Source organism: Scophthalmus maximus, chromosome 16 (assembly GCF_022379125.1).
Source record: "Scophthalmus maximus strain ysfricsl-2021 chromosome 16, ASM2237912v1, whole genome shotgun sequence".
Lineage (NCBI taxonomy): Eukaryota > Metazoa > Chordata > Actinopteri > Pleuronectiformes > Scophthalmidae > Scophthalmus > Scophthalmus maximus.
Window position 1 is genome coordinate 90,988 of NC_061530.1, and position 136,513 is coordinate 227,500.

Here is a 136,513-nt window from a genome sequence, read left to right on the forward strand (position 1 = left end):
TATATAGTAGTTATATTGTTATATTTTGTACATACTAACCCTTTTTGTAAATTTCTTTATATATTCTTCTGTCCACTTTGCTGCTGCAATGTCCAAATTTCCCCATTGTGGGACGAATAAAGGTACATCTTATCTTACCTTATCAAATGGCCAGCCCATATAAATGTCCTGAGGAAGACCACACACACACACACACACACACACACACACACACACCAGTCAATGATTGAAAAGTATGGGAGGAAGAGAGAGGAGGCGCTAACAGAGAGAGTTGGGGTCAGGAACCTTGGCTCGTTTAGGAAAACTGATCCCAATTCTCCTCTCAAGTGTCACCAGCAAGAGTTCCTGAGGCCTGCACTACAAATTCAGGTCAACCTACTTGATTGAGTGCGGGGTAAACCAATAACCTCTGGGTTGACAAACCCTGGCTGCCTGACTTTGGGTTAAACGATACTAGGTGGATATAATGTTGGTTTGTTAAGTCGACATTAACTTACTGGGAGTAAGTGGGCGTACAAGAGCACATGGTTAAAGGGGCGTGTTCGGGAGATATTCTGGGGAGAAATGAACAGTTAACAGATTAATTAAACTTTAATGTGGCAGCAACTGAGTCAGGGAGGCTTGTTGGCAATGGATTGTCAACTCAGTAAATTCAAAAGAAAAGTGTTTTTTTGGTCATATTTACTTTGCTAATTGGAATTGCTGTAATAAGAATTGCTAATAGCTACTATGGTTGAGATGTAGGACACAGGTTACAATATGTGAAAACAATTATGATACATGAATAAAAATAAAAAATTGAGACGGATCTGGTGAACCTGCGAGGCAGAAGACAAAAGATACAAAACTTGTAACTTCCTCTGCCAGTAGGTGCTATTTCCATGGTTCAATATTGACATGTAGATGAATTGAGGGCGGAAACATTTGGTGCTGAGGTTTGTTTGCAAAGAAGAATAAGACAGACTTGCTTTTTTCCAGAATGTCACTCAACAGCTGTGAACAGTGGCGGTCACAGTGGGGAAATGACATCTGGCTAGCACATGGATCAGAACACTCAAGTCATTATAACTATCTATGGATACAAGAGAATAACATGCTCTTTGATACCATAGTGGGTAAAATCTCATACTGGTTGAACAAATAACCCAATGCCTTGTTAGTTGTGGGAGGATATTTTAACATAGCGACCAACAACATGTAAGACAGATGGCCACAGAGGAGATCAGGGTATTCTAATGCTGCTTAAAGTTGTTCCATGGATGAATTTGACCTGGTTGATGCTTGGAGAGAACTGTTTCCAAATGACTGACAATATACGTGGTCCAATAAGGACTGCTCAAGAGAATTCTGAAATGACTACTGGTTAGTCTCCAGGTGTTTAACGAGGAACAACATTACAGTCAATATCAGTAACACTTCACTGACTGATCATAAAGCAATTTACCTCTCAATAACTTTGTCCTCGGATCAGACCTCTGGTTGAAAAGCCTCATTTCGGAAACTAAATAGTTCCCTCCTCAAGCTAGATCAGGTCAAACAACGTGTCAAATAATTAATTGAACACTTTTGGATTAAAGCAGAATCTCAGAAAGCTTATGGAAATAACTGCCAGGTTTTAAAACATGAGTAGGGGGAAGTGTCTCGGGAGGTTTGGTGTTGATCTCGCCAAGGAAAAAAGACCAGCTGAAGGGGAGGTTATTGTGCAGCATATCTATCTCAACAGGAGTCCCTATCTGATGAGGAAAGATGTGAGTATACAAAATTACAAAATAAATTGGATGACATTTATAAATCAAAAGCTAAGGGTCTATATTAGATCGAGAAAACAGTGGATTGAAGAGGGTGAGCAAAACTCAGCCTACTTCTTCAGACTTGAGAAAAGTAAAAATGTTCTTGCTACTATAGATCAAATTAATCTATACACTTATAATTACTGTGAGGCAACAACTAATTCATTTATAGACTATCAGCCATTGTAGAGTTATATCCCCAGAAGATAGAGACTTTTGTGATGCCATGAGGAGGTGTTGAAGGCAATTAAAGATGTCAAAAACAACAAGAGCCCAGGATGTGATGGTAAAACTGCTGAATTGTACAAATTGTTTGATAAATTACTAACCCCCTTTCTGGTAAAAGTTTTCTCGGAGAGCTTAGAGAATGAAGCTCTTCCAAAAACTATGACACAGGGAGTCATTACGTTGATTCCTAAACCAGACAAGGACAGAGACTGTTTAGAGAATTGGCATCCTATTACACTCAAATAACGATTACAAAATGTTTGCACATATTTTCGCTAATAGTCTTAAAGAAGTGTTAGACTCTATAATAGATGAATCACATAGGTTCATGAGGAAACGACTATTGCAAATGGTCCGTTAGGACCAAGACATAGCTTGATTTGACAATGTCACCTGCTGTGGAAAATACCCTCTCACTAGGGACAGGCATTCACAGACAAGTAACAGCGTTACTGTGTAAGGTAATGTGCCATTAGTCAGGTAGCTTTGTGTAGCCCTTGACGGGCTTCATGGTGCTTTGGTTTTTGTTTTGTTATACAAAGCAATGGCTGCCTAAACGCAGCAGGGATTGTTTGTAGTGTGTGTCAGTCGGGGTCCAGGGCCTTGTTGATGAGGCTGACGGCAGAATGGAAGAAACTGTCTTTGTGACGGGAGGTTTTGGTCTTGACAGACCTCAACCTCTTACCGGAGGGGAGCATTTCAAAAAATGTTGTGTCCGGGGTGGGAGGGGTCTGCTATTATCTTTCCTGCATGCTTCAGAGTCCGGGAGGCAAATGAGACCAGTCCTGGGGTCTCATTTATAAAATGGCACTGCTCCACCGTGCACAGTTTAGGCTGTAAGGCACTTTTATCTCCGGAAAAATAATAATAATAATCTTTAAGAAAACAGTAGGGTAAAAAGCCCCCTCTGGCTTGCACCCCTAATAATAAGTTGAAGATACATGGAAGTTTAAACATTCCTTTATCAGAAATCTTAGATCATAAGCACATTTACTCACTTTACATACTATGACCACACATGAGGTTCTATCTTCCTGATGAGGGTGACTGATGGTGTCACATGTCCATCGGGAGCAGTTGTGGCCTCTCTGCCTCATGAAAGCCCTGTGTAGCAGAGAGTTCAGGAATTATGAAAAAATAACACATCATACAAACATTAATGGACTTTCAACACCATTGCGCCCTGCAACCTGATCACTGCACTGCACTTTGTCAGTGCCTCAGTCTGAGCCCCAAATGGATCCACATGGTCGAGCATTTTTTTTTCTTTTCAAATATGTTCATAATCATTTTCTTAAGTTTTTACACAACATCGAGCAACATACAGTAAAAATACAACAATTTGAAACATTAGCCAGACATACACCCCGATTCACACATACACACACACTTAACTTGCACAGATAGACAGTATAGCAATGAAATTAAAGTTACAGTTAAAATACAGTAAAATACATAAATTAATAAAATAAAAAACTGTTGCCCACAACTTCCATCCAGGTAAAACCTATATTTTCCATCTCTGACGATGCTCATATATGGTTCCCAAAGCCGAAAAAAGTATTTCCGCTTGCCCTCAGCAATGTAAGTTAGTCTTTCCAGACCAATACTTTCTGAAAGTCCCTTTATCCACATCTGCAATTATGGAGCGTCCACACTCTTCCAGCACAATGCAATAGCTCTCCTGGCTTGTAGAAGCCCAAAATCCAGAAGTTTAGTCTTTTTTGATGTTTGTATAAAGTCCTCTGGATATATACCAAGCACACAAAGTTTGGCTTTTAAAGGGACCTTGATGTTAAACAGTTCTGACAAACTATTTGTGACTTCCTTCCAGAACATTTTAATCTTTGGAGTTTCCCAGAGACAGTGAAATAAAATACCCTTTTCATCCACACATTTAGAACAGACATCTGGAATATTAGCAGACATATGATGTAGTTTGACAGGAGTAACATGCATTCTCATCAACCATTTATATTGTAGTAACCTAAAGCTTGTACTTATTGTCTGTTTTTGCCCTTTTAAACAAGCATTACTCCATTCCGCCTTGTCAATGTCCTCATGTGTATCCACTTTCCAAGCATGTAGTTTATCTATTGTTGATTCTGTACTATGTTTCACCAACATATTGTAGTATTTAGATACGTAACCTTTCTCTCCTGAATTCTCAAGTGTTATTTTCTCAAGTGTTGATAAGGGTGGTATACACATTATCTGTTTATATTTTGATGACATATAGCTTGTTTTCTAGGAACTTGGTATCTCTGACATATTTGATCGAAGGAAAGCAAAACTCCATCTACATAAAGATCTTATTGATTCAATCAATGTACCCCAGGAAGGGGACGGAAGTGGCGTGGAATTCACACTTCTCGGCCTTCACAAAGCGGAGTTCTATAGAAGATGCTGCAAGACAGTTTGGACGTGGTGGACATGCTCGTCCTAGGATTTAGAGTAGATCAGAATATCATCCAATATACATGACGATTTAACATGTCTCTCAGCAAGTCATTCAACAAGGCTTGGAACGCAGCAGGGGCATTGGTGAGACCGAAGGGCAGCAGCCTTCCTCTCAAACAGACCATCCCCCCCCAGAATTTGGTATTGGTGCCAGCCCGGTTGTGGCCTACTCAGACTTTAGGGGTCAGGGGCCACACTTTTCTCCACTTGGAGGACCTGAAGAGAAGGATTTTGTTCCCTGCCCAAATTTTGACGTAGAGATGACAGATGATTCAATATCCAGGGGATGTGAGAAAAACCCTGCGGTGGAGAACAGAGGGACTGTCGTGTCAAATGTGGCAGTTCTAGGCCTGGACTCCATCCAATCTTCTTCTCTTGGGGAGGGACATTCTGGGCAGGGGATGATGTTGGTTGACAGGGGTCTGTAAGTGGAAGGACACTCCCTTTGGCCGACCATTAATCCAAAATCACCCTGCCATGGACACTAACCCCCAGTCTTCCTGGCAAAAGCCACAAAACCACCCAGTGACCTCCCAGAAAATTAGAGTCTGGCACTTGGAAGTGAAGGAACCAGTGTTGGTGTTAGGAGACTATCTATCAAGAATTACCCAACATAACTATACCTGGGTGCAAATTGACAGTTTTCCGGGAGCCCAAATACATCACTTGAAGGGTGTGATAGGGAAGCTGGACACCTGTACTACTACACAGAGAATTGTGCTCTTGGTGGGCCTTAATTGCCTTAACTGCCTGAGAGGGAACCTGATTGAAACAATCAAAAAACAGTTTCAACAGTTGGTTGCACGGTTGGTATGTCACGGAAGATATTTCCCTGTGCACAAGTGTTCATACCTCGGATCCAGTTTTCAACCAGGCTCCCACCCAAGAGCACAGTCTCTGATAGACCAGACAAACCTCTTTCTTTTACAACACTACAGAACTTTGCACATACTGGAAGAGCACTTCTTCAGTGTACAGAGCCATGAACCAATACATTGGATGTCCCAGACGGCGCTGAACATACTGGACTCATGGATGAAACCTTTAACATAAAAAACAACCAAACCTGGTGATAGCAGGCCTCGAGTCCAGAACTGGCTGGTCTACAACGTAAAGATTGGCAACTTAAAGATGCTGGATCAAAAAATGTAAAAACATTATACCCAATGGACTGAAAGAAATACAATAAAACACCCGTAATTACTCTAAAAACTGGGATCAGATCAAAATAGGTTAAACTCGACATTATGAGTGCACGCCAATATGGGTTTCTTTTTCATGTTTGTTTGGATTTTGGCATGGATTTATGTTGATTATATGTTTATATTATTGTTGTCTTTTATTTCACTTAATTTGATTTCCCTGTTTGGCATGTTTCATATAGGGTCCCCTCCCCTGCTCTTCCCTGGGAAGGGGTGAGAACATTCTGAATGCTGAGGTTGTAGATGATGATTTGGGTCACCTAAATATTTGTGTTTTTTAATGTTTACTGGATGTACAGTCTTTGTACTATTGGAACTGGTGATGACCATGTGGGCCTGGCCCAGTCTACCAGCAATGGTATTCTGGACCAATGTGAAGAAGGGACTTGTGTGCCTGTGCATTTGCTTGTCCGTGAGGATAGCGTACACAAAATAACTAATTTCAAACCTAACTCTAGCCACCAGAAGAGACCAAAAAAATGGTCTCTTCACATGTTAGTGAGGAAAAGGATCTCATTCCCCTCCCTTCCACACACAGCTCCACAACAGCTTACCAAAGAGCAGAGGACCACACAGATCTTCACCACCAAAACGGTGGCTCCTGTAATCTTCTCTCCTCTTTCTATTCGACCTACTTGCCCATGTGTGAGCCTGGAAGAGGATGTCATCTTGGACCAACCCGTAGGTCCAACAGACACCTCAAAACCACCAAGAAGATAGAAGATCCGAGACTGGAGCCTCACCCTTGGAAAAAAATGGGTGTTCCTAGAAGACCCCAATCCAGTCAAACTCGCACCTTTCAACATGCCAGGGCTACAAACTGAACCACATGATATAAGTGCAGAAATTGCACACAATAGCAGGTCGGTTTTTAACAGGCAACCAGGGTTCTGTTTTCAGCTTTAGCAAAAAGATGTCACTCTAGGTCCTTGCTTATAAAATCAGTTTTATCAGGGTTAGGGTAACCACATCAACGCAGCATTTAAATGCTTTCAAGTGTAATAATCAAAGACAATTTGTCAGATGTTACGCCGTTGCCCACAATCTTTGGAATTAAAGGAGACATGTCAATGTGCATGTGCAAGCAGTGAACCAATGAACAAGCTCATTCTTATCTTGTTCTCAGAACTGTGTTCCTCGGCCTCAGATATACCTATATACATACATACATACATACGCTAACTAAGCTGTCTGTTTTTATTTAATAAGGTTGGTATGTGAATTGTAACCTACGATAATGCAAATCACAAACAGACAAAGTGTGTGCCTGCAAGCTACACCATAGTAAGGTGATACTATGGTGCATACTTACAAGCAAAAATGGTTGAATTATATGAAATATAGCAACTGAAAAAAGGGACAAATCGCGTGTTCTCACCCATTTGTCCACCCAAAGACTGTTACTCTAGCATAAAATGAAAAAAAAATAAAATGATATCACCCTTTGTTGCAGTTTCAAAAATAGAATAAAGATTTCACAAATCCAGGACTATGTTTTAAAGAATCTTTGGACTCTGTGACAATCCAGTCCAGAGTTGACAAGTCTAGCTATTGTTGTTTTCTATCTGGAGCTGGTCCAATACGACAGGGTACTCAGCATTGTAAGTTTAGTTTCCCTTACCTTTCCCCTTAACTGCTGAATCGGAAGCTGTGAATCAGAAGCTAACAGCGTAGTCCTATAGTTACATTCGCCCCCTTGCTCGCACAGAATGTAAGTGAGCAGGAGGCGAAGGTTCGCCACTGCTATATCGGCATATGTGGCATCATGCCCTCCGTGGCCAGGATCTTAAATAACGGCCCATGTAAATATTTTTGGATAATCTACGTTAAATATCTTCATCTGAAAGTCAGAAATAATACTCCTAGTGCAGAAATCTCAGTCAACATTCTTAGAATGTACATTGAATTGGTAAATGGATCATTTTTAACTTCCAAATCTAATTGATGAGATTGACATGGATTTGCATACTTATTTATATTACACAGTTCATAGTCATGGTAGGGTCATTAAAATGTCAGTAAAGGCAAAAAATGCCCAAAACTAATACCACTACTTCATTGTTGTTGTTGTTGTTTTTGTTGAAAACACTAAACATAACAATTGCCTAATTTGAATAAAAGACTAAATTATCCATGGATTTGCTCATATGGTACACTTTGTAAACTAGATCCCAACAGATATCAGAGACCTGAAAACATATGCTTCATTTAAATTTAACTTAAATCTGCTCTGTCAATGTTATGTTAAAACCACAAAGTATGTATCTTTCTGTCATTTCTTTTGACCTTCTCTATGTGTCTATGCTCACTACCAGCAAGACCTGTATCTGTACCTGTCGAATTCATGTTATCCGGTCATTAATGTGGTCGGTGCAATGAATCAATTTTTAAGCAAGATGGACCAAGGCACGTTTGAACCGTTTGTTCTTTTGGTACAATTGACACAGGCAGGAACCAGAAACTGGTAGTTTTTTTTATTTTAAGCCGAGAAAAACAAAAACAAGAATTCAGCTTGATTTCTTGTTTCACTTTTCTTACTGATGAACATGTATACCACACGATGTTTCATTTTCATTGGTGGGCGGGTCTTCAGTGCCACCTTGCTTCTGATTGGCTATGTTTGCGCTGTACTCTTCAAAATAAAAGTGCTACCTTCTGCCTTCAGACGGTGCAATGTCACTAATAGGGATAGATAGATGGATAGATCACTGACCATACTTGTACAACTGTCGGCCATGATGCCGCATAGCATATTTAATAATCATTTATTATGATGCTCTTGTCAAGAGGTGCCGCACATCATTATTTTATGAGCTACAATGACAGTGTTTCTCATATCAGATGAACGCTCTGTCTTTCATTTCATTTAGTTAATCTGTAATGTGAAGTCTGTTTTCAATCATTAGAAAGATCACTGGCGTCGATAGAACCAAAGGTAGTTGCGATAAACGCCCAGCAGGTGTCGCCCCGTGAGCACCTCCTCATCAATAGGTTTTGTGAGACAAATTTTCTCCAACAAATAGAAATGTGGCTATAAAATAGAAATGTGGCTATATTGACAGCTAGACAGAAAAAGGCTGTAGCTGCTATCCATGCATACTTACCTGATGCGATTTTGAATTTCAGTAAATAAATGATATCTTGGTATGTATAAAATGAAATTTTTACCGTGTTCTCTTTGTCTGGTTACATGCATGTGTGTTATGTAATTTACACAGCACATGTTTTATATATTATATATGAATAAAACATTTTGATATTTAAAAAAAATATTTGTGATTGTTGTAATTAAACGCAAATTTGTTATTGTTTTATTTCCACTTGTGTTTCAGAGTACATCACACCAATCGGCATCACTCATGTTCCACGGTTTAAAGAACCATGTATATTGGAGTGCAACCTCTTCAACCTCAGGGCCTGAGAAGTTGGCCAAGTGTATGGAAGTGAATAGTGGACTTCACTGTTTAACAACATTCAAAACATCCCTGGGCATGAAGACCCCCTCTTCCCCAAAGACAAAAAATGGTGAAGCCACCACAAAGCCTGTTAAAACAGAACCCACATTCAGTAAGTTGTAAAACACTATTTTATTATTACAAACATGATAACAAATTCAAATGAATAATAAATAATTCTGAACATTTTAGGTAAACAACAAAACTGGATTCAGGAAAACACTAGAAAATGAACAATTGAATGAAATGTTTTACAGATTATGTGGGTGACTTGATGAAGATGGTTTTTGAAGACCCAGCACCATTTGTGGAGTAGATGAAAAAATCCTCACCCCCAAGGATCTGTCATCCCAATATGACAGGCCGTCAAAGGAGGAAATGGTTGCATGCCACATGTCAGGCCTCAGTCAAGGGGCGGTCGGAAGCCAACATACTGGTCAGCTGGATCCGTAAACTCCTGCCGGATCCGGAGGATGACGAATGACGCGATGACGACCCTGTTGTGGCGCCCCACAGCACCAACTGCGAGAAAAACAATGAGGCATTGTTGCAGTTGCAAATTGCCTCTACTGCTATATTTTTGTATATGTGTATATTTCTGGTTTCCTTACATTTGCAAAAAAATAAAGATATTTTGAAGAAAATCATTTTTCTCATTTCTTAATTTTGTTCTGTGGATCCTGTCATATATTGAAAACGTTTTTTTACTTTATTTTATGCAGTTGTATCTCATAACAGAAACTTACTGTTCTGAAACTCAGAGGTCCGTAGTCCAGGCTGTAGATGTTGTAGATGTTCTGAAGGGTGTAAAAGTTTAGGCAATTTGGCTCAAGGCCTGCAGCTGAGAGGAATGGGGACCTGATTCAATCCTCTGAGAACCTAATATGGAAAAAAGAGTTTTAAAAGATCTAATAGAGCAAATAATGATTGAGGCAGCAGCCCTGCATTAGACAAATATTGATCCGAGAAGTAATGTGTCTCAATGTAAAATGGGTAAATACAAATTTGTTGCTGAATAAAAAATAAATCTGCTCAACTTTTAGTTCAATTGATTTAGTCACTAATCAAAACAAACTAGATAATGTTTTTGGGGGGTCTTTATCCCAACACAAGCATCGTTAGTTTGATTCAATAGAAAGAGTTGTGCGTCGAGCCAGGCTCCCCTCTCTCTCTGCCTGTTGCCCCCCCCCCCCCTCTGCTGACATGACACACGACACTCACAACAGTTTGGTGAGTGCGTCTGTTGTTACTAGGTAGTTGGCAACATGATTTGCTAACAGATTGTTTTTGCGGGGGCCGTCTGGAGTAAATCCGAGCATGACAGACAGAAGGTGAAAAGAGCCACTGGAGGAACGGACAGTATGAGAACACTGAAGACTTTTCTAAACATTGTGGCATGTAAACCTTTTCATGTGGTGACCCTTTTTTAAAAGTATGAACTTGAATATGAGCATAATATGAGCCCTTTAACAATGTGGAACTCTAAAAGTCTTGTAATTTTTTGTCAATGCCGTAAACAAATTTAATAAGTTTGAGGATTTTCCAGGATATCCAACATTTTCTTATGATCCACTGTAACAAATGCAGCAATGATGTCAAAAGAGTACAGATGGAAGTCTGACCTCCATCTAAGCTGCAGAGACTCAAAAGAAGTTTAATAAGCACTGACTGCGTGTTGAGATTTGAAGAAAGTGGAAGATATCACTGAAATTCTCCTCAATTCTTATGTTCTCATTCACTGTGGATCAGTACTGACACATGACCAAAAGAAATAATGCTCTGTGTTTCCAGACTATTTTTTCCCCCGGGTGAAAGAGGGTTGGGTGTTCTGTCCTGACAAAACAGCATAAAGGGGAGGGTCACATTACACTGTTAGTGACAGGGGAAAAGATGGCTGCTTTGTTGCTGCTGCTGTTGAGCATCGGAGCGTTGTTCTTTTCCTCTAATTCACAGGAGGCTTACAATAATCTTCCTGAAACATTCAGGAAAGGAGTGGATCTGGCTTTGGAAAAGATTAACTCTCATGCTGGAATCCATCACCATTTTCTCTTCTTCAGGAGCATCAGAAAGTCAGACATTGAGGTACTGTACAGCATGTGTGCTTTTCAGGGTCAGTAATTGCTGTTGGCTCATCACTGGGGGTGGGGAGTTATTGTGATTAACTGTGATGTACATCTTCAGGACAAGTTCTAATCATCAAAGAATTAAGGGATTTTGTCAAAGATCGTTCCTTGAGGAGATTTTTGTGAGTTGTTCAGATCCAACCCTCCTTTTCTTTCTCCACAGCCTGGGTTTGATGTGAGATACATCTACCACCACTTCTACCTTAAAGCCACCAGGTGCCAAAAAGGAACAGATGGCTCCAAAGCATGTCAGTTCAGAAACGACAGAGTAAGTTTGGTCTGTTCTTGAGTAGCATTGCTGAAAGCAAAAATGTGGACTGTTAGGACTGCATGTCCTAACTTGTCTCTGCCTTTTTGTTTGTGTGCATTCATGCAGCCGCTGATAGACTGTGCAGTCTGTTACAAAATATTTGGAGGAGAAATTGAACAAGAACCCAAACCGTATGTCCATTGTATCCACAAACCAGCCCTCACAGAGGTTAGTCTGTTCCAGTTTTTCCTTTCTTACTATCTCTCCTTATCTTTTGTGGTTTCAGTCTCAACCATTATAAACAACAACCCTCTCCATTTTTCATCACTTATTGTTTACAGGAGATGAAGGTGGACAGAGTGGAACACTGCAACAGAATGGGATACAGCAGTGGGGCTCCAACTCTACTGGCATCAACAGGAACTGAGTAAAAATTATCTGAAAACATGTGGATCATTATGATTACCTTCTTTTTGAAGACTTGTTTTAACTAGAAGCAGCTAACGAGATTCTTGCTGTGTGGGCCTCAACTTAACAGTATTTCCTCTGTAGTTAATTTTCCTTACATATTAGAAACATTTTTGTTTCACTTCTTCAGCTCTTCAGTTTACGCCTATGACTTGGTTACACAAAAATATAAATAAAGAATAGTTTAATTTGTGAACAATTAAGAGTTTTTTGTGTGTGCGCGTGCAACTGTGTGAGCACTGACTGACATCTTTTCCATTTATATATTTATATATTAAGGGTGTAACAGTTCACAAAATTCACGGTTAGGTTCGATACGACAGTGGTTTCAAAGTTTGTATGTTTTCGATACAGCAAAAAATAAATGCCAGAGATATTTGCTTGATTTTTTTTTATTATTAAAACAAAAATAATAAAATTGTTGTTGTTTACTTGAAACAATGATGGAGCTATACTTGACCCATCTACTTGGGTGTCTTCTAGGCACCATACAAAACAAAAGCAGCTACTTATTAAAAAAATAATGTGCAGTATTGTACTATGTTATGAACAAATACAAACAAAAGAAAAGAACAAAAGAAACATATTTTTTTAATGGAACTCACTGTATTTTTACTCAAGTTTCAATTTTTAGCTACACAGATCTGCTTGATGTGACAATGTCACAACCATTTGAAAATACTTTCTCACTAGGGACAAGCGTTCACAGAAAAGTAACAGCGTTGCTGTGTAAGGTAATGTGCCCTTACAGTCAGGTAGCTTTGTGTAGCCCTTGACGTGCAGCTGTCTGCAGTCAGAGCGACAGCCCTCTTTTGGGCTTCTGTTTTGTTATACTATAAATGTACCAATCGCTGCCGTTATTTGTTTTGCCCTGTTCGAATCAGTTGAACAGCTCCTAAATGCTGAGGGATAGTTTGTAGCATGTGTGTTGCTCTGTGTTTTCGTCCAGTTCCACCTATTGACACGTGGGGTGATCTTGGCGTAAAAAATGAGTTGACATGTCTGAAATAGTCCAACTGATGTAGCAGTGTTTTGCTTTGGGGAGGGGAGGCGCAGACAGCACGCTCCCTGTTACGTAGTGTGGATTGCCTTGTTGAGCGCAGTGGCTCTGAGAACATTATATTTCACACAATTATGATATTTAATATATGTATTTATGATTATAACGAATCGTTTGGTTTGTAACGTGTGCCGAACCGAAAGCCCCTTACCGAACGTTCAATATGAATACGTGTATTGTTACACCCATAATATATATAAATATATCTTTCAATAAATCATTTAATAAAAATCATCTTACTCCTGAACAACCTGTCCCCCTCATTTCTGAAAGGTTGGCTTTGCTCCTGCCAACACATATTTGAGCATGAACTATTCACACAACAGAACAGTCTGCTCCTTCAAGGCCAGATATCATAAACGTTCTTAATTGTGTTGCTATGTGACAAGGGCATGGCATCTGCATCACCACCCTATGTGCCTAAAGGTGCGAAGCCCCTTAATGCTGCTGCCAGCTTTGATTCATATTGGAGGTTCTTTTGTTTTTTTACAGTTTTTGGGGGGTTTGACTCAAACTGAGCTGCAGTACCATGTTGGTAAAGAAGGAACACTGAAAAATATTTTGCACAAATTAATAAGATATATCAGGCTTTGGCAAAGATAATGCAACAAACAATAATTCATGCAATCAGGACCAATATTTTTTGGGGGGTTTGTATCATGGGATTTGTTAACAGGAAACAAAAATACTTGTTCTGTAAAAATATTCAGGACCAAAGAAAAACAACTAAACCCTTATCAAGCCAAACCATATTAGCATTTGGGTTACGACTCCAAATTTCCATCTTGGTTTACTCCCAAATTCATTAAGGCCTAATTCTTTCACTCTTCCAACAACAGTAAAATTCTGTTTCTACATATAACTCCCTGGACCTAATTATTTTTACACTCTTTTGCCAGTTACCCAGTAAGCAATTGCTTAAAAAAACAGATTCAGTGTGTTTGTTGTAGATTTGCTCTCTTGGAACAGTTTTAATTTCAAGAAGCCCATTTTTTTGTTTGTTGTTAAAACAATGCTTTCGGTGTTTCCCACTAACTGTATCATTTTACAGAATTAGAAGCAAACACACTTTTTTACTACAGATGCTTTCATACATGGCCAAAATACATGAAATATAAAAAAAAATTCACAAAAAATTATGTAATGTTGAGCTGAGTGCCCAGTTTCTTCATGAATGTGAAGAAGAATAAGTTTAGCAATCCAGTCATCCTTGTGCAAGAGAGCCGGATCCCTGGCTTCTAGCGGCATTGCTGATCGAAACAACTGTCTGCCTACTCTCAACACTCCATCTTCTAAGTACGGATCCAACTTAAATATATGGCTGTCTTTCCTTACATTACATTTCCCTTCTTGCAGGGCTCCTCTGCATACTTTTGTTTCTGTGATAGGGAAATTAACTCTACTTCCGCCTTAGCAAGGTCTTCAGTGGTAAGCACTTGTTGTTCAAAGCCCTGCTTGTATTTGAACATCCTTTGCTTGAGTAAAGACTCTGCTTTGGTTGAGTTGCTTTCACTTTGATTGATTGCTTCCTGGAACTCTTTCCTCTTCTGTCTCAAGTTAAGCAGAATTGCTTTTAAGCGCATGAGCCAAGCAGTTGCCTTAATGAGTTTGTACCAGCTTGAGAAATGATTCACAAATCGAGTCATTGCATCTGCTTTCTCATCGGACTGCATAAGGGGCACTTTGGCAGGCCTCTTGACCTCTGAGTCTACTTCTGTTGAGGGAATGGACTGGTCTGGGCATTGTGGCCATTCACGTTCAGGTCTTAACAGGAATGTTGGTCCCTGTATCCAGTTTTCACTCTGTAGAAGACTTTCAGCGCTTAGCCCTCTTGAAGCCTGATCTGCGGGGTTGGCTGCTGAGTTCACATACTTCCACTGAAAGGTCTTCCTAGCTTCTTTAATGAATGAAACTCTATTAGCTACGAATGTTTTATAATGAGCAGCATCGTTTTCAATATACTTGAGCACAGTGACACTGTCTGTCCAAAAGGTTGACTTGTCCAACTTTAACTGGAGTTCGAGCTGAAGAATCTTGACCATTTTCACAGCTATTACAGCTGCTGTCAGTTCGATCCTGGGAACAGTGACCTGCTTGAGCGGTGCCACTCTCGACTTTCCTATCAGGAATGAAGTGATTTTCTGGTCCTTTTCATTAGTCAACAGGATGTAAGATACTGTTCCATAACCCTCAGTGCTGGCGTCTGAGAAGTGTTGAAGTTGAGCTAATTTGACCACACCAAATCCTAATAGCTTGATGCATCTGTTTACACTGAATAATGACAGACTTTGCAGACCTGCAGGCCTGCCAACCACCTTGTCCATCGTTTTGCTTGTTGCTCAGACACCTCTTCATCCCATGCCTTCTTTTCTTAGCAAAGTTCTCTGAGAAGCATTTTCACAGGTAGAATGAAAGGCACCAAGAACCCAAGAGGGTCATAAGCTGAACTTCTAGTCGATAGGATTCCTCTTCTTGTACATGGCTTTTCCTGTACCTAAATCTTGGGCTGAAAGGTGTCAGACTGTGCACCAACTGGACACCCAATGCCCTCTTCATGGGTAACGTTGTCAAGGTTGAGGTCTTTAACCTCTGAAGCTCTGTCGACATTAGCAGTGCTCTTGAGTTGCATGTCCTCAAGTCATTAGCAAGAATAACAGCATGCTCGTCTGATGGCACTGTGCTCCGACAGTCGCCAACGTAACAGCTGTGTAAGATTGTCTAAACAGCTTCAGTGGTAGCTCTCTCCGTTCCATCTTTTGCTGTCCTTCTTAGCACATATGAGGCACAGCTGGAGGAGCATGTTGCTCCGAACAGGTGTACACACATTCTGTATTCTGCCGGCTCTGACTCCGGGTTGCGATCCGGCCATCAAAGGAACAGCACAGATCTGAATCCACTTCAGGTACTCTTTCTTGGTAAAACATGGATTCGATGTCTGTCATCATGCCTATTGTTTCCTTTCTGAACCTTGTCAATACTCCAATAAGAGTTTTCGTGAGGTCAGGGCCTTGAAGAATTTCACTGTTTAAGAGACACTCCCTGATTCAAAAACAACTCTTAATTTCTTATTTTTGGGATGGTACACTCCATGATGGGGAATATACCATACTCTTCCTTGCTTCTGTGTAATTGCTGTTCAGGAACTCTGGTGGCATATCCCTTCTCTAGCAGCTGTTTCATAAGTCTGACTGACACATGCGAAATACTTGGGTGTTAAGATATACCTTTATTCGTCCCGTAATGGGGAAATTCTGGACTTTTTCGGGGTTTTGCTGAACAATCTTTGCATTGCATTCTCTTTTGACAATCCTTGCCCGTGTGTCCTTGTGTGAGGCAGCTAAAGCTAAGTCCTTTCGTGGTAAGTGTCATAACCCGGCTCATGGGCAATGACAAAAGCGGAGAAAGGACACAGAACTCGGACAAAATGAAGCTATTTATTGTAGCAAATGTAAATCAGCAAGAGTAACAATGATATGAGGCATGTAAGTCAGTGGTATCAGTGGTGTTCATGTGTGTGTTTGTGGATCATGTAGTGTAGGGTGTTGTGGTGTAAAATATACAATACCAAACAAAGCAATTAAAGCAAACATCTGTGGGTGCTGGCAGCAGGAGAGAGCGATCAACAGGAAGCTGGGACTTTTTATTCCTGCAGAGCACTTGGCACAGGTGCTCCAGATCTGGCTGTGATTGTCTCCTGACCTTTGACCTGGGCAGACAGACAATACTGACAGCACACAAATATATAGACAGGGGTCGTCACAGTAAGGAATTTGATTCTGTCTTTTGGGGGCTGTTCTTTTATTTTCTCAAAGAGCTCCAAGGCATGGCTCTTTTGACAGTAAATGGAAGGACTTAGAAAGTCATCAGCAGATTTGGGTGATTCAGGCTTCTTATCTTGTGATTGTTGAGTGTTACTGTGTCGTCCAGCCTGAGAGACACGTGTAGCAAAACTGCTACTCAGGGTGGCTTCTCTTACTGTCCATTTTTGTAGTCCCCTTTCCTTCTATTCTGACATTTAAGTTATCCCTGAACAGTGTGTCACTGCTGACTTTTGCTTGCCAGTTGATCCATCAGATCAGTAAACCTGGCTTTACGTTTTGTTCTTGTTTGGTTTTCATATGCTTTATGTCTCCACTGTTCTCTCATCTTAAAGGGGAGTTTTGAAGTGACAGTTTTCATATTGCTAGGATTGTCCATCTCATCCATGAAGTCTACATCGTTCATAGTGTTTCGACATCCTATCAGAAACAAAGCATATGCATTTAATGCTTTCCTGTCTTCTGACTTTATTTGTTGACTTCAAAAGCTTTATTTATTAAGGTTGTGGCGATAAGCAGTTCCTCTCCGTAGTGTCTGGGCTGCACATCCCTTCTTCTATTCCTGGGCTGCACATCTCTTGTTCTTACCCGAATACCCAGCTCCCGGTCACAAGCTAATGCTAGCGCTCTCCAACCTGACCATGCCGTCGCTGATCATTGCCCACCTGTATCCGGACTGGATGGACACTCACAGAAGCCGTGATTCTTCGCATAGACCACCCTCCACACAGAGGCTTTGGGTTAACCCCCACAACTTCGCTTCCCCAAATTCCATCCCATCCCTGTGGTCCTCTCGCACACCAACTTCCTCATTACGTCATCAGAACAAACAACACGTGAATCTTTCCAATCTCCATCCCCTTCCTCAGTCCTCACAACCAATCACATAGCAGTGTCACCTGAAACTGGCCCCGCCCTACACACGTTCACTCAACAATAACAGCCTCATTCTAAAGAAATTTATAACTGACAATTATCTAGATTTCCTCTGTCTCACTGAAACCTGGCACAAACCCCTGGACTGTTTCTCGGTAACCAGACCACACCCACAGGATTCACATACACTGACCAACCTCTACATGCTTCCCCTCGGCAATATCATATGCCGTCACGGCCTCCTCTACCACTGCTATGCCAACGTCGTCCAGCTCTACATCTCCACTAAAGCCATCACCTCTGCAACTCACTCCACTATGACTAACTGCCTCGAAATTAAATCTTGGTTGCAAGTGAACTTTCTCCAATTCAACTACAATAAATCAGACAGATCATCATCAGCCCCAAATCCCTCACCAAAACCACTCATAACTTCTGCCTCACAATCGACAACTCCACTCTGTCTCCCTCCCCTCGCATCCATAACCTTGGAGTCATCTTTGACAGCAACTTCTCCACCAAAAAAAACCTCAGTCAAATCACCAGGAATCTCATTCATAAAACTAGGGTTAACCCTAACCCTGATCCTTACTAAAAGTGTACGTGCACCCAAAAGCCCAAAATATTCAGACTTATAAACTGTACTACGCACACCTGTGCGCAATTCTCCCTTTATAAATAACAGAACACCTACAAGTGTGTATACGTGAATCAACCTCATATCCCGACCCCAGAACATTTTTTTCCACCTCAAAAACATAGCTCGTCTCCGCCCATCACTCTCCTTCTCTGCCGCTGAAACCCTGATTAATGCATTCATCACATCCAGAATTGACTCGCAACAGCATTCTCTACGGCTCATCATCCAAAGTCCTCAATAATTTTCAGTTCATCCAAAACTCTGCTGCCCGTCAGCTCACCCATTCCCACTCCTGTGACCACATCACCCCTGTCCTCCAGAAACCCCACTGGCTGCCTGTCCCACAATGAAGACACTTCAAAGTCCTTCTGCTCACTTACAAAGCCCTCCACAACCAGGCCCCCTCCTACCTCACTGAACTGCTCCACCACCACACTCCTTCCCACAGCCTTCGTTCATCTGATGCCAACCTGCTGTCTCCACCACTCAGCACCAAGGGTTTGAGGTTCTCCGCATGTAAACTGTCAGTTTGACTGGCAGTCTTGGCCTCAATAATCTGTTTAAATGCCCTTATGAATGAACGGTAGCTGAGTGGGAGAATGTTGGAACATCTCTTTGTGGCAATGTGTGACATGTTTTGCTGCTAAACTAATATCTCTGTTATCTCATTTTTGCGCAGCATTATTATAGAAATGCCATCAGAAGCGACCCCCTGCTGTGATTGGTCTAGAGTTGCTGCTAATCCAGTTGCTCTGGGAGGCAAGACTCAGAGCTGTACATTAGCAGTCTGAGCTGGGCGCTGTTCGTCCTCGCGTGTTGTGACTCATTATATTCATCTATAACATAACAAGTGTCCCTAAACCTTTTGTGTACTTGCATATGAATTCATGTCATCTTGACCACTTTCATATTCTGCATACATTTGTATCTTGGCTTCTGATGCAGAAGTCTTTGCCTCGAGCTCCAGCTGCTCGTTGCGCACCTTTAAGCGAGCCTCTTGCAGCTCAATGTCTTGTTTTTTCTTTAAAAAAGCACGACGTGTTAAAAGCTCTTGATGCTCTGCTTTCAGCTTCAAACGAGCAGAACTTGCACTGGACGCTTCTGATGAGGAACTGAACACTGATCGCTTTTCCTTTGGATGTGCGACTGATGACCTCTGAGATGCTATCACTTGGCTGAATATCATCATGAACCTCATCATCATCACCATCAATGTCATCTTCTTTAGAATTTACCAGTAAATTGTAAATCCAATCCACTGTTACATGTACAAAGTCCTCATGTGCCAAACTTTTGGGCATGTACCAGTTACACTGATCCTCCTGTTTGTTTTCATCTTCAAGAAATATTATTCCTGCATTAAGCTCTTTTCAGAGAAAACAGAAATCCTCATGTACTCACCTTCTTCTTGCACACAATGTTTGAAATCCGGTATGTGTTCTTTTTAATTTCATGCTGGGTGTAGAGTTTCTTTCAAAATCCTCTTCTCTCCTCAATGAGGAGTCCGTCCTTTATGCTTTGGATCCTTAATGAGCTAGTCTCTGACTAATGTTATTGTGGCTCTGTCTACGTGAAATACCCACTTGAGCTATAGAGTACTTAAGCATATAGCTGACGTGTGTTACACCCAAAACTCCGTAGTCCATGTTCTTTATTTCAAACGGTTTTCTGAAAAAACTTCATCTTCGATTTTGAATACAGAAATTTTTGTTGTAATGAAGCATTGAATGAATGATTTTTCACACACTGCAGTTTTAACACTTTTACACAAGCAAAGCACATCTGAGTTTATATAAGTCAACAGACAGGTTGGTTCAACAGTCTCTGATTTTGTGTGACTAGTACTCAGTACAGACAGTTGTTTTGTTCATTAACTGATTCATTAACCACTCCATTGACTAAATTCTGAGAAAAACTAAATGTCCTGTAAGAATTCACTCACTGTTTAGCCTATTGCTTACCTTCATATTTGGGCAGGGGGCAGAGGCCCTTCATTCTGGGCTTGTTTCCAGAACTTGGATTACTAATCCAAGTCTTCTTTGTGATAACATTTCAGTGTATGACTGTTTTCCATTTCTGGCAAGCAGTTTTTCCTGTGGAAACTCCCCCCCTTGAGTGTGTTTTGTTAAGACAAGCTTTAATCTGTGTGCCGAGGGGGTATTACGGGAACTTGGGCAGAAAAAGTAAACATCTGTAACAACAGAACTTTTGATGGTCAGGGTGTTTAGTTTCACGAGTTCCTTCCACAACCATAATAGGGCTTGTTTTGGATTTGAGAACTGATCTCTCAAAGAGAAGGGGGGTTTATCCTCTGAGCCAAGCCACTCTACTTACACACTTGAGAGGAAGATGGCTGCTGTGTTGCTGTTGCTGGTTTGTGCGGGAGCTGCACTCTACTCTGCCAAGGCCCAAGAGTCTTATGATGAGCTGCCTGAAAACTACAAGAAGGGAGTGGATCTGGCATTTGAGCAACTCAACTCACATTCTGGGGTTCAACACCATTTTCGCTTCTGGAAAAGTTTGGATAAGTCAGAAATCGAGGTAAACTCAGACTTTGTAATTTTATAATCAGCTCTGTTATCAGTTCTTAGCTGGACACTGCGATGAGATGAGAGCAAAAGTGAAAAGTTGAGAAACAATTCAGGGCTGTATGTACGTTTTCCACTAAAACTAAACATTTAAATGTAATCTCAAACAGTGAGGAGAGAATTCAGGTTCAGTCTTGTTTTCAGTTTTCTTCACTTTATATTTTGGGTCTGGTACTCTCGCTCTGCCTTAAGGGAATTCTAGTTAATACTTGTCTTCACATCTGCTTCAGGTCAAATGCACTTTCAAACATTGAATGTCAACTTGTTTTGAGAAGGGGAAAAAGAAAAGAGACCATATTCCTCCCATTCGTCAGTCTGATATTGCGGAATGCAGTGTGAATTGGCAGGATTTATGGTTTTAATAGTGAATGGTTTCAGTTGTCGGCTGGAGAAATGGTATCGCTGAAATATGAAGCAACTGCAAAACAGTAATATTTTGCTCCACAGTTCCTTTGAGGTTATATTATTATATATTAATGAAGACCAATATTAGCTGATATGCGAAGGAGAAACTATTATAGTCAACCATCTGATGGTTTAGGATACACTGTTTATAAAGTTGACCTCATATTATGGCCAGTGGGCTCAGCTGACCAGTGACTTAACTACAATATCACAGCCTTTGGAAGGGCATGAGATATTTGCTGCTCCCAGAACTTTAATGAAGCTGCAGAGCCCTTGATAGCTTGTGCATTATGTCTCGCAATAGTAACAATGGAGCAGCAGCTACTTTAAAAAGGGGGGTAGGACTTTTGCCTGTTGGTTTGTCAATTTATCACTTTGGTCCTGATTAATTACTAACTTGAAATTTGTTACACAGTTTGTTTATGCAGTTTTATCAGAATGTTGGCTTTGAGGATCACCCAACTTTTCATGTAGTGCTAGCAACAGGTCAAACTCACCACTTGTCTAACACTTAATGATAGGATCTATAAAAATGTTGAAAGAATAAGGCTTTATTTTACGGGTCTGATTTTCCGAGAAACAAAGATATATATTTGATTATAAATTGTTAGGAAAATATTACTCTCCTAAACAGAATGGCTCCATTTTAACCTTGATAAATAATTATTCATGGTTTATAATTTGAAATTTTGCCCCGCATATATTTTGAATTGTTGAAGACATTTACATTCTCTCACCTGCTGTGGATGACTAAAACTCTCTAGATAACACCAGCAATGACTTGTTAATTCAGTTAGTTAATTGTAAAAGTTGCAGCCATTATATCATCCTTTCCAAGATATTTCTAGACAATTGCCTCCAGATATTTGCTTGGCAATTTTCTTAATCATCTTTTTTATTGTGTAAGCTTTAAACCATTTGCAAGGGTCTTAAGGCCCTCAATAATCATCTATATTGAGAGAATGCATGCTCTTCTCTACTTCATTCCTTGTAGCCTGATATGATTCAAGTACTGTATATTCACATTGAAATTTCCATAGTGCAACTTTAATCAGTTTGTGATTTAATATAATTTTGTATTGGTATGAGATAGTTAATCCCTGCACTCTTGAAAGATTTCCAGCCTTTGCTTTGCTGCTTTGTAGCTAATAACAAAATTAAGCCCTGTTCTTGCAGGGTGGATTCGGTGTGAGATACCTCTACCACCACTTTTACATGAAACCCACCACATGTGCCAAAGGAACAACTGAGTCGAGATGCCCCTTCAGGAATGACAGAGTGAGCAAAAGAGCAGCTTTCATTTCACATCTATCCAAACATCAACAGCATCCTCATGCTCTTCATATTTTTTGATCTACTTCACAGCCACTGATGGACTGCGCAGTTTGCTACAAAACAGCAGCAGACCAGATAGAAGCCAGCCCCAAGCCGTATGTTCATTGTATCCAGAAACGCAGACTCACAGAGGTATTATTACTTATGTCGCATATTGTTATCTGTTCACTGTTGTCCCTCACAAAACATTCTCCATAAGAGCTTGAAAATGTTCAGATTTTGACCTTCTATGATAGCAACTTCGAACATCCCTATATGTAGAAATGGCGCACCATATTTAATTCTCTCACCATTATTATAATGTCATGTACTGCTATACTTTTCCCTTTAGTTCAGTTTAATAAACAAGTGAGATCCTTTGTGAAGCATTAAATTACTCATCTTAGAAACCTGTCATAGCCTCAAACATCAGACATCACCCTCATGAAGGACAAAACAGCCCCCCACCAAACCTGTGTTTGTTCTTGATGTTAAAAAATGTACCCTGGGGGATAATTGGTTAAGTCTGTGTCGCATTTCCTACTCACACAATGCCTGAAGAGTCATCTTAATATGTGTTTACTCTTATGTTTCAGGAAATGAACACAACCAGGATGGAGCACTGCAAAAAAATGATTTATAACAGTGGAGCTCCTACACTTTTGTCTGTGTCTACTGGCTAGAATAATGCAGACAGGAAACTAGCATGCTTAATGTACTAACATGCCTCATATCATAGTATACTATAAACTATGTCTGACAAAACACTCAAAAAAGTTTCTTCCTGTGTAATGGCTTTGACATGTTGAAATCCTGAATGTCCCCCAACGCTCCTCACTGCTTTGATCTATTAGTGTCATCTTTGTTCATAGAGTTGCTGTTTTCCAGATGTAACTCTGTTTAATAAAAAACAACCTGTTTTCAATTCTAACCACAGACTTCCAGACCGTATTTTCGTGACCAAGTAAAGCTGTGATATAACTTCCATTCATCTGTGTTTTGTTTGGACTTTGGTTCCTCACATACTGAACTCTTCATCATGGACATCTGCCTCCCAACAAAAAAGTTAATCGTACTCTGATTTCATGCAACCAACTGCACTCATACAACTGATTATATCTGACTTCTGATTTAAAGTATCACTTAGATCAGAATTTGGCAGGTGGACACAGGAATCTGAGCCCTTGTTATGGTCTAGTATAAAGCCAGCAGCAGACAACATGAGACTCATATATTACATTAGCATCTTAACAAGTAGCAGCCCATACGAACGAGAGCCATTTCCACCTTATCTGGGGCCTGACGTGGTTGAATCCGCTATCAGACTTTGACAAACTTTCATTTGACAGAATAAAGCTTCACAGATACTATGTAGAATAAAACAGTAAAAAATAAAATTTAAAATGTAAAAGATCAGAAAAAAACATTTATAGCAAAATAAATCTGTTCAAGCAATACCACAAATTTCTCGTAATGAATTTACCCTTTACATTATATTATTGGATTATGATTATTGATGCATAGTATATTATCATCTCAATGAGTGGATGCCTCTTAATCTCAAAAAACCTTTAATCCCTGCCATACCTTGATTTAAGCTTTAATTCATGGTTACGTGCAATGTCTTCAGCGTTCCTCAATCAAGTACCAGTCATTTACTGTTTTGTTAAAACATTCCATATAACCATGATATATCCTTAATTTAGATTAGATATTTTATTTTTCTTGTCATTTGTTAGTTTAATTTCTTTAAGGATTTTTTTCTTCCTAAAACTAAAAAACATTTCTGTTGAACATTGGTGGTAGGGTTAGGGTTAGAGAGAGACATCCTCATGTAAGTTACTGTTACATATGAATAATTTACATCTGTCACACGTGGTAAAACACTGAAACATGCGGATGGAGCCGCTGAGGTTCGCCGCTGAGGTTCGCCATCGTGTGATGACATAGTTTAGTTAAAGTCGAGTCGGATTCTCTGAGCAGCGCAGTCGACTTTTCCTAAGTTCTATGAGTCCTCCTTTACACCTTTCCTTCAACTCATGACGTTTTCCACAGAGCGCAACAGTGATGTTCCGGAAGTGAAAATCCCATTCATATTCTCCATTGACATTTTCATTATTAGCCTTAATGTAACTATCCAAGGTAGACTCACCACGAGCTATGAGGTTGTGAAACAATGATATATGCAGATGTAGAAGCCATAAGTCTGTAAGAAATTAACCTTCTTTTAAGAAAAACATGTTTGGAGAATACTACACTACCCACAATCCTAAAGTGAAACATCGACGTCTCTGATTGGTGGAGACGTTTCCTACACGTGTGAACTTCATGTCGGCTAGTGATGCTGCGTTCCATTGTACTCAGAGTTCGGGTGTCGGGGTTGTCATCTATTATACCTAAGGACTCGAAATTACAGAGCTTGGAGTCGGGGGTTGACACTCGCATACCTCCTAGAGTCAGTATTCCAACTCAGACGGTCGGAGGAAACCCCTCCCACCCCGACTTCGGAGCTCCAAGTTCTGAGATGTAATGGAAAGCAGCATGAGTACCATTACATCTCGGAACTGTACAGTCTCTACGGTACAGAACTCTACTGTCGTTATACACTTTATACACACACAAAACAAGCTGCAATACATTGCAAGACTCTTATCAACAATATAAACACTATAGTGATGATGATGATGATGAAGGTTCAATTCAAGAAGAAGCTAAACTGTTATTGGAAATGCATGTTCAATGGATTATAGGATGAATAGTTCCTTCGCTCTTCAAATAATTATGTACAGTCTTGTACATTTGCCTTTTCTTCCATTTTCCAATTTATGTTTTGCTCTGAATAAAACGTTTTATGGTAACGATTGATCTTGTAGCTTATTGGCTTGGTTCCACACTTAAAACTCTTTATATAAGAATTTTATGAAATGGAAAATGGAGAAAATGAATGGGAAATTCACTTCCCGAACTGGAGCTGTTAAAAAGTGGGCGGTCACTGTTGCACTCTATTGAGGTCTAGATAGGAAAAGACGATAGGAAGGACAATTCGACCGCACCCTAGGACTTACGAAAAGTTGCCAGCGCTTAGAGAATCTGACTCGACTTTCTCTAAACTACATCTTTATGCGACGGCAGATATCATTGACGTGCATCCATCATGGTGAAACTACAAATTAATATGCAGCGGCTCCATCAGCATGTTTCAGTGTTTTACCACCATGTGACATCAGATGTTATGATTCGTATGTAACAGTAACTTACATGATGACGTCTCTTCTGGGTCATATTCATACTCTTCTTCATTTACATTCGTGCATGGCGCGCCACGTTGAATAACGCTGCCGCAATGAATTGTGTCTATTTCTCATTTCCTTTTGCATAGGAAGCTCCAGTGTACCCTATGCTAAAGGAGATAGGAAAGGAAACGTTGAAGCTCCTTTTCTATGCATTTAGAGAATCCAAACAGCTCTTATCATGGTTGCCCATGAAATACTTCTGGGTCACTTCAGGATTTAGGAAAGTTCCTAAGCAAATTTGACAATTCGACCGCACCCTGTGTCAACATTATAAAACGTCTGGAAGGTATCTTCAGGTCTATGAATCTTAAATACTGAGGAAGGAGGAACAGTGAGTTAAATGAAAGCAGTTATGAAAGAAGTAACTGCATATTTAAACCACAAGATGTCGCACTCATCTTTCTGTATCCACATGTGGCTTAAATGGCATAAATTGCATTCATACATCCATATAAAAAAAAGATCTGTGCTCTACATGGTGAATCCCTGAAAGTAGATTTTGGAAACATGTTGAAAATATCTGATAAATGTTATTGTAGTCTGTTGGGCACTTAAATTCCTTAATATATGATGTCGGTTATCTTGGGAGATGATTGCAACCTAGTCAACATTGAAGCCATAAAAGTATGGTCTGAGGTGAAAAATACCATGGTTTTGTACATATTTGTACATATTTTCTCAGAAGACAGCCTTCAAATAAAAGTCACGGTGTTAGTTTGACATGGTATTCACAAACAGCCTCATCATCTTCCTCTCTGAATGAAGCACTGTTTTTATCGGGGTTTTCAACATTGAGCAGTAGATTCAAAAATGGAAATGAAAATTAAGAGAAGGCTTTCATTTCCCAGATACAAAGACAAATACAATAAGTAACATAAATGAATAATGGAAATAAATCAATGACAAAAAATAGACCAAAAAAACCGAAAACACTTTTTATAGAGATGACACATTTAGAGCAGATTTTCACACCTGTGCTATAATTGTTGCTGTAGAAAGAGCCTTGTTGTTTTGATGTTAACTAGTCATTATAATGGAAGCACTGTGCCTCCCTTGTTATTGCTGCCATTTCTGGACCCCTCCCCCCCTCCCAACACTTTGTGCCCTAGATGTCTAGACAGCGCTTTTGTCTTCTTTTCTTTGCTCCTTATGCAAAAGTAAATCTCATTACCAGTGAGAGGTATTGGCAGAGCACAGACTTACTCACTCAAAAATAGAGAAGAGTACTATATAAATCTCTTATTACAACTGAACTGAACTTAACAAGTGCAAGTTGGATACTTTTTCACCTGAGGTGCCAAGAGGATACGTTTAAATACAATAGTCACAGAGAAGATATATTGATGATATAAAAAGTCATAACATTACAATTCATGTAGCAGATGCTTTTCTCTTGTTGCGACTTACATTGCATTCAACCATGAAGATATCACCCTAAAGTGCAAGAATCAATAGAGTAGACTACATAAACATTTATCAAATAGGCAAAAACAGCTTCAAGTGCACATTTAAAAATTTAAAAAAATTATAAATTCAGGGAGTAAGATGCAGACTGAACAGGTGAGTTTTCAGTCTGTGACAGAAGTATTGAAGGGATTCTTCTGTCCTGATGTCAATGAGGAGCTCGTTCCACCATTAGGTCCAGGACAGAAAACAGACAGGATTTAGATGAGCGGTGGCAGCCCACCCCTCACCGTGAGGAAGTAGCAAGCTGTTTGGCAGTAGCAGACCAGAGTGGACGGGCTGGGGTGTAAGGATTGACCATGTTCTGGACTATGTTTGTACTAAAAACAATAGTTCACATGAAGTTCACATCGAAACCTCTGCCTGATACCTAGAAATACAGATTGAAGAACATATTCATGTCAATATATGCAGGTTTTATTTTTGAGGCCTGGGAGGTGGTTTTAGTTTTGGGGAGCATTGCATTTTTTATTATTTACCGCGGGGATGAAGGTTTTGTCAGTCCATCAGTGGCAACCCATAGTGTTAACAAACTGTCAGACTTGGTATTTAGCATAGATAATAAATTAAGTCAGAACTTTAAATAAAGACATGCACAGTCAACACATGTAAGATAGTTTGGCTCAAATGTCAAAGGAAGGTTGGTAGGTAGGCTGACTCAGCAGACATGTTGACTCTTCAAGGTGAATGTTATTTACAGTGCTCTCCATTACACCCAAAACTTGTCAAAATCAAAGAAAATAACTCATGAAAACTCAGACAAAAGGCACATGTTCACGGCAGAATGGCCTCACCTTGTTCTTTCTCCTACTGAATATATAGGTTGTTCAATTAACACCTCCACTCCTTCAGCCCACACCAGTATTTACTGAGGGATGAAACATACAGTGGCCGTAACACCAGGAAATATAAACTATCATTTAGCTCCTTTCCCGAGCTCATTACATTTCTAAATCACTATCTGAAAGGTAAAAGGATCTCAACAGATCTTAATAAAAACAATAAACTATCATACTAAGCGGTTCAACTAAAAAGAAACCCCCCATCACTTAAACCCTGGAAATTCTGGATGGGGCCTCTCTCAAACAATAGACCTGCATGGTGGCTCTGAACAAAGGAACAAACAATGTCAGTATGGACAGAGAAACAAGCAATTAAACAATTTCCAAATCTGCAACTTAATAAAGATGAACTGAAAATAACGAATGGCTCCTGTGTGTTTGCTAGTGATGGCGAAGTGAATCTTTATGAACTAACGAAGCTTTCAACACGAGTGTATCGAAAAAAGGTTCATTAATCAGTTGGCCTACAGACCATCAATGTACTGTAGCTCAACGCAATTCAACGCACCTAAACGATCCCACGAGGGGGCGCCTTGTGTCGCACATTTTGAAAACTTTGAATCAGATTTGGAAGCAGCCACGTGGGTGTGTGAAACGAAGCTTCGGCCGTCACGTGATTGTGATAGAACGAATCAAGCTCCGAGACAACGCTTCACTGAAAATCGTTTAATTTTTGACAAACGCTTCGGAGCTTCGCTTTTACGGGTCACATCACTAGTTTTTGCTTTAACTTACATATGCTTTGATGTAAACTCTAACTCTAAACCCGGACAGTGAGTGAGGCAACGTTACCTTAGCAACGCTAAATTATAGCAAAATGAACACGTGTAGAAAATAATATGATGATGTGCAAGATGACTTGTAGAAAGGGACGAGTGGTGAGTACAGCGATCTGCCCCACTTCGTCACAACAGAGCACATCCACTCTGGATTTATTGTCCATATCATAAACTGGAACAAACACTAGCAACTTTTTAATTTTGGCAGATGGTTTTGATTTGTAGTATGGGCCAAGTGAGCACAGTGCAAGCTAAGAAAATTGATATCTTAAAACTATTCCACTGTGTTCTGCTGAGTGACTGAATCTAATAGCAATTTCGATCACCTGAATTCATTTTTTTAACATGAAGAATTATTGTGTTTCTCTGTTGAGGGTTTTATCTAGATTTAATATGTGGGAAACATTGTTAATGGGTTGCTGTGGCTGACGAGGGTCCGTGGTTCAATTCCTGGCTCCTCCAGTCGACTTGCCAAAGTGTCCCTGGGCAAAACATCGAACCCTACATTGTGTATGGACATGTTGTGTGAAAGGGTCGGTGTGACTTTGTAAAGCACTTTGAGTGGTCTGTAGGACTCAAGTCACAATTTAAACACCGTCCATTTACCATTTACTGATCTGTATAAACTTTTTTAGGCCTTGGAATTTGTAATCAGGATTTTTTTTTCTGATAATATGGTCTTACACCCTATTTTTATTCACTATGGTTGCTGCTGTCCTCATGGTGGGTGATTGATCTGGGGGTTTTATTCATACTTGCCAACAATTTTGGCAATGTGGAACTAGAAGAAAAGACATTTTGCACTCTTTTTAAAAAAAATATTTTTGTGTAAATAAGTCATACAAAAGATATTGGTGCTTTAATGGCCAAGATTTTGCCATCATGAAAAAAATCAAATTTCAGTCAGTTATTATTGATCCATCTCTCCACCACTGAAGAGCTCAATGATCCCCCAAACAAAACTACATTAGAACACAGCTACAGCTACAAAGGCCCTTTATGTTTGTACTAACTTATATCATATATCAACAACCAGGTCGTCCTGGTGCCCTGCTCTGGTTTAGGATTTGGTTTTTGGGGTATTGAATGTTGCAGTGTTCTTGGTCTGAAACAAAAAGGAAACAAAAACAAAAGATATCAATTCAAACCAACATGGGACCTGAATCTGTATAAAGTGGCTGTTAACATTTTGAGTTAATCAGAAAATCAGTCAATGACTACAAGTGAACACAAAATAACCACAATGGGACACAAAATTACAACAAAGTCATACAAGGAAAAGCAAATGACAATAAGATTAACAACATTACTTGAGAAAGAAGCAAAATGATCACAAGGAGATGCACAGCGTGCTGGCATAGACACTCAAAACAACCAGTGTAGTGGCTAATCTACACTGAATTAATAAATGTAACCACTTGAGGTTGGATGGGGAGTGGCCAACACACGCACGGAGAACGTCTTTCCGTGAGTAACTGAAATATAATTTATTAAGACAAACTCCAGTTGACTTTTCCATTCATTAAAGAAAATACTATAAAACAGATTGCTTAAATTATATACAATGTGCGGTCGGAAAACTGTCTCATCTCCGCCATCTAACCGGCAACAAACATTTCATAAAACTTAAAGGGCCCCTCCTAATTACACACACAAAAGCAAAACGGCCACAAAGACTAATTGACAGCTGGTAGTCATCTTGTGTCTTTCAGGTTGAATCTTTTTCAACATGTCTGTCTCCAGGGATCCAGTGTCTCACAATCTGCAAATACAGCAGCTCTTCATTCATCTTATTCTATACTATAATAATTAAAGTTGTTTGTTCAGCGTGCATTTATCAAACATACACCATGTTAATGTAACGTTTCTTATTGACAGGAGCTGGTGTTTTACTTTTTTTTTATCGCACCACATTACTCTGGAAATGATGACAAAGATTTGACTTCCAGCTTCAGACATCCGTACTCTGATGTGTTGTGCGCGCCTACTGGAGGCTTTACGGTACACGATGTGCGCACCGCGCCTGGCGGGAGGGAGCTCACGGTCCGGACAGCAGCATCGACAGTGACGCGGGTGGAAGATGGTCGGAAATAATTAACTCTCCTACAAAAACAGGCGGTTCGTGACACGAGCAATGCGTCTGGACTCACTGCGAATCCGTTTTCTTCACCGTGAACCAGTGCCCCCCCCGCGCGTCGCTCCGCTGGGACTGGGAACAGAAACAGAAAACCATTTCGCAACCTCTTCTGTCTGCAGAAGTCTGGATATCATCTTCCACACGGAGCCCGCGGCGGGTGATCTGAGGGACTGAGGAGAGACACAGTGTGAAGAGACATCGCTTGTCTTCACAAGAGGCTTTGAGCACTAAAGGGGCGGAGAGCGGCTGGTGTCGTCTGGGAGGGGGGGGCCTTCACTGCGCACACAAGCATCGTCAACGCTGCTCGTCTCGCGTCCTCCACCACAACACACTCCACCGGGCAGGGCAGCAGGGAGGAGCAGAAGAAGAAGAAGAAGACAGCCTGGCTCGGAAATCACGGATCACACGGCGTTAAAATGACGATGTCCGTCCCGGAGAGGAAATCGGGGTCGGAGGGGAAGGAGGAGGAGAGCGAGGACGAGAGCGAGATCTTGGAGGAGAGTCCGTGCGGCCGCTGGCAGAAACGGAAGGAGCAGGTTGGTTTCTCTCCGGCTGCTGCCCGATCAGGGATCGATCACCTTCTGATCACACAGGACTCTGAAGGCTTGAGCCGAGGGCCGAGGTGTACACACATCCACACGGAGGCGACAGGGATGCTTCGGTCATTTGATTGAACAAATGTTAAGATGTTCAGCTGTTCAGCCCTCTGCTGCCTCTCCTCAAAGAGGAGCTGCACATTGAACCTGGGAGTTTGAACAATCACACTGGGCGTGTGAGTGATGGATAGATAGATGGATGGAAAAATAGATAGATGGATAGATGGATGGATGGGTGGATGGATGGTCTTTATTGATTCCAGACTGGAAGACTCCAGTGTCAATACAAGTCTGAAGGTTTCATTTTTAAGGGAGAATCACAATCATTTGTAACTGCAAATACAAAATCGAATGAGATAAATGAGATGTTTTATAGAACAAGATTATGGAGTAATTTAGAAAAAATTAAATGATTAATTGGTCACCATACCCCAATGTGCTTCTACAAAAAAAATGTTTGTTGAATCAGCTGAACATATTCAGTTAACTCTATCGTCAGACAAAGAACAACATCAAATCCTTACAATTATGCAGCTGAAACAATGGATTGTTCAGTATTTTTGTTTGAAAAAGGACTGCAGTGATTAATGGATTATCAACATTGGGCTTTATAACATGTACATTTGACCTACTTAAACACAGGCCACAGTCTCATGGTAAGCACATGGAATTGTTGCCTTGCATGGATGTTTTGTCAGTAGCATGCAGAATATAGGTTTTAGATTTTTAAACTGGGTGAATGTGTTGCCTTTTAAAGTTAGTTTATTACTTTTGACTCAAAACACAGAGCATTGATTTTATCTCAGGGACTCCACGGGCAGGGCCGGCCCAAGGCATAAGCGAACAAAGCGGCTACTTAGTGCCCCTGGCCACCTGGGGGGCCCCATGCCCAATGTAACTGTAGGCATGATACAGCCATAGTCAGAAGACAATTGATGGAAAAGGCAGTAGCATATAAAGTTAAGATAAAGGCAATATCACAAAAAAGGACACGCATGACTAATTTCAATGTTTTACTATAAACATTCACCAGCTAGATAAACCAGCAGCCATCAAACAAGCCTTTGGTTCAGTCAAGGTATCTTCAGCTAACTTTAGCTAGCTAACCATTAGCTAAGAAACTGCTAGATTCCACTCAGTACTGCAACACTTTGAATATTAAATTGCAAATTGGGTCACTATTGTGAGTTGACTAATTTGAAGATTAAAAACCATATAATTATAGAGGCTGACATTGGTATCATTTAGGCCACGCAGCTACAACTAATTACATTGATAATGGGGCCGATCAAATATCAAGCATTGAAAAAATTATTAGTTGTGGTGGGGGGAGCCCCCAAATCAAATTCTACTTAGGGCCCCATATAGGCTAGGGCCGGCTCTGTCCACGGGGCTGCTGTGATTGGACATAAAACATATGTGAGCTGTACGATAACTACTGTGGATCAAAGTCTATCCAAGCTTTCAGTTGATGTTAGTAAGAAAAATATATCTGTATCTGTGACATTCACAGCTTATTCACAGTTTATTCTGCCTCCATAAGACTGAAAACTTGTCTAAATGCCTAATTTGACTCCAGTTGTTTACACAAGATCCATAAAATGTTCAATTGTTATGAGAAAGAAAAGACAGAAATGTAAATGTTCAGCATTCTGAAGCAGCGGGTGTCACCTCCTCTAACAGCTCCAGATGTTTATCTGAAGTTTATCTCTTGTACACACACAGGGTCTTCTTCAGCATCGCAACATGCAATGCTGAGTATTCTTCACACACACACACACACACACACACACACACACACACACACACACACATATACACATACAAAGAGTCACTACCCCACCCTGGTTCTTTTCCAGCCATTGATTACCTATCTGCGTGTTTTCTGGGCTACAACTGTCACATTTCCATTTCCATCCCACCACACACACACACACACACACACACACACACACACACACACACACACACACACACACACACAAACCCACCCTCTCACAACTGACAGCATCAGTCGATGTCTGTAGAAATTCTCATTCATCGAGGTCATAGTTATCCAAAAGGGTGTTGATTTAGGAGTAACTGTACATTAAAAAAACAAACAAACTTTATTGTCAAAGTACAAAATACAAGTAATAGAGAACAGGACAGACAATCAGCAATAAATGGATGATGACAAGATCAAAATGAATAAATGGAATTTCAAACTTGAATAAATAATAATATCATACTTATCATACTAAGGGTTAAGGTCTCCATATATAAATTAAGCTTGGACTTGCCCTTTGAATGTGAAATTTACCGAATATGATAATAAGATTAACCATGTAAGTAAGAGGTTTGTCATTATATTTAAATTTAGTGATAATGTGTTTGGGCATAATTGTTACAGAATGACCAGATCTTTTACAAACAACATTGTTTATGTCTTCCCAAAGGACAGGAGTAACTGGACTTGATTGTAGAGACCATCATTCATTTTGGGCTGGTTGCTATGGTACAAATCCATACCAGAATATAAATAGCAATAATTTTCATATATCAGTATATTTGACAAAATGTATAATGCATGCCAAATAATACTGGCACCGCACATTCACAACTCTGCTTCTCTCCGGAACTCACCAAGCTCACACTCGCCCTCTCCCCATTCAGCAGAGGGTGCTAGGTCCACCAGAGTCACAGTCCACCCTGACCTGTGACACTGAGCTTGTTTTATTACAGCTTGAACAGTAGAGCTCGATAGTGCTGCAGGGTAAACCTCTTGAAGCGGAAACACACCCAGCTCCTGGTCTGTGGTGCACCAGAGCTGCTCATTCCAGTAATTGCTCCACCTTCCATTTCTAGGTTCTGTCTCCATCTGCTCTCAGAGAGATAAAAATGAGGCAGCCTGGGTTGGGCAGAACATTCATTCGTCGTGTTGTTAATTCACAGATGAATATGTGATGTTGAATGTGATGGGCAGATGCTGTTTTCGGCATTTGCTTGTTAAACCAAAATCCCATGCATGTGTTAGTGCTCACATGCTTTTGTCTGGACGCTGCAACACTGCAGGCACTCACCCCTGACACCGCCATATGACTCAGGAGTTTGCAGTGGAACCAGGCCCAAGGCACAGATGCTTAACTCCACACCAAATTCAGCAAGACCATTGGAGTCTAAATTGGACCATCTTTTGAGCTAACTCAGTGCTGGCTGTCTATCGCCATTTGTATTTACCCATGAGTTTTACCATGCTACAGCAGTCTGCAATTTATTACTGTTTATTGAGTTGGTCACTCAAAACAGTCAGCCAATCAAGAGAGATCTCAGAGCCTGTTATTGTTAGAGCTCCAAAGTGAGAGATGAGAAATAAAACTACACTGTAGTCATTTTTGGTACTTAAAACCACAACTATAAATTAGTGGATGGATATTTTCCATCTCTGAGGTTGTAAAGATGAGCCATTAAAACGACAAAAATAAATCCTCTACAAAGAGCATTGCCACTCATAAGCCCATGTCAAGTTGTTGCTTGCAGTAAGCAACCGCCCGCCTGTCCTGGGGGGATCTGCCTAATGACAAACTTCGTACTAATCCAGGAGCATAAGCATGCTCTCTGGTCGCTGGTTTGACAGCTGCCCTATGAGGAATGACATCCACTCAGATTTCCCGGGAGGGGAAACAGCAGGGACATACACCTGTTAAATGCTTGTTGCTCAAGACTTAAGGGCTTACTAGGAAACTCATTCACACTCTTTAATTCCTAGAATACAAGAATAATGATTTGTGTGGATGACTCCATTGATTCTTGGTTGTTTTTAGCCATGCTTGCGGCATATGGGGAATCTCTATCTGATGGTTGGTTGGTCAGACTAAAATATCTTTGAAGCTGTTTGATGGATTGATGTGAATCTTTGACATTGATCTTTGGCAGAGAATGGATCTTCACCACTTTGGGGATCGCCAGACTATTCATCTTGTGGAAATATTTCAACAATTAATAGATTTCTTTGAATTGGAGTACAGAAAACCATGGTTCCCAGAAGGGTGAATCTTAATGAAGTTGGTGACCCTGGTAAATATTTTTTCGAGCACCATACTGAGGTTTACATTTGTAGTTTTGAGTGAAATATCTCAACAAACTATTGGATGGACTGAAAATTTCATCCACAGATTAATGTTTCCCATGGGATGAATTGTAATAACTTTGGTGATCCTGACATTAGAATCAACATCTCTCTAGTAGGGGTGGGAGAAATAATCGATTCTTAGACGCATCGCAATTCTCTTTTGAACAATTATGTGTCGATGCAGAAAAATAAATAATCAGAATTTTACAACTCAATTTTCAACATCAAGATGCAACTTAACCTCACGAGCTTCAGGCTGTATGGCGGACCGCTGCGTCCCTTACAGCTGAACGTCACGGACGTAGAGACTGTGAACTTTCGTTGTAAGCTACATGCTTCTAATTCCCGTGCGCTGCACTGCCCGGTGTGGTATGAGAGAGCGAGCGGTGAGCGTGTGTGCCGTTTGTTTGGCTAAACGTGCTAACCTGCAGTGCCGGTTGCAGTCTGTCTCACTCTAATAAATGCCGCATCGCCTTAAGTTTAAAGAAGACATCTTGGTGCGTCGGAGCGACACACGACTGTGGACGCCGGCTGCTCCGGAGAGATGGATCCGCAACTCTCCGCAACTGTGCTCATGATGCACCGCAGAGGCTGAGGCTGAGCCGCTATGCTCCGTGTCTCGTCTCTCTCCTCCAGCTGAGAGTCAGAACATAGCTCACCTCCACCAGTGTTGACAGAGAAGTGCAGTGGAATCCTCCAGGTCACGCCATGTGCAGAGGAACAACTGTCTCCAACACGAGCAGCACAGAGCAGTCAAACAATCACCATCAACAACACTTAAGAGACTGCATTTATTTTAATTTCATATAGAAGTCAGTTTTTTTCAAGAAAATAATTCAATTATGTTTATATGTTAACATACAACATTTACTAATGTTCCAAATGTTCTATATGTTATTTAGAAATAAAATATATTTTGGTCAATGGCAAAATATGTGAGTAGCACACAGTAGCACATTTTTGAGGTGCGAGATACGGTGATACTGGGAAACCGCAGTATTTTTGCCCAAGGTTATCATACCTGCAAAATCTCATACTGTCACATGCCTAGTACACACTGCTTTCCTTAATTTTTGTAATTTGTTTATTAATGAATTTGAGATAAAAAAAACATATAATAATAACAATTATAATAATAATAACAACTTGAAGTCATTCCCATAACTTGTACCGTATCTACCTCACCTCCACCCTCACTCTACATGGCAAAGGTTTCAACACACTGGTTTCAAAATAGCTTTAAAGTGACTAGACTTCAGCTTATTTCAGTGGGAATTCAAATTCTAAGTTAATTAAATGAATTCCAATAATTCAAATGTTAATTTTTTTTCTTTGTCTCACTTATTTTGTTAACCAACACATACAAATATTTGATGCAACCAAAAATAGAATATTAAAGGTATGTTGTTTATTTAGTTTCAACACCGCAAGCATAAATCTGGCAAATCTGGGTTAGGGTTTGTCTGGTCAGATTTGCCAGATTTACTGGCGAGCGTAAAATCATGTCTTAAAATCGTTTAGTGTGAACCTGGCATTAGCCTGCTACATATCTGGCAGACGTCGGCAACGCATTGGCAAATTACTTTGATCGCGTTGTTGGTAGTTCACACATAGTGATTGAGTGCCGATTTGCGAGCCCCAAAGTAACCGCGATTTTCGTCCTATTTGGGGTTTACTCAGCAAGTTCCAGAATTTGTCAGCAAGTGGAAAATTAGGTTTAAAATTGTCTAGTGTGAACTCCGCGTAAGTTGTTGGGGTCATGTGATCTTGAGGGATCCTGTCATCTGCCAGCAAGGCCGGTGGGTGTCATCAGATCCGATGGGATGAATAGAGAAGTGTCTGTCAGCGTTTTCCACTCCAGCTGTGTGAAATGGAGCCACCCTGGATCTTCTGCCAGGTCGGTGGGAAAGTTGGCATGAAAAGGAATCCTCTAGGAATGGCTGACATGTCTGCAGGCTTTCATAGAGTTGTCAGACTAGTTCTCATCATATGACATGTATGCCTGTGAGGAATGCCTCATATACCTACTCAAGCATGCTCTGTACACAGCCGCTCAGTGTCATTTCTTGCAATGCTGTGTTAAAATGAGTGTTTAAATTTAGACATATTTGTAGGACAGACTTCATTTTTCATATTACTTTCATCAGAAGTCAACGGTCCAATTTACATTTTCATAATTCAGACTGCATAATCCTCTCCATATATTATTTCTCCTCAGTGTTTGTCTCTGCTCTCTTCCGTTTCTGTTGCTAGTGTAATCTTTTCTCTGTGTAGTTGCAATTAAATCAAATGCACTAAAGAAAATCCCCCTCTTATAATGAAAACACTTAAAACTCAGATTCTATTCTTTCAATTTGTTCTATTTTGTCTGGGTGCGATTTACCGTTGGGAATGCGTGGGATTTCCCCCTTTCTGGTCTACATATCCCTACCTTTGCTGAATTATTTTTACCTCGACACGCTATATAAAATTCCCAAAATACACATTTTGAAACTAAGTAAAGCGCTGTAACATGAACAGTGCGATAGAACGATAAAATACGAAATGGACCACCCACTGTCAGCACTCTCATTCCTGAGAAAATAGATGACATTGGCTAATTTACATAATGATTCTGGTTCCATTAGCTTTGGTCATGCAATATTTGGAAGGGGGATTTATTCTTGCATGTTTTGTTTTGTTGTGCTTGTGTGACGGTGGTCCAGCCAGTCGAGTGTGTGCAGTGTGTTAACCTCACTCGTGGACATGTTAAGAGACGTGCTAGCAGCTTATGCTAGAGCTCACGCGCTTTAGCTCCCTTGGTAGCGCATCCGTCTTTTATGCCGGAGGTTGGGGGTTAGAAGCCACCCCGTGACACATAATTGAGTCATCCCTCCCTCTGCTTTTTTCACAAATCGCAACCTGTGGATACAGCCTGACACTACATCAAGATATTTTCTGAACGACAACAATGTTTCACAAAAAACTAATTAAAATTCCAAGACATTGTCTGTAAATGTCAGCATTGTTGGAAATTGTGGAAACTATAACAAAAACCTAAATTAGGGTCAAAAAAGCAAGATCAAATGAAAGGCCATCTCAAAAGCTGTAGCTAACATGTTTCTACAGGGTTAATTTCTCCAACAAAGATCAAGCTTAGTTAACCAGCTTCCACTAATCTCCCATCAAAGTATGGTCTCAGAAAGCCAAGAATAACCGCATTACTAAAAAAGAGGAAGTCAACTGATTTTACACATTATTTGTGTCAAGTGTTACTCTGATTGTTGAAACAGTTGTATTATGTCTTCTAATCGTTCTTCATTTTGTTCTACGTCAAAAAAAATGTTGAAGTTATGGCAAAAAGGCTTTGCCTTGGGCTACGAAATCACAAATTTATCAGCAAAAAGTCTGCATTACAAACCAATTGTATAGTGGCGAGTCAAATGAAAAGCTGTATTGTGGGAAGTGTCTTTTGATTTTGAATCATACCAACAGCTCCAAGTGCTGTCATCCACTCCAGGAACACTTCAAATATGTAACTTTTTCCCAGTTTGGGATCAATAAAGCCTAACCCTATCCATCCATCCATCCATCCATCTATAAAGCTGAATGGAAACTTTGCTATGGCATCACCACTACTCTACTGCTGCTTTGTCTGCCAGGTCAACTAAAGACTACATTAGAAATATATAATCCCTATGTATGTTCCAACCCATTGATTACTATGCATGCCGAAAAACGGATTCTTATTAGGAAATCTAATGATTCAACGTGGACTTTCCTTTTATTGATATTCATAAAAACCTTGCATTAGCACATGTTGCATAACAGTAGAAAAGTATGGATTTTCCAAGTCCAGATTCAGAGCTTAGCAAATATAGTCTTGTGACTATGATGCACACACGATAGATTATAAAAATAGCCTCAGGCACAGTATAGTTACTGTCATATCATGCATTGTAATGTGAATCCTTGAATAAATGTTTTAGCCTTCCGCTGTCTACACTAAGTCCTGACTGATTCCCATCCCTGCTCATTTAAAAGGGTTGCTGTTAGTGGAAGAGACTATAAATTCTGTAATGGCACAGATATGGCTGGGTTGTTATTGCTGTTGAATGTGAGTGTTTTCATCCCTCCCACTGCTTTAAGGCAAAGGCCAAGGTCCATCTCCCCACAGCTGCCCTGGTGTTATACAGTGCGTAACTTCAAAGAATGTGTGAGAATATTCGGCCTTAAAACGTGACACAAACCCTGCTGAGTCCGGCAGTTTTGAATAGGTTGCATAAAGCCTCATTATACACAACTATCCCAATGAAAAAGAAATGAAAAACGTATAAAGCACTTTTTGAGCAGCAAACAGAACATAATCAAAACCAAAAAATGAAATAAAAAAGATAAAAAGTCCCAAATAAAAGATAAGAAGTGTAGCATAGCTGAAAGTCATTCTATAAAAGTAAATTCCTACAAATGATTTTAAGGTAGCATCTTAATCAGGTGACCTGATGTAGAGTGGATGGCTGTTCTCGAGCAGAGGGGGCAGTACTGTAGGTTTTATTAATGCTTCATTATTTATTGTATTATTTTTTGTATGTTTAATGACCTTTTCAAGGATTTTTGATTTGAAGATTGATTTGAACAGAAGTTTTATGGTCTGCGGGATCTAAACTGAGTCCTTCATTACCGGACGAATGTTTTACAAAAATCTAGTACAACTCCAGAAGTCAGAGAGCCTTATACAGTATAATGGTCAGCAGTGAAGGACATATTGCCTCTATTGCTTCTTTAAGCAGTTTTGTCGAACTAGAATCAAAGGGTTTAGGCCTATATGAGGGTGACCATTTTTACTAAGATCCTGCAGTAATATTGATCTTAAACAATTTAAATCATCAAAGGAGGGACAGGGGAGGTCCACTGCAGAGGTGGGGGGAGTTTCATCTGCCATAATATGTTCAGTTTCTGGTCAATCTGGTGTCCAGGGGGCTGTCCTCAAAGTGAACAGGAGAGAGAGGAGGAGGCTGGGACCCAGAACCCTAACACTCGGCTGGTTTTATCTATGACTTTGGACGAATATTACATAACATGATGTTTCTTTACTTTGTTTACTCACTGATATGAAATCTGTGTGCAGTGTTGATTCATAAATTTGCACTTGAACATTAAAAGGTTGTATCTTGACCTTTAAAACTAAATATGGATTTATGTGAGTGTATGTCAAATATACACATAAAAAAGGACCCAGCAAAATCAAGTCTTCTGGAGAAATAGTGCACACACATTAAATTGTTTTAATTTGGCAGGATGAACTGGCAAAAACCTTATATTTATTTGCCCTAAAGGTAGTTTGGTTATTTTTCAGATAAATCATGTAGATTAGGGCATGGTGTTTTGCAGCTGGACTTCTTTTCAACCTTCAAGGCAAACCTTATCAGTGATTTTATTCTGTTAATCAACATTCATTTGACTCTTTCAGTGAAACCATCTTGCCAGTTCCACCTCACTGTTTTATCTCTGGTTCTATTTTTGCCATTTGCCCTTTTTTTGGCACTTGTCGCTTGCTTATACTTAATCACTAATTTGATTTGGGTGGCTGTGGCTCAGGAGAGGTCATCCACTAACTGGAAGATCCCCACTTCCCCCAGTCCACATACCGATATGTCCTTGGGCAAGACACTTAACACTAAATTGCCTCTGACGGCTCTTCCGGCGGTGTATGAATGTGACAGAAAAAGCGTGGTAAACACCAGCTCTGTATAAATGTGTGTGAATGGGCGAATGTGACTTGTGCTGTAAAGCTACAAGTCACATTGAGTGGTCGATAAGACTAGAAAAGCAGCTATATAAATAAAGTCCATTTACCATTCCTGTAGGAAAATTGGAGGTTTGTTCACTCGTTTCAACATTCACAGTTCAGGTAGTAATCTGTCAATTAAAGCAAACCACTTGACACAGCTCACTTCTCCGTGATGTTATGAGAACAAAAATTATATTTCAATCAAAAAAAGAGCAAAACTAGCAAGTTTTGGGCTGTTCAGTCAGTTCAGAATTGTTACCTAAGGTCTCATAAGCTTCCTTTACAGACCTTCCCCACGTGAGCGGAAATTACATCTAACCCTTGTTTCCCAAGTCTGCTGCCGTACCTGTTTGGCAGGTTTGCGACACTAATTTGCTTTCGGAATTTGAATGCGTCTGTGTTGTTTATGCAGCTGAGGGCACTTAAAGTATTGCAGGAGCCGCAGTTGAATTAGAATTGGATCGTAGCATCCCAGCAACCGTCAATCAGTGCTGATGAATTAAATATGGAGCCAGTGAATAAATCCCCCACCCCCAACCCTGTCCCACACACTGATGATCAGGGCTGTACCTAACATTAAGGACAAAGAGGTCATGTCCTCTGTATTTCTCTTGCCTTGAATATAATGTACATTTAATCAACACGTATTCACTATTTTTATAGTCAGATAGTATATTATATTACTAGTAAAATAAATGTGTCTATTAAAAAAACATACATACATGAACATGTAAAGCATGTAGCTATCATTACCATTCTTGTTCCCACCGTAAAAGCTTTGAATGTATCAGTTTGGAATGCAGCATCATCATGCAATCAAATATGTGTAAGCACGTATTCCTTGTAGATTACTTTGTAACATGATTACCTGTCTACTGTTTACATTATGATCATGGTTGTCATTGTGATAACATTCCAGGGTTTTAAAATACTATCTCATAGGTTTTATGAACAGCTGTGTAGTGTTTTGGCTTGCGCATCTGTTACTCTAAGTGGACTTCCTGGTTTTCAGTCTGAAGGCCGGCTTTTGACTGCAATAATGACTATATGAATTGTAGCCCCTGATATCTTGTGAAGAAACTGTTTACAGGTAGGTCTGGGTCAGACATACAGACAGTAACCCCCACGTAGTACTTTCACAGACCTACCTATTGAGCACTGATAGGCACCAAAAAAAGCAGCTTGCTGTCTCCATGCATGTCTGCCAACAGGCTTTTGTTTGAACACGTGCTGAAGAGCGAGCTCAGGTTGACTCGTAATCCCCCTGGAAGATGTACACTACATGATGAACACACCTCTTCTGCTCTGTCATCCTTATCATATCTGCCTTCCTTTAGCTTTTCTGTCCACACTATCCCAAAATGCTCAAGGACACCGCTCCTGTGTGAAACCCAAACCCCAAAACCCCTTTGCACTGTTTGCCAAGCCTTCTGAGTCACTTATTTTGTTTGCTGGAAAGCTGTACTGTAGTAACCTCTGCTTGAGTTGCATCATAGGGGGGTGCGGTCACTGGAGCTCACATAACATATTGCTCTTATGTTGGGTTTATAGTAGCAATGAAGCAAGTAGTTTGTGTGGATTTACAAGCATGAATTGGGTAATCCAGTGGGCAAGAATTGTCCAGCTTTATGGAGAACTTTAATACTCAGGCCCACACTGCCAGACCTTGTAAAGTTCTGGCAGGAACACAGTCAATTGCAAATGTTTTTAAAGAAACGGGAAGGGGGCCAGTTTCAGGTCTTTTTAGCTGCCTTGGTAGAATCACTGCTTCTATTCCAAGGCTTTGGACTGTTCATGAAAAAAAGAACATTCCCTATTTTTTAAACCTTCCCCTCTCTGTGGCCATTAAAGTACCAGGCTCACCTTTATGTAGTACTATTCAAGTGAGGGTATTCTCACTTGTTGATACATACATTTTTGATAATGTTGTTTGATAAACACAGATGAAAACACATCATATACTGATGCTTTAATATAATATAGAAGTGGTGCTTTTGGAGGATTTTGGAGTTCCCCTGTCTTTTTAACATCATGAAAGTCTGAAATGTGGGAAAATCCCTCAAGCAAAAATCTGCAGTAACACAGATAATGGTGGTCATCTGGCTAAAGTAGCAGTACTACAGTGTACAAAGCTAGACAAACTGTTGTTTGATTTTACATGAACTTTGGTTCATGCTCTCCACCTTCATCAGTGTTGTTTCCGGCAGTAGTCACAAATGAGAGAGATCTTTACCTCAGTGATACCAAACAAAGCTAAAAGGAGAGTGAGTATTTGACTTGCTATGCTCTGTATCTACTGGATGTGTAAATAGAAACTAACCTGTTTTCCACGGCAACTTTATAAGGTTAATGATGTCAGTCATGCTGCGCTGCCTCTTAAGTTGTAAAAACAACAACATAATACTGAAGTACTCACTATACAGAATATGGCCTTTATTGTTATTTGTTAAGTAACTAGTAGCTAGATGTCAAGTTAATTGTCAACATTTGCCATTACTACTTTCAATCACTGACCACAGACTTATATATAAATATGCATAAAGGGCCCAATATGTTTGCAAAATAGTCCTTGATAACAGGCCAACAGTTGGAACTCCCAGATTCATCAAGGATTTGAGGGATTTGATCATCTCACTGTTTAGGGCGGCTGTGGCTCAGTCTGACAAAGGGACACACAAACAACAATGATCACCCCCTTTCTAAAAGTTTTCCACTATTGGCTCATTGCCGATGTATTGCTATTGGTGCATATGTCAACTGATAGGTAACGAGACAGTCATTGGAGTAAAGCGATACATAGAGGTAGAAACTAACTAGTACCTATAACATTATCGGTTTTTATTTTTATATTTTTCATCTGTAAAATGTGAAATGGTTTCATGTTTTTGTTGCTTCCTACAGTGCCTGCCAACATAAATGTGATGCTTTATAGAGCTGTGGTGTATCACCTTTAATAATGACGTTGTGATTTCAACTCTGCCTCACAGCCTTTTTTTGCATGCCCACCCCTCTCTTTAACATGTTGTCCCTTAAAATCAGCAAGAAAAGACAGATTAGATAAATCACTGTAATGCGGCAGTAACTCCTGGTGATTATTTGAGGAAAAAACTAGAACAACGAATCATGTGACGATAACGGAGCCGATAACAATGGGGATAAGAATTTATCTCGCTCACGTTTTAACCTCTGGCAGTGGAGGAGACCATGTGGTTGGTGAGGTGTGATAAGGCAGGGAGTTATTTCTCCCACATTGGCCTTTTCTGTTCTTGGACATTCCAACGTACAGTATGAGTGTCTCTCAGCCTTATCAGATGGCCCCTACTACTCATATTCCTCATGGTAGATCAAGAGCGATACCAACCTCACTCATGAATGAAACATGAAAACAAAGCAAAGTGATGCTCATAATCAGTGGCGTGTCTACCCAGCTTAGAAATGACAGTATATGGTTTAAACTTAATATTTGAACAACGATAATACAACAGCCCCCCCGTCATAGAATGATCACACACACAACGATGTGAGGTCGGCGGAGAGCTTTGCTGTGTTCTTATTAACGGTACTTGTGAAGAGCCCGTTCTGTTTGGCCCGCAGTGTTGCTGGTTGCACTTTTCTTTTTGAAATGGTAAAACATGACCTGCAGTAGTTGAGCTGCGGTGATTGACGACGTGCTGTTTTTTTATCTTTGTCTTTATGCAAACAATGATATTTTAAAAAGAAGCTACTTTCCCCCCCTTAATTGTAGTTGTATGTGGGCGGGGTCAGTGTCCATACAACACATGTATAGGTTGTAAGTCTACAGCATTATTTACAAGAGCATAAAGTTCTTATAGATCTAGCCTCATGAATTACAATCAAAGTTCAACCTAAGTTTTTCTATGGGAAATACTGCTATGTGTTGATATTACAGCCAAGGTGTTACTGTCTGTATATCTTGATAGTCTAAATTGTACAGTTTTTTTTAAAGGGGGCGTTTTATGGGATAATTGGTATCTCAGCACCTAGAGCTCTGATCCTAGAATCGCCCCTGGTCGGAATAAATTTGAATTGGAATCTGATTAGTGCTAAAATGGTTCATAGATTATTTTTGATTAGCGGCGTGACAGAGAATTAACCTTTTTGCATTTTTGATTATCATTCAACTCACTTATGGAGCAAATTTGCCATTTTCTCAAAAGGGCATCTACTGATTTCCTGTCTTTATTACCTTCAACAAGGAGGTTGTTTTCACCCATGTCTGTTTGTTGGAATATTTTTCAGCAGAATTGCGCAAAAACTAATAATCTATTGCCACCAAACTTGGTGGAGGGATGGGGCTGGGCCTGGGCCTGGGCCCTGATTCCGAGCAGGGGCGATTCTAGGATAAGAGCTCTAAGGGTGCTGAGCACCCAATGATCCCATAAAACTCCCCCTTAAAAAAACTGTACGATTTAGACTATTAAGATACACATACAAACAGTAAGACCTTGGCTGTAATATCAACACACAACATTGTTTCCCATAGGTTTTTGAAAAACTATGGGGGATGGACTGGGACTGGGACTGGGAGAAACTGGATCAAGGGGCTGGAATTGTTCTCATTTTTTAAAACTATGTTTTATGATTAATAAATAATTTAGGTTATCAGACTTTCATGTGTTGGATTGTTCTGCCTTGGTGCATGTATGCCCTATGCCATTCTGGTTTACATTGTAGATTTAATATCTTTGTTTTTGGTACTTTTAGTGAGAATAAACAAGCTATATGAGGATATGATATTGGGGTTTAGGAACTGTTTTCATCTTCTGATATTTTATAGATTTAATATCTACTCACGATTAAAGATCTGTTAAGTTCAGAGTTTAACAATTGTCAACACATCTTTTATCTTCTATTCCGAGAATATTTTTGCAGAAGAACTGGACAAACGAAGGTCTGACCAAAATGTATCCATAGCTGTGAATATCAAAACATGTCAAGGAGGAAAAGATGGAATGGAAAGATTGGTCAAGATCACAGGAATGTATATTTTAAGTCATATATATCAATGAAAGATTTTTGGACTATATTGTTAATTAAAAAATAAGGGTTTATAAAGACAAGGCTATACTCAAACTGAGGTAACTGTTACTTCTTTAGGTTTGGTTTTTCTTTTAAGTTTTCATTTTCGCAAATGTTTATAACATTTTAAACAATTGAATATCAAATTCAAGATTTAGCTCATTAATAGCAAATTACTTATGACCTAATTTTCTAAGGGAGTTATGAATTTATTCAAATTAATTTCTGGAAATAAATAATTTATGATGCAGAAGAATGCCAGTGCATGAGCTACCATATGAGTTTCGGGGAAATAGCCTCATGTCTTGTCTGACCTCTGATTATAGTGTTATTATTTTTTGAATTGGGTTAAAAAGCCTTATGAAATGTGGAAATCTAACACTCCAAACGCTCATCACGTCCTGGTCCGGGCAGCGTCTTTCTTCTTGAATGTATTTGTGGTTTTGCCATCTCTCTCCCAGGGGCCTTATAAATCTGCAGCTTTGACAATGTGACAAAGAGAGAGAGGACAGTGGTTACTGTAATCAGACTGAAATACTGAAACATGAATGTGAAAGACAAAGCATCTGCAATAACAAAGCATGTTTTGTGTAGGCCTCATAATGCTCACTACTTATGTACAAAGTACAGGACTTTGATACCATGCAAATCTTTTTTGAAAAGAGGTCATATTTTTTAAAGCACAATGGTACACTATCTCTTTTTTCTGCTTTTATATTATTTGCAGAGCTTAATGATACAGGCTGAAGAACTTTCCCTTATCTTTCACTGTCTTTTGACTATGTTGTCTTTGTTTTGCTGCAGCTCTCCACTCTGTATCTATCGGCTCTGCTAACCCGCCTTGCTCTTCACATTCCTCACAGTGGGGAGCTGTAACTGCTCTGAGAAAATGAATAAGTGAGACCTGATGAAGGCTGATCTGTCAAATATCTGCTCACAAGCCGAGTCACACCAGTGTGACCCTTGTGTGTCCTTTGAAAGAGGTGACACAACCATTTATGCTCTGGAAGGTCAGGATCCTGGCAGAAGTTTAATTGAGATAATGTGGGACATGAAGGGCATTCATTTGAGAAATGATCCTGACAAGTGAACATCATTTAGCTGACGATGAAAAATCATGGACAGTGCACATTTCCCGTCACCTGCTCACGGCCGGGGCCATAGAGTTATTCTTCATGCTGTGTGGACACACACATTGTCCGAGACGCTGACTCGATTGTGTTCTGCGCATGTGACATGAGGAAAGAGAGGGAAAGATGTGGAGGCGGACAGTTGAGCAACACATGTGGATGATGAAGGTCAGCAGACGGTCAGTAGCTCAAGGCCCTGACGCTGACCAGACAGGAACAAGGAGGAGAGTGAGAGTTGGCTCATCAAGCAGTAGGGAGTCTTGTCTGGTTTTTAAACTCTGATTCGCTTTGGTGTTTGCTCATTAGTACAAGTTAAATCATGCTGAATTTTAAAACTGCAGCTTTATTTGAGGGTAATTGGCAAATATGTTCATGCCGATGCCTTAAATTCGGATGATAAGTGTGTTTGCTACATACTAACCAGCTGAAATCAGCTAAATGTCCCCTACATTGCCAATTTGCTCAATACCACTGTGCAGAACTCTTTTTTTCCTGTCTCAAACATCCACTTTGCAGAGCTAGAAATGGTTTCCTCTCTTCATTTTCCTCAGCTCTTTGATCCTGCTCCCTTTGATGCCAGTGAAATTTCTACAAGAGACAGCACGATGCGCTCATTTACATACATCATACGTACATGCACCAGTCTAGCAAGTCAAACAGCACAAGGCATTTTATGGCTGTAGCCTTTACTGTACCAGATAGTTATTATATATTCATGTGGTGTGGCATGGTGTAAGAAGAGGCTAGATACTAGCATGTAGGAGACAAAGCTCTTGGTTACTGTAAGTATTGGACCCACACACATTCTCAAACAAAGACACTCTTTCATTTAAAATGCCTCTGCAGCAAGTCACACTGAAAGAGCTGCCATAGTGTAGTGTAGGCCTCTTTTGTAATCCTCCTGTCTATTCTCCCTGTGGCCAACTCATCAGACACTTCTCCTGAGTTTTAGATAATTCACTGGCTTTGTGCCAAATGTAAAAGCAATGTCACTGTAGATGGTCCAGCCAGCCTTCGTAATCATCATGTTGTCAAGGAGAAGCTTTGTGCTTTCCCCTCCATGGTTTTATACCATAACAGAGCAGGGTGTGTCTATTAACTCACTCATAAACACAAAGCTATTACACAATGCAACCCACTAAATCTTCCAAAAATTGAATTTATTTCAATGGCCTCCCTCCTCTTTAAAAAAAACCCTGAACATTATAACCATCATTTAGTTATGATTTATTCCAGGACTAACTGCACTAGTTTTACTTTGGATGAACAAATAAACTCAACAAATTGAGTGAGTTTGTGACAATTTCAGAAATAGTTTGTACACAAAAATTTATCAGAACAGTACTTATGAGTTTTTGAGTTTGTTTAAATGCAATTGAGTAATAATATTGGCTATGCTCTCATGCCGTGAATACAGAGTGCACTTAAAAAAATAGTGTTGCACATTGAAGACCTTGTCAGAGAAATACTGTACATGTTAGTTGATATAGTCCGATTTAAATATTAGTGACTTTATCCTTAATTTGGTTGCATCCTTTTTGGTGTCTCTCTTACTTTATTCAGTTGTGTTTAAAACTAATTTCTTTTATCCTTTACCTTTTAAACTGTAACAAAAAAACCTTTAAAAGAACGGTAAGAAGACTGGCAGCAGGGTTTCCAGATGGATACCGTCAAATTACGGTATTTAAACATACCTCAAGATTACATGGAATAAACTGTAAAAAATACAGAACAGGTTTTACAGTCAAAATCAATTAAATTACAGCATATTATTGTTGATAAATACTCATTTAACCAAATACATTAAAAACAATTACCTTTCAGGTTAATTATGTAAGTTTAATGACATTTATTAGTTAACTGATGAAATTTCCCTGTCGATTTACATTAAAATAATGTTTCTCAATGTACAATAACAAAGAAATAGGGTATAAAAATGCAATAAATACATTAGACCAAAGGCAAATGTCTTTACTTTTACAGTATTATTCTGTCACTGTAATAAATTACTAGATTTAAAAACATTCAATTGACAGTGGAAAAAGAAGTTTGGTCAAAAGACAATCAAAAATAGCTAAATTTTCGGAAATTACTTTATGAAATTGCCTGGTCTATCTACAGTAATTTCCCATCAAAATATTGTTTTTTTAACGTACAATAACAATTAACCCTAACCCTTAAAATGTAATAAGTACATAAAACCAAAGACAAAGTCTGGATTTTTACACTTTTATTATCAATTTAAAGAATTACTAAATTAAAAAATGCTCATTGGACAGTGGAAAAACAAGTTTGTTACAGCATTTCAAATCAACATTAACATAATCTCTGTAAATTAAGGGGTATTACTCTGTTATGTTTCCCATTATATCTAGATTCACAATTAAAATATAGGTTTAGTACCTTCATTGATACCGAACTGTATGTAAATTATGGCATTAAGCAGACATTTCAATGAATAGGTAACGTATTTATGGCTCCGGGCCTCCTCTGGCAGTTTGCACATGAATAGCAGTGTCTATCTTCATGCTGTATGATCCACTAATCACTGTGCGTTAGCAGCAAAACATACAATGTACCACTTGCCTCCAAACTAAAATACAAAAATGTTACACAAAGTCTTAAAGATATCAAGCAACCACAGATCCTGATAACAATCCCCTTTCAAAATTGATTCATGCAGCATCCTTAGTTTTACATACAAACCCCTATGGTCTTACCTTGTAGTGGTCGAAGTCTTACAGGCATGACTATGACACAGGAAGCCAGTGTCCAGGGCTGCCAGTCCCCTCAGTTGTGTGTCCATCAGCTGCTCTGGCAGAGGCATGCCATGTGTCTAATGGAGCAAGGTACATTGCAAAATAGGAAACACAAATAGCAACATAAATATTGGTCACTTCTGCACCTTCAAAGTATTCTCAAATACCTGAACAATAGAAGATACCAGTGCTAAAAGTGGGATTTGCTAGCAAACCACATCTGAGCCGACAGCTAAGATGCAGCATCAAATAGCGAAATGAGCATTGAGAACATTCTCAATAATACACCAATAGAACAGGACATTGTTTACTCATCAACAGTATTTCTTAAACCAATTAATTTTCCGTTTTTAGTAGCTTTAACATGAATCACGTTAGCATTTAAGTTAGCAGACTTTTTAGCATCCAGGCTAGCGGACATTTTCTCTACTTACCACATGTTACCACAACATTACATTAAAATGAGTAACTCCATTGTTTAGCTGAGTTTCTCACTAGTTCAGTTAACACAGCTCCCTCTCATCGGAGGTTGAGCTAAGACTGTCGTTATGCCCTTTCACCTTCACTAGCGTGACCAGTCAGTGGGCCGTCGGGAGGCGGGCTTAAGCTTTGATTGGCTATTGGCCAAGCTTTTCAACAAAACACATTTTTCTCACCAGTTAAACAATTTTAAACATTTATATTGTAATATTTAATTAATGTTTATTTCAGGGGACACCAAACTTTACATTTTAGCCTTCGTCTGGAAATTGGCAGCATATTTGAATGTATGAAATCACCCGTTGATTCACTATCCCCTACTCACTATCTAGTGAAAAGTCTTTAAAAGAAAAATCCTAATATTATATATGTAAAAAACCGGGGTGTCTGCATCACTTCCTAGTGTTTTCATTACTTTTGTATAATGTTTGTTTCCAAACAGCCCGGACATAAACTACAGTTTATCCTCACAAGTCACGACTACATGAGAAGCAAGTGGGCAACCGCAGCAGCACATACACGGCATGCTGCGCTTGCAAGAAGTTTGAGACAAAGAAAATGCAAATGTGCAGATTTATGTTGTTTGTAATTTGTCTTAGTCATATTTATGTTATAATTATTTATATTTTGATGATTATTTAACCATAGTATTTCTGTAAAACTTTTGTATTTTACATTTATTAGCACATTATTCGTGATACACTTTTCAGCCCGGGAGTTTCAGGCCCAAGACCGTCCCACTTTTTCATTGTTTTGGTGGAAATTGAATACACGAAGCAACAGTTCAGCTCTTACTACCCCGTAGTTTTTATTTATAATATGTTCTAACAAATGTATTCAATTCAATTCAGTTTTATTTGTATAGCGCCAAATCACAACATAAATTGTCTCAAGGCAGAGAGAAATGCAGAGAACCCTTTGCACTGTCCCTGCATATTTGCTGCACCATCAGTGGAGTTGCCCACACATGTGTCAACGCTGCGTTTGTCTAATGTGTGTTTCAGCAGCTCTGTGAAATAATATTTTTCACAGTCCACCACAGCGACCAACCACTCATGAATGGCATTTGTGACATATCTAACTCACTGGGCCTTTGATGTGTCAATTTGAACTGAAAACATTCCTCTAACCTCATCTGCAATCGTGACCTTTATCACCTGGCTGAGAACATCCACAACTTTACCAGCAATGTCCTTTGAAAGTAGAGTCACAAGAGAACCTCTACCTTTTGCACCAGTGTCATTAAGCTTTTTGCTTTGCTCAATACAACTGCTAATGTGCTGTTGAAGGCACAGATCATACCGGCTCAAAAGTATGACCAACTCTAGAAAGTTGCCATGATTGACTGCAGTATTTTCCAGAGTATAAGCAGCCTCTGCTTGACCCCCTCTGTAACTAAGTCCACATTTGCCTATGACTTTTATCACATCTATGATGCGTTCCATCACCTGACGCTTCTTTTTCACCAGCTCATGACGTAGAGACATTTGTTTGCCAGCCAGCAGGCTCTTTACATCTTCCCTTTTAGCCAACAGAAAGTAAGCACCAGCACTATCTCTGTGGATCTTACTTTTCTCATGCGCCTCTATCCGCTGATGAACATGTTTCCATGTTTTCATACCTCTCTTTATGAAAGGACTATCACTTGCTGCAGGTGCAAATGCCAAACACACAGAACAATACAGTGATTGCATTTTTCACTGGATGTCAGCCACTTGTGGTTGGTGCCATGCTTGCTGTGAAAAACTTTAGCTAGCAGAGGATGTTTTGTGGGTTGCTGAGGATGGTAATGGAAAAACGTGTCTGAATCCTGTGGTTGAGGATGAGCAAAATAATCAAAATGATTGGTCTCCTCGTCTACACTAGCATCTGTCTGTACCACTGGGATCTTCTTCTGGGCTGCTGTTGTCTCACTGGATCCTGTCTCTTCATCTCCTCTCCAAGCATCTGACTCCCCTGTATTGCATGGCATTAAAAACGCAGAAGGGCATAGACACAGTGATGTTATGACCGCAGATAGGAACTCTTGATTAAACAACTTTAACCTATTATTTATTCAGTAATTTTATTGTAATGCATTTATACGGCACAATGAATTCTGTCTAGAGTAACTCTAAATCTATAGCCTAATGTTAACACCATTCTAAATATCTGGATATCATATAGAACAGGGGTGGGCAATTCATTTTCCCAAGGGGCCACATGAGAAACAGGGACTGTTGTGGAGGGCGGGACAAATAGGCTAAACTCAATTCTGCTCAATATTAATTTTATCTCTTTATAAAAAGCAGTAAATTGTAAGGTCTTTAATAAGCTGCGACTGGTAAGAGTAAATGTTATGATTAGGACATGAAAAAAATGAAGCAGACATAGTACAAAATGCAATTATGTCACTATTTAATCAACATCCACAAAAGCAATTGTAAACAAAATGTGCATGTTTTTGCTGTTTTTCAAAGAACAGCATTAAATTATCTTTATACAAAGTGTTATTATCTTTTTGTTTGTAGTCTTACTACCTCATTTGCTGTTTTTCAGTTCTTTTTTCTTGTTCAGTGAGAGAAATCTAGTCTGTGCTGGGCTTGAACAAGTGCACTGAAGTCAGGTTGAATGTCAGAGGTGGATATGCGAAGGACAGCTGACAGGTGATCATCAGTGAGAGAAGATCTGTATCTGGATTTATTAAACTTCATCACTGAAAATGTTTGTTCACATATGTAGGTCGATCCAAAGAGAACCAACATCTTCTGAACATGCCTTCTCGTGTGTAAAGTTCTCCTCTTTGAGAGAAGAATAGAAATCCAGCAGTGATACCGACTTAAAGCGCTCTGACAGCACTATATCTGACTGCACGTCAAAGAGTTCGAGCTGAACATCACTAGGTGCATTGTCCACACTGCAAGTGAAGGAAGAAGAAATCATGTGCATTTCACCCTCAACTGTTTTGAAGTCTTGAAATCGCCTTGAAAACTCACCATGCAGTGCCACTAACATGGATGAGTACCTGCGGAGGTGATCGGTTGATGGTGTGGCTTCTTTCAGGGTTTGCATGTGGGGGAGAGTGTTACCCTCCAACTGCCTTGAGAGAAACTGCAACTTTCTGATGAAAGCCTTCACCAGGCTGTGCATTTCATGTGCTAATAGGCCCTTGCCTTGCAGTTTGGTGTTTATTTCATTCATTAGTGCAGTCACATCCACACCAAATACAAGATCAGCCATCCAGTTTACATCTGAGAGCTCTGGGATGTCTTTGCCTTTCATATCACAAAACTCTCGAATCTCTGATCTCAGGTCCCATACTCTTTTAAGCACCTTGCCCAGGCTGAGCCACCTGACAGCTGTGTGGTAGCCTATGTCACCATGTTCAGTTTCATGCTCCTCCAAAAGTGACACAAACTGACTGTGATTTAATGCTCTTGCCCTGATGAAGTTAACTGTTTTAGTTATAACATCAATAACATGGTTCAGTTTTAGCACTGACTTACACAACACATTCTGATGTATAATACAATGCAAAAATACCAATTTCAGTTCAGAGTTCACTTCAGTCACTTTATCTTGCATCCGCTTCAAAAGTCCAACATTTTTTCCTGTCAGATTCGGACAACCATTGGTTGTAACACATGCCAGTTTGTCCCATTTAAGTCCCAGTTTGTCAAAACATGCATTTACCTCAGTGAACAAATCACTCCCCGTCGTCGTCCCTTTCATTGACCGCATTGCTGCCAGCTCCTCCATTATCTCAAAGTCTTTCGTTATCCCACGTACAAAAATGAGTAACTGGGCTGTGTCGCGGACATCACAGCTCTCGTCCAGAGCCAAGGAGAAAAATTCGAAATTGTCTGCTTTGCTTTGCAGCTGAATCTCCAGGTTTCCCGCAATGTCCTCAATCCTTCTTGTTACGGTTTGCCTGGAAAGCGGCACATTCTCAAACGCCAGTGGCCAGAGTCCACCAAACACTCTTTAATAAACTCCCCTTCAGAAAATGCCTTACTGTTTTTGGCGATATTTTGGGATATCACAAAGCTGGTCTTGACTGCTGCATCCCAGGATGTGCAACGCTTGGTTAAAAAGCCTTGTTGCTTTTGTAGCTTAGCTAGCACAGCTTCAGATGTCCTTGCCTGCTCTGCATCTGTGAAGTTTTTGTATTTCTCTGCGTGTTTAGTATTGTAGTGGCCATTTAAATTATAATCCTTTAACACAGCGATCTTTTCTCCGCAAACAAAGCACACGGCTTTACCTTTGGCTTCAGTAAATAAATACTTAGAAGTCCATGCATGGTTAAAAACTCGGCACTCTGTATCGACCTTTCTTTTTTTCCCATGATCTGACATTTTTGAGGGATAACAGCTCATTCACGTCCATGCTAATGTCTCTCGTGAGCTCAGTTCGCGGCTCGCCAACACGGGAGTCCGACACATTGCTCTTCTTCTAATTCTTTTTGATTGCGACTTGCAACCAGAGAAGAAGAAGCTGCATACGCTCGCACAAAAAAAAAGCAACAACAAAAAACAGTTGCCTCAAAATAAAAGCAATGCAGTTGTATTCCATGCATGATGTACACTTATTTACGTTAGATTGCTAACTTCCCATTGACCTCACGCGGGCCGGGTAGGGATGGCCAAAGGGCCGGATGTGGCCCGGGGGCCGTACAATGCCCAGGTCTGATACGGAATCTCTCACCACTCCTGCTCTATGTGTGTGTTATCTAATCTTACATGAAATAACTTGAATTGATATTGTTTGCTCTGTTATCCTCTCTACCTGTCCCTTCTGCAGTCATGGCCTCTGGCTCCTCTGCCTCATTTTCAGCAGGGGACTTGCCAGGAACAATCATTAAGAGGTCATTTTACTGTATACACAGATCAAGCTTGAGGTTGCTGTTTATTTTAGCAATATTTGCATAATATTAGCAAATTCTGTGATTCACTATGGGCGATACAAATAGGCTACTATTTAAGCCTAAAATGTTAGTCTAATAATTACACTGGTAATCATTAGGCCTATATCTCTCTTTACCACCTGCCAATTGGGTCTGTTTTCTCAAAAACATTTCTGTCAGTTTGGCACATTTGGCAGAGCCCTCCCCCAGCCCTTTCTTTCTTGAACCTGGCCTTTTCAGCCCCTCCCGGCCTCTTTCTACCGTCCATCCTTGCTTACGTTCGTTGAGACGGTGGAGCTGTAGCTACCTGAGAAGCTATATGGACCCAACCAACTCTATGTGGGAGGAGGGGGGAACTCCCTCAGATGGTACAACCCATCTGAAGGCGTTGTCATGCAGAGTCTGCGCTGTGAACTATAAGAGAAGTGAACTAACGGGACAATTGTCAGTTTTTTTTCTTCTTGTCCGGCCTAAAAGTGAAGTGAAAGTTAAGCGGCCCACCAGGAATACGCCAGAATCTCCCGATTACCAACTCTGGCCTTGGTTGTGTGCCTTTGTATTTGGCCCTGCGATACATTGGCAACATGTACAAATACAGTAAATTGCCTTTGCCGTAAATTGACATCTTACATCATGGCTAATTACCTGTAAAAATATGGGAAACATTTTCTGCAAATCCACAACTCTATGATCCGATGCAACTTCACAGAAATAAAATCTGTAAAAGAGCATAGTACTCACTGTAAAAGCAACAAAAAAAGTAACTTTAACCACACATGCTTCATGACCTGTAAATAGCGAGGAAAAAACTTTGAATGACTACTGATTTCTATAATTTTACATTATTTTTTTCATCATTGTGAACAGAAAAAATCTGTAAAATAGTATCTTGCATTTTATTTGAAAATAGATTTTAAAACTGTACAAATACAATAAATTGCCATCAAAAAACATGATATTAATGTAATCTTAGTTTACAATATTTACATGTAATTTTAAAGGGAAAAAACACTTAAATTATCTTTAAATTCACAGGCATTCTTTGTCCTATGGAAAAAAAGGGAAAGATCTGTTTTTAACAGTGTACCCATATTTCTTATTTTTGTTATTGTAACATTCTGTTTCTTTTCTGCACGTAATTGTTTGTTTCATCAAAACTTTTTCATCCCATGCTATCTGCATATACTCATGATCCCCTTAAAGACTAGCTACCACAATCACAAAGACCATAAACGATCAAGTGGCGATAATATAACTGAAACATTTGTGAATTTTGTTCCACTTAAAACAGAAACACAGAAAAGGTATTTTGTACTTGACCCAACGTCAAGGGGTTTTAGGCTCAACATGTACTAATGGCTGGTGGGGACTTGTTGCTTGTTATTCCGCTTTTCTCTCTTTCCCATTTTCAACAAAATGGCCAAACTCTTGTTAAACTTGCTTGGGTATAACTGGATATTGGTTACACTCAGGCCAGCCCTTATTTTTGGTATAAATGGGAGCTAAATATTGCTTTGTGTATTGGTAATTTAGTAATAAATGGTGTTTTATAGTGGGGGTGGGGCATGTGTGAGGTGGGGTACACCCTGGACAGGTCGCCAGTCTGATCTTACTAATTAACATTTAAAATCTAGCCAGTGTAATATTTGAACCCATGGCTTCACTTACATTGGCTGTATCCATGATGCTGTACTGTACTGTGCTGATCATCCTTCATTCTTCTGAGTAGTAGTGGTATTTGTACTTTACATGTTAAACCTAATTTTTTCATATCAACATATGTACCAATATACCAAAACATCATTGTGTGAGTGAGAAGTGTACAGGAATAACCTGTGTGGTAATGAGAGGTTGGTGGCAGATCCAGTTTAACCCGGCTCAGATGTAGACTTAACAAACATCAGAGCAGAAGTTGGTGTTGCTTTGACATGAACACACGATCCCTAAATCCTTCTCCACGCCCTAAACCCACCTCCCCTTCAAAAGCCAATCAGAGACCAGCATTCAGTGTGCTGTTTATGAGTCTCACGCTACCATGACCAAGCAGCAGACCTTGCTAGACCCCTGGGAAGAAGACACAGGCACAGGGGACCCAGTGTTCAGCAGTCTCAGCATCTAGAGAAAATAAACAGCAGCCAATGGGAAACTGACATGAGTCCGTCATGACAGCTATCGAAGTGAAGGCCAATGCAAAACCAAATTCCTTCTGCTTTCAGCGAGTCAGAGCACTGTGGTTCAGATCTGTAATACCAGCAATCACATTATCATATTTTGTTGAGTTGCAGAGTAGTGGCATGTTATGTCATATTGTCTCTACTGCCCACATGGCAACACTGTAGGTTGAGCAAAAAACAAATCAGTGCAGCCAGAAAACATTTGGTCGAGCATATCTTTCTGTTGGGGCTTGCCCACTTCATGAAGACCTGATCTGTGGTGTCTTGAAAAGTCAGACTATAAAATTAGAATATTTATAGCAGCCCTTTGTGGTCGCTCTGATTGCTGTTTGGTTCAATAAACAAAGCTCCTCCTGTTGATACTGTTTGATAAAGAAAGGCGTTTTTGACTCCATTCATCGTGGAGTGAAAGATGATGATGTCACCAAGTGTACCACACTTGGTTTAGTTATTTACCACCATCATCAAACTCTGTAATTTCTCTGCTGTTCATCAGAGACACAGCTGGTACTTTATAACCACAGACAGGACAGCGATGACAGTGTCAGGTGGGCTTGCTTGATTTCAAAATGTTTGTGTTTTTGAAGTGATTCCATTAAATGTACGCTACCTGTATGTTCAGTACACTTTTAGTCTTTTTTGTGCTTGTGGCTAGGTCTCTTAGTTCTAGTTCCTGGTATCGGTAATAATTATAATGATCAGTATTGTGTTTATTGCCAAGTAGGTTTTCACAAACAAGGAATTTGCTTTGGTGTTTAAGTTTTGATACCATGCTTAATGCTGAATTAGCAGTGGACTTTAAACCAATTTGAGTCTCTACAGACTGCGCCACCACTTCTGCTGCATAAAAGTAGCAGTTAGCTCAGGTCTACCAAGCTGAAGCAGCAATATCCTGTTATGAGCTGTCTTGAGCGCTTTGTTGCATAAATGCTGCCCCATGCAGTGATGGGGCCTCAGGCTGTCAGAGTATAGACCTAGCCACTGCCTCGTCACTCTGCTTCATTGTTGTTTTTTGTTGTTTTTTCTCTTTTGCAGCTCTTGGAGCTCCTTTTCCACCTCCTCCATCTTGTGTCCCATCCATGTCTTAATTCAATTCAATTCAATTCAATTTTATTTGTATAGCGCCATATCACAACATACATTGTCTCAAGGCACTTTACATAGTGAGGTCAATATTACAATATTACAGGGAAAACCCAACAAATCCCACAATGAGCAAAGCACTTGGCGAAGGTGGAGAGAAAAAACTCCCTTTTAACAGGAAGAAATCTCTGACAGAACCAGACTCGGTTGTGGGCGGAGCTTCTGTCTGGACCGGTTGGGGTGAGGAGAGAGAGGAGGAAGAGAGGAGAGGTGGGCAGAAAGAGGGTGGGAGGAGACAGTAGGAGAGAAGAGAGAGAGAGGACAGTTGTACAACCGCCGCTGTAATCTCTACCAGACTGATACTTATAATTAAAAAATACAATTATGTTGTTGTTATTATTAGTGATGATATTAATATTAATATTAATATTAATAATAACAATATCTTATCGCTCTAAATTCCTCATCCACAATCCCCTCACTCCCTATAATCTCAACACAAGCTGCTGCTCATCCTCCACACCTCTCGTCACTGTTCATTATCATGTTATTACTGGCTGGCAGTCTTAAACATATCCTGTGGAGTGAATTATCTTCTACACTCTATCCACACTGATTTGAGTCAACTGAATTTGATATTTTAATATGCCTCAGCCTGACTGATTCAACTTTTTATTAACGGGGCTGCCAGTCTCACATGTATGTGAATGGATAATATGGGGCGTTTAGCAGATACTATATTGTCACTTGATATTCCAGCACTGTGATGGCAGCAGCATGGCATGTGCACTGTTGCCTTGGTCTCTCTCTTATACTCTCTTTGTTCCATTGTTGTAGCTGCAGAATTCAGATGTGCAACAATGGCTCAAATGACTGTGTGTATGTAAAAGCCGTCACTCAAAGTGAAAATGCTCCATGACTGCTGGATGTATAAACAGGTGACATTTATGTTCTTTCTGCTTCCCCAATGTGGCAAACAAAATAGAGGTTTAAGTTCAGTAGAAGTATGATTTTGAATTCGTCAACAACCAGTTAGTACCAAGTGGAAGCCCAATGTGATGTCCCCTGTTGGTTTGTGAACTGCTGTTTTATTTTTTTTATTTATTTATTTGATAGGGACAATGATCATTAATTGACAGACAAGAGGCTGTAAATAAGACGGAGTTTACTGTATGTGCTAATTTCCATCCCTTGTCCCTAGCCAGTTCTTAAAAATGGTTGCTTTGCTTTAAGCCATGTTTTGAGTTTATATTTAAAATTTGGATAGTTGTTGCTCTCCCTCAGCTCGATGGGGGAACTATTCCAGTAGTTGGCTCTGATTGAAAAGGCTGTTTGCCGGAACTTGCTATTTCCGTCCTGCACAACACATTCCCCTCTGGCGGTTGCTCTAGTTAACCTACTGCTACTATGTTTCTGCACCCTAACTCACTGGATGGGGGTGGAGATGCAAGCCCATGTAAAACCTTGAAGATGAGGCAAGTGTCAGTAAAACGTTTAAATTATCAAAGTTAAATAAATTATGTTTTTTGCTACGTGGCAGTGGTGATAGCTGTTGTTCTTATGGTCAAGTGTTTTCAATGTCAGCTTGTAAAGGGACTCAATTGGTCGGAGAGTTGTTGTGCTTGCCTGTGACCAACTTGTGAAACGTTATGTGGGAGAAAATCATTGCATGCATCAAGAGGTTGGCTGTTTCTGCTGTCAGGTATGGTCTTATGTGCCTGAAGTTGGCGAGGTTAAATTTGATAGTCAGTCACCCTTTTAACATGCTTTTGAAATGACAGAGTTGAGTCCAGAATAATTCCCAGATATTTAAAATCTGACACCACCTTGATTTTTTCTCCTTTCACAAGGACATCAGGCTCATGAATCACTATGGATATCCGAGTGAAAAACATGCAGACAGTTTTACTTATGTTCAGGTGTAAACATGAGTTATTTAACCAATCAGATACATGGATCATGGCTTCAGTTAGATGGTGTGCAGCTTGGTGTTTGTTTTCAGCGTCTACATAAAAGACTGTGTCATCAGCGTACATTTGTATGTTAACTGATGGGCAGACTGAGGGCAGGTCATTGATATACAAGCAGAACAAAAGAGGGCCCAGTATTGATCCTTGAGGGACACCTATATTTCAGTTAAGATATGTGGACTGAGTTTTGCCAATGCGTACACTGTGCGTCATGTATGTTCAATATGAGTTAAGCCACTTTATGGCATCAGTAGAAAAGTTAAAAGCAATAGCTCTGACTGAAGCACCTCGTTGTTCACAGTGTCAAAAGCTTTCTTTACATCTAAAAACACTTTTGAAGCCTAGTTTCGCATTTTGACCAGCACCATGTTGTTGTTGTTTTTAACGGACGTAGAATTGGGGTGTGACGGTCTGACTGAGATCTCGTCCACTGCGCAGCTATCTTCACCTGCAACCATGGACCGATTGGAAGGACCAGTTGTCAGTCACGCTGTATCCATGCTATGGTGCTTTATTCTTTATTTTACTCAAAAGTAGACGAAATGAAAATAATGCTGTATTGAAGAAGACATGAAACTAGTGTTTGAGTCCATTAACTCCTCAGGAAAATGAGTGCTGATGTTATACATCAAGTGAGAAGTAGGGCCCCTTTCTATAGACTTCTACTGGACTTCTTTTTGCAACCAGAGATTCGCCCTCTGTTGGTGAATCCAGAGAATACAGGCTTCAGGAAATTACGCATTGGCTTCATTTTCCAGACCCAGTGACTACGTCCATGGTTAGTATATGCTGTTACATTAGCATTGCGCTAAGCTCAATAGCTGTTCCTTTCTGTCTCCCTCAGGTCAGCCAAGGTAATGTCCCAGGGGTGGAAAGTGCCTCTCTGGCCATGGACACAGAGGAGGGTGTGGAAGTGGTGTGGAATGAGGTGCTCTTCTCTGACAAGAAGGTCTTCAAAGCACAGGAGGTATTATGGCTCTTTTTCTCTAAAGCCCAAACTGGTTGTATTTACTTTCATTTACCAATTTATTTGTTAATGTTATTTTGATTTGTACTGCAATTGCACATGTGCTGTATATGACATGTGTTTTCCACAATGATTAAGGTGAATTTCTCTATACAGTTTATTTCACTGACAATTGCAGTGCAGTCATTTTTTGTGAGGGGGGTTCACGTACATCCATTTCCATATGTTGGCTCTACTACCTGCAGACAAAATAAATTTAAAGAAATATTAAATCCAAACCCAAAAATCGTATCCAGGATTTTGCCCAGTAAGTTATATTACAAATATTCAAATGATCTCTTAAGAATTCCATTGCCAACATAATCAAATAAAAATAACAATAATAAAGAAGTGGAAATTACTCAAGGACAAGCAGAGAAAATATGAAACTAGTCAGTTGTATTTTTTCATCACATTGCCTCCAGCATTTATTTTGTCCCTTTGCATGAATTTCAAACTCAGGGTTATGGTAAGAAATGTCCATCGCAAGTTCCCATACCTCAAGTTTACATACTCAGATTGCTTGTTTTGTCTGATTGAGTGAGTGATCATAGCACTCTAATAAATGAGCAAGTATTGACACCTGAAAAGGTTTAAAGGCCAAGGGATTGAAGGTTCTTAGTGGGTCCATGTGGTTGGATGAAGATGTGAACTAACTGAGGGGCATGTTTTCTAGGAGAAGATCAAGGAGATGTTTGAGAACCTGATGCAGGTCGAACACCCAAACATTGTCAAGTTTCACAAGTACTGGTTGGACATGAAGGAGAGCCAGGCGCGGGTAAGAAATTCTTCAATGCTTTCTTTTTAGACGCAAACACACCCACACACACACAGATCTGTAATACCAGAAATCACATCATCATCTTTTGTTGATTTGGGGAGTAGTGACATGTTATGTCATATTGTCTCTACTGCCCACGTGAAGGAAAAACTGGAGGTTGAGCAAAAAACAAATCAGTGCAGCCAGAAAACATTTGGTGGAGCATATCTTTCTGTTGGGGCTTGCCCACTTCATGAAGACCTGATCTGTGGTGTCTTGAAAAGTCAGAATATAAAATTAGAATATTTATAGCAGCCCTTTGTGGTCGCTCTGATTGCTGTTTGGTTCAATAAACAAACCTCCTCCTGTTGATACTGTTTGATTAAGAAAGGCGTTTTTGACTCCATTCATCGTGGAGTGAAAGATGATGATGTCTCCAAGTGTGGTACAAGTGGAGCTCTGTAGAATATATCAATAGTTAGCATTTAGCAGTTATAAGCATTCATTTAGATGGGTTAGAAGCCCAAATAAGAGTTGTTTATTTATTTACCACCATCATCAATCTCTGTAATTTCTCTGCTGTTCATCAGAGACACAGCTGGTACTTTATAACCACAGACAGGACAGTGATGATAGTGTCAGGTGGGCTTGCTCGATTTCAAAATGTTTGTGTTTTTGAAGTGATGCCATTAAATGTACACTTCCTGTATGTACAGTACACCTTTAGTCTTTTTTGTGGTTTCTTTGAAATCTTTGAACTTAACCTTTCAATTATATTTTTTGGGAAAGGCCTATTTTTCTTGTTTTGACTTGACATAACACACACACACACACACACACACACACGCACACTGATCTGTTTTCCCTCCTCCATCTCTGGCCCACAGGTCATATTCATCACAGAATACATGTCATCAGGCAGCCTCAAGCAGTTCCTGAAGAAAACTAAGAAGAACCACAAGACTATGAATGTTAAGGTCAGTGTTGTTATGATGGTCACATACTGTATTCAGTCTGTCTGACACACGGCCGTGGCACATGGTACTGCAGTCCAATCACCATCCATATTTCCAGCAGGATTACAGATTATGTAACAGGACGCCCTGGTGGCTCAGTCTGGACAGACATATATCTTCTTCTTGCAGTTGTGTGGGTTGGAAACCTGATTCTGTTGTATCAAGCATTTTTTTCACTCTTTTTCACTTTGGTCAGTGTACATATTCTGTTTTATTTCAGAAGTCAAAGCCAAGAATGATTTTTAAAAAGTGCTATATATACACAGTATGTCCTTATTTCATTTAATCCCTGAGAATGAAGGGTCAATAATGTACTGTAATCAATGCATTACAGTATAAACTATATATTCTCTCTGTGGAACATTTTTTAAAGCTTCTTGTTTCTTTGTTATACTTTATTTTAGGCCTGGAAGAGATGGTGCACCCAGATTCTCTCTGCACTCAGGTACTGATTGATTTATTCTCCAGGATTTTAACATGAAACCTGTCTATTATCATAGCCAGTACATTAATAATCTGTTTTATTGTTTACTGTCAGTTATCTGCACTCTTGTGACCCACCAATAATCCATGGCAACCTGACATGTGACACCATCTTCATCCAGCACAATGGCCTAATCAAGATTGGCTCAGGTCTGCTCCCAGCAGGGTTTTTCATGTTACTGCAGTGAAGAATGACCTCCTATGCCGTTATCTCAGAATGTGGATTTTTGGATTTACTTATGCTGTCTCTGCAGTTTTACAAAAGAGAATAAATATTTCAATTATGCTTTATTTTCTTTCCACAGTGTGGCATCGGCTTTTTGTTAATGGTAAGAAATAGATCATTTTGTTGCAGATACATGTATGTTTTCATTGGTGTCAATGTAATCTAATCTCTGTGTTATCTGTGTCTTCTCTGACCAGTGTTCCCAGATGCCAGTGTCCATGGTAAAGAGAGGCAGCACCGTGACGAGCAGAGGAATCTCCATTTTTTTGCTCCAGAATATGGAGGCAAGTGTAATGGAGTGGAGTTTGTTTGTAGCCTTCTGCAGCTCGATTTCTCATTCATTCTTAGATTTACTGCCAAAGTAGAATCAAGACATTACTCTACACTTCAATGTTGATCAAAACTTCACCAAACACAGTTATTTTGCACCTGTCATGCCATTTTAGCCTTTTCTGTTGAATTTAAGAGGATTTAGTGATGTGTGTTTTCTGATTTACTTGCTTGGTAACGGTCCTGTGAAGTGCAGTGACAAAATGATGACTACATATTCATTTTGGAGAAAGCTTTTTCTTGATGTTTTCTAGGTTTTGCCCTCTTTCTGACCCTTCTCTTTCTTGCCTATCCCTTTCAATTTGTAGCTGGCGAAGATGATTACGCCATAGACATTTTCTCCTTTGGCATCTGTGCTCTAGAGGTGAGAGAAACAGATGGGTGCTAAAAGACTCCCATCTGTATGTGTGTGTGTGTGTGTGTGCGTGTGTGCGTGTGTTTGTTATTAACACAGATTATTTTTACCCCTAGATGGCCGTCCTGGAGATTCAGGCCAATGGAGATACAGCTGTCTCCAAGGAAGCCATCGTCAATGCAGGTCAATCTCTGGAAGACGCTCTCATGAGAGTAAGTGTCCAAAATACTAATGCGACCCTGCACACACCATCTTACTTCTTGATTTATTTCAAACCTCATACTGTACAGGGACTGTTTGAGCTTTCAGTAAAACGCATCTCAGTAAAACATGCAAGCACTGATGCTTAATAAACTGGTCACATTGTACAGTCATGTAGCGATGTGTTGGACTGGGTGTCTTGCTGTTCCTGCAGGAGTTCACGCAGTCTTGTTTGCGTCATGAAGCCAAGCTCCGTCCTACAGCTCACGACCTTCTGTTCCACCGAGTCTTGTTCGAGGTCCACTCCCTCAAACTCCTCGCTGCCCACTGCCTCATCAGTAACCAGTGTGAGTTGCTCACCTCCACATAACAAGCTGGCTGCATGAAAATCACTTGATTCCCATTTTCATACAAACAGGACCATGGTGTCACACTACTCACTCTCACTCTTACCTCTAATTACAGTTGAAGGTCTAAAATGGAGTTTTAAAAAGTATAATTTTTTGAACTTGTTTTGAAAAATATCTTTTCCCTCCAAAGTGAGACCAACGTTTGATCTACTCACTTATCTAATCACTTAAAGGAGAAGCTGTCATGGTTGTACATGTGTATCAGATCGGTACAGTTATGCCCAAATGTGTTCTCCATCTACAGACTTGCTTCCGGAGAACTGTGTGGAGGAGAAAACCAAGTCCTTTGACCCCAGTGCTATCATGGCAGAGATTAAACATGTGGACAGACAGGGAGTTCAGCTCAAGTAAAATCAAATAACTACTTTGTATACTTGGCTACCTGTGAAGAAAATCTCATGACATATCAAACACAGCCCTCACTGTGCTCCTTCCTGTGTTTTTTCATATTTTATAGATATTCCCATGTGTCTCCTTTGGAACTTGACAAGTTTTTGGAGGATGTCAAGTAAGTGAAACTACACCATATGACTTGATTTGGACCTGTAATTACCCGATGACGGCAGCAATTGTAACATTTTGGCCTTTCCTCTCCTCAGGAATGGGATTTACCCATTAATGAACTTTGCTTCATCCCGGCCTCATCCCGTCCCTCGTGCACTGTCCTTGTCTCAGGAGCAGGTGGAGACAGTCAAGACGCCGACTCCTGAACCCCAGGAAACAGAAACAAGGAAGGTCAGCACCACAAACATTTGAGATACATAATCATGCAGATACAGAGCAAACATCTAAGTCTATGTTGTGTTCTTTAGTCCAGTCCTACTTTCTGCAATATCATGAGTGCATGATTGGAAATAACAACTAAGTTTAACTAAAAAACTCTGTCATTGGGTGTTACCTGTTTAGCTATAAGATTTCAATTGCAGATTTTTTTTTGCATGAACTTGCTTTGTTGTTGTGGGTGTTGCTGACATACAATATTGAATAGTATTTTGTTATTATTATTATGCCTTTTTTTATCACCAGATACAACACGTTTGCTGTGTGATTTTTACTCTGTGACCTTTTATGTCTGTTGTTGTTGTTTTTGTAGGTTGTTCAGATGCATTGTAATTTGGAATCAAATGATGAAGGGACCAAAACTCATGTGAGTCACATAGTATTACAGGTACTTTGCCCATTTCAGTTTATATACTTTCGATGCTAAGCATAAATCAAGCCTGATTAAAATTTGACCTTGTGATATTTCCTCAGCTCTCTTTGTTTCTGAAGATGGATGACAAACTTCACAGGCAGCTTAGCTGTGACATCCTTCCAAGTAAGTTGATTACCATTGTGATAAGACTTGAGGTATTTTATATTTGTGTTATTGTCAACAAATTCTATGTTAAGACCTAAACCAACAAAACTTCAGTCTGTGTCTTCGTAGTCCAGTTATACTTACACAGCCTATACGGTGGCTGGTGTCTTCTGAAGCTATAAACTTTTAAAGTGGGCAGTAATATTGAATTTGTAAAAACTTTTTATTTTATTTTTGACAAATATGAGTAAAAAAGTGTATATAGATATATACATGATGCGATTTGCCGGGGGGGATGCGTGGGATTTCCACACTTCTGTTCTTCATATCCCCCCTCTGCTGAATTATTTTGAGCCCCCCCCCCCCCCCCCCCCTCAAAGTGATCAATGATACTTTACCAATTGACCATATAAAATAAGTAAAATCTACATTTTTAAACTCAGTAAAGCAGTGTAAGATGAACAGCCTAGTGCAAAAGAACGATACAATCAGAAACGGACCTCCCTCTGTCAGAGACATTGTGGTTAATTTACCTAACAATCCTGGTTCCATTAGTCTTGATCGGTGCACGGCTTTTCAGAATGTCCGTAAGCACAAATATTTGGAAGAGGGATTTAATTCTCGTACTTTTTGTTGAGCTTGTGTAACTTTGGTCCAACGCAGTGTGTAAACCTCACTCGCGGACATGTTAAGAGACGGCTTATGCTAGCGCTCAAGAGTTTTAGCTCCCTTGGTTGCGCATCCGCCTCCCATGCCGACGGGCAGGGGTGGGAAACCACCCTTTGACACCAGATCAATTCAGCCCCCCTCTGCTTTTTTTCACAAATCACAACCTGGATACATCTATACATACATATATACATATCAGTGTGTGTGTTTTGAACTGCAGATTAGGTGTGTTGTTGGGTATAGAAGGTAAATGGAACTGTTTTTATATAGCGCATTTCTACTCTTTTTGAGCGCATTACAGTTCATTTCACATTTACCCATTCACACACACATACATACCGTGCTTTTTCTATCTTACATCATTCATAAACTTGATGACGGCGTCAGGGGCAAGTGTCCCAAGGACTGGATTGGAGGAGCCGGGAATCAGCCATCAAACTTCTGGTTTGTGGTTGTCCCTCTCTATTCCCTAAGCCACCGTAAGGGCTATACAGGTTTTGGTCTTTTCAGGGGATTTGTTGACAGGAGGAAAATATACAAATGAATATCACCAGCCTAAAAATACATATTTTGTATACTCTGTAGGTTTATTAGGGCCCAAACGCCAACCAGCAAGAGGCTGGCGAAGGCCCTCTTGTTTTTATTGTTTTTTGTAACTGGAAAATCTCATGTGAAACTTTCAGCTGACACCTCCAAAGACCTTGCCAGTGAACTTGTTCACTATGCTTTCATAAATGAGGTAAATATAAAAACTTGTTTGTTTTTTTCCTTTACCAACATCAATGGATAAATGTCTTTGCATTTTTAAACCAAACAGCTACTCATGACTTTGCATTGACATTTCATATCGAGTCTTTGTTTTTCCTTAATGGTCTTGTTTGTCATGGGTAGGAGGACAGTGAGAAGGTGGCAGGGTTCCTGGAGGACGCCATCAGCCGACACCGGGTCCGGACGCTTGCCTCTGGGAATGCACAATGAGGAGGGGTCACGACAAAGTCTGGCCCCGACTCAGGGGCCTGGTGTGTTGACCAAATGCATAAAGAAAGGGAGAAGGCAGCGGGCAGAATCATACAGCCGGGAACGGAGGGGAGCCATAAGGAGCTGACCCAAGTGGGGATCAAATCAACCACCACAGAGAGAAGGAAGAGATGCTAGCACTACGAGAGGAATTGAAGGCACCCTTGATTGGAGGACCAGAGGCATCATGGTTGTGTTCAGCAGTCCCACAAAGCAGTGGAAGATCAACAAACTCCCTGCCTTAAAGGGCTATTATGCCATAAAATAGTTTTCTAGACATGTTGTTCCTCATAAGCCTCATTTGCACTGCAATGTTCACTTTGATTGGTGAAGACTTACTCATAATTAAACAAAAGTGATTTACTAAAGCCAGAACTTTCAGTTTTATTACAGTTTTAGGAATCTAATATTCCATCCAAGCTATACTGTTAATATTCTTTCAGCTGACTTATTTATTTCTGTTTAACTGTATACAATAGAATTACTTTACTGTACAAGCATGTTGTTTGTTTGTTTGTTTGTTTGTTTATGAACCTTACTGCACTGTTGGGTTCAAGCCTGTTTCAAACATGCCACGCCTCCATGTAGTGACAAGCAATGAGATGACGCCTCTCTTTTAGCCTGTAGTGCTCTTAAGGGATTTCCCTGTGAAAGTGCTCTGAAAGCCAAAGACTTGCAAAGTGCCTAATATGGCAATGTACTTTGGACAAGATTTCCCAATTAAATGACATCATACCCAACTTAGCAATTAGGAATATAACTTCCTCAGGCTGACTTTAGCAGTTTTAAAATCAGATACATTTGGGCTGGTTTGTGTAATGCCACAATGTCAGTCTGTGATCTTGATGAACTGATGAACTTGACACCTGCTAGTGGTAGCTCCATTAAGAGTTGCAGCCACTGTATATTGGACATGTGGATCAGACGATAATTCTTTTTTCTGCAGTCCATAGTAGTTTTGGCTGCAGCTTATGTAAAAAAATTATTGGAATACATCATGAGAAGCCTGTGATTTAGAGGCATAGTCCTATGTAAATGGGAGAAAGGGTGTTGGTGATATGACCTTATCAATAAAAAAAAATTATATTGTTGATAAATGTTACTGCTACACATAATTTTGCTGTTTCTCCCAAACCATCTGAAAATAATTTCTGACACGGAATGTGTTTTGTAAACATGTCTAAAGGTGTTTGAAAAGAAAAATCTGCCCAAATTTTCTTTAAAATTATGGTGCAAGTACAAATGAATTGAACTGACTAAGTAAAGTGCTTGGCCACCACTTGCCACCAGAGCAGCTTCAATGCATCTTGGTATTGATTCTACAAGTCTCTGCAACTCTAGTGGAAGGACCAACACCGTTCTTCTAAGGAATATTCTCTCATTTGGTGGTTTGATGTTGGCGGTGGAGACAAATCGTCATTACCTTTAGCATAGGTGTTCAAATTTGGTGTGATCTGGTGACTATGAAGGCTATTTATTGACTCATGACTCATCTGACCATATCGTCGTTTTCATCTGGGTAGACCAGTGCCTGTGGTTTTTGCACCACTGAACTCTGGAATTGAACTGAACTGTGCATTCATCTTTGTAATGGGGGATTGATGCACTAGAGGCCGTGATACTATTACATCCCTCTCGACGTAATTGTCAACCAACTGTTCTTGCTGACACTGTCTGATCACGTCCTGCATTGACATTCTCAGTCACCTGAGAACAAGTTGATCCCCCTTTTTTCACACATATCACACTGTTACACGAGCATCATGCTCATTGAATGTGCTCTGTCATTGGCAATTTATGTGCCTATTCGCTGACGTGTTTACCACAGATCTAAATGTCCTTTTAGTCACTGTTGCTATTGAAACACTCGTCAGCTGAGCAGTCTCTGGGACTGAAGCTCCTGCCATCTGTGCCCCAACAAAGAACATTCTCTCAAAGTCATTCAGATCTTTTCCTCTTAGGTTCCTGATACAATATCAGAATCAACTGGTCCTGCTCAGCATTTTGATACATGCCACAGAGAATGACTTGATTTGAACTGCTTAATTGTACCATGCAGTGCACCTGTGTGGAAGCAACGGCATGGGTTATGTTTCTCTGCTCATTTACTCAGATTTTCCTTTAGTTTTTCATCCGTCTGTAATGTATTAGGCATAGGTATTTAGCAGTTTTTTTATGGGCTGCTAAAACAATATTTCTTACAGAATGTATGATGATCATTTCCCAAGAACCACATCCACTAAACTTTTCTTCTAGACAAGATAGTGAACCTTTGAATTGATTGCACTGCGGCCCACACAAACACAAAAATAGAATACATCTTCAGCTGTGCCAGATTTGCTTGTCAAAAACCCAGTCTTGGCACCATAAAAGATTATGGTTAAAGGATTTTTTCGTTTACAAATCTAGGCAAAAGAAGAAAAAAATAGTGAATTTTCTGTTCAGTCTTCAGGGGTATACTGTTGTTTGTCAGACTCACTTATCTCTGCTTTATTTGTTTCCTGGGTGTGTGAAGTTGCGGTTTCATTACAGTGATCCTGCTGTTCAGTCGTTGCTTACAGTACTTACTGTACTCTGTGTTTGCCCTTTTTATAAGTGTGTCCTTGAAGACAGAGGCCCTGAATTCTCCCACACATTCACCTACTCCACAACTACGTGGTGTACATACTTGTTCGTGCCTATCAAAGGGGTTAACTTTGGAAAGAACAGCAGAGCAGTGCCACTGTTGTTTTCATTGGCTAAGCTGCATGTCTGAATAGCCTGCAACCATTTAAAACTCTGCATTTTGCCTTTCTCAATCATAGTTCAGTTCCAGAGGGGACATGGAGAAAAAAATCCATATCAGTCTGAGATTAGTGAGATTACTCCTCCCCCCATGACTTTGTTGAACGAAACTTGCCTTTGGATGTGTTCCATTTAAACCCCTGTTAAATATCATTGGTACTGCAATTAATTACATGAAAATAAACTATATGTGAAATGTTGCCTATGTCTAATATTATTATTAGTCATACAATTAGTATTTAGTAGTGTTTACTATGCTGAGAGATATAACCGTATTCACAATTTCAGTTCAGTGTTAATGGGGTTATTTAATCAGCGTGTAAGATTCTGGTAAAGCATACGTAATAAGCAAGAAAAGGAAGACGAATTCCCTTGGCTCCCAAACGCACGCGAGATCTTCTTGTTTGAATTACAGATATCGCGATGTATAAACCATCGCGATATCTGCAATTAAAACGACAAGATCTCGCGTGCGTTGATGTCAAGGCCTTTTGAAGAAGGTGTGCTTCATGGCGGTTACGGAGTCTGCGGTAAATACATTTTGATTAAAATACACTTTAATCGTTTTCAAATGTAATGGAGGTTGCGTAAGTCATACACGATGTCCGGTAGAGTTTAAGCGTATCAAACATGCTCTGAATTGATCGTAGATATCAGTGGGACTGAACAGCTTACTTCGCGCGCCATAGCAATGAATGCCGAACGTTAGCTAATATGAGCTAGGTCCATGCTAACAATAAAGATAACGCTATGGTGAGCTAACCAGAAACCAGGCCTCGACAATCGTCTTGTGCTTTTGTAATAATTTAGCAGTTTGGTTTATTGCGGTGTAATAAAGGTATGGTTTAGTGTATGATCCGACCGACTTCAGCTAAGCACGTCTTCGATTTAAGCGTAACCACAGCTCGTTATTGCCACTTCTCCTAGCTAGCGTATGTTGGGATAGCTTTGGTTAGCATTCGTGTGCACAAGCTAACGTTAGGTGATCACCATCAAAGGGAAACATGCTAGCTGTTAGTAGATTGCATTGTAAATAAATTAATGCCAGCTGCCTGATTCTCTTTGTTAGTCTGAAGGCATTTTTTATTTCCCCTAGAATTTGTTGAATTATTAAAGCTTCCCCGTCAGTCCTCTACCCCTTGGGGGCTTTCCTGCCTCAGTCTGGTGGACCCAGCGATTAGCGTGTTGCGTAGGTAAGGAGTTCGTCCGGACCCACCTGGATTAAACCCGGGTGTGTGTCCTGTATATGCCATCATGTTCAATGATAATCTGTGCTGTGTGACTTATGATTATAATACCGGCATTTCTTTACTGGGGAAAAGTGATAATTGATGTTCAAATGGCAGGTGTTGGTGCTGTCGACTCATTTTCTCGGTTTATGCGTGAATTGCTGTTTCTGAACTGCAGGGAGGCGAAGCTCTGACGATGGAGAATGGACAGGGCACAGGCTCCAAGCTCGGCCTGCCGCCTCTCACTCCAGAGCAGCAGGAGGCACTTCAGAGGGTAAGAAACCCCCGCATACAGAACCTTTGTTCTGAGCCCAGTGGGACAATGTCAGTACTAGTCAAGGTCAATATGTAAAATGTGGATTAAGGCATGTATATGGTCTTGTGTCCCACATTTCTGTCAGCTTTCTGCTGTAAACTGATTTCTCCTGCTGAAATCCAAATTCTTGGCTTAATATAGTTGTTGCCAGGTTGAGATGTACATAGGGGCATGACATAGACCTAAAGCAGAGAAAGAGAATAAATGAAGGTATAATTATAAATTGTGATCCATCCCTATATTCAAATGATTTCTTCTTAAAGGGGCAGTAAGCGATTCTAAAGCAAAACAGGTTTGGTAAAAATCTGCAAATATTTCCTAACTGTCCGTTAGCTGTCTCTTTTGTGTGCGCCTCAAAAAATCTGGGGTTTTCGTCTCAGCCCAGGCTCTGCAAATCGAAAACTTAAAAATGGTGCAGACCGCACCACACAACACTATGCAGTTTGTATACATCACTCCCCGACACGTTAAGAGACGAGCTAGCTGGTGGTGCTGCAACTTCGTGGTTTTGGGTTAGTGGTTTCTGCGACAGACTCCCTTCGGGGTCCTGGGTTCGCGACCCAGCCAGAGCAGTAAAATCACATCAACAAAGAGAGAAACAAGCTTTCTCTAATACCGCTAACTGCCCCTTTGAATTGAAACCGAGTGACCTACAGTCTACAGTAGTTAGGTTATAAATAGGTTGGTTTCCTCTTGAAATGTGTGAATCATGCATTCAAAATCTTGTCCTGCTCAATGTATATACAAATTACAGCAATCGGTTTACTCCAGTGTGTGTAAACATGGTTTCTAATTTCCTGCATAACCTGATTACTCCAAAGTAACTGGTTTCCTGTGTTAGTGTACATGTATGGAATATGTGAAAGTGTAATCTTAGATACAGCGTTACAACAACTGCATGTGTGTATGAGGAATTCAAATGTAATGCCATTCTCTTTTTCCAGGCAAAGAAGTATGCCATGGAACAAAGCATTAAGAGTGTGTTGGTGAAGCAGACCATTGCCCATCAGCAACAACAGCTCACCAACCTGCAGGTGAGGTTGTCACCTGCGAGTCTTGGTTCTAGACAGAATTAGCTCTTTCATAGCTTAGTAATTCAGACATCTGTTGTCTCAGAAGTCTGTTTTTGGGTTAGCCATTTTGGAAAACTTTATTTCCACTCTCCCATGCTCTAAAGAACAAAATCACAAGTGTAGATAGAAATGTGCCCTTGCTTTTGCTTCTGTTGTTTTTCAGGTGGTGGTGATCATCACGAAGGAATTGGTTATCATATCAAATGCTTTGCATATGTAAAGGGGACTTGTGTATGTTTATTGCTGTGTGGTGATTTGTAATTCAGAGGGAGGCAACTCCCCAAACTGTATGTTGTTTAGAGGGAGGGTCTGAATATAGTATTAGCCTTACCACTTTTGTTTATCTAGCAAAGCAATTAACTTTATGAAAAAGCAAAGCTAAGGGACATATAACCAACTTTTCAGCACTTTTTTCATCTTTACTGTCTTTCAGATGGCAGCAGTGACAATGGGCTTTGGAGATCCTCTCTCACCTTTACAATCGGTCAATAGATTATTACATTTTTTCTGTGCGCATTCCCAATGGAAAAGGACTGTTACTCTTCTTTTAATCGTTGCTTTGGCAACTACCCCTGCCTTTTTATCAAACCAAAGAATGCATATTTTATGAGAATACATGGCTTTCTTACTGCTGGTGTAACCAAGACCATGATCGTAATTCATGTTGACATGAGAGACTGTTGTTGATCATGTAAGCGTCAAACTGGGATAATCTGCATTGGTATTTCTTAAGAAGAAAATAGTCTAAGCTGTTTGCTGGTTACGGGGGCTTTTGGAAGATTTAATAACCGGTTTATAAATGTGAGAAAAGTCAAGTCTCTTTGAAAAATATGCATTTGTTCTATTTACAAACAGAAAATTCTATGCATGGGAGGAAAGAGGGATAGCAATCCCTTAAATGGACCGAAATGAGAGAGCTGCTGGAACAGGGATCTTTTTGGTCATCTTAAGTCAAGTTTATTTCTATTAATGAGCAAGTAAACTCTTATACAATGTGATGAATTAGGTACATATTGTATTTTGGCGGTAACAGAAAAAATTAACTGAAGCAGACTAGAGTGGTTCAACCATACCTCCCTAAGACTTGAGAAGAAAGTTTGAAATCCTTTCATCAAGACTTTGTATGGATTTCGTTTGAACTCCACCATTACTTTTGTTACCTAACTTTCATCCCTGGACTACAGGTCAGTTACTAAAACCAAATGTTGTGAGGGCTGTGCATGTCAATCACGTCAGTGTGTTTTCTTCCATATGTCTGTTCAGTAGTAAAAGAATAGAGGCCATAATGTAATTACAAGTTCTAACATCAATACTTTATAACAGTTTTTATATATATATAACAAAACTTTGAATTGGCCTATTACTGTTTTTGGGAAAAGCAAGCACAGTAGAAAGTACCCATTTATTATTCGTGTGTGTGTGTTCGGTTCTTTCACTCTAATGCTTCTCGTGTGTTGTTTTCCCTGGTTGGCAGGTGGCAGCGCAGCGGCAACGTGCTCTAGCCATCATGTGTCGGGTGTATGTGGGCTCCATATACTATGAGCTTGGTGAGGACACTATCAGACAGGCCTTTGCCCCCTTCGGCCCTATCAAGAGCATTGACATGTCTTGGGATTCTGTTACAATGAAACACAAGGTCCGTATCATTTAACAAGTGTGTTGTATTGAACAACCTGATAGACAAAATAAAAAAGAACTGGGTATCAGTGTCTTGTAGATGTTCTGTGTTTATGTTCCGTTTGACTGTGCAGGGGTTTGCTTTTGTGGAGTATGACGTGCCAGAGGCCGCTCAGCTGGCACTGGAGCAAATGAACTCTGTCATGTTGGGGGGGCGAAACATTAAGGTAAGATGTCTGGAGATATTAGTATCTCTCGGAAAATATCCAAAAAGTGAACCAAATTAATATTTCCATTTCTAAAACTGTCTTTTGGTGTAAATTGATCAAACAGGAATTTTGGATTCCTTCCTGGCATTTTGGATACTGAGTCCATTTATTACTGAGCTGCATTTGTGAATGTGAAATGACTTGTGTAGGACTAATGAGTTGTTGTTGCTTGTCTGTGTCTGTTGATTTCCAGGTGCGTGCGTATGTCTGTGTGTATGTTTAGGGTACTGTCTGCTCGTGTTGTGTGTTATGCTTCCATGGTGTCATCAAGGCCGTTTCAGTGACCAGTTGCAGTCGGACGCCCAGTGGCGCATGGCGTCGCTCCGTGTCCATGGTGTGCTGATGATGGGCTGCGCCTGGTTGGTGTTGCTTGGCCGCCCCATCTGTAGTACAGATCCCAGTCCCTCTTACATCTCGTTTTACATCCAAGACAGGAAGTTGTCAGAGTGCATAGCTGTAGTGCAAGACATGTATTGCGTTCCCCTTTCGGTGTTGCCACCAGCTCAGCTAGTCACGCTGTACATAAACCTGGTGTTCCGAAGCCGTACTTCTTTGTTTAATAGTATTGCAGTTATTTTCAAAATCCCCTTTGTATCTGGATTCTAAATTGATAATTGTTACTACATGTGCTGACAATTTATTTAGTTGTCATAACTTCAAGTTTTAAAGTTAATGTAAAGTGCTCAGCTGATAAACTTATCTAAGTATTTCGTATTTGGTCATTTAAAATTAAATCTCTGGAAAGGGCCAATAATCTAAATAGTAGGTTTCAAAGTCCATTGTTTAGTGTTCTGGTCGCGTTTTATCTCAAGGCTTTGCTTTATAAACGTAGTAATCATTAGTTAGGGAATTAATCCATTTAGGTTGATACCTCTCCACTTTGAAAATATAAATTTTGAGCCTGGTGGCCAAGTGTAGACACATGGTTTCCGATCAATCTCCGAACCACCCGCCAGGCCTTTAAAAAGTGTAATAATAAAGGACATGCACCAAAGCATAACCAGAGGATACTTGATTGGACAGCTGTGTGTCAAATGGAGGTGAAGAGTGGCTTGGACTGAACTCGGTGGCTACCGAAAGTTAGCAGTGCAGGGACAGACAGTTTGCGGGGGTGCGTTCTCGGTTGGTACTATAGTCCCCTTACTCAGTAGCCTTGCTGGTATGATCTGTGCTATAGGTTGGGCGGCCAAGTAACATCGGTCAGGCGCAACCCATCATTGACCAGCTGGCAGAGGAGGCGCGTGCCTTTAATCGGATCTACGTGGCGTCCGTCCACCCTGACCTCTCAGATGACGACATCAAAAGTGTGTTTGAGGCCTTCGGGAGGATCAAGTCTTGCACGTTAGCCAGAGACCCCACAACAGGGCGACACAGAGGCTTTGGCTTCATTGGTGAGCTGGGGGTCCTCATTCGCTCGTGCTCTTGCGTTGCCATTGCTCCGCTACTAACTACGATTTGTATTCCCTTACAGAGTATGAAAAGCCTCAGTCAGCCCTGGACGCTGTTTCTTCTATGAACCTCTTTGACCTGGGGGGTCAGTACCTTCGGGTGGGCAAAGCAGTGACTCCGCCCATGCCCCTACTGACCCCCACGACCCCTGGTGGTCTGCCACCTGCTGCAGCTGTGGCTGCAGCGGCAGCCACCGCTAAGATAACGGCCCAGGCAAGTATGAATCCCTTCCAAAGGGATTTAATGGCCTTCCAGGTAAATATAACCCAGATTTAGCTAGAATTGACACCAAAAAGCACAGATGACATGGGCACAAGAACTATATTGTGTTATATATATATATGTATGTGTGTGATGCCCTGACAGTGTCAATTTAACTGCCCTGAAATGTTGGGCTTAATCTTTTTTTTTTAATCCAGTTTAATTTGTTCAAAACACAGACAGAATCTATACACAATGAAGAATTTATTTTTGTAAAGTATACATGTTTAGTAACTGAAGTAATCAATGCTCCTCCCATCCACTGATTGTGAGGGTGAACTAAGAGACGTAACTTTGACATGTGTTTTTCAGTGTGAAGAGTCTGACTAACCAGAACATGTTGTTCACTGTAGAATTATTTATAATTGATCAGTTTGAATCATCACTGTTGTCCCTGTTTGTACTTTGTTTTGAAATTCTGTGGACCTCGGTTGCACTCACTCTGTGCCATGCTGTGTGATTGTTGACTGTGCTGCCTTGTGCTGTGTTCTGTGTGTTTCCCTTACCTAATGTCTTCGGCCCCCCTCTCTTAAGGAGGCTGTAGCTGGCGCATCAGTCTTGGGGGCGTTAGCCGCGCCCCAACTTCTCGGTCAGCAAATGGGAATCCCTCAGGCTGTCATGGCTGCGCAGGCACCTGGGGTCATTACAGGTGTGTGTGTGTGTGTGTGTGTGTGTGTGTGTGTGTGTGTGTGTGTGTGTGTGTGTGTGTGTGTGTGTGTGTGTGTGTGTGTGTGTGTGTGTGTGTGTGTGTGTGTGTGTGTGTGTGTGTGTGTGTGTGTGTGTGTGTGTGTGTGTGTGTGTGTGTGTGTGTGTGTGTGTGTTGAACCAACTGCCTGCTTTGTTTTACAATGGATAATTCTTCATTCGTTTGCATTTTTTCCAAATAAATGAAAAGGTAACTGGTCAAGGGGAGCAGTTTTAAAAAGTCAGGCGTCCACCAAATCACTATGTACTGCAAATGTTGTTGAGCTAAAGTTGTTGCCGGAAGAGGCATCTTCACTCAGTTTGGAAAGAAAATCGTCAAACGCCCAGTCATGCATCAAAAAAACAAATCAAAACACTGACGTATAGTTTAGAAAAATAACGTGATATAAGTTTGAACAGAAACAGATGACTTGATTCTGTAGATTGTTTCATTAATCATTTGGGGATTTTTTTTAATGACTATTTTTAGAAGGGATAACAAATGTGAAGACAAAATAATAAATTGGGGGAAAATAGAGAATTATAAGCCCGGGCAAATTATTGACCGTATGTCTTTTGTCAGACATTTGATTATCAACAGCATCAATATTTAACTCAACTCAGAATGACCATGGTTGATTATCAGCCCAGTTGGTGCCTTTTATGTTTTTTGTTTTTTTTCAAATGAATGTTGTATTTTTAGGTTTTTTTTGTTGTTTAAGACAGCGTCTGTTTGTACAGTTGATGACTATGCGGCCTCTCTCAACAGGTGTGACTCCGGTGCGTCCTCCCATACCAGTGCTTCCTCAGGTTGGTCTTGTCAACCCGGTGCTTGCTTCACCACCAGTCCTGTCGAGTCAGGCCAGTGGCTCCAACCAACAGGAGAAGAAAGAGGAGAAGGAAGAGATGCTCCAGGACGGGACGGGACAGGAGATGTTGAGTGACCAGGAGCACATGAGCATCTCAGGCAGCAGTGCCAGACATATGGTGATGCAGAAACTTCTTAGAAAATCAGAGGTGAGATTCAGGAAATGAAGATGTAATTAATTAGCAAACTTATTTATACTAATATACATATAAATATATATATATATATATATATATAAAACTCAATTCATGCCTTATTTTTCCCCAGTCAACGGTAATGGTGCTTCGAAATATGGTTGGACCAGAGGACATCGATGATGACCTGGAGGGTGAGGTGACGGAGGAGTGTGGCAAGTTTGGCTCAGTCAACAGAGTCATCATTTACCAGGAAAAGCAAGGAGAAGAGGAGGATGCAGATATTATTGTCAAAATCTTCGTAGAGTTTTCCATGGCCTCAGAGATGAACAAAGCCATCCAGGCCCTCAATGATCGCTGGTTTGGGGGTCGCAAAGTCGTCGCCGAGGTATATGACCAAGACCGTTTTAACAGCAGTGACCTGTCTGCATAATATGGTTCACCAGCCCCCGTCCCCATAACTGTCGCCCAAACTCGTGTCAGCCACAGTCGTTGCAGCTAGAGATGCGGGCCTCCGAACCTTGTAATTATGTTTTTTTTTCTTCTGTTTTTTAATTGCTGTTGATATTAATGTTTAATGCCCCATTTTGGGGGATTCATTAAAAAATACTCTTGCTTTGTGGTCTGTGAAAACTCCCTTTTTGTGCAAGTTTAAATTTTTTGTAATACAGTCTTGTTAAACTTTTCCTGCTTTAGTTCCTTTTCTTTTTTCATGAAATTGCCAGGACTTGTAAACACTTTTCTTTCTATGATTAAAGGTTATTGTTTGGCCACAAAACATGTGATCCATTCCTTTTAGTAATGGTTGTGTATGAAGAATGTTGTGGTTGTAGAACATGGTAAAGGTTTTCTATGACCATTAAGTCAAATCGTATATTGTATTGACTGATTGCTTATCTTATTGTTCAGGTGAGAAAGTGTCAACTACTTTTTAGTCCTGCATCACAGCTATAGATCCATTATTTATGGCAGTTGAGGCTTAGGTAGTAGAGCGGTCATCCATTAATCGGAGGATCGTTGGTTTGATTCCTGACTGTCCAGTTGTCATACTGAAGTGTCCTTTTGGAAACTAACTGAACTAACTGAGACTGATCAAGAAGGCCCGCTCTGTCCTGGGACGCCCCCTGGACTCAGTACAGGTGGTGGGAGAGAGGAGGATGATGGAGCAGCTCCTTCAGCTTCTGCTTCACCCCAAGTCGACATCCTCTTTGACCCCTTTGCTACCAAATTTTTAAATATCACAAAGTCTTTGAATCTTGTTCAACATGTCAGGTTCTACACATGACCATGGTCACCACCGTGCAGCACTGTTTGATATTGTCTGACCAGAAATACATTGTCTTTGACACCATACTTCAGTCATCCAACCTACTGCAGAAGACACAAGGGGTATTCTTCAATACCCATTCTGCAGCTACCTTTCCATCCTGTTTCTCTGGTTTTAGTACCCCTCTACCGAACTCCTACAATGTAAGACGTCTTGTAACCCGGTGTGTGTCTGTGCTAGATACTACAGCTCCTACACCAGCAGGTCCCTCTCCTCTGCCAACTCTCGGCCCTGAATCAATGGCGATAGTCACGTATTGTAACTCCAGATTCTATGAGTATAGGAACAGACCCTTAAGGCTAACGCTAGTGGCTTTATCCTTCGCGCGACTGTGCAGCGGTGAAAAAACTTTAGTCCACTCCCACCTGCTGTTTGGGCTTCACCACGGTCTCACCTTGTCTATAAATTGGACCGAGACGGTCAATCTGCTCCCAAGAATAGCTTTTCTTCAGCCATTCAAGAAACCAGTGAGGCCCATAGCTTAAAGGGCTGCGCCTATACTCATAGAATCTGGAGTTACAATACGTAACTAACTTTCTATATCGTACATTCATTTGTTAATTCTGGGGGAGGAGGTGGAGACAGTGGAGGACTACAAGTACCTGGGAGTCAACATCGACAACGGACTGAACTGGAAAACCAACAGCCTGGTTGTGTACAAGAAGGGGATGAGCAGACTCTACTTCCTGAGGAAGCTGAGATCCTTCAATGTGCAGCAGGATGTTGGAGATGTTCTATCAGTCTGTTGTTGCCAGTGTACTGTTCTTCACTGTGGTCTGCTGGGGGAGCAGCATCGGAGCCAGCGACACAAACAGACTGAACAAACTGATCAAGAAAGCTGGCTCCTTAATAGGCTGCAAGATGGACGCGTTTGAAGTTGTGGTGGAGAGGAGGACTATGAACAAACTGTTATCCATCATGGCTGCCTGCACAGTGCACGGCGGTTGCTATGCGACACACTGTAGCGTTCCTCAGAAAGAAGGCTGAGACGGGAGCTGGGTCCACAGGCTACTCTGGGCCGCAGCCCATTCCAAAACTACAACTACTCAACCTCACAACCTCACCGTTCCCTCAACTTCACTACTACTCACGTCTACTTACGTCGTTACTTCCTCAGTCGCGGAGGGATACGGACCTGTGCAAACTGATGCTACGTCATAGCCGAACCAATCAGATCGCTTGATTTGACCTACCCGCTTTATATTTACTAATAATAACTAGATAGGGGATGTCGCCCAGACAAGATGGCGGCGCCATTCAATTCAACGGGAGTTTCTCACTCGCGCTAAATCACTGGAAGCTGATTTAGGGACCGTCAATAAATTACTGTTTGATTGACACACAAAAGCAGTGGTTTGTCATGCTGACTCTAAAATATAAAAGAGATTAATACAAAATAATTGCAGTTATTTTCAAAAGCTTCCATGTCATGTGACCCAGTGACTCCAAAACAGCGTAAAATTGTATAACTGAGCGTATACCACGGCCTGTCCTGAGGTATTGCTCATATAAAACGGTTACAAGTTTGGCGAAATGATTCAACGTCATAGCCGTGGTACACCCTCAATATACCACGGCAATGAACCAATCAGATCGCTTGATTTGAGCTACCCATTTTATATATTGTAGTATTGGACTGGACTAATAAGATACAGCTTATTTTATTGTATTTGAGTGCTGCCTCTATTTTATATGAATAATTCTTTCAATAGCACACACTGTAGGCTGATTTCAGTAGAGTTATGTTACTCAACTACAGTTATCTTTCAGATCAAAATTCTTTACCAAGATGAATGAAAACTGAGTCATTCTGTGCCTGCTGGACTATAAATGTGTCTCCTCAGCACAGCAATGATCAATTTTTTTTGTCTTAAAGATGTGACAAAAAGATGTAGCATGTAAACAGAGAATATAAAGGGGTCCTACTATCGATCCCCGGGGTACACCGATGGTGTTGTAGATATAACACTTTGCATAATGTCAGTTGAGATACTGCTTGAGTGGAACCACAAGAAACAGAAGACAAGTGTCTGATTTCTGATCTATTGATGACAAAGTTATACATTTTTAAATGAGAAACAAAATCCTTGACTAAAAAAAAAAATACAGTATGGCATGTTGAACTTGAATTTTTCTACCTTTCAATGCTTGGGAAACATGAACTAGCCTGAGGTCAGTGCTGAAGGAAACTTCAGATCGTGAATGCGAACTGGAGCGCAGCTTAAGGCAGTCTTTCCAGCAGTTTTCTTTCAATAGCTTCCATGTCAATAAGAAACTATTTGCACAAGGGACATTCCAAGTGTCCTTTCTTGGCATTTTTGTAACTGTTGCTGTCCATTGCCAAACACTAGGCATGAAACCACCTCCCACTATGTACAGGTTTTTTTTAAAGATATTTTTTGGGGCATTTTTAAACCTTTATTGACTGGACAGTGTTCAGTGTGAAAGGGGGAAAGAGTGGGGAAGACACGCAGCAAAGGGCCGGAGTCCGAGTCGAACCAGTGGTGGCTGCAAGAGAACTCAAGCTCTAGTGTACTTGTTATGTCTACATGTGCTCATCAAAGACTGAAACTATATATATATATATTTATTTATTTATTTATTTATTTATTTATTTATTTATTTACCTACCTATTACCTTGCCTTATTAACATAGTATATTGTAATTATACTAGATGTGTGATATACAGATATGTAACTAATGCCTTTAGGATTTGGAGAACCAGATTTCTCCTCTCCTTTCGCATGTTCTTTTGGGATGTGTCAAATTTACCATCTGGGATCTGAGGGAAAGCCTCCATCACTGCTTTTGCCATGAAACAAACAACATTACTGTGGTGTTTCTTCATTGGATAATAATTACACAGATACTGACAACAAACATGGGAGACACGTTATTGAAGACATCAACCTATGACAAGAATGCCTCCCAAAACATTTACCAAATTTGTAATTTCTCTTCACATTGCATTTTACATTAGCCTAAATGTGTTAAAATGTAATGGTCTTTCATACATGACATTTCTTCCATAACATGTTGAACACAACATCTCCTTAGCTTACCTTGACAACAATGATACCACAGCTGCTTCCATCCTGTTGAACTGGGTGGCACATAACTCCCCCTTTCCATCAACGTCCACCCAGTCAGTTTTGCCATGGCATGTCCTCCTCATCCTTAAGTATTCCCTAAATAAGGTTGATGTTAATTCACTTAAAAAGGTTATTTTGTTACATTTGGTACCACTAGTGAATAACCAATGTTTGTATTCAACTTATCATCCCTAATGCATATGATGGACAGGAAAAGATAAGCCATAGATATTTCTAACTGAATACTGACCTCTACACTTATCAATTACCAACTTCTCAATTACTACAGCTTTCAGTGTTCATTTATAATTGTCAGTATTAATTTTGAAATTCTAAGTATCAGTATGGTAGAGATTGAAGCGGTGATTGTACAACTGTCCTCTCTCTCTCTCTTCTCTCCTCTTCCCTTTCTGCCCACCTCTTCTCTTTCCCCCATTTCTCTCCTCACCCCGACCGGTCGTGACAGATGTTTGGCCCACAACTGGTTCTGGTCCTGCCAGAGATTTCTTTCTGTTAAAAAGGATTTTTTTCTCATCCACAGTTGCCAAGTGCTTGCTCATTGTGGGATTTGTTGGGTTTTCCCTGTAATATTGTAATATTGACCTCATTATGTAAAGTGCCTTGAGACAATTTATGTTGTGATTTGGCGCTATACAAATAAAATTGAATGAAGTGTTGTTTGTGAATATGAATGTAAATAAATGTTATCCACTTTAAACATTTAGATATATTTGTATTAGAATTTTCAAAAATAGCTTTAAATGTTGATTTACTGTATTCTTTTAGCAGCATGTTGTGAGTCCTCAAGCTCTGATGACAATCTAGCTGGATCCATCAGAAATGCTGTGCTGGTTTCTGCATTAATGTACTGTGACAGAACAAAGAGGAAAATAACTACTAATCATAAATGATCTTTGTTACACTACTAGTAAAGTGGTGTGCATTACAAGACAAATAATATAGAATAATCAAATAAAAAAACAACAACAAAAGAATTACAAACCAGCAAGTTCCAGTGGTTCTTGTTGCCGAGCACAAATGACAGAACAGCTTCATAGTTGTCAAAGTTTACCTACAATAACAAAAAATAAAAAGGATGAAAACGAATATGAAGACTGCTTATGACAAATTCATGGTTCACCCATGACAATTATGTTCTTGTACCCTATATTTGTTGTGCCTAGGGACTTTCTATATAGAAGCGTTGGAATGGATGTCCAATAGTAAGTTGGTTTTACTTTTAACCTCTTAATTTCATGTGGGGATTTTACTAATGAGCACACTTAGAGAGGATGAAATAATCAATAATCACAGGTAATTTAGTACTTGATTTGAATTTACACTCTCGACCCATTTTTTTACTCCATGTAGCTAATGTATGGCCGTAAACCTCAAACTCCCATTCCATACCCAATCACACCCCACATCATCACCACACACATTGCCTTTGGTAAACTGTGACGAGGTAGCTCGGTTCTGTCCCACCAGCTGAGTAATGGCTCATAATGTAGATGGTGTCCACCACATTGAAGGTATGAGCGGCAACATGAAACAGGCCCTCAATAACCTGGCAAAAACAGCAAAATAAAAAACAAAAATAATAATTGGCCAATTAACACATTCTAAAATTGAGCCTTAAACTTCTGAAACTTGAAACAAGCAGTCACGTACTGTACCTCCCCTGTCAACCACTGGTATGGTCCAAGTGAGATCTGGATGCTGCGCCCCTTCATCTGTGAAGAGAGCACTGCAACGATCACTTCTGTGTCCCTCTTTTTCAACAGTAAGGTAAACTGCAATTCAGAATTAATTCATTCTGTTTAATATTGACACTCAGGGAATTATAAGAAAAGCTCTTGAAATTTAATCAGAAGGAAAGCCTAATTTTTGGAAAACAGCACAATAGATATTATAAACTCAACATATAATTCACCATGTTTATGTTTTTTAGCATATAATCTTTTTCCTTTTAAGAGCTACCATGACATGGAGTTTTCAATAGGCCATATAACATTCGAACAAGCTGCCCAGGAACATTAAGCTGATACACAATTTAGGTGATGTAAGATCTGGTTTAAAAATGCCAGAAAAGTCTTTTGTCTTTTATAGCCAACTTTGGGTTGGAGGATGAACTTTCTACTTGTCAAATCATACAATTACTCAATTACTTATGTATGTGTGCTTCTCTTGCCATGCCCAGTCTGATTGTATTGCCAACTCTTATAACTTTTGCCTTTCATTGCAGAGCTGTAATTTCAAATGGTTATGTTCAAATGAATTTAGATAAAATAAAATCTTTGCATTTATTTGAATCTGATACTACCACAACAAAAGAGAGATATAATTTATTATAACTAAATTTAACTCATGAATTACACATTTAAATGGAAAATGGGAGGTTTCTTGACATGTCAGTCTGAAGAAGGCTTGCACCCGAAACGTCACATATAACAATAAATACAAATGTTCACGGAAGCATTATTTAGTGTGCGTAATCGATTTCGCCATTTATCACTTATACTTCTGTCATGCACCTAGTATTCAGCGTGTTTGGATGTAAATGCTTTGTTAACATTTTGGAATTAAATCACATATCAGGTAATCAGTAAAGCTTTTTCTATAGGCAGACCACAATTTATGATGTAGTCACTGCCATTTTCACCCTTTCTCTGTCTTTTATCTGTCCTTTCTGCATAACTCCCTTAACTCTTATCTTTGCACAGTTCCCCTTGCCTTACCTCATCTTCTCCACCACCAACATCTCCCTAATCATCTTGTGGTCTACTACTTCATGCCCTTTCTCCTACACATATGTCCTCACCAATGTGGCCTATACTTTACTTTCTCATAGCACTTTGGACAATATGTATTTATTCAAATGTTTCTATTCAAATTCTAAAGAACAAATATATGGTGTTATTTTACTATCTTTATTCAAGTGCTTGGTCTTTCGGTTTGTGAGCATTACTTAGTGATTTCACGTTCAGATTCGTCATTCTTTCCTTCAAAATCTGCCCTCGGACTCAAATAGCTCCTCCTTGTGCTCAAATTGTTTCGTCTTGCATTCACATTTATTCTGCTTCTGCTCAAACTGTACGGTTGTGCGCAAATATATTGTTGCTCGCACTTAGATTATCTTGTTGCTCACACAGATTTCCTGCTCTCAGCTTCAACTCTTCTCCTCGCACTTCTTCTGTGCACTCTTGACTTGTCTGCTTCAACCAGTAGGATTCCAGGTGTATAATTGACCAATGAAAAGATTGCTTTCAATTTGCGGGTGCGTTCGCTTACGGCCTACGGGCGGTTAATCTGTAACCAGGTTCAGCCACTCCACCCCCCCGGTTAAGAAAGCGACATCACCTTCTTGACTTTTTAGGAGTCCATAAGCGAATGGCCGGCCATCATGGACCGCCAAAGTCAAGGACCTCACGTAAGTTTTTATTTTAATTTTGTTTTAATGGAGCTATTACTGGACTGGATCTAGCTTTTTGTGATATTGTTTTATATTACCATACATTGTACGCTGGCAGGGATTATGGAGTTAAAATTGGGTCATTCATACAGCGCACAAAAAATTGACTCACAAGCGATGTATGTGATTTTACAGGCGCATACATTAACCATCGCAGATTTAAATCCCTTGGATCTTCTCTCACTCAAAGGGAAAAGCAGCTCCAACGCTCGAGGGTTATTTCTGCACTCGTGCACATTTTACACTCGTGAGAGAGGCATCTTCGTTACTTGTGGAGAAAGTTTTTTACACTTTGGGGGCGGAGCCTCTGGACTTTGACTGACAGCTCTTAGGGAGCCTGGAGTTGCCAGGTTGGATATTCACTTAGCTAGGATATTGTTGGCAAGGCGAGAGACAGTGGCCGCATCGGCAGGACGAGAGTCAACAAACGGTAATATTCGCTATTCATACATTTTCAAGTAGGATGTAGCTGTCAAAAACTGCTTGATAGCTACGTTTTGTGAGCTACCTATGAAACATATCAATCTTTTTTGCATGTATAACTTCAACCCTGTAATGCACAGTCAAGATTGATAGGTTTTATAGGTAGCTAACCAAACGTAGCTATCAAGCAGTTTTTGACAGCTACAACCTACTTGAAAATGTATGAGTAGCGAATATTACCGTCCGTTGACTCTTGTCATGCCTGTCATGAAGGGACTAATTATATGTTATTACAGTCCCTGGCCAGTAGAGGGCTCTAGGAGTATACTCAAGGGAATTACGTATAGCCAGGTGCAGAGAGAGTGTATATGGCTGGAGGCATGAGAGGCTTTACCCCCACGTTGGGCATGTTATGATGTTCTCTTTCATAGCATTTGTTTTGTGTCTTACTATGGGTAACGCCCCTTGCGTGCCCTAAACAGACGCCTTCTATCACATTACGCAAGCCTATTGGCTGGCCCTGATGTCGTGTACGATGTAGGCGGTGACACCCCTCCCCGTATATAAGGGGTAGGCGTACCGACATTCATCATTTCAAAAACCTCTTCTCGCTTCACAAAGCCAAAGGCCCACGACGGGACAGCCACTAGAGCCTAGCTTAACCATTCACAGATTCGAGCTAACAACTCGGTTGCCAAACGCTTCGTTCTAGTCGCTGTTCGGTGTGAAGGGCAGCAAAAAGCATCACTGCTTTAGTGCAGCCAGCTCGAAGCAATTCTAGCTGTAGCTGCTAGGCTAAGCCGAAGTAGCAATACTCGGGCCTTTAGCCTAAAGAGTCAGAGTGGCCCCTGAGAGGTCCAATCTCAGAACGTTATTGATACAATTCAGAGCGCCAGAGCCCTGTCCACTAGGTCATTATATGACTGTAAGTGGGGGCTGTTCGAGATTTAGTGTACACAGAGCAATGTTATTCCCTTCCAGTGCTCTGTGTTATCAATATTGTAATTTTTGCAAGAATTGCTAGAGAAAGGCAAGGCGTTTTCCACAATCAAAGTATATTTGGCTGCTATTTTGGCTTGCCATGTGGGGTTTGATGGTCACACAGCGGGTCGACACCCTCTGATGGGTCGGTTTTATGCCTTCGGTGAGGTCTACAGCCCCATTATGGGATCTTCCTATAGTCCTGGAAGCTATCTCACAGACACCTTTTGAACCCCTGGAACAGGTGGATTTGAAGTTGGTGTCGTTAAAAATGGCACTGCTGGTTGCCCTATCCTCTGCAAGAGCCCACCACCTTAGTGGTGGGCACTTGCCTTCCTATAGAGCTGAAGGCCTTTCACCCTCCACCATTCAGTTCGTGAAGCGAGAAGAGGTTTTTGAATGATGAATGTCGGGACGCCTACCCCTTATATAGGGGGAGGGCTGTCACCACCTACGTCGTACACGACATTAGGGCCAGCCAATAGACTGCCGTAATGTGATAGAAGGCTTCTGTTGAGGGAACGCAAAGGGAGTTACCCATAGTGAGACACTCACTCATGCTACTCAGAGAACCGGGGTTATGCAAATAACCTAAAGTTCTGCCAGGTCCCTGAATAAAGTCACTAGAAGTGGAAATGCCTGGGTGCTGATGATTGATATTCGAAGATGTCACACTGCCGATGCGGCCACTGTCTCTCGCCTTGCCAACAGTATCATACCTACTTGAAAATCCAACCTGGCAACTCCAGGCTAACCTCAGTCTTAGCACTCCAAGAGCAGCGAAGCTGCCTCTCGCAAGAGTGTAAAATGTGCACCGTGAGCGCAGAAATAACCCTTGAGCGTTGGAGCTGCTTTTCCCGCGAGTGAGAGAAGATCCTCTTGAGCCTCAAGGGATTTTAAATCTGCGCGCGATGGTTAATATATGCGCATGTGAAATCACATGCATCGCTAATTTTTTTACGTGCTGTATTAATGACCCAATTCTAACTCCATAATCCCTGCCAGCGTACAATGTGTGGTAATATAAAACAATATCACAAAAAGCTAGTTCCAGTCCAGTAATAGCTCCATTAAAATAAAATTAAAATAAAAACTTACGTGAGGTCCTTGACTTGGCCTCATGGATTCCTGTAAAAGTCAAGAAGGCGATCTCACTTTCTTAACCAGGGGGGCGGAGTGGCTGAACCGGGTTACAGAGTAACCGCCCGTAGGGGACGCTATAAGAAATAAGCGAACGTACCCGCCAATTGACAGTGATCTTTTCATTTGTCAACACTACACCTGGAATCCTACTGGTTGAGGGTTTTTGATAGGGTTGTCACATGAAAAATCCAAGCCCACAGCAAAAATCCCTAAGCAGACAAGTCGAGAGCGCACAGAAGAAGAGCGAGTGCGAGGAGAAGAGTTGAAGATGAGAGCAGGAAATCTGTGCGAGCAACAACATAATCTAAGTGCGAGCATATATTTGCACACAAGTGCACAGTTTGAGCAGAAGGGGAATAAATGTGAATGCAAGAAGAAACAATTTGTGCACAAGGAGGAGCTATTTGAGTACGAGGGCAGATTTTGAAGGAAAGAATGAAGAATCTGAACGTGAAATCACTAAGTAATGCTCACAAACCGAAAGACCACGCTCTTGAATAAAGATAGTAAAATAACTCCATACAATTAAAACATATATTGCCTCATATGTGAAACCATATTTACCTGTGCATCTGTATCTGGTTGATCCTGAGCCACTTTTCTTCACCTTTGTGGCATGTGGGCTCGGTATTTGTTCTGTTGGATTAAAGTACTTGGAGTTTGACTGTGCAGTAGGGCTGTCCCGCTTGTTCCACTGTTATTCATGGTCATGATCTGGCCTGCGAGAACTTGGACAGTCTTCAAGAATCTGCATTGGCAGATTATGTTGCCCAATGTGCTTGACATATCTTCCTTGCATTGAGGGAAACATTTTAGATATGCACTCTGCATGTCTCAGGTACTTTTTCTTACACAGGATGGAGTGTTTGACCAAACCAAACCAGAGCTCAACATTGTAGTTGGTATCCCTTGTTTTTCTCTTCCATTTGTTTTGAAGGTTGTGCTTTTTCCTTGCCATGACAGATCCCCAAGCAACAAACCACTCCACAATGGGAAGATCCCCATATAGTTTTTTAACAGCACATCGATGGCACCAGGAAAGAGGTAATGGTTTTTTATGCTAACTGCATCTTCTGATAGGTTGTCACACTCTGCTTTAGTAACAGCTGTACTGTGGTCGCTCAAGCTCTGAAAAACACCACTCAGACCAGGATTCAGGATCTGTGCATTTAATCCTATGGAATTAGCAAGGGACACAGTCAACTCAGGCAGGCTTTAGGCGCTCTCCCTCAGTCTCCAGCACAAAATCTTGCAAAGTTTTTTTAAAGAAAAATAAACATAAAACATTGCTATAAGTAAAATGTACACATCAAAATAATGTGTGCCCTTACAATAATAACAAATGTATTTAAAACTTAAATTAAAAATAAGACATAAAAGTAATTTCTTCAAGTGCACCTTTATAAAAATACACAGGACAGGGACAAATAACAATTTAACACCATAACACAAATATGGAAGTAACGAGTGACACAGTCAACACACACCACATACGTGGACATCATGTTTAGCAGCATAGTAGGTCGTTACTGTTACAATTTTTTTTAAAATTTGCATGCCATGGGAAACATACAACACTTTTATGCATATCTGAACAAGAATCAGCCATGAAATTTGATTGGATTTTTTACCTGGTCGACGTTTGGGTCGAGAGTGGCCACCTGAGCTTTCCGCTGTGTTCTCCGCCATCTTGAATTTTGTGTGTTTTGTGTGTTTTACTCTTCCGACACCACTAGATGGCAGTGTAAGTGTCCATGTATGTTGACAACGGGCCCCCGTTAAACAGAATTAAGTATTATGGTATACACGACCCAAAATGTGATGTGGACGAAAGGTTCAAATTCCAGATGGCTCAACAACACAAAAAGGTTTCACTGAGCAAGGTGGTTGGAGGGGGGTCCAAAAAAAGGGATCAACGCAGGAACAGGTGATTGCAGGAGGATAGCAGGACCGAGGCGAGCCGATGTTGAGGGCAGCTGGAGGCAAGCAAGCTGCATGCTAGCCTTCATGGAGGCCAGCTGGAGGCCAACAAGCTGGAGGCACATAACTAACAAGGGGACCAAGAAACCAACACAACAGATACACAAAAAATAACAATCAAACAATAGTCCACTAAAAAGAGTTTGTGAGGGTAAAATCATGACAGAAAATCAGGATTTTTCCATATTAATATTGATATAAAATAGAGGCAGCACTCAAATACAATAAAAGAAGCTGTGTCTCATTAGTCCAGTCCAGTTATACAATCTGACATTTTGAGTCACTGTGTCACATGAAATAAATAACACATAAGCAATTCAAATAAATATGCTACATGAAATCAATTTTGTTAATTTTTTTTGCATAATCACTTTTATATTTTTGAGTCAGCATGAAAAACCACTGCTTTTGTGTCAATCAAACAGTAATTTATTGACGGCCCTTAAATCGGGTTCTGGGAGGTGAGCTAACCGCCCTCCTGCAGCCGACACGTACCGCGGTACGTCATGCATTGTAACAGTCGGCAACGAGTAGAATAGGGAGAGTTCACACAAAACAATCACCACATGAATCACTCTGACAAAACACTCAGTACAGAGTGAGTCATAGAAAAACGAGAAACATAACGCAGATAGAAACGGATGAAAGAGCAGGGGGAGGTGCATGAAGCTGCAGTGCCAATGTCCCCCACAGCCATCCCTCCGTGCAGAGCCACAGAGGACCTGTCCGTCTCCGGGTTATCCACCCCAGAGGAGAGATATGCCTGCAAAATAGCCTCACACAGCCAGTGTGACAGGCACTGAGCAGACAGAGGTTGCCCCAGTGATTGCTCTCTTTAGTGTACAAACAGGCGCTGAGAACGACGCAGCATAGCCGTGCGTGCAACATAACAGGAGAGCATACACAACGGGCAGAGGAGATTAGACGCAGCCTCCTCCTCAGAATTGTGTGGTGGTAGAAAGAATCCATTCAGCGTTATCACTCTCGATCTGAAAGAGCTAGTGATGCTCTTAGGCGTAAAAGCCGGGTTGGGGTGCAAGGTCGCAGAGCTGCCTCCCCTTGGATTCGGAGACATGAAGGAGCCACAGAGAGAGCAGACAAATCACTGACTCTCTCTGCGGATGTCAGAGCCAACAGCAGAGCTATCTTGGCTGACTGGAATTTGTATGAAACCTGCTCCAGAGGTTCAAAGCGGGTTATGACCAACGCGCGTAAAACCAGCGCCAAATCCCACTGTCGAGCCAATAGAGCCCAGCGCATGAGTCTTTGGTTCTGCTTGTACATGCCTGACAAGAACACAAGTGGATTGTGATCAGTATACACAACTAAGGGCAAACTGCTGGACCCAATGTACACCTCAAAGTGCTGCAGCGCCCACAACAAAGCTTATGTCTCCTTTTCAATTGTAGAGTAGTTAATCTGATGCTGATTAAACTTCAGAGAGAAATAACTGATCGGATGCTCTACATCATCTGCATCCTCCTGCAACAATAACGCACCAGCCCCTACAGCACTGGCGTCCACTGCCAACTTGAAAGGTCGGGGGAAATCAGGTGCACCCAGTACCCGAGTATGACACAGGAGCGCTTTCACACTATCAAAAGCACTTTGACATTCTGGGGTTCATTTATACTCTACTTTAGGACTGGTCAGAGAGTGAACCACAGCCGAGAAGTTCCTACAGAAACTTCGGTAGCAGCCTGCTATGCCGGGAAACCGTCTAAGGGTACGCCGGGTGGTAGGGTCCGGAAACTCTGAGATGGCAGCAATTTTTCCTTCAGTGGGACGAACCTGACCCTGACCTACACATCAGCCCAGATATGTGACAGTGCCTTTCCCAAATTCGCACTTGGCCAGGTTTAAGGTGAGAGAGGCGTGCGCAAGACGCCTGAACCCTTCAGTTACTGTTTTTGCATGTTCGTCTCAGGTATCTGAATAGACTAATAAGTCATCTATGTAGGCATTACAGTTGGTCACACCATCCAGAAAAATATTTACTAGCCGCTGGAACGTGGCTGGAGCATTGCAAATGGCAAATGCCATAACGCTGTATTGCAAGAAGCGATCTGGGGTCACAAAGGCATATCTCTCTGACGCATGTTCCGTCAGTGGCACCTGCCATTGACCTTTTAATAAATCCAACTTTTCAAAGTTGGCCAACCCTTAGTTGTCAACACAATCTTCCATGCCCGGCAATGGGTAGGAATCAGCCACAGTGACAGCGTTTACCTTTCGGAAGTCTGTGATAAATCTGGGTGTGCCATCGGGTTTTCCATCTAACCGACAGGGGGAACTCCACGCGCTTGAACTGGATTTTGCCTAACCATGTTCTAACAGATACTGCGTCTCTTTTTATCTGGTTAACGCGATATGGATGCTGTTTTATTGGACTACCTTCTTTCACCTCAATGTCGTGTTTAAGTACAGTGGTTCAGGTGGGAACATCGCCAAAGAGGCATGGAAACTGTGCAACAATATCTACAAAATCACGTTGTTGTGTTATCTCCAGATGACAGAGAGTACTCAGCAACTCAGGTTATAAGTTTACTAAGATCAAACTGCCTTTGTGGTAGACTCACAGAACTGGAAAGACTCACTGTTGCCGTGGCTGCAGCTGACGTCAGAGCAAGTTTTTGTGAATCAAGCACGATTTGACGCAGTCTCACAGCGTTGTCAGCCTCTATTTCCAACTTCTTGACTTGTAGACAAAGGTTTAATTCAGCTTTCTGCAGCTTTTCCTGGGCCTCCAAGTGGAGCCTAGCTAGCCGTACCTTCAGCCGACCTTCGTATCTAGATTCTGACGTATCAGGCGAGAAGGGATCAAAACGAGAAAGGGTAACCGGTGTTCCTCGCAGACATTTCCCCGGGCTTCAGCTACTGTACCTGGCGTCTCCACAGCACCTTGAGACACTGTCAGGGCTAGTAGCCGGTGCAACTGACACAGCTGGTTCTGAGACAACAATCACTTCCAGCTCTACTAGTTTATTCACAATTAATGCTTTAAGTTCCTTTTTAGGTAATTTACAAAACCAAAACCAATCTTGTAACTGCCCTTGGGGTTGGAATCACGAGAGATGAGTCCAAACTGATGCCTCATTTATTCATTTTTCCTTCATGCTGTCATTAACCGATGAAGGCACCGTGATACTACAAAGAGATATAAACCAACAATAAAACATACACTACCACACAGTGAATCCAGCACAAAACAATTAAAAAAGCTATTAAAATCGCAAACATTTAGTGAATTTAAACAGCGACCGAATACATCCTTATAATAAATCAACAAAACCCTTCTTTCAGTTCTTTACACTTTGGCACCCCAGTGCCTCTGTCAGAAGTGGAACACCCTCCTCACCATGGTCAGAGGCCCTTCCCACATCGCAGGCCACAGGGGAAGGTCATCGGAGGGAAATATTTCCCCAACTACCTGCTTCCTGTCTGGGGGAGCAGCAGCAAGTGAGCAGCACCCAGGTTGATTGGAGCTGAGGGAAGTCACCCAGGTGTGGCTAATCTCCCCCTGATGAAGACTGCACCACGGATCTGCTTTAAGAGGCAGACAAACTGAGAGGAGCAAGGGGCAAGGAGGAAGGAGGAAGGAGGAAGGAGCAAGGGGCAAGGGGCAAGGAGGAAGGGGCAAGGAGGAAGGAGCAAGGGGCAAGGAAGAAGGAGCAAGGGGCAAGGAGCAAGGGGCAAGGAGGAAGGGGGAAGGGGCAAGGAGGAAGGAGGAAGGGGGAAGGGGCAAGGAGGAAGGAGGAAGGGGCAAGGAGGAAGGAGGAAGGGGGAAGGGGCAAGGAGGAAGGAGGAAGGAGGAAGGGGCAAGGAGGAAGGGGGAAGGGGCAAGGAGGAAGGAGCAAGGGGCAAGGAAGAAGGAGCAAGGGGCAAGGAGCAAGGGGCAAGGAGGAAGGGGGAAGGGGCAAGGAGGAAGGAGGAAGGGGCAAGGAGGAAGGAGGAAGGGGGAAGGGGCAAGGGGCAAGGAGGAAGGGGGAAGGGGCAAGGAGGAAGGAGGAAGGAGGAAGGGGCAAGGAGGAAGGGGGAAGGGGCAAGGAGGAAGGAGCAAGGGGCAAGGAAGAAGGAGCAAGGGGCAAGGAGGAAGGGGCAAGGAGGAAGGAGGAAGGGGCAAGGAGCAAGGGGCAAGGGGCAAGGGGGAAGGAGGAAGGAGGAAGGAGCAAGGGGCAAGGAGGAAGGAGGAAGGGGCAAGGGGGAAGGAGGAATGGGGAAGGGGGAAGTGGCAAGGAGGAAGGGGCAAGGGGCAAGGAGGAAGGGGCAAGGAGGAAGGGGGAAGGAGCAAGGGGCAAGGAGGAAGGGGCAAGGGGGAAGGAGGAAGGAGGAAGGAGCAAGGGGCAAGGAGGAAGGAGCAAGGAGGAAGGGGGAAGGGGCAAGGAGAAAGGGGCCAGGGGCAAGGAGGAAGGGGCAAGGGGCAAGGGGCAAGGGGCAAGGAGGAAGGGGCAAGGAGGAAGGAGCAAGGGGCAAGGAGGAAGGGGGAAGGGGCAAGGGGGAAGGAGGAAGGAGGAAGGAGCAAGGAGCAAGGGGCAAGGAGGAAGGAGGAAGGGGCAAGGAGCAAGGGGGAAGGGGCAAGGGGGAAGGAGGAAGGAGGAAGGAGGAAGGAGCAAGGAGCAAGGGGCAAGGAGGAAGGAGGAAGGAGCAAGGGGCAAGGAGGAAGGGGGAAGGGGCAAGGGGCAAGGAGGAAAGGGCAAGGAGGAAGGAGGAAGGAGCAAGGGGCAAGGAGGAAGGGGCAAGGAGGAAGGAGGAAGGAGCAAGGAGCAAGGGGCAAGGGGCAAGGAGGAAGGAGGAAGGAGCAAGGGGGAAGGGGGAAGGGGCAAGGAGGAAGGGGGAAGGGGCAAGGGGCAAGGAGGAAAGGGCAAGGAGGAAGGAGGAAGGAGCAAGGGGCAAGGAGGAAGGGGCAAGGAGGAAGGAGGAAGGAGCAAGGAGCAAGGGGCAAGGGGCAAGGAGGAAGGAGGAAGGAGCAAGGGGGAAGGGGGAAGGGGCAGAGAGGGGCGCTGAGAACGACGCAGCATAGCCGTGCGTGCAACATAACAGGAGAGCATACACAACGGGCAGAGGAGATTAGACGCAGCCTCCTCCTCAGAATTGTGTGGTGGTAGAAAGAATCCATTCAGCGTTATCACTCTCGATCTGAAAGAGCTAGTGATGCTCTTAGGCGTAAAAGCCGGGTTGGGGTGCAAGGTCGCAGAGCTGCCTCCCCTTGGATTCGGAGACATGAAGGAGCCACAGAGAGAGCAGACAAATCACTGACTCTCTCTGCGGATGTCAGAGCCAACAGCAGAGCTATCTTGGCTGACTGGAATTTGTATGAAACCTGCTCCAGAGGTTCAAAGCGGGTTATGACCAACGCGCGTAAAACCAGCGCCAAATCCCACTGTCGAGCCAATAGAGCCCAGCGCATGAGTCTTTGGTTCTGCTTGTACATGCCTGACAAGAACACAAGTGGATTGTGATCAGTATACACAACTAAGGGCAAACTGCTGGACCCAATGTACACCTCAAAGTGCTGCAGCGCCCACAACAAAGCTTATGTCTCCTTTTCAATTGTAGAGTAGTTAATCTGATGCTGATTAAACTTCAGAGAGAAATAACTGATCGGATGCTCTACATCATCTGCATCCTCCTGCAACAATAACGCACCAGCCCCTACAGCACTGGCGTCCACTGCCAACTTGAAAGGTCGGGGGAAATCAGGTGCACCCAGTACCCGAGTATGACACAGGAGCGCTTTCACACTATCAAAAGCACTTTGACATTCTGGGGTTCATTTATACTCTACTTTAGGACTGGTCAGAGAGTGAACCACAGCCGAGAAGTTCCTACAGAAACTTCGGTAGCAGCCTGCTATGCCGGGAAACCGTCTAAGGGTACGCCGGGTGGTAGGGTCCGGAAACTCTGAGATGGCAGCAATTTTTCCTTCAGTGGGACGAACCTGACCCTGACCTACACATCAGCCCAGATATGTGACAGTGCCTTTCCCAAATTCGCACTTGGCCAGGTTTAAGGTGAGAGAGGCGTGCGCAAGACGCCTGAACCCTTCAGTTACTGTTTTTGCATGTTCGTCTCAGGTATCTGAATAGACTAATAAGTCATCTATGTAGGCATTACAGTTGGTCACACCATCCAGAAAAATATTTACTAGCCGCTGGAACGTGGCTGGAGCATTGCAAATGGCAAATGCCATAACGCTGTATTGCAAGAAGCGATCTGGGGTCACAAAGGCATATCTCTCTGACGCATGTTCCGTCAGTGGCACCTGCCATTGACCTTTTAATAAATCCAACTTCTCAAAGTTGGCCAACCCTTAGTTGTCAACACAATCTTCCATGCCCGGCAATGGGTAGGAATCAGCCACAGTGACAGCGTTTACCTTTCGGAAGTCTGTGATAAATCTGGGTGTGCCATCGGGTTTTCCATCTAACCGACAGGGGGAACTCCACGCGCTTGAACTGGATTTTGCCTAACCATGTTCTAACAGATACTGCGTCTCTTTTTATCTGGTTAACGCGATATGGATGCTGTTTTATTGGACTACCTTCTTTCACCTCAATGTCGTGTTTAAGTACAGTGGTTCAGGTGGGAACATCGCCAAAGAGGCATGGAAACTGTGCAACAATATCTACAAAATCACGTTGTTGTGTTATCTCCAGATGACAGAGAGTACTCAGCAACTCAGGTTATAAGTTTACTAAGATCAAACTGCCTTTGTGGTAGACTCACAGAACTGGAAAGACTCACTGTTGCCGTGGCTGCCGCTGACGTCAGAGCAAGTTTTTGTGAATCAAGCACGATTTGACGCAGTCTCACAGCGTTGTCAGCCTCTATTTCCAACTTCTTGACTTGTAGACAAAGGTTTAATTCAGCTTTCTGCAGCTTTTCCTGGGCCTCCAAGTGGAGCCTAGCTAGCCGTACCTTCAGCCGACCTTCGTATCTAGATTCTGACGTATCAGGCGAGAAGGGATCAAAACGAGAAAGGGTAACCGGTGTTCCTCGCAGACATTTCCCCGGGCTTCAGCTACGGTACCTGGCGTCTCCACAGCACCTTGAGACACTGTCAGGGCTAGTAGCCGGTGCAACTGACACAGCTGGTTCTGAGACAACAATCACTTCCAGCTCTACTAGTTTATTCACAATTAATGCTTTAAGTTCCTTTTTAGGTAATTTACAAAACCAAAACCAATCTTGTAACTGCCCTTGGGGTTGGAATCACGAGAGATGAGTCCAAACTGATGCCTCATTTATTCATTTTTCCTTCATGCTGTCATTAACCGATGAAGGCACCGTGATACTACAAAGAGATATAAACCAACAATAAAACATACACTACCACACAGTGAATCCAGCACAAAACAATTAAAAAAGCTATTAAAATCGCAAACATTTAGTGAATTTAAACAGCGACCGAATACATCCTTATAATAAATCAACAAAACCCTTCTTTCAGTTCTTTACACTTTGGCACCCCAGTGCCTCTGTCAGAAGTGGAACACCCTCCTCACCATGGTCAGAGGCCCTTCCCACATCGCAGGCCACAGGGGAAGGTCATCGGAGGGAAATATTTCCCCAACTACCTGCTTCCTGTCTGGGGGAGCAGCAGCAAGTGAGCAGCACCCAGGTTGATTGGAGCTGAGGGAAGTCACCCAGGTGTGGCTAATCTCCCCCTGATGAAGACTGCACCACGGATCTGCTTTAAGAGGCAGACAAACTGAGAGGAGCAAGGGGCAAGGAGGAAGGAGGAAGGAGGAAGGAGCAAGGGGCAAGGGGCAAGGAGGAAGGGGCAAGGAGGAAGGAGCAAGGGGCAAGGAAGAAGGAGCAAGGGGCAAGGAGCAAGGGGCAAGGAGGAAGGGGGAAGGGGCAAGGAGGAAGGAGGAAGGGGGAAGGGGGAAGGGGCAAGGAGGAAGGAGGAAGGAGGAAGGGGCAAGGAGGAAGGGGGAAGGGGCAAGGAGGAAGGAGCAAGGGGCAAGGATGAAGGAGCAAGGGGCAAGGAGCAAGGGGCAAGGAGGAAGGGGCAAGGAGGAAGGAGGAAGGGGCAAGGAGCAAGGGGCAAGGGGCAAGGGGGAAGGAGGAAGGAGGAAGGAGCAAGGGGCAAGGAGGAAGGAGGAAGGGGCAAGGGGGAAGGAGGAATGGGGAAGGGGGAAGTGGCAAGGAGGAAGGGGCAAGGGGCAAGGAGGAAGGGGCAAGGAGGAAGGGGGAAGGAGCAAGGGGCAAGGAGGAAGGGGGAAGGAGCAAGGGGCAAGGAGGAAGGGGCAAGGGGGAAGGAGGAAGGAGGAAGGAGCAAGGGGCAAGGAGGAAGGAGCAAGGAGGAAGGGGGAAGGGGCAAGGAGAAAGGGGCAAGGAGGAAGGGGCAAGGGGGAAGGAGGAAGGAGGAAGGAGCAAGGGGCAAGGAGGAAGGAGCAAGGAGGAAGGGGGAAGGGGCAAGGAGAAAGGGGCAAGGAGGAAGGGGCAAGGAGGAAGGAGGAAGGAGCAAGGGGCAAGGAGGAAGGAGCAAGGGGCAAGGAGGAAGGGGCAAGGAGGAAGGGGGAAGGGGCAAGGAGGAAGGAGGAAGGGGCAAGGGGCAAGGAGGAAGGGGGAAGGGGCAAGGAGGAAGGAGCAAGGGGCAAGGAAGAAGGAGCAAGGGGCAAGGAGCAAGGGGCAAGGAGGAAGGGGGAAGGGGCAAGGAGGAAGGAGGAAGGGGCAAGGAGGAAGGAGGAAGGGGGAAGGGGCAAGGGGCAAGGAGGAAGGGGGAAGGGGGAAGGGGCAAGGAGGAAGGAGGAAGGAGGAAGGGGCAAGGAGGAAGGGGGAAGGGGCAAGGAGGAAGGAGCAAGGGGCAAGGAAGAAGGAGCAAGGGGCAAGGAGCAAGGGGCAAGGAGGAAGGGGCAAGGAGGAAGGAGGAAGGGGCAAGGGGCAAGGGGCAAGGGGGAAGGAGGAAGGAGGAAGGAGCAAGGGGCAAGGAGGAAGGAGGAAGGGGCAAGGGGGAAGGAGGAATTGGGAAGGGGGAAGTGGCAAGGAGGAAGGGGCAAGGGGCAAGGAGGAAGGGGCAAGGAGGAAGGGGGAAGGAGCAAGGGGCAAGGAGGAAGGGGCAAGGGGGAAGGAGGAAGGAGGAAGGAGCAAGGGGCAAGGAGGAAGGAGCAAGGAGGAAGGGGGAAGGGGCAAGGAGAAAGGGGCCAGGGGCAAGGAGGAAGGGGCAAGGGGCAAGGGGCAAGGAGGAAGGGGCAAGGAGGAAGGAGGAAGGAGCAAGGGGCAAGGAGGAAGGAGCAAGGGGCAAGGAGGAAGGGGGAAGGGGGAAGGAGGAAGGAGGAAGGAGCAAGGAGCAAGGGGCAAGGAGGAAGGAGGAAGGGGCAAGGAGCAAGGGGGAAGGGGCAAGGGGGAAGGAGGAAGGAGGAAGGAGGAAGGAGCAAGGAGCAAGGGGCAAGGAGGAAGGAGGAAGGAGCAAGGGGCAAGGAGGAAGGGGGAAGGGGCAAGGGGCAAGGAGGAAAGGGCAAGGAGGAAGGAGGAAGGAGGAAGGAGCAAGGGGCAAGGAGGAAGGGGCAAGGAGGAAGGAGGAAGGAGCAAGGAGCAAGGGGCAAGGGGCAAGGAGGAAGGAGGAAGGAGCAAGGGGGAAGGGGGAAGGGGCAAGGAGGAAGGGGGAAGGGGCAAGGGGCAAGGAGGAAAGGGCAAGGAGGAAGGAGGAAGGAGCAAGGGGCAAGGAGGAAGGGGCAAGGAGGAAGGAGGAAGGAGCAAGGAGCAAGGGGCAAGGGGCAAGGAGGAAGGAGGAAGGAGCAAGGGGGAAGGGGGAAGGGGCAAGGAGGAAGGGGCAAGGGGCAAGGGGCAAGGAGGAAGGGGCAAGGAGGAAGGAGGAAGGAGCAAGCCTTACCCATCTCTCCTCTGATCCCTCTCTCCAGGCACAGTAGAAGTGGACCACAACACCGTTCCGGGATGAATTTAAGTTATTATGCCCCACCTGTTATGAAATAAAACAAACCATATTTTTTTTCAACATGACTGACGTGCTCTTTATTCCAATTGTTGGTTGAAATCACCTCAAGCTAAGCCAGGCCTCTCACAACACATAGAATAATTCTCAAAAATAGATGCATCTTAAATAACTAAATAAACAAACATAATAAGGATAAATACAGTCCTGCCAGCTGGTACAAAACACAGGACGGAAAATGTTTATCGGTTTAAAAAGGGGAATGTTCAATACCCGCATCTCATAGTAAACAATGCACTCTTATCTCGTACCGCTTCACCAAGGGTGTTAAAAAAACAAAACAGGGAGACCTTGGCAACTAATGTTTCTTTATCCTTTACAATTCATAGCCGTTCGCTCTCTTTTGTTTGCCCTGTGCCGATTCCTTATTCTGGTGCCAGTTGGCAGTGAGGCAGCTTGGACCAGGATGACGTGCCTTAAGTTCCCTCATCCTGGATAACTTTGTATGCCAAAGTTATCCACTTGGGTTTTCCTAAACTTAGGAAAACCCAAGCCCGTAACAAACCACTAATGAAACACAGCCTCAGCTTATCTCCTCTTTCTCACCTTTCTGTCCCCCACTTCTCGCTACCCCTCTTCCTGCCCACCTATTCTCTCTCCCCAATCTTTCTCTCTCTCACCCTAACCAGTAGGATTTTTTTTAATAGTAGAATAGTCTGGTAGAGATTAAAATGGCGGTTATACAACTGTCCTCTCTCTCTCCTCTCCCCTCCTGTCTCTCCTCTCCCCCTCTTTCTGCCCACCTCTCCTCTCTCCCCCATTTTTCTCCTCACCCCGACCGGTCAAGACAGATGTTTCTCCCACAATTGAGTCCGGTTCTGTCAGAGATTTCTTCCTGTTAAAAGGGAGTTTTTCTCTGCACAGTCGGCAAATTGCCAAGTGCTGCTCATTGTGGGATTTGTTTGTTGGGTTTTGTTGGGTTGTAATATTGACCTCACTATGTAATGTGTCTTGAGACAATGTATGTTGTGATTTTGGAGCTATACAAATAAAATTGAATTGAATTGACCAGCAAATTGTTTTTTTTTCTTTCTTCCAGTGTAGGCCAATGTTTGTGAGGGGGGAAGAGTCCGGGAGGGATTAGTCAACTGCGGGGGGTCACGTCAACTACACTCGTCGGTGTGTTTCGACGTCTCTGCAGGAATCAAAGTTCTCAGTCACTACGATTTCCTTCAGTTAGATTCCAGAGAGGCCAAGCATGACATCAGTGGCCCAGATTTCACGCGCGTGCAGGTCTCCCAACTCGCCTTCCGTGTTCTCTTGTCAGCCTTCATGGTCGCCCTCCGTGGTCGCCCTCCGGACTGGCCCTGGTGCAGTTTAACCGGAAGAGTGCGCTCTTTTATCCCATTCACTGTCTGTGGCCCTGTCCAGACCGGACATCTCGGTGTCCCCCCTCTCCTCTCCTCCAAGCATTGCACCTCGCCGGCCTGTTCCGAGGGCTTGACGGACCTGATCTTTTTACATGAAAACCTATGGGAAGCGACATGAAGGCAGATGCTCTTTGACCTCCGCTTAAACTGACTTATACAAACCTGCTTCTTCCAATTCTGCAACATCTGAAAAATCAAATCAATGCTATCCACCAGAGATCTGGAATTACTTACCAAACCTTCATCTTCTCACGTCTTGACTACTGCAATTCCCTGTTCTCCTCCCTCAGTCAAACAGCCCTGTCTCGCTTGCAACTAGTGCAAAATGCTGCACCCAGGCTGTTGACTAAATCCAACCTCAGATCTCACATGACATCCTTGCATCCCTTCATTGGTTCCCCATAAAGTACAGAATAGACTTCAAGATAATTCAGATCACATACTAAGCAGTACACGGTCTCGCCCCTTCATTTATCTCTGAACTACTACATCCTTACGCTACCTCTAGGATCATCCGTTAACCTGCTCTCACCGGATATCCACGGGTGATTGTGCGTTGCTGTTAGGGCCTTGTCCCTCTGGAATTACCCGCCCCCCTTCCCTCTATAAGGGCTGTGCTGTAATTTTATCTGCATATGTATGTGTCCTTTTTGTTTATAGATATATTTGTATGCTTCTTATTTTGTATCTGTATAAAGGTAAGCACTTTGTTTCAGAAGGTGCTGTATAAATAACATTTCACTTACTTACAAAGTGTGTGAAGGAGCAGCATCAGTCAGTTAGGTTAATTTTTCATAATGACACAGCCTTTTCTCAATCTGTTATGTATCCATCTCATTACTGCAATGTCAAAAGAAGAAATATATGTTGAACAATGGCATTGTGCATCTACAGGTCTTATATTTAGTTTACTATCATCCACAATTTGAATCACCATTGCCTCCAATCACGTGACTAGATTAGTTGCATTTACATGACTTCAGTCTCCTGGTGTTGCCAACGTGCTGCTGTTAAAAAGGGCTCACTGGTGTTGATGTCTTCACCTGGAGTTGTTGTAGTCAAGGAGGAAGCATCTGTGTCGGGTGGGGGTCAGAGCGCGCACAGGTGTGGTGCCAACTGTCATCACTACCTGAGCTGCAGCTAGCAGCACCGATGGAGCAACACACGGTTGTTTCTGCTGAAAAGAGATCTTTGTTTCTGTAGTTCACTTTATGTATGAATTTGATAAAGCTAGTCACAAGAGGTCTGGCGATGTTTTCCCAAGAAATAAAACGAAGGCATGACCCGCCCTACTCTGCCTCCGATTGGTAGACTCTGATATTCTGATAAATCATATTCCACTAACACGTTTTAATGGGCATTTAGATTTGACTAAGATGTGCTGACAATATACAATGTGATTGTTTTAACGTCTCAACACAGACGTTCCATCGATCCATTCTGCTGCTACTCTAATGCGCTCCTGCTCACTTCCGGGAACTATTGAGAGGCTCCATGATCCGCCATTGCTGGAAAAAAACTGGTCCATCGGAGTGAACGGAGATGTCGCTACCTCTCTCACGAATACTAGCCAATCAGAGACAGAGAAGGCGGGTCATTATTCCACTTCCTGAAGTTGAAACAAGTTGACCTACAGCACGCTGTGATTGAGAAGTGGATGGACGGAGATGTTCCCCCCACTACTGCTCTTACTCCTATGAAAACATGAAGTCATGCACATTCACTCGTGAGGGTTTTGAAAAAACAAAACAAAAGGAAGCCTTGGCTTTTACGACAGGTTCGCGTGATAACAACAGTGATAACTAGTGTCCGTCGTTAGGTGGCGCTGTAAAGTCACTTGTGGCCTGAGCTCCGGGGGCGCAGAGCGGCGGTGCTCCAGCTCCAGCTCCAGCTCACAGCGAGCCCAGCCCCCAACACGACTAACCGGCCTGCCTCGGCTCAACACGGTGGGGGGGACGCGGCAGTTGCTGAAGCCCCTGTTCTCGCAGCTGGCTTCTTCCCGACTGAAGGGCAGTCGATGGACCGTTTCCTCTCCGTCTGCTGGGATCGTACTACACACCGGTTAACACGGTCTTCTACGCAGCTTCCGTGACACAAGTGTTAACCAGCGGTTGCTAGGCACAAAGGCGTTCAGTCGGTTACTAGCCGATGTTAGCTAACGGTAACTAGCTTGCTAACAACACAGCCGGCGGGGACGAGCACAGCCTTTACGCGGGTTCACCTCCGCTCCCTCTCTGTGGGATACGGTCGCTGTTCTCTGTGACCTCCGTCGAGTGCGTGTGTTACTGGTCCACTCGTGACTGGGATTCCTAAAGCGATGTTTCTGCATAGAGGAGTTGGCTGCATGTTTTTCAGCTAGCGTCGGTCTAATACCGGGATGGTGGCGGTGGCTAAACATGCTAACGTCGCGCCGTCTGTGTGAACAAGTGAGTGCAAGAAGTGAGGAAACGCTGTCGCCGAACGAGGAGGTGTTGTTTTTGATTCTGATCATTGTCACCCCGGACACGGACCTGACAACATTTGATCACAGCCGAACGGACTCTGGGAATATAGCTAACATGTCGAAGGGATTATAAGTGTCTCTTAAGTGGATTTCGGCCTCGTCTTCAGGGTCGTCGTGGGAACTCGGTGTGTGTTTTGACATTGGCTCAGCCCACTCCCACGAACTATTCTGTCCCAGCGACCTTCCACGCTGCTTCAACCTCCGATGCGGAGATTTCAGTAGCACGGGCGACCCCCCCCCCCCCCCCCCCCCCCCGGCGACCCGACATGCTGAAGTGTATCCCGCTGTGGCGCTGCAACCGCCACGTCGAGTCGGTGGACAAGCGGCATTGCAACTTGCAGACAGTCCCCGACGAGGTGTTCCGCTACAGCCGCAGCCTGGAGGAGCTGCTCCTCGATGCTAACCAACTCAAAGAGCTCCCCAAGGTATGCAGGACTCAGACTATGAATCAGTCAGTGCCCATGTGGGTGGTTTCCCCGGCCACCATCAACCTGCATCACGTGCAGAAGGTTGAATTGTCATGTGATGTGAAGCTGATGTGAAGCTGTACAACACAAGCATGATGTTACCTGCTCAGGTATTTCCCTAGCAGCACAGGGACCTCCTTCCTTGCTTCCTTGTGGAAATGGGTTCGGTCATTGTGGCCTGCAGTTGTGTCACAGCAGCAAATACAATTCTAGCAACACTTTGTAGTGTCCATGTAGTTTGTCTGTGTAGGGCATATATATATATATATATATATATATATATATATATATATATATATATACATACATACATACATACATACATACATACATACATATGTATGTATGTATGTTAACTTGAGTCACAGTGAATGCTTGTCATATTCTTTGGGGCTGTATTGATCAGTCATGGGCTCTGTGCTGGTCAGGTGGATGAGCCCTGGCTCACACCATGTTGCTTGTAGTAGTGGCATCAGTGGCCAGTTGGCTCGGTGTAGTGTAGGAAGGCATTCATGGAATTAGTTTCTATACTGTCCCCACACGCACTCTCACAATTTAAAATATGACAAAAGTTCTCTTTGCTTGGTCAAAGAGTTTATTTCAAGGGGAACAGTTGTTGATAGTCTGTTTTTGGTACAGCCCTTCAATACTATGGAACAAAACATGTGCTTGTTCAACTGCCTCCTATTTTTATGTTGTTAAAAGCATTGTTCACTATCAGGACAAAGCTGTGATGTTATGGAGTAGGGAGTTTTCATCATGAATAGCCTGTAGTAGACATTGTCCGTCTCTCAAATTTCATGCCTTTAGGTTAGTGGTGAAAGAGACAAGTGGCACATTCACTGATGAAGATTGTTAACAAGTTACGGTCAACAGAGGCTGGAGTGGTGACACAGGGTTACAGTTTGGCATTAATAGACACTAGATGTTAAATGTTCCCGTAACCACTTATCACTATTCATTTTTAGTGTTATGCCAAATAAGGCTCATACTACAGCATAGACCATAACCCTCAGCTAACAAAGTCCTGACACTGTCAACCAGAATAGTTTAGTTTTTTGAACAATTCATTTGCTTGATTTGTTAGTTTTTTTTAATGTAGATGCATTTGATAAAGAGTCCTTATTTGAGATAAACCCTCCTGTAACTGGGAACACAAACTTGGCTAACAGGACCTGCCAGACAGTGTACCTGGTGCATGGTTGCTATAATAATGAATGATGGATACAAACTAGTGCTTTGGTGCAGACCGCTAACCGACACAGATTCTCTGAGTGGTGCTGGATTCAGTCAGAAGACGTAAATGCATGGTGACAGAATGTCTGGTGTGGTTGCGCTGAATACGTAGCAGGCAGGACATAAAGCATGCAGGCTCCTTGGCTAGCTTCAGTCAGGGAGCAGTGTTGAGAGGTTGGGCCCATACACAGTTGGGAACAAAAGCATTGACTGTATGATGATGGCATGATCATAATGAGCTCAGAAGTAAGTAAGGGTCTGAACGCCTTTTGCAGTTGCATGCTCCTTTCTTGTCACTATGAATTCCTGTGTTCACCCTAACATTGCAGGTCATTTTTACTCATCAATTAATCCCATGCACTAGTGAATGAGAAACAGTCTGGGGAATGTTTATGATGATTATTGGCTGCAACAAGTACACCGTATGCCAATAGACGGGGAGTAATCGTCTCAGAGGCTTCACAAGCTGTCACCGTAGCTAGTTAGTTAGGGTTAGTTGGTTTCACTCATGTGAAGCCTTTGAGATACACAATGATGAAATAATTGATACAGCCATCAAATTATTTTAAACAAAGCAAATTGGAACCTCTCTGTAACTCTTTTAAAATGAATAGTAAACAAAAAGTAAGACTTGTAGCTGTATTTAGTGCTTTGGGTTTTAAGCTGGTGAACAGATGGAGATTTAGATATCCTGACAGTTTCTTAAATTTGCTGTGACTCACCCCCACCAATCTCAGATTATGCTCCCTGTCTCCAATTAATCCATCAAGAACTTTTTAGGTTTGTAAAAAAAAAAGTAATAATAATTATTGTCTTTGCATGGTGGTATCCAGGCAGTTATTTGTATTACATGGAACTGTAGCATGGAGTATGGCCTATCCATTTGTAATGAGTTGATAGAAGCTGTTAAGTAGGCTCAGCTCTCAGCTCTTAATGCTACACTGTGGATCTATTTTCTCATTGGCCAAAGACTCCTCTCAGAAGATAGCCCTTTACTGGTCTTGTGTTTTCCAATGAGGACATTATCTTGTGTTTTCAAATAGTTTATCCACAACGGAGCCATGATGATGATCAAAACACCAAATCAGTAATGGAGAAAAGACTGATCTCCTTTTTTTAAATTCATATAAATTGGTAGGCCTTTGTTTTTTTGTGAAGCTTTTATGTTTGCTCAGGTTTTTCTGACAATTGTTATTCATGAACTGGTTGTTGTTCTGTGTTTTTAGCTGGGGAGTTTGCACTAAAGTGAATTTTTTCTCTACTTCTTCTTTCTCTACTGGAAAACTAGACCTGCTTCCGAGATCATGTTGAGGAAGAGGGAATTAAGTTTTTAGACATTTTTCAAATCCCATTACAGGTTACAAAGAAGTCCATTCACCAGTCCAATCAGCTCCCTCATATCCAGTGTCATGGCCTCGCTGCTTTCCTGTAAGCATTGCACTGCCCCAGACAAAGCTTACATTAAGCGTATCAGGGTTCAAATGATCATTTTTAGGAGTCACTGTTGGTCAGTTATTCTTTCTTAAAAGTACAAGGTGGACCCTTTTTGTAGTAACCAGGTGGACTGCAGGTGCCTAAGTCAGCAGCTCAAATCGACTGGTACTTGTTTTGACTTTTCCATAGTTGAAGAGGGAACACATCCACACCCACCACTTTGTTGAACAGGTTTTTTGTTGCTCCCAGTGTTAATACCTAATAGGATCCTTTAGGTACAGTTGTTATGTTACACTACTGTTTCCTGCCTCAACAGATATAGAAATGGGAGAACTGTTGCAGCAGATAACTGGCCTACAAGGACATGTCATAGTTAAGAATGAATACAAAACTTATTTCATGAGTTATAGCTTTCGGTTATATTCTTGATTGAACAGCCTTGTAAGTGGTGGTCAGGTTTAGTCTGAATGGGAATATCATATGTTTAGATAAAGTCTGAATGCAGTGGAAGTACATGTGCATGAAAAATAGAAAGGATGACTATGCAGTTTTTGTAATCCTTAGCTGTCAACAGTGCCCTCTCTGTGAGTGCTAACAGATCTGTGGCTAAAGAGTAGATTAGGGCTTCATCCGGCCATGAAAACACCCCTCAGCACCACAGAGTTGACCCCCTGCATACAGGCCTGTGCGTTTCAGTGAACGCCTCCTGTGGGATCTGCTTTTCTGCCATTTGGGTTTGTTTTCATGCACAGAAACGCACTGATAAAAATCTGACTACTTCACTCTTGAGTCCCTGGTGTATGTTTAGCTTCGGGTCAAGTAAAACCCAAATTAGGCCCTTCACTCAGCTCTGGCTGAATGTGAAATTGTCCACCATTGTTTACCAAAGATTGAATAGTCATTTTATGGTTCTTTGTTTCATAAATCTCTATCTTGTAGAAGATGAAAGGAAGAAATATAGTTTTCTGTAATAATCTTGGACTTGTACACTTCACACTGTATTCTCCAGGTGTTCTGTTGAGCTGTGTCTTCCCTTCATCAGTTTCCAGTGAAGCCTGGTTTGTCTCTCTCCCAGTGATAGGCTGAACTAGGCCAGGACCAAAGATGAATTACACCTGCCACTGGCCTCTCTGCAGTAAAACCTCATTGTTCCTCAAGCTCAGCTCTTTTCACTCTTCTGCTCGTCTGTCCTGCTTTGGCAAAGCTTTTTTGAGGCCACCAGTGCTGTTTTCATCAAGTGTAAATGAATCAGAATTAAGTTTTAGGCCAGACTTGAAGATTTCATAATTTGGCAGTTGTAACTGACCATACGCTTACAGTACCGTGACTCCAGAGGACTACTGTTCAACTGTGAGAAAAACAGAAGTGGAGGTTTAAAAAAAAAAATAAAAAAAACTTTTGTAATTGGGTCTCACCTTGTGTCATAGTGCCTGAAAAGTGAGAGGCCACAGAGAAACAACCATGTGGGAAACATGAGTTTCTTTTTGATTCAAGAACACATTCAGCAGGTTTCTTTGTCTGAGCTGATGACCAGCTGGTGCTCACATCCTGCATCCCCCCCCCCCCAATCTTGAGAGACTAGGGGTTAAGTGGGGTGTGGGTGTGAGAGAGATAGAATGAGCATGTTGTTGTGGTGGGGGGTGTATTTTATTCCGGAGATGGATTAGTGGCGGTGGGGGGCCTCTGGTGTTAGGCATCCACCCAGCAATGCATCCATTAACACTGGAGTCTGGGTTGACATGCAGTATGAGGTGAGAAAAAGAAGTCTGAGAAGTGATGACCACACCTGCCCTCGCGCTCTTCTAACTGTGGTCCTGTTCTTGCTAGCACGTTAGCCTATTAGGGCAATGCCTCGGGCACACGACTCGATATTCAAAGTGGTCAGATCTCTGTACTGTTCACACTACACGGCGTACTGTCTTGTAATCATGAGGCTTTCAGTCGCTGTGCTGTTCACAGTACGTGACTTATCTGCGACGGTGGGGTCACAGTACACGATCCTTCATCCGGACAAAATGTCTCCAAGGTACGTTTGTCACCAAAACACGTGAGAAGTGACATGGGAAAATGATGGTTGTAAATGTTCAATAAATTGCAGGATACTCTTATGTTAAAAGGTCAGAAACAGGAATTAGTTTGAGCGGACGCTGTCTGTGTTTTGTGGACGGAGATAAATAACTTGATGTGTTGATATGTGGTCAGCCGAAAGACATCTTTAACAATCATATAGTCTGCGTGATGATTTTTTCAGAAGCACGGAAAAAGAAAAGTCTAGGGTTCGAGAATATGTGTGTTGTTGTGCTACATTTCCTCCCCCGTGTTTCCAGGTTGACACACTTACTTCCTGTCACATCAGAGCTCGCACTACAGGAGATGCCCCGCTGGTTCCACGACTTGTTCAGATATTTATCCTGCTAGATATCTGAAAAATGTTGGAGAGGCCTCGTGAGTCACTATGATCGGGGCGTTGGTAGTTCACACAGCGATCGAGTGCCAATTTGCGAACCCCGATTTCATGCTGATTTTCCTCAGATTTTCTGCTGCTCCAGGATTTGTCAGCGAGCGGAAAAACGGACCTAAAATCGCAAGGTGTGAACTCGCCGTAAGAGATATTCGAGTCATCACATCATGTTAATGTGATGACTCGTACTTCACGCTGTATTTCTTAGGTCCCTCATAAGGGATATACTTTTCATGACCTGGCCCCCATGACAAACTCATTGAAGAGCCCTGGTCTAGAGGGATCTTCTGCTTTGCTCCATCACTGCTCTACACAATCTCCCTCCTTCCCTCACTTTCACTTAAAGAAATTAGCAGGGATTTTGGTCGATTTTCATCCTTGGTTGAAAGTGCTCACCACTTGTTGCTGTCTCTGTTGTATTTTGTTATTCTGCAAATGCCCCAGAGGTAGGGCTGAACGATTTGGGGAAAATATCAAAGTGGAGAAGGGGAGAGAGCAGTGTTGATAGATCTTTTAATAATGGACATACCAATTGGCAGCAAGCCTATGAGGCAGAGAAATACAAATCCCATTATTATAATGTTGTTGGTCAGTACAGTATCTTTTCCCTGTTCAAGGTTGAGCTGTCACAGTGGCTCACTGCAGTGGCAGACATTTGGCCCTGACAACGGTCTCACCACTCTTCGTGCACTACGGCCTCGGGCACCAGCCTCAAAGGTAAACAAGGAGGCAGAGCTCCAGTGAATAATTGATGGTGGTGGTGGCGGCAGCTGTCTGTGCCCTGCTGCTGCACAGTGATAGTACGGACATCTGTTGGTTACACACATTAAGTCCACACACACGAGGATGAACAGGTGGACACCATTTTGTCTTTTTCATCCACCCAGCAACCAGTATTTATAATTGTCAGAGCTAAAGGGTACAGGTCTGCCTGTATCCAAGTGCAGAGAATGGCACGTTTAAATCCCTTTCTACTTCAAGTCACATCCGTGGGTCAATAAATGTCAGAAAATAGTGAAAAGGATTGCCGGGTATTAATTTTTAAAAAGGCTTCTTATTTAAAAATGTAATTGGTTGACTGACTAGTCTATTAACTGACTAATCGTTTTAGCTGTGCATTATTTTATACCACTTCAGAATTTGGATTTAAGAGTCTTCTAGCTCAAAGCTAAAGTCTGTCCTGAGACCGCAAAGTACAGTGTACAACATGTACTCACTTAATAGCCAGTTGCAACTAACTTAAACATGATTGGTTATTTCTCATCCTGTTCCCATCCATCTTATGCCAGATGTTTATTCTGCTTGAGTAAACTCTGTGGCATTGGCACATATTCAACAGGGAATGTTGAGCCCGTAGACGCAGATGAACGTATGAATTCTTCAGTGGTTTAATTCAGCACTGACATTTCTTTGCGGTAGAATGTGGGTTCTGAACCCTTTAATCATACAAGAACCCAGCATATCCAGATCAGACATGAACTCTGGACAATGTTTGTCATTCTTACGTGACCAATACAGCAGGAGATTGTCCGAGTCAGGCGTGTTCTCGACAGCAGGAGAACCTCCAGAGCGTTCTGTGGCATCGGTGGAAAGCAGCAGGAGGTGCAGCGGAAAGTGGAGCTGGACTATTTTGCAGTATTAAGCACTGAAACAATTTAGTTATTCAGTGTCAAATTATTGAAGTTAGGTTTTATTTATTATGTGGATTGGTTAAGAATTTTGCACTTATTTGTATATTTAAGTATATTTAAAACTGTCAACAGTTTGATGTGTTCAATAAAAGTTCCAATTTGCCATGACAAAAAAAAACATCTTATCGTCGACTGTCGATTTGTGCTTTGTTAAAAAGAAAAATGTATTGGTTCTGGGACCGTTTAGGCACCAGAATCAATTGCATATGATCCATTTGGCACTGGTTTCAGAAAAAAACATAACTACTGTATACTGAATCCTACTTGCTGGCTTTCGATGGGATCACTGCCCCTCACCTTCAACACTGATATCTTCATCAAACTAAGTCGTAGTTTTGGAAATTAGATGAAATCATTTGACCAGACAGCAACTACCTTTTCTATTGACAAGCTACCACAGCAGAGCTGCTCTGCTTTAATGTTGTGTTTGGAAACAAGTGGCAAATCCAGAACTTGTGTTTGGGCGATTCTTGCTTCAGTTCACACAAAGCCCTGGTTTCTTTTTTCTGAGGCAACTCGGGCACTCAGTCAGCATCGAGGTTTAGGCTTGTCTGGTTGGTTGATACCTGTGTTTCTCTTGTTGATTCCTTTTTGTTGGGAGCGTCTCTGTGAGCAGGAAGTGGGAATAATCAAGTGAACCGTGGAATGCCCTGTTTCGTGAGACAATCGCCACTCTGAACCTTGATTGTGGAGCATTAAAATATGAAGTTTGAAAAACAAGTTTTATGTTTTATTTGAAAACGATTAATGGTTCAGCCCTATAAGTGATGTAAAGCTGTTTCTCCCTAATCTTACAAGATGTGGCACCAACCCATAAAGGAATGTGAAGCCAAACAGCTCAAGAGTCATGACACATGAGTACAGTGTTAAATTTACAGCTGCAGCAGTGTTTACTACCATGGTGGTGTCTCACAGCCTCTCATCCTCAGGAATCCAGAGAAGGGCCGTTGTGGTATTTTAGTGCTGTCAAAATTAACACGGTAATGTTTGCGTTAATTGTGAAATATTTAACACGTAAAAAAAATTTACGCCATTGACGCATTTTGTTTGCTCCCTGTGGCGGCTGACCTGTGTTACGACGTGTGCTGCATAACCGTTAGCCATTAGCCATCCTGGCTAAAGATGGATACGGACAAGGAAGGAGTTTAATGCCTCGGACACGCTCCTCGATTTTGAAAGTGGTCAGATCTTTGTACCGTTCATACTACACGACATGCTGTCTTGTAATGCTTGTAATGCTTTCAGACGTTGTGCTGTTTACACCACTTGACTCATCTGTGACGGGGGTCACACACTACACGATCCTTCACCAGGAGAAATGTCTCCAAAGTACGTCTGTCACGAAAACACGTGAGAAGTGACAGGAAATATGTGATACATGTGTGAAACAGGAATTGTCACTTTCACCATGGACGTAAAAAAAACTGTTCAATATATAGAAGAAAACTCTGTGGTTTAGAGAATTAACTTGAAGTGTTAATATGTGGTTCCGTATTTATATGCAAGAAACAAGCCTCGCATATAGTCTGTGTGATGATTTTTTTTTTCAGAAACACGGAAAAGGCACAGAATATGGTTGAAGTGTTGTTGTGGTTTCCAGTTTGACACACTCACTGCCTGTCACATCACAGCTCACACAGGAGATGGTCCCCTGACGTGTTCAGATATTTAGCTGATAGATATCTGGACACGTCACTGGACACCGTTTTATTGGAAATCTGTAGTTCACAGGAGAGAATCTGTGCTCAAAGTTAAAAAGATGTTATTAAACAATAGTATTTGAATTTAAATACTTCCTTTGTGTTGATTCTACATTTATTCCATCATCTTCAGAAGAAAAGAACGATTTATCGCGATTAATCACAACAAATTGTTCGATTAATTATTTCATTTTCTTGTATCGATTGACAGCACTAGTTTTTTTCAACTGATACCACTGCAGTTACCGCAATTCAATATAAATACATAAGCCCCAGGTGCTATGAAATAATAAAAAAGTTTTTTTAGTTCCTAGGTTATTGGTCGGCATTGACGTTTCTTTGTGTTTTTTCAGTTTAAGAGCAAATGAGTCATAAGGAAAAGACATGAGGAAAAGTGTCCTGTGATTTTTTTAACAATATATATTTTTTCTCTTCCCCTGAGCTGCCATGCAGCTTGATCACAGCCAGAACAACCCCAACTCTGTGCACAGAGACTTTGACTCTTACAAACATGCTAAATATCATCCATTGTAAAGCAGATCTTGTCACAGCAGCAGTTTGGTTTTAAAATGTACAAATTAAGACCGGTCATCGTAACGGACAAGCCAGCACATATGGTCCATGCTGTGGAATCGATGGGGCTGTTGCACATTGGCTGTTTTGCGCTAAACTTAGCCTCACAAGCAGCTCACAAACTTCCATCTGTTGCGCTCTTGCTTGGCCGAGTGATGCAAATGGCTTAATTTTTTCACCGGAGTACTATGTTAAGTCATAAGCTGAAAGAGAAGAACATGTAGCTGCAGCACACACGCTGTCCGTCGTACTGATCAGGTCAAGACAGAAGTAGAACAGTGGATAATCACACCACTTTAGGCAATCTGGCTGTAGACTGAGTTACCATTTATACATGTACTGTAGACGCGTAGAAATACACAAAAATATAAAAACATGTGGAAATACATAGATAAATAAATACATTTAAAAAAAAAATAAATGTAGAAATAAATAAATGTAGAAACAGCGGAATGGCCTGATTGATCGCAAATCATATTTATTCATTAATTTGTGTTTATAATTATTTATTTCTGTATCTATTTTACTTTGCTATTTTTTGTTCTTCATAGTGGTTGATGTGGTAACCCGGTGAAACAATACTTGAGTTAACACCTATGACCGTACTGTAGAGTTGCATTGTTGACTTCTGTTGTGCGTGTAAAAAGTGCATTCCTGGGGTCAATTTTAATGTAAACATACATTTTTTTAATAATGCACCACGTTAGAGAGATCCATCTTTGTACAATTTGCAGCATTAGCTCTGTGAAAATCTCTGTCATAATCAAGCAGAATTGGTATTGAAACTCAAATATTGCTAATTCTCAGGTGTCAGAACCCATTTCTTTGCCACATCATCAAGCAGTTGCATCATCAATTTACACTAGAGATGTTCTAATCCCCAAACCACTATTGGAAAAGGTCCCAGATATTGCTGAAAATGCGAGTGTGGGGATCAATGCGCCGATATGATACCACATCTCTAAAGTAGTTCGACCCACATAAAACTGCACTTTCCACTATTAGACATCAGTTCTTCAAAAAAGTCAGCACTCCGTACCAAAGTCAGCGCTCTACCCCACTGAGTTATACTGCTTATTGACTGAATTATCATTTACAACTTATCTTAATTGCTATGTTGTCTTTTTCTGCTCCATATTGATCACAATATGGATTTTGCCTACCATTGGCTAGTATTATAGAGGCAAGATTTCTTTGAGTGTTGTTAGCAGATTGTTATATCTTCAACTATAATGCCAATACTGATTAGTGTTTGACTGTTTTCCATTCTTTTGCTGACTAACGGTCCACAAATAAATCCACTGGGACTCCCTTATTTACAGGGTTTATCTATCCCCCCCCCTTTCCTTTTATCTGCTGAAATCCCATCGGTCTAATGCTCTGTAACCTTTATCCTCTAGGAACAATTTACAAAAGTTCCTGTCAGTAGGGACATTATCATGTTTATATGGGTAATTTAATTTTTTTTAAATTATGCCATGTATTACGAAAGTGGTTCGTCCTGAGGAGACACCGGGGGCACCGCACCTCCAGTGCTCGGGCCCTTACAAAATGGCACTGGTCCACATGTCAAACCCGTACCTTCAAAAAGGTAGTTCACAAACCTATGGGTGATACCAGTTGGTTGTCAAATACAGTTTCAGGTGTTTATTAGATAAGTGCTGATGGGTGAATATTTATGTGTGCACAGAATAGAAAGCACAGCAGGGTTCATTAGAGACAACAAAGCGGTATGCACACATGTATGTTTCATGCTCATGCCAGCGATGAATAACAAACAAAGCAGGGTCTGTAGTAAAGAGAATTGGACAGCAATTTAACAGTGTCCACTGTGTTCATGTGAGAGTCCACATATTTTCATCTCCAGTGCAGCTAGAATAGCCTGATTTTCTGCCCATCATTTTACTGTTTTGTGAATATGGTCACATTCACCCATTGACACACATACAGCGCTGCTGCTCTATACCGTGCTTTTTCATACACTGCCGGAAGAGCCGTCAGAAACAATTGGTCTTGCACAAGACCTCTCCACCTCCAGAACCACAGCTGCCTGTTTTGGTCCCGTCCTTTGCCATATCTTGTGTTGATGTCTCAACTTTTCAATTGTTTGACATGGTCACAGAACAGCTGGATCTGATGACTGATTCAGTAATTGTTGATAGTTTGGCCATTGTCTATAATAAAAGGTCAGTTATTTTAAGTGAAGGGATCGAGCAACTCACAATGCAACTCTGTGTTCTTTGTCTGCCGTATTCTGGCATTTCTTCCATGGTTGTCAAACTTCACAAAACATAATATAGGCCTCTGTAGCAGGAACAGTGCTCGGAGTAATTAACTCAGCGTAGCCATGTTTGCGATGCAGCACGTGACATCCGAGGAAATGCAGGCATGCTTGGAATCTCCAGGAGCTTGCCCTGCCCTCTGGAAGCTCTATTTACACAGCATATAAGCAGACTGACACTGAAGCATGCAGGACTAGTGAAACTTGCTTCAGTAGAATTATCAAGCTAAGCAAACTTCATTTCAGCCTCCCCTTGTTAAATATGAGTCTCAAATATTGTAATAAATCAGCCTTTGTTCTCCTGGGCCTTTAAACACAAATGGGAATACTGTGAAGGTGGTCAGCTGAAAGAATATGGAAAAAAACAACAGAAGTACTGTAAGAGTGAACCACCTGTTTATGTATTGTCATATATTGTCTGGTCCCAGTACAGTCATTTCAGCACATTTAGCAGGCACAAGCAATACCCCACGGCTTTTTAGACGTACACTGATCAGAGTTTAAACTACACTTTTTTTGATGAGTTTCGACCATACAGAACAACTACCGACCACTGGGATCGTAATTTCTCACACATTATATTAATTGTATCCTGTAAACAGGAATAAAGGTGCTTTTTCATGAGGATGATTTGGGACCTACATTTTGTAAATGGTAGCTCTTCTTTGGCTATATATATATATATGAAACACTGAAACATGTTGGCTGCTCTATCATGTCTCAACAAGGGAAATTGGACAAGGCATACCTTACGATTAGGGAAGGGTATTGTTAAGATTGGAACAGTACTACTACTCTTAGTGATCCGGTACTTTACAGCACTGTTATTGGTTCTTTCTCTTTCCTTTTTAGTAGAACAAATTTAACAGCATGTGAATAGAATGGAATGGCAAAATGTTTTATTTCTCGTACTGTACATTGTTGAACACTGAACAGCACTATTTTGAACAAATTACTAATGTGAAGTACATGATGTTGTGTGTCGAGAGATGTGACTAACATAAAGCCTGTCAGAAGAAAAAAGTATGATTATTTTCAGCACAGAGGACAGGCAAACCTGCGGGCCGTCGCCCGTCACTGGACGTAGCTGAAACCCTGAACTCAATAAATATAGACAGACTGTTGGACTCTACTGTTGTAAAGGGTTGAAGACCTGGTCACAGAGTGGTGGTACTTATTTACCCTCTCCTCAGTCGTCCTCCTACAAGCTGCAGCTGTGAAGGGGCTTTGGTTTTAGATGTACTTTCAATTTCACCATGATATCACAATGTTACTGAAGCATCGGTGGGACTACTTACGAGGACTTTCAAGTGTTTTCTGTCGGGGAGAGTAGCTCCCTTTACCATGGACTTTGGGCTTTTAAACTGGCAGACCTTTCACATACACACAATAACTAACTGAAAAAGCTAAATATGTCTCCTTTAAAGAGGCAGTAAGAAATTTTAATCCAATAAACCTTTTCTAAAAATCTGCAAATATTTCCTCAGGATCCGCATTTTTTTTTTTGCGCAGTCCTGGCTCTGTGAATTGAAAACAAAAAAATGTTGCAGACCGCACCTCACAACAGTGCATGTGCAGTTTGTAAACATCACTACCCAACACCCGAAGAGATGTGCTAGCGAACAACGCTACGACTCAGGGGTTTTGTACTAGTGGTTAGCGTGTCAGTCTCCCTTACCCGAGGCTGCGGGTTTGTGGCCCGGTCAGAGCAGTAAAATCACCAACAACAACAACAACAAAGAGAGACAAGCCTTCTCCAAAATTGCTTACTGCCCCTTTAAATGAGGAATATCGGAATCTGGCAAAAGTATAACCTGTGCTATCTATGCTATTATCTTTTTTTATATCAGGTCCCAGGTTGTTGTTGGAGCTGCCATCATGAACCAGATTCAGTACGTTGAGCATGTAGAAGAGCATGTATCAGACAGCCTCTGGGGATCATAATGTGGGCTTTGTTCTAGTGTTTTGGTCATTCCTGCCGTTGATCCTCTCTGGAGTCATGTGGGAGGGGTGTGCAGACGGCTCTGTAATTATGCTGTCTCTATGACATATTAATGGTGTTTGGTTTTTAATGCTAAGTAACGGCATCCTTGTCTTTTGTCTTGTAATAACACAGATATTGTTCTGTAGTTTGTGATGATACTGTGTAGATGTTCACATAGTATTTTGCTGTCCGTTCATTTGTCTAAATCAAGTGAGGCACAGTTTTCATTTCACCATCAGTCGAGCATCACTAAGGAGGTTTCTGCTTCCTTGTTCTCTTGGCTTCTTCATTGAACAAATGCTGATCTCCAACGGCCAGTGGTTTGCTCATCAGGGGTGCATTCACTCTGTTGTCAGGGAGAGATACCAGATGTGCTGGAGCTTCCCTGTCTGGTGCTTCGGTACCTTCGTGTGTGCACAAAGGCCCTCGTGATTGGTGTTCTAAATCTACCCGAGTGAAACCTCATACAGAAGCAAGGTTAGCAAGAGAGCCACACTTTGTCCTTCGACTTTGAAAAAGCCACAGCAGCAGAGGGGGACGCTTAATAGCAACACCTATAGTGGAACATACATGTGACTTTGCTGCCACCATTTTGGACCACTTACTGAACTTGGTGATGTAGCATAATATGCGATCTGATCTGTCCTAGGATTTTTTAAGATGTGCAGCTGTGAATATATGACTCCGTGACATACAAGTACAAAATGTTCCCCTTACTTTGACCTTTTTTATAATGAATTCACACAAGCATTTGGTGGATCCAGACAAATGTTTGTCAGTTCATGTCTCTGCAGCCCAAGGCCAACTGTTGATGTCACCTGATGGGGTTAATTTTATTCCAACCTTATGGACCAGTTATACATATATGCCAATGAATGAATGTGACCACCAGGTTTCACACAATTTGTAGATGGGTTGATATTGATATGTAGTTTTAATTTGCTGATCATAAATCTTTATTTTTTTGCACACAGCAAACTGACAAGCAGTCAGTTTGCTGTGTGCAAAAGAACTGATGTCTAATAGTGGAAAATGCAGTTTTACGTGGGTCGAACTACTTTAGAGATGTGTTATCGTATCGGCGCATTGATCCCCACACTCGCATTTTCAGCAATATCTGGGACCTTTTCCAATAGTGTTTTGGGGATCAGATCAAATCTTTTACAGCACTAAACACACTCATTGTAGTATAATGGTCATGCAACATTAGTTATTATAATTATGTGATTAGCAATCCTTGTCATCAGCCACTCTTGCTATTTAGTCTGCAGCAGAAACGCTCAATGACTTGAAGAAATGGACCAAAATAATCTGTGAATAATGATCATTGTATAGTGTGTCAGACCCTAAGCCTAATATGGCAGATTAGTTGTTTGAAAACTCTTTCTTTTTCTTCTAAAATGTCTAAACTTCAACAAAAAAATGGTTCCTGGTGGACTGTCAAACATGGGAAACATTTGGGATGGTACGATTGGTCCTGAGCTATCCATTTCCCTGTTAGTTTCAAATGGTCAGGGAACATTCCTGGGAGGGAAATGTGAAGAAAGAGGAAAACCTGTGTGAAGCCTGCTGAAAAAGGGAGAATACCAAGACAGTTACTGGAAAACGATAGACACCGAGCCACATGCTCCTGATAGGGAGGCCCAACCTGGACACACAATGACTCAATTGTAGCGAGGTTGCTAGTGCACTCATGACACACACAGTTAGTACGTTTTTAGAGGTTTAATAATCAACGTTGTGAACAAGCTTTGATAATATTTCTTGCTGATTTAAGTAACTTCCATTACATTAAGTATGCTACGTATTTGTGGTTTCTGTGTATATATTTGCCTGTTAAATGCTGTTTTAGTATTCATTTTCCAAATCAAGCAGCTACAGAACTACTTAGTGTTCCACTTATTGTTGCTAATGTTTTTATTCATATCATGTGCTGACCATGCCAAATAGCCAGAAAAGTACCAGTCAAGTTGCATGGCCCAGGTATATACAACACCTGGGCCATGCAGTGCCAGAGGCCCTGGTTGCTGTGTTGATCACCTATAACATGGCTCAACCATGGGACAAGCTAAGAGCTGGCAGGCAGGCAGGCAGGCAGGCAGGCAGCACATACCGGATCCAGCCCATCCAGGAAGCAGCCAAACGTCCTCTGTGGACTATAAACAATAGAACTTCTGCTTTTATGTCACGTTTGGAGGAACACAAAGAATGACAAAGCATGTGATGAAGTCAGGGAGAGTGCGTGGAGGTGAAGGGTCTTCTTGCTGTATGAGCACATAGCTTGAGAATCTTGGGGCCATTAGCTCCACTGAATGGGAGCAGTGTGCTCTTGATTGGCAATTAATACATTTGCACCAGTCCCTTTGTTTTCACTTTTTGGCAATGCTTTGCTCAGTGACTTTTCAGACACCTGCTGGACCAGTCAAAATTTACATTTCCAGGCAGTGTTGGTGTTGATGATGCCGCACCCTCTTTGAATTTGGTTCATCACCAGGGAAACTTCCCAGCACCCGGCTGTTTGCTCATAGCTGTTTGTAGTTAGAAGTTGTTATATTGTTTCCTGCTTTCCCTAATGTAGGTTGCTGTCCATAACGATGTGTTCTGATTGTGAACTGGATGAGAGGCTTCATGAAATCTGAAACAAGCAAACTGTAGTCAGGTATAAAGGCTCTGAAAAGAAGTTCAAGGATTTCAGCTCGTTTGCTGCTTTGAATTTGGTTTGAATTGCAAATCCACACTGGGACTCTAATGCTCTTTCTCTCTCTTTCTGTGCATTTGTGTTGATCAAGTTGTAGACATGGTGTCCCAGAACTGGTGTTGCAAGCGTTTCTATCACTGTGACTGTTTTAGAAACCAAAGCAGTGATTAGCCCACCAATAAGGCAACGGCAGATGGATTACTTGGCTATTCTTAAAATGCTGACTGGAAATCGCTTGACTGCACCAAGCAGTCACCATTCTTGGTTGTGGAGAGGATAACATTATTATACATTTGGTACTAGTTCATTGAAAAAGTTTAAACAGACTCATTCATTGTACCTTGGTATGGGATGGCATCAGCAGTAAATGTATAGAAGCAGTTGATTTTGGAACAGCATTTGGCATTAACAGTAGCTTTTCAGTGGTTTGAGGTGTTATTGTCTACATTATCATTGTTTCAGTCTATTGCTGTCACAGAAGGTTCCCTCTTCTCTTGAGCAGTTGTTTTCCTCAACAACAGCCTGTTTATACAGGCTTGGATGCTGTAAATACATGAGTTCACTCATATACACACAATCATAAACACACATTAACTGTCCAAACCCCCTCAGCCAGGGCCATCCACCCATTCCTCCGAGCTTACCCTGACTCATTCTCTCTAAAGAAGTCACAAAGCAAAAACATTTTGTTGTAGCCATCATTTTCTTTAGTGATTGTTGCCCTAGGTGCCCTAAATCTAGTCCCAGTCAGCTCTGATTGTAGCTATAATGTCATAGCTGCGTTCACACAGATCTAACTGAAATGAACTAACTGGCTTTGTTCTGGATTGTCCTGTTTTCATCCAGTAAATCTCATGCAGTCACTATTTTCTCTCCCCTCAAATTGCAAATGTGTGGTTGTATTGAGAATGTCAGTTTTTTTCTGAAATACATTTTTTATTGTACAGCTTTTTATTTCCCCTTGCTGTCTGTCAGAACAGGTCTTGGCTGCTATAGTTCAAGACCACTAATGTGGTGCAGTAGGCTCAGACACTGTGTTTGATCAAAGTGACCAGGACAGGTGTAAGTAGATGGAAGTCAGTCAGGCCGTCAGTCACACCCATCTCTCTGTGTGGCCTGTTCAGCCTAGAGGACTGGAGCTGGATAAGGGTAGTCATGACTGGCCACGTAAGTGAAACATAAAAACCTGCACACTTATGCAAGCTGTCTATAATTGCACACAATGAATGGGTTTACTTTGAGTTAGGTTTCTTGTAGATTGTGTGGGAGGATATTTGATTAAGTAAATAGAATTAGCTGTGCCGTCTTAAATGAAACTCACATGACACAGTTGCTACTGTGTTTGTGGACTTGGTTGTTCTTAGTCGTTTCTTTTTATTCTTTGTCTCTCAAAAGCACACAATACACACACCTGAGCTACAAGGAGTAGAGAGTCAGTGTGTGTGAGAGGCTGAGGAACTGAGGTTTATGGTTAGGCAGTGCAGAAGAACTCTTTGTCTGATGTGTGTGGTTAGAAGCACCTCAAACATTCTACCACCGACAGTGTCGAGTGGTAACGCTGAAAGCTTCAGTTTACATTGTTGACAAGCGTTTAGCAAAGCAGACATGGTTGACTTCCTCCACTGTTCTGTGAACTGCTGTTTTGAAGCCTTAAGTTTAGGATTTTACCCAGTGCCGTCTTGTTTTTTTTAAACCGGCAGTGATGTTATTTGCAGGAGCGGGGCTTCGTCATGACGTAGAGCTCTTCCACCAACACCTGCACCTTGGTACCAATGTCCCAATGAATACCATTCTTTATCTTTTAATTAACTCTAAATGAGACCATCATTTACAAAATAAACACCATGCTGTATTAAAGAAGACTTAAAACTAGAGATTGAGTCCATGAACTCCTCAGGTGTAAGTTTACTGACGTTATAAATCAAGTGTGAAGTAGGGTCATTCTCACATAGACTTCAAACAGTGGAGTCGCCCTCTGCTGGTCATTCAAGATAATACAGGCACTTCCTCATCAGCTTCCCTTCCTGGATTTGGTGACTACCTCCATTTTTATATTCCATCTATGAGAAGACTGTCACTGCGTGCCGGTCCTTCCCCCAAGCTTTCAAAACACACAACAGATGCATGTTTTTGCTGCTCCTGCACGCATGACTCTTCGGTTGATGCTGCACTTTATCAATCAAATCACCATGTTCATGTTGAATTTTGAAAGGGTACATCTAACTGTCAGGTAACCGTGGAAACTGCTAACTGTTTCATCCCTAGTGTGGAGCAGCTTCACTCTGGTAGAGATAACTTCACACGCCTCTTTATACCCAAACTGTAATTTACAATTAGCCTGGCCTGACATAGCCTATCAGCCGCTTCTTCATCAATTGTAGGTTATATTTTTAATATATTGTTATATCATTTTTTTATTGCAATATTTCATCAATGCATGTTTTATCTTTATCTTTTCTTTATAGGTCACCAAAACCGCTCTCTGACGTAATCTGTAAAAAATTAAAGGAGAATGGCACTTCTGATCTCGGATTAAATCGTATTTTTGTGTGTTGGCTCTCATAATTTGTAGAGTTGGTGCGGGTAATAAAAAACCATAACCCACGCATCACTTGTGTGTGGGGCACGTTGTATTCAACAATATGAGGCTTAGTGCACTAGAATTACATTATTAACACTCTGTCTATCAGGGAAAAGGGCAGTCAGTTGAGATAATTTGTTGGTCAGTTGCTCAAGTCTCTGTCCCCATTAGTGGAGCACTGTGGGAATCCATTGTTTACCCTCCAGTCTTCATTAATAGTCCACTGTCACTCACTTTCTCTCAGCTCCCCGCTCTACTTCGCCCACAAGCTTACTTTTCTTCTTTCCACTTTTCTACACACTTGCCTCTTCTGTCCTTCTTAATCATCCCTGCCTTTTTGTCATCCTTTGCCACTTCCCTCAAGTCTTCATCCTTCCATATCCAGCCCTCTCTCTCTCTCCTTCTCCCTCTCCCTCGCCTCTGTGATTCCCTCTTGGACAATGGAAGAATCCCCTGGCCTGGCTGCAGGGTGGCGTGGGGGGGAAAGTGAGGGTTAGCCTGTGACTGACAGCCCTGTGTGGCGCTGCTGCTTGCCCTTTGTCCTTCTGCCAAGGAAAATTGAGAGAATCCAGGGAGGTGGAGCAGTGGAAGGGAGGAGGGGGTGGGGACCCGTTAGGGTGTCATTCATGTGTAGAAGTTTTTGGAACTTTGCAACTTCAGCCCATGTTGCTCCATTTGCATTTGCGAGTGACTGAAAATGTAGTCTTACTGGTGCATGTGCTTTAAGTTTCTAATAACTTGTATTTAGTAAGATGAGGAGTGATTCTCAGTGCACAACTACCGTGTGCCAGAGCTGTCCTGTCTGTGCTCAGTTTATGCCACAACAATGACTGCAGCTATCTGTAGAAACAAGTGTGCAGTAATGAGGCTGGCCATTCGAGTGACCGAGCAAGTTACTCAGTCGACCAAATCCTCTCTGCTTTTTATTTCCCCGGACACTGAAAGAGTCCAGGCCAGCGCAAAATGCTATGCCCTCCCCTCCCCTGTCTTTGAGCCCCTCACCCCAGCGTTGTGTGTGCTGTGAGTGTAGTTCGTATGCATTGTGAAGGAATGGGTATTGGGAAGAGTGGGGACATAAGGACTAGGCTGGAGACGGGGAAGAATGTAGAATGTGTGAATTGGAATTGCAGAGGAAAGGAAGTTCATGCCTTCGACACACTATGCGATTTTCAAAGTGGTCAGATCTCTGTACCGTTCACATTACACGACATACTTTCTTGTAATCGCAGACTTTCAGTCGTTGTGCTGTTCACACTACATGACTCATCTGTGTAAAAAGAAAAGAAAAAGAAACTATTCATTAGATTGCAGAAAACTCTTATGTTGACAGGTCAGAAACAGGAAGTAGTTTGAGCGGACACTGTGCGAACAGAGAGAAATAACTTGACTAGTTAATATGTGGTTCCGTTATAAAGCAGCTCGATGTTACTTTTGTAACACTCTTCATCTGTTTCAGTGAAAACGCACAACTCGACTTGAAAAAAGCCCTGCATATAGTCTGCGTAGTGCTTTGTTCAGAAACACGTAAAAGTCAGCGACTGTGTGGAGAGTGTTGTTGTGCTACAGTTCCTCCCCTGTGTTTCCAGGTCGAAACACTCACTTCCTGTCACATCACAGCTCACTGCAGTATATGGTTCCCCGACACGTCCAGATATTTATCCTGCTAGATATCTGGCGATTCACTTTGATCGCGTTGTTGCTAGTTCACACATATTGATCGACTGTTGATTTGCGAGTCCCGATTTCCTCAGATTTCCTGCTACGCCAGGATTTGTCGTCAAGCGGAAAATCTGGCTTAAAATTGTGTGTGAACTTGGCATCACTTGAAAAATTTATGACAGAATATAAGAGAGAATGAATGGCCAACTGTTGAAAAGCAAGATGAGTGGGTCCATGGATTAAATGCCTTGGCGGGCTGATATCTGAGAGTTGGCTCAGCTGCTTTTTTAGTTTCACGCGTGCGTGCGTGCGTGCGGGCGGGCGGGCGGGGCAAGAAGAGCCTGCTCGGTCTGTAGTCTGATGGCATGATTGGAAGGAAACTGTAAGCTAAATGGAGTCACTTGACTGGAACACTGCAGCCTCTGTGGACATCAGGCTCCAGCTCAGTGCATCATACAGAGAACTTACAGTTTACTCGTTTCTTGCCTCTGGGACATCGGTTGTAGTTACATTTGATACAAGTGATTTGTTTGGTGTGATGTGAGGTCCTCCCTGTGAATTTACAGCACACATAAACACACTTAATCAACACACAAATATGCATGTTAACATACTGCTGAATCCCCCACATGCACACCCCCTGAGTCTTACTACAGCGTGTGTGTGTGTGTGTGTGTGTGTGTGTGTGTGTGTGTGTGTGTGTGTGTGTGTGTGTGTGTGTGTGTGTGTGTGTGTGTGTGTGTGTGTGTGTGTGTGTGTGTGTGTGTGTGTGTGTGTGTGTGTGTGTGTGTGTGTTTTTTTGACTTAAAGACCTACAGCACAGTATCCTGGTTGTCTGATATATACACATCACACAGGCTCATGAACACAGTCAAGCAGGATGATGCAGATAAGACAAAGAAAAGTATTTTACAGCTTTAGGTATGACTCTGATCTTTCATTTAACCAAAAACTCCTAGAAATGGACTTACTGGTCAAGCAAACCGGTTGTAAAACTAGTGTTCATTTCCAGTTCTGATGCTTACCTTGTTGTGCTTGTTTTTGTTGTAAACAACAATATTTGCTGTGAATGCTATTTTAGCACATGTAGTACATGATATTGTCCTGGTCCTGGGCTGTGGTGACTGGTGCTGAGACACTCCCTCATTAAATGGACTGTAAATGGACTGTATTTATGTAGCTCTTTCCTAGTCATATTGACAACTCAAAGCGCTTTACTGGAAAGTCACATTCACCAATTCACACACATTCATACAGCGCTGCTATTTACCCCGCATTTTTCTGTCACATTCATTCACATTCATACACTGTCGGAAGAGGCAATTTAGGGTTAAGTGTCTTCCCCAAGGATACAACGGCATGTGGACTGGCGGAAGCTGGGATCCCAGTTGTAAAGGAAATGTAGCACAGTGGTTGCTACCTCTCTCTACAGTGTTAGACAAGCCCAGTTAAGTAAAGGCTGGCTGGGTTACTGAACGGACTGCCGTGGCTCACCAACACAACCAAGAGACGTGCTGGTGGTACACTAAATGCCACTGCTCCCACTTCTTATTCCAAATGACCAATTGATCCGTACACCACTTTTGGCGTCTGTTTCATTTAAAGTGTATCACTCGGTGGGAAACAGCAGGGAAATCACTAGAGCCTGATTGATAGTGGATTTTTGGGGCCAATGCTGATATTACAGAGTAAAAATTTCGGATATTGCCCGATATTCTTTATATGTATGGGGAAGCTCATTTCAACACATGAAACATCTACATATTGCAATCTATATATAACAAACTCATATATTTTACATATAAAAACTGTAAATATAGCTGTGAAATATACATGTTAAAAGTACAATATTTCCCTCTGAAATGTAGTGGAGTAGAAGTATAAAGTAGCAGAAATATTTCTGCAACTCAGTGGTGGATTGAGTCTGTTGTGTTGATTTCAAGCTACGTTGTTACCTGGTCGGTGAGATGCTGAGCTGAAAGATAACCACGTAGCTACTTTCATAGCTTGTCAGCTGAGTGGAAGCTAATGTGTGAGCATCTTAGCCCATTCTACATGTAACGCTATGTTTTAACATTAATAGTAATGTAACTAACGGTAACGTGACATGTATTCACACCTAACTGTTTTGTCTGGGTCTCGCACTTTGGCTCTCGCCCTCCAACCAGACAGGACCAGTGGTCGCATTTACAAAAGTTAAGTCTGTTTGTGACCGTTAACATTGTACATTACCAGCTACATATTGCTAAAGATTACATGTTTTGATGTGTGGTTTCCAGTGGTGGAATGTAACTAAGTACATTTACTCAAGAACTGTACTTTAGCACAATACAATTTAGAGGTACTTATACTTTATACGATATCAAGAGTGGGGAGAAATGCACTGATGTCAACGCTATTGGGTGATTTCTTTAGTCTAAATGGAAGAATTGTTGATTGTCAGCAGTACACTGTATATGAGAGGTCTGTCTCAGCTGACGCAGAGTTGTTTGGGAGTTAGAAGGATTATGTTTTCTTGTAGCTCTTATCCAAATACTTTCTACCTGAGTAGCTTTCTTCCTGGGTGTCACCTGTTCTCCCAGCCTCTTAGGTGCCGGTTTCTGATCACATGGTTGTCGTCAGCTTCTACAGTATTTCCTATTTTCTGCCACCTGATACTCAGTGAGCCAACACCCTCTTTCTCTCTTTTTCTCTTTCTGGCTGTGTCCTTTCCTGTGTTTATCTCTTCATTCCTCCTCCCATTTCCCTCTCCATCGTGTGGGAATACAAATACGAAGTACTATGGAATATTCATGAGAATATCCTGGGGGGGGGGGTTGCCTTTGTTGCCACCTCGCTCCCACCTCGCTCCCCATCCAAACACAATACACATAACTAGTTAAGAGCAGAAGGTGTCTGTCATCGTGGAGCTGAACTGCACAGAGTGTGTCAACACGAGCCTGACTGTACACACCAAAGAATGTTTCCTGTTATCTGATTTACTACATGTGAAGAAGGAGGACCTTTTCCAATTAAGTATATAAATCTCTCTGGTTATTGACACGCAGAAGGGATGTTTTCAGCGCACGACTGTCTGAGGTTTCATTTGAATAAAATGTTTGACTCTAAATATCTGTGTTCCTCATACACTGGGCCTCTGTGGCTGATTGAGGGGTTAATGACTGCACAGTCTTGGCCTGTTGCTCGTGCTGCTCCATTCTAGCCCTTCTTGTCTGTCAATCTGAACCACAGATGACACACAGGCGCTCACAGCACTGCTGGCAGAGGAATGTGTCTGGGAGCTGTCCTCTCCACAACCAGGCTCTTGTGAAAGCTCTTGGCATGGCCACAGCACTATGCTCAGCTCTCCTATCGAAAGACACTTTGGTTGGTTGGCTCTGCCACAGTGAAGAGGAGTTTTTGGAAATATGTTGATGGAATGCTTTAAAAAGCAGCTCTGGAAAGCTGTGAACACACAGGAAGTGTGTTTACTTACAGTTATGATCTAATGCTCCTGGTAGGGCACAGAGCCTAAAATATTAGTGAACCCATTTGGTCATTGATTAACCAGTTGAATTGTTTAGCTTTGTTTTACGTCACTGTAACAGTGTGTCCTCTATGATTTTTTTCAGCACTGAGCTGCAGGACAACCAACACTGTAGCTACACTACTCCAAATCAATGTAGTGCTGCCTTAAATGTTGGTTCAGATTTGAGGTTAGGTGCTTGTCAGTTGGTGCATCATTACTGTTTTGAATTATGAAATCCAATATTTGGACTGCATAAGTAAATGTTTTATGTTCTGTTTCAACTAATGTAGTATCATTTGTCTCCCCAGCCCTTCTTCAGACTCCTGAACCTACGGAAGCTCGGCCTGAGTGACAATGAGATCCAGAGGCTCCCACCTGAGGTGGCCAACTTCATGCAGCTGGTGGAACTGGACATCTCCAGAAACGGTACGTAAATACAGAAACCAGTTCACTGTGCCTTTGTGAATCAATTAAGATGCTGAAGAGAATGTATTATAGATCTAGACCCCATCCGGAGGTGGTCTGGGATGCATGTGGTCATGGAGACATGAAAGGGGTGAAATGAGGTGTGATGTCCACTTGTGATTGGAACAAGGCCCATGAATCTCCACAAGTCACAGAGATATAAGAACTCATTATATTATTTTGCAACCCATCATCTGTAACACACAAATATCTTGCCCTCTATTTGTCCTTGCATGCTGCACACGCACGTACTGAAGGGCCTGTGTGGTAGATGTGCTACACACTGCCCAAGGTTCTGTTAGAGCCGTGCAGTGGCCATCTGTCTACCCGGCTGCCTCCCTGCTCCTGCTGCAGTGTTCTAGGCTTCTTGGTCGGGAAAGTGCTTCTCCTGGTCAGACCGTTAGGTCACATTTCTAATTATACCTTCTAAAGGTGCAACAGAAAGAGCAGGCAAAGGTTAACCTTGGTCTCTGCCTTTATCCCTTTATCATTTTAACGTATATCTCACTGCACTTACTGTATTACCAGTTATCATATGGGGATAAGTTGTAGTCATCGACTAACTTCAGCTCAATTACTTTTCACTGTGAAGGTTCAAAATAACAGTGATCCATTTTAAATAAAGCAAAGCTTTTATGATGAATGAATAAATTATTGATATCAAACAGATCTCTGACTAGTTGACATCATTTGAGAAGTTGGTGGGTCCAACACCATCCAGCTGACTTTGTTCAATGTTGTAACACATGACATTACTCACTATGTAAAGTGCCTTGAGACAATGTATGTTGTGATATGGCGCTATACAAATAAAATTGAATTGAATTGAATTGAAATTACTCAAAACACTTTCCCCTTTGTCTGTGTCATTTTCCTTCCTCTCACTGCCTTTTATCCCCATCTGGTTGTGGTTACAAAGAAGTTCAAAATATTTTGTCTGTAGAATACGATCCCTTTCCTTCTACATCTATATGATAGAGGTGCTGACTCCTTTCTCCCCCAACCACCTCTTTTCTCCTGCAGACATTCCTGAGATCCCAGAGAGCATCAAATTTTGCAGGGCCTTGGAGATAGCAGACTTCAGTGGAAACCCCCTGTCCAGGTAAGTGGATCGGAACTGCCCATCACTCACTTCATCAACACTGTGAGAACATATTGTGTTTGTCCAGATAGAACGAGGGGGAGCATACCACCACTAGCTTGACTGCTTTAATTACTGTGCAGCGAATGACTCCGATTGTGTTTGAATGTACAATTCAACCTGGTGAGTAACTGCATTGGAAATCATTCATATGCTGAGAAATAATTCTATAGCCTGGTATCAGTAGATGTTAATGGGCCTGGAACCTGGGTCCATTTCCATTTCCAAGAGGTAATATCAAAGATCACGGAACAGACAGACAACCAATCACAAATAAAGAAATACTGCCGCATACAACACTTGTTTGTTCCTCTTTTGGTGACGATGAGTTCATTTATTACTACAGATCTTTCCACATCAACGACAGCTATTTTGGTTCTTGTGTCAATCCTGCCCCGTTTAACGATGGATGGAGAAGGGTCTGAATGGGAGTTGGGCCGTACCCATACAGTATACAAGAGCAGATAAAAGTGGGAATTATTCATCGTACAGAACAAATGCCCTTTGTGAAATGTTTTCTCTTAGTGGCTGTGAAGGTAAACCTAATTAAGGATGTCAGTAGCTTTGAGCGATGTATAGAAAAGGAATAGAAACACTGACGTCCCTATGAGACACTCATTCTCCCTCGTGTCTTTCTCCCTCAGATTGCCAGATGGTTTCACTCAACTCCGAGCGCTGGCTCACTTGGCACTCAATGATGTGTCATTACAGACGCTGCCCAACGACATTGGAAAGTATGTACACATGCACCGTGGCTCATCGTACAATATTTAATAAGGTCAATGTGCTTTTCTCTTTCAAAATGTAATAATGGTACATTTAAAAAAACAAACCATTATCTCTGGGGACAACGAGGAGTTCATCTGACCAACTCTTCGTCCACATAATTTAGAATAATTCTTATTAATTGGAAACTGCAGAAATGATTTGTTAATTTGTATCAACTAGCTGATTAATCACTAAATTTTTAAGCAGAAATATCTCCACTCTCTAGTTTCAGCTTTTGTGAGGATGTTCAGTGTTTTATTTCTGAACTGTAAGATAAACATTTTTGGCCACCGACTGAAGACCTCAGACACAAATGGATCCATTATACAATAGGAGACTAGGTAGACTGAAGGAGTGTGATTCTGGTGTCTAGTGGGCTCTGAGGCAGCTGGGCTCCGTTCAGATGGATGGAGGATCCCCTCACCATGCCATGCACCCCAGACGAACAGACCTGCCATCTGACTTACCAACCTGCCTCTTCTCTCTCCTCTCTCCTCTCTCACTCCCCCAACCCCTCTCTTTATTTTGCTTGCCTTCTTTCATAGCCTCGCCAACCTGGTGACGTTGGAGCTCAGAGAGAACCTGCTGAAGTCTCTGCCCTCGTAAGTGTGCGATTCTAAAGCAATACACGTTTTGTGAAAATCAGAGAATATTTCCTCACCGTCCGTTAGCTGTCGTTTCTGTGTGCCAGAAAAAAAATCCGCTGTTTGGGCTCAGCCCAGGCTCTGTAAATCAAAAACAAAACAGATGGTGTGGACCACAACTCAAAACACTGTGTAGTTTGTACACATCACTCCCCGACAGGTTAAGAGGCGAGCTAAGGGGTGATGCTACGACTCAGGGGTGTTAGCGCGTTGGTGTCACAGGCCCGAGGCTGCGGGTCAGAGGCTCAGTCAGAGGCTCAGTCAGAGTAGTAAAATCAACAACAACAACAAAGAGAGAGACTAGATTTCTCCAAAATTAAGCCCAGTGCTGAGCTTAGTCTTTTATCCAATTCCCCACAATCTCCATCGAGCACAGTAAACACCCACTGACAGCACAAGATGACAATGGTTACATAATGTATGAAGAAGTGTCAAAGTTTAGATCAGCATTAGATTCTTCTCTTTTCAAATTCAATAGTTTGATGAAAGAAATATAATTTATTAATTTCTTATCTAACTCAATGTGAATATATGGTTTGTTTTAATCATATGCACATTTCTGTCCTTTGTTGTTTCAGGTTGCACATTTACTGTAGCTTAACATCTTACATCTTACCACTTGTGCTATTTTGTGTGTGTGTGTTCAGGTCGCTCTCTTTCCTGGTGAAACTGGAACAATTGGACTTGGGCAGCAATGAACTTGAAGTTTTGGTAAGTGAACAACTCATACTGTTATATAATTAAGCAGAAGCTCACTTCAGTCCATGGTATGTCCTCATTATACCACAGTTAAGAGTCGTTGTTGTTCAACCTCCTTAACTGTGGCATGATGAGGATAGACCACGGACTGAAGTGAGCTATTGATTTTATAAAACGGTTAATGTAAAAAGTATGTCCAAATAAAAGTAATAGACACAGTCCAATTAGATTTTTTTATTTCGTCAAAAAAGCTTCTTTTTTTTTACAAATACAAAAAGGTAGTCCCTCCTGGCTGCCTGCACAGTGCACGGCGGTTGCTATGCGACACACTGTAGCGTTCCTCAGAAAGAAGGCTATGAGACTGGAGCTGGGTCCACAGGCTACTGTGGGCCGCAGCCCATTCCAAAACTACAACCACTCAACCTCACAACCTCACCGTGTGCTTTGAGCTCTCGTTAGTTCCCTCAACTTCACTACTACTCACGTCTATTTACATCATTATTTCCTCAGTCAAGTGATAAGGAACCTTTGCAATGCGACATCATATCAGTTGTATATGCTCATTATACACCGGATATGAACCAATCAGCTCGCTTGATTTGAGCTAGCCGTTTTCTAAATATAAAGCAAATGATACATTCTATCATGAAGTATTCAAACAACAACCATGGTTGTGTCTTAAATGAAGACATTATATATTTTTACTATGAGTGCAGCACACACACACACAGAGTGAGAGGTATCCCACACGTCCCTCAAGATGGTAATTATGATCCAAACCATGTTTACCTTGCAAAACACAGCAGAGCCAGTCAGACCTGAAGCTGAGCTGCACTGTACCCCAGGCTGAGCGCTACTGTGAGCCTGTCTCAATAGAACAGGATAAACAAGGATCTAATGATCTGACGAGGGCGGAGACTGAGCAAACAGTTGACATCATGATGGAAACTCGTCTATCTGCATGTCTTGTCAGAAGCAACTGCTTCTTTCACAATCTCTTTAATTCAGTTCATCACTTAGGTTTGAGCTAACTTCCACCAAGTGTGTCTGAGCCTGAACAAAGATCCTACAAAGAGAAGAACTGCATTCAACTGCAACTGCTGTGTGTGTGTGTGTGTGTGTGTGTGTGTGTGTGTGTGTGTGTGTGTGTGTGTGTGTGTGTGTGTGTGTGTGTGTGTGTGTGTGTGTGTGTGTGTGTGTGTGTGTGTGTGTGTGTGTGTGTGTGTGTGTGTGTGTGTGTGTTTAGGGCACATGATTTCTGTTTGCTGTGACCTCATCCCCTCTTATTAGTTAACGGAGCAGATTTCCACTCACTGTTGTTCAAGTTCACTGACTTCCCTGTCTAAACAACCTCCTCCTATCTGTCAGCCGGACACCCTCGGTGCCCTCCCCAACCTGAGGGAGCTGTGGCTGGACCGTAACCAGTTGTCCTCATTACCACCAGTAAGTATCATCTACTACCATAAATGTTTTTGGTGATTTGCCCTGTTCCAAAAATCTTTCTTTATAACCGTCACATGTAGGATTACCTCCTTGTAGCAAACATCCTTCCCCTGTTTCTCTTGTGAAGGTAATGGTTGTATTATGTGGTATTTATTGTAGGAGCTAGGGAACCTCCGGAGACTGGTATGTCTGGATGTGTCAGAGAATCGTCTGGAGGAGCTTCCTTCAGAGATCAACGGTCTCCTGGCTCTTACCGACCTGCTGCTCACACAGAACCTGCTGGAGGTCATCCCAGACAGCATAGGTGAAAAATACAAGGGCAGCGGCAGCAGTTACTGTCATCTTTCCATTGCTCCCTTGGAAACGGCATTAGCTATCATTTGTGTTGCTCTTGGGTTGTATATTAAAATATTTATATTTATATTTATATTTAGGGCCCAATACTATTTCATTCCCTCCCCACTGTGTAGGTTACTTTGCAATGCTGAGTAAGAACAACGCTGCCCTCTAGTGGCAAATATTTCAAACATTACGCTCACACAGGCAAGATGTTTTGTGGTAAACATTTGCTAAATGCTGTTGTGTTTTGTCTCTAGGTTGTCTGAAACAGCTGTCTATACTGAAGGTGGACCAGAACAGACTGAGTCAACTGACTGATTCAATAGGAGAGTGTGAAAACCTCACAGAACTCGTATTGACAGAGAACCTTTTACAAGTAGGGAGATATAAACTACTTACGACTGCCTTGCACTGACCCATCTGGGATTTTAGCATGCCCAATGTTTCAATTTTGATTTCACTAATTATTAATGGTCTCATTCTCACCCCCTTGAAGTCCCTTCCTCGCTCTCTGGGCAAGCTGAAGAAGCTGACCAACCTGAATGTAGACCGCAACCGTTTGGGCAGCGTGCCCAAAGAGCTGGGCGGGTGTGCCAGCCTCAACGTTCTCTCACTGAGAGACAACCGCCTGGGCAAACTACCTGCTGAGCTTGCAGATGCTACTGAGTTGCATGTGCTGGATGTGGCTGGAAACAGGTGACCTCATGGAACACCATGAACTGTCAATGATGCTCTGCAGTTTTGTGCTCAGTGGTTCAAGATTTAACTTAAATGACATTTGCCAAAATTTACTTTAACATTTTCCAGCATTATACTGAGACATTGCAACTCTAATGTTACCCTTTTA

At 41.8% G+C, this 136,513-nt stretch overlaps 3 protein-coding genes and 1 long non-coding RNA gene across 25 annotated transcripts in view; 3 read left to right on the forward strand and 1 right to left on the reverse strand.

Annotated features, from left to right (window-relative positions):
• Window positions 1-9,248: 9,248 nt before the first annotated feature.
• LOC118287627 lies at window positions 9,249-10,258 on the reverse strand. Its single transcript, XR_004785695.2, has 2 exons — window positions 9,882-10,258; window positions 9,249-9,657 (listed from the first exon to the last, which is right to left on the reverse strand). It is a non-coding gene; the product is annotated as an uncharacterized LOC118287627 (long non-coding RNA).
• Window positions 10,259-31,064: 20,806 nt separating this feature from the next.
• Window positions 31,065-71,944, forward strand: LOC118287051 (nuclear receptor-binding protein 2). Of its 3 annotated transcripts, none has more exons than XM_035611778.2 (18): window positions 31,065-31,728; window positions 62,032-62,154; window positions 62,870-62,971; window positions 63,841-63,930; window positions 64,374-64,414; window positions 64,508-64,602; window positions 64,758-64,781; window positions 64,876-64,962; window positions 65,317-65,372; window positions 65,480-65,575; window positions 65,779-65,911; window positions 66,219-66,321; window positions 66,432-66,482; window positions 66,574-66,709; window positions 67,068-67,142; window positions 67,229-67,292; window positions 68,627-68,682; window positions 68,835-71,944. In XM_035611778.2, exons 1-18 carry the CDS (start codon window positions 31,609-31,611, stop codon window positions 68,919-68,921), a joined length of 1,539 nt encoding a protein of 512 aa, XP_035467671.1. In that variant the 5' UTR covers window positions 31,065-31,608; the 3' UTR covers window positions 68,922-71,944. The 3 variants fall into 3 exon arrangements, with proteins under 3 accessions (XP_035467671.1, XP_035467672.1, XP_035467673.1); XM_035611779.2 differs by having other exon boundaries at window positions 31,066-31,728; window positions 67,068-67,121; XM_035611780.1 differs by lacking the exon at window positions 31,065-31,728 and adding an exon at window positions 48,483-48,621.
• Window positions 71,945-72,137: 193 nt separating this feature from the next.
• LOC118287050 (poly(U)-binding-splicing factor PUF60) lies at window positions 72,138-80,422 on the forward strand. Of its 5 annotated transcripts, XM_035611773.2 has the most exons (12): window positions 72,161-72,274; window positions 72,841-72,937; window positions 73,152-73,247; window positions 74,234-74,323; window positions 74,796-74,846; window positions 75,837-75,998; window positions 76,114-76,206; window positions 77,426-77,639; window positions 77,720-77,952; window positions 78,493-78,607; window positions 79,412-79,659; window positions 79,778-80,422. In XM_035611773.2, exons 3-12 carry the CDS (start codon window positions 73,170-73,172, stop codon window positions 80,075-80,077), a joined length of 1,584 nt encoding a protein of 527 aa, XP_035467666.1. In that variant the 5' UTR covers window positions 72,161-72,274; window positions 72,841-72,937; window positions 73,152-73,169; the 3' UTR covers window positions 80,078-80,422. The 5 variants fall into 5 exon arrangements, with proteins under 5 accessions (XP_035467669.1, XP_035467670.1, XP_035467665.1 ...); XM_035611772.2 differs by lacking the exon at window positions 72,841-72,937 and having other exon boundaries at window positions 72,139-72,274; XM_035611775.2 differs by lacking the exon at window positions 72,841-72,937 and having other exon boundaries at window positions 72,139-72,274; window positions 77,720-77,910.
• Window positions 80,423-105,029: 24,607 nt separating this feature from the next.
• scrib (scribble planar cell polarity protein) overlaps window positions 105,030-136,513 on the forward strand; it is a 61,745-nt gene continuing 30,261 nt past the window's right edge. For 3 of the 16 annotated variants that reach the window (XM_035611796.2, XM_035611806.2, XM_035611807.2), the window contains exons 1-10: window positions 105,033-106,319; window positions 130,476-130,593; window positions 131,656-131,734; window positions 132,418-132,507; window positions 133,087-133,143; window positions 133,833-133,896; window positions 135,253-135,327; window positions 135,487-135,631; window positions 135,924-136,042; window positions 136,163-136,362. In XM_035611796.2, the coding sequence (XP_035467689.1) occupies window positions 106,161-106,319; window positions 130,476-130,593; window positions 131,656-131,734; window positions 132,418-132,507; window positions 133,087-133,143; window positions 133,833-133,896; window positions 135,253-135,327; window positions 135,487-135,631; window positions 135,924-136,042; window positions 136,163-136,362 (1,106 nt within the window). In that variant the 5' untranslated portion in view covers window positions 105,033-106,160. Of the gene's footprint in view, window positions 106,320-130,475; window positions 130,594-131,655; window positions 131,735-132,417; window positions 132,508-133,086; window positions 133,144-133,832; window positions 133,897-135,252; window positions 135,328-135,486; window positions 135,632-135,923; window positions 136,043-136,162; window positions 136,363-136,513 lie in introns of all 16 variants that reach the window. The other 13 variants (XM_035611805.2, XM_035611798.2, XM_035611799.2 and 10 more) reach the window with 8 other exon arrangements.

Coding starts and splice junctions, on each gene's coding strand:
- LOC118287050 (XM_035611772.2), top strand. CDS start 72,254: ATGGCGGTTACGGAGTCTGCG. Junction 75,999..76,113: donor CTGTTACAATGAAACACAAG/GTCCGTATCATT, acceptor TTGACTGTGCAG/GGGTTTGCTTTTGTGGAGTA. Junction 76,207..77,425: donor TGGGGGGGCGAAACATTAAG/GTAAGATGTCTG, acceptor TCTGTGCTATAG/GTTGGGCGGCCAAGTAACAT.
- LOC118287051 (XM_035611778.2), top strand. CDS start 31,609: ATGACGATGTCCGTCCCGGAGAGGAAATCGGGGTCGGAGGGGAAGGAG. Junction 64,963..65,316: donor TTTTGCTCCAGAATATGGAG/GCAAGTGTAATG, acceptor TTCAATTTGTAG/CTGGCGAAGATGATTACGCC. Junction 66,483..66,573: donor AAGTTTTTGGAGGATGTCAA/GTAAGTGAAACT, acceptor TCCTCTCCTCAG/GAATGGGATTTACCCATTAA.